General features: G+C 48.9%; 1 protein-coding gene across 1 annotated transcript; it reads left to right on the top strand.

Moving 5' to 3' along the window:
• Positions 1-23,746: 23,746 nt before the first annotated feature.
• Positions 23,747-125,351, top strand: GRIK3 (glutamate ionotropic receptor kainate type subunit 3). The gene is made up of 16 exons (XM_085081062.1): positions 23,747-24,140; positions 79,088-79,264; positions 80,056-80,313; positions 81,592-81,773; positions 85,522-85,575; positions 89,601-89,774; positions 91,506-91,649; positions 94,058-94,165; positions 97,703-97,816; positions 101,218-101,421; positions 109,322-109,545; positions 114,313-114,431; positions 116,252-116,469; positions 123,282-123,504; positions 123,696-123,946; positions 124,826-125,351. Exons 1-16 carry the CDS (start codon positions 24,026-24,028, stop codon positions 125,018-125,020), a joined length of 2,760 nt encoding a protein of 919 aa, XP_084937188.1. The 5' UTR covers positions 23,747-24,025; the 3' UTR covers positions 125,021-125,351.
• The last annotated feature ends 18,337 nt before the right edge of the window (positions 125,352-143,688 follow it).

Here is a 143,688-nt window from a genome sequence, read left to right as displayed (position 1 = left end):
TGGGAGCAGGCAGGGACTCAGTGCTGGTTTTGCTCTCTGAAGGAGCTCAGGCAGAGGCACAGGCATGACCAAAGGAGTATTTCACTCCTCCAAACAGAGGAAAATAAACAGAATATTGAAGTTCTAGAATAGAACTGGTTTTGCCCTCTGAAGGAGCTCAGGCAGAGGCACAGGCATAACCAAAGGAGCGTTTCACTCCTCCAAACAGAGGAAAATAAACAGAATATTGAAGTTCTGCAGGGTGGAGTTTTCAAGAAGGCAGTTCTAACAGGGCACTGCCTCCTTGCAAGGTGGAAGGAAATTTCCATCCTTACTTTCGATTTAGGATTTTTGGAGAGCACTCCCAGAATTTGCATTGGAAATGAGCCTTGGACTGCACTGTTTGTTTTCAGCACAGCTCAGCCCTCTGGTGCCAGGCAACCCCCAACCCCGAGACCCCTGCCAGAGTCAGGAGAACACGCTACACACACCTCATTTATCAACTCATTCACTGAGTGGTGCTTCAATCACAGCTCCCATATCCAAGAAACAGCCTAGAGGATCCACAATCCAACTGAAGAGAGGGGAGGAACAGCCTGTTTTCTGCCCAAGGTGTTCACTTACCCACCATGGGCAGGACTCCCCTCTGCACCCACAGCCCCCTGGAAAAAGAAAAAAAAAGAAAAGACTCCTCTGGACCCTGCCAGAGGAGTGGACAGCAATCTCACAGGTTTTACAGGTTACACAGACAATGCCCAAAGCCACACAGGGCACTGATGGAGTCAGAGGACAAGCTCAGCACCCTTTGTCCCAACATCACACACATAAAATCAGCAGTTTCACAGAAAGACATAGTTACAGACATCCACTGAGAAACACATCCCCTCTCCAGAGGCTGAACAGTTCGGGACGGTTTCCATTTCTTCGCAGCTTTCACACTGAATGGAGACAGCTCAGACACTGGGATTTCAATTCAAGGGCCATTTAGGATTGAAAAATAGAGACAGGTTTATATACAAAATGGGAGCATTTCACAAAAACTCTGTCTCCCTCTCACTCTCCGAGAATTATTGTCCCTTATTATCCGGCAACAAAGGGAGGATTCGCTGCCTCGCCAAGGTGAGCACAATCAGTCCTCCTGTCATTCTGCAAAATGGGAAAGGAAAATAACATTGACCTGAAACCTGAGCCGCAGGGCTGAGGGTGCCACGCAGCTCTGGAACCCTTTGGTGTGCTGATCCTGGCAGAATTGTGCAGGGAATGCACAGTGCCAGCACCCAGCTCAGGGCGTGAGGCTCACACGGGCAGGACAGGATGAGTCACTCGGTGACAGGGACTCTGCTCAACGTGGCAGCAATTTTTTGCCATTAGCGGAGTTCTGTGAATGTCATTCGAGCTGCCCATCATTTCTGCAGGTATTTTTGGCTCTGAGAGCACTGAGGTCCATTGTGTAACCCACTCATCCCCTCAGCTCCAGGGCTATTTATACCACGTCCTCTCAGGCAGGGAGAGGGCTGGCTCTGCAGCCAGCTGAGGGCTCAGAAGCTGCTGGTCAGCAGGATGCCCCTTCTTGCTGCCTTCCGCTCACTTTCACAGACTTGCTATAAAGCAGCTTAACATCAGAAGTCCAGAGCTGTGGTCTGGGCCAGGCAGCCTTGCTTTGATCCAGCTGGGTGAGACAGAGATTCAGGAATGGATTTGGGAGCGATTGATCTCGTTTGTCCTGTTCTCCTGCAGTGCAGCTCCGGGGGCAGCCAGGCAGGAGCTGTCAGTCTGGCCAGCCCATCTCCTTTCTGCTGCCAGCTGGAGAAGGGAGGGAGATCACAGAATCACAGAATCACACAGAGTCACAGAATCACAGAACCACAGGGTTGTCAGACACCTCCAAGATCACTGCGTCCAACCCATGCCCTAACACCACCTCAGCTAAACCATGGCACTGAGTGCCACATCCAACCTTTTTTTAAACACCTCCAGGGATGGTGACTCCACCACCTCCCTGGGCAGATGATTCCAGAACTTTATCACTCTTTCAGTAAAAAACTTTTTCCTAACATCCAACTTCAATTTCCCTTGGTGCAGCCTGAGACTGTGTCCTCTTGTTCTGTCAGCTGCTGCCTGGAAAAAGAGACCAAACCCACCTGACTACAACCACCCCTAAGGTAACTGTAGAGAATGATAAAGTCTCCTCTGAGTCTCCTTTTCTCCAGGCTAATCATCCCCAGCTCCCTCAGTTGCTCCTCATAGGATGCTTCCCTCTGGGAAGGCTCAGGTCATGCCCTGCTGCCCCATCCATTTCTAGCCCCCCCAAAGGAGCTGGGTGCAGCCCAAGCAAATTCAGCTTCAACATGGCTGTGATATTGCATCTAAAATGCTCCTGGGCACAGAAACAGCTCATGGGAGGTGAAGATGAGATTTACACCTGCACAGCAGAGACTCTGAGCACTGCAGAGTGTCACGGGTTTGTCTGAAGCCATGGAGCTGAACGAGGATCACTCTGATGGGAAGGAGGGAGTGCACAGCCCCTCTACCTCCCTGTGCTCCCTGAGAGCACAGAGCTCTGGGGAGGAAAGCACAGCAGTGCCTGGGAGCAGCTGTTTGGCACTCAAGCACGTCTCACACATCAGAGATGGTGATTTCTGTACAGGTGAGTTATTACAGGTGTCAGCAACATCTCCCTGCTGTCTTCCTGCCCTGTGAGATCCTCCAGCACTGAGGCACCACAGAGACAGAGCAGAAGTGAACCAGATTTGGAATCACGACCCAAACCCTCAGCACAGCACTCGTCACCATTGTAGGACCACTCGACAGGAGACAGAGATGGTAAAACTGCAAATTTCCCCCCATGCAGCAGCCACCCAGGGCTTTGGGTCTATTTTCCACCTGACTGGAAGCACCTATATCAACAGACACACCTGGAGCTCACTGGCAAACACTGCTGTGTGTCCACAAGTGCCATGGCCAGAGGAGCAGCTCAGCCTCAGAAGTGCCCCAGGCTGCTGGCAGCCCTTGGAGGAGCAGACACTCGATATCCTGTATTCCAGCCCTTGGCGTGCAGGCAGCCAGCAGAGCTGCAAGACTCTCTAAGTGCCTTATTAGGTTTTATTAATTCTTTTCTAGAAAGTGCTGCCAAGATAGGTGTTGGGCAATTATCTGCAGACAGAGCTGCCACCAGGAATCAACATCTGCAGAGAGCCCTATTGAAAGAGCCCTGTTCCCTCTGGAAACGTTCAGTCAGGAGAATTTACAGTGAATGAAGGGGAAATGGTGAGGATTGCAGCACAAGGCAGCCAGGGCTCTGTGGTCACAGCAAGCTGATGTGTTTGGAGCAGGGGGGGATTACATGACCCCCAAGAGCCCCCAGCCCCAGTGACTGCACCCCTGTGCACTGGGAATTATGCTGTTTCATGCCTAAGCCTGTAAAAGCAAAGAAATTCTGCCTCTTCATACTCTGCAATTGGAGTTTCAAGGGGCATTTCTGCAAAACGAGGCTGAGGTGGGACACAGACCTGCTGGCTGGACACCTGCTAAAGCAAACACCTCATCCTGAATGCTTTCTACCTGTCAGCTCCAATTCTGACCCAGCTTCTCCCCTAATCCACAAGCTGCAAGGTTTTTGGATGAGAGGTGGCAGATTCTGTCTCCAGGAGCCCGGAGGATAATTTGGTTGGACTGGCCCCTCAAATCCTGTCTCTGTCTGGACTCAAAAAGCAGCACCTGAGCAGAACTCCAGCCCTTCAATGCTGCAGTCACAGCCAGCAGCTCCCTGCCAGCCTTTCTGGAAATTCTGCTGGAAATTGCATCTGATATTTCTGGAATTTTGCTGGAAATTGCATCTGATGGCTCACACTCTGTGAGAAGCAGGGATGCTCAGGGGTCAGGAGCTGGAGATCCTTGTGCCAGGGGCTGCAGCCCAGCCCAGCCTCAGCCTCACCTTATCCAGAGAATTCCCATTGTGTGAGCTCGAGGAGCAGAACAGCTCATCCCACTGTAACAGGCATTATTCATTCATTGCTCAGCAGAGATACTCAAATTCTTCATCCCTAAAATTAAAGCCTGCCTCTTTGAATGCTGCTCAAGGTGTCTTACCCTGTCTCCCTTTGCTCCCTGTGGTTCTCAGCTCCAGAATTCACACACACACCACACAGTTTTGCCTTAGGTCTTTAATAAGAGGAGTTTTGCCACTGCTTATTATCGCTAAAATTAAATGTCACCTTGGGTTTTCCTCGCTCACTTTAGCGCATTCCGCTGCTGTCTCCTCCATCTATAAAAGGAAACTTTATGGCTCTTTGCTCTCCGCTTCTTAAAAATTGCATGCAAAAAGAAAAATATCTCTCTCACTCTTTTTTTTTTTTTTTTTTTTTTTTTTTTTTTTTTTTTTGTTAATATGCAGAAGTAGTTTGTGTTGCACATTCACTGCACAGTGACCTTCTGTTCCGGCAGAACTGCACAACTGTTCAGGGCTGATGTGAACAAGGTTTTGCACTGGCAGGAGAAATCTTGGGGGAAATGAAGATTCTGCATTGACTTCTCACACCACTGGGGTTTTGCTTTTTGCAACACCTTTTGGGGTTTTTGTGTCGTAAATGAAGGTTGTGTTACCCTGTGATTGTCTCCATCCTGACCTGCTTTTAATGCCTCAACCCCAAAATTAAAGACACATTTATCTGCAGTTGGGGTGGGAGAGAGACCCCAGAGGCACCTGCTGAAATCCACAAGGATACAGGAATTTTGCCAGACAAGGAAATTTAAGCCCAAATTTTCACAAGACTGTTGAATTAACCTGTCTGACATTCCTCTTCTCTGCTGGGGTGAGAAAAGGCACTAAATAACAGCCCTACTCTTCCTGAAATCCAAAGGACACCCCACAAAGAAAACCAGGCATAAACCCCAAAACAAGGTAGGAATTCAGAGAACCCCAGTCTCCACAACCCAATACAAAATGAATTCTTTCATTCTACTCATTGGCTCCTCTGTCAAGCCCAAAGTGACACAGCTTTGAATGATGTGACATGGACTGTCTACAGATTCCTCCAGAATTTCTTTGTCTCTCATCATTAGTGCCATTTCCACAACTTCACTTGAACAAAAAAAAATTAAGAATTGAGGTAAACTGAGTCCTGGCACTCCTGCTTGCAACAAAACAGAAGAGGATGTATGGAGAGAGAGTAAAAGTTGTCACATGTGGAGTGATATTTCCCACTCCCTACACTTCCAGCTCTGGTAAAATGTTGGCAATTTCCTGGTCAGTTGGGTTATCTGCCACCCAAGGGTATCCTCTCCCTTCCCTTCCCTTCCCTTCCCTTCCCTTCCCTTCCCTTCCCTTCCCTTCCCTTCCCTTCCCTTCCCTTCCCTTCCCTTCCCTTCCCTTCCCTTCCCCTCTACAGCATTCAGCACCAAAGACCTCCAGCTCTGAAAACAAGCATTTCTCTTCATTCTACTCCATGTGGGAGCACACCAAATCCAAATCCTCTGCACAGAATATTTCTGCTCCCACTCTCCTTCCCAGAGGCAATATTCAGGTCTGAGTGCCCCCAGCACTTGTAGGCTCTCCAAAAATCTACCCTCAGATTCTCAGGCTGAGGATCCCCAGGCAGTATTCCCTACACCTGGGACCAGGCCTGCCTTTAAACTATTCTCCAGTGCCTCCTTTCATCCTGAGAGAACACAGTTCCCTTCCCCTGGAGTAACTGGGATACTTTTGAAGTTGTTTTGCCAGCATCCAGATCAAGCTGGGCTCGGTTTTAATGACATCCTCACACTCCTCTTACACAGCTACAAAGATTGTTTTGATACTTCACGAATATTTGACTCGCCAGTCAAAATAAAGTGCTAGAAATTGAATAAAAACTACGCTTGAATACAGAAATGGCTTATTAACACGAACTTGTTCTGTAGGATGCGATCTGGCCTGACTTCCCAATTAGCTCCGACACCAGAGTCTGCTGTTGGAGCCAACTGTGCGAGACACGGGGCTATTAATTAACTGCTGCACTTTTCCTCAGCTTTTGTCAGCTCCTAAATTGATTTTTCCCTAAGTGACAGGGTGCGTGTCTAGAGCAAGGGCACGAGGAGCACCTCCTCACTGGGGAGCTGAGCACATCCCCACGGAGCTGTGCCATCACAGGAACCCCCTGCCCAAGGAGCATCCTCCAGCTCGGGGCTCTGGGGAGTTATCTGAACACAGAGCCCATGGAGAAGCTATCAGGTTGACAAATTTTCCCAAAAAAAGAGGTGCAGCACCTCGATCCCACGGGTTTGCAGCTGTTTCCAGCCATCAACAGGCACCCAGGAGGTGGAGAACAGAGAAAACCTCATCCCTACTGCAGCTCTGCACTGCCAAGCCAGCCTGTCTCATGCTATTTTTTATTATTATTATTATTGCTGAGATGCAGATGAATTAGTTCTCTCGGGGCTTTGCACAATTTTTTATTTTGCTAAGCTGCATTTTCTTTTCCAGCAACCTTATTTTGATGTAAATCTTGTAAACAGGGGACTGGTTCGTTCAAATGCTGAGCACAAAAGCTCTTCCAAAGAAGTAGATCAAAAAGTCTGCAGTTGGCTTAATGAAAGACAGACTGACAATTAGGCTGGGCAGAGCTGCGTGGATGGGGGGGAAAAGACAGATTTAAGGGTTTGGTAATTGCCTGGGAGCACATGGAAGGAGGGATGCAAAACAGTGAGAAAGGGTGTGGAGGATGAACCTTCCTTCATTTTCGCTGCTCTAAATGCCCTCGATGCAAAATGTCCATTGTTAAGGCTCATACAAAAAGGCTGTGCAGATGCTAAGTGCCGAGGCAGATAGAAAATTGAACAAAATTGAAAATATTGAACCATTTAGAAAAAAATTGTTCAATATTTAAAGTGTTTTCTTTCAATCAGGTGTACCCATTTTCCTTTCTTTTCAAGTTGTTGCCATTCCCGGAATGACTGCCAGGGGATAATTGTGGTGATTTTCACAAATGAAGTCGAGATGACACAAAAAAAGCAGCCAAGCTGTCAATATCATGGCCAGAACGCACAGACATTGTCTTGCCCTGATACCAAAGGCATCGATCCTCCCTCTGCTGCTGCTAACAGCAGGAAAGAGAAGGAGAAGGAGGATGAGGAGGAACTCATTCTGGGAGAGGTTGGGCTGCCTGGATGGCTGAGGTGCAAGAGAATTCTCTTGGCTGGAGTTTGATCATTCCTAAAAGTTTCTTTTTGCTTTGTTTGGAAGAATTCTGCCATACGAATGGGATAAAACAAAATTGCTGGATAAAACCAGAGTGCTGGCAGAGCCCAGTTCATGGTGTTATCCTGGAGAAACTTGGAAATGAATTAGTGTTGTCCCAAAATTCCACCAGGACCTGGGCAGTTACTGTGGCCTGGAGGAGGTTCCTGGAGAACAGACTAACCAGCACCAGCAGTCTGTGCCAGGAGCTCCTGAAATAAGAAAGATTGCCGTGATATTAGAACCAAAAGTAAATTAAGTGTAGGAAGAGTGACGTCAGATCACATCAGTTTTACAGAAGCCAGAAGCCAGTTTTACATTATTCCCTTTTGAGCCTGAGTAATTTGCAAAGGATCAAAAGGGTGATGAAACAAAACGGAATTTTAAGGACACCTGGCACACTGCAGATGAGCTTTGCTGATGTTTGTGTGGAAGGCTCATTTGCAACCAGTGTGAGTAAATAAAAAGTTTCAGGTCCAGGATCCAGGAGTGTGACCACACACATCATTTGCCATGGATGTGATGGGGGCTGGAACTGGATGATCCTTAAAGACCAACCCAAACCATCCTGTGACTCTGCTGAGGCACCTTCCCAGCCCTAGAGTTCACACAGGCAGGAAAAAACCAACAAAACCCCCCAAAAGTTTTATCTAGAAGCAGAGCCTGGAGCCCAGAGCATCCTGCAATGCTCTGCAACCTCATCTCTGGGTAAAGATAAGTCAAATAGTTAATGTTGGAAGGGAAAAAAGATCCTGCATTGGCTTTTATCTAATCTTAGCTGGACACAGCAGATTATGCAGAACACTACAGAAAGCAGCATAAGCATTTCGTTTGGTACTTGAAATTATCTGCATTATCTTAAAAATAAATCATGCCTATTGCCCCTTTGAAGTTCTGTCACTATTTTTAATCGTGGAGCTGGGGCTTGGCTTTTGAGGTGAATTCGTCAGTAATTTATGCTAATAGATTTCTGCGCTGATGCATCTCGGGATCTGTGGAGATGCTAGAGCCACGAGGACCACAGGAACATCAGCAGATCTGCACCAGCCTGAGATGGTGAGCAGAGCATTGCTGCTGCCAAGGCCCCAAGTCCTGCCCCCAACACAAGCCCTTCCTAGAGCCAAAAACACCACAAAAGTGCATAAAAACCAGGGATTTATAATTTCTTCCTGATATATCTTTTCCTCCTGGGCTTCTGGTAAGTCTTACATCTTTAATTTTTTATTTTTTTAGTGTCTATAAAGGCAACAGCTCCAGGTATTTTTCAGCTTTCATTGTCACTTGGATGTCACTGGCAGCAAGCACAGTTTCCCCCCCTCACACAATGCCCTGGCACGAGGCTGTGGCACACTCAGGGATCACTTCATCAGAGGCATAACACTAATCTGCTCAGCTCCAATTGTTTAGCCATATGATCCATGTAAATCTGACCAGCTTGCAGCAGCTTCAGGCCTTGATGTGCTTGTGAGTAATTTGGATCCTGCGATTATTTTGGCAGTTTTAAACCTTTACCGTTGCCAGGAGGATGTCAATAACCAACAACCCCCTGGAGAAGCTGCTGCTCCGAGGGCTGAGCTGCAGCACATCTGGTATTCCAGGAAATCAGAACCACACAGATCTTATTCTGGATCTGGAGATTGATGCCCACAGCCAGATCCCCCCAAGGACCAGCCCTGGACATGGCACCAGGCAATGACCATCCTGGCACCAAAAAAGTCTCTGATAAACCAGCACAATGGCAGATGCAAGTGGCTCCCCTCAAGCAGGGCCACACCACCCTGCAGGTGATGGAATACAAACAATATTTCATTTCACATCATATTGTTGCCGGCAGCAGGGAAGTATTTGGCAAGGAAAAACAGACACTTTCAAAGTGACTCTAAAAGAACCAGTTGCTTCGGTTTAGTTTGCCTCAAACTGCTGTGCACAGCTCTCCAGCCTCCCTGAGCCTTTGCAGGAGGCTAAAAAGGGAGCAATTCTCACCCACAGGTACCTGGCTCAGCCCACCTGGCCAAACCCCACCTGGCCAGACCCCACCCAGCCTCCCCATCCTCACGATGCCAGCACGAAAAATCCACACCGAACCAGCTTAATGTAGAATAATGTGAAAGGAATCCCCTCAGAATAGCTCGCCTGTGAAGGGTGATTACATCTCATTTTCATGTAAGAAGGACCTTAAATAACATTAGGTCTTGCAGGCTTTGTCTGTGGCTCCGAGGAGGAAGGATGGATGTGTAACCTTCATGGATGAGGGGCTGAGTGTTTATTATCTTGCAGTGGGGGAATGGAAGAGCAAATAGATGTGTTTAGAAGAAAGCAGGGGGGCTGATCCCACATGTGGATGCAGTGACATCATTTTTTGGCACTGGGGAGGGAACACCTCTGTCTGCCTTGGGAAGGAGCTCTTATCTGCTGAGGACTCACAAACCCCATGAAATCACCTGAGAAACACAGGTCCTGTCACAGAAAAGGCATTTTCACCTGCATTCTCACCTTAAAGCCATTGGGAATCATTTAGGAGCTGGACATCTGAACTCTCTGTTTGCAAACACAGGCCTAGTATTTCACAAATAAAAGGTTTAATGGTAGTACCTTTGCAGCAGAGGAAGGACAGTGAGGAGGAACTGGCAATAATCCCAATATTTGGCAGAGAAGTAGAAATGAATTGCAGAGCTGGCGGCAGCACGCCCTGCCTACCTGCCAGAAATCAGTAGTCTCTGGCCTGTAAGCTTTATGTTGGACTCTGGATTTATTTAATTCTTTAATAAATCTACAGGATCTGTGAAATACCCAGTTTCAATGGACTTTGTGTCCTATGGCACCAATTATCCCCAAGTTCTAGTTCAGCTCCCATGCCTCCCAATCTCTCCTGCAGCAACAGAGAAATGAAAGAGAAAGAAAAAGCATTTCTAAATTCCACATTAATATCCAATATCAAATCCTACTCGAATTTGCTCAAAAGGAAAGAGAATCAATTGCAGCCTGTTCTCGGTCCTTTAAGGCAGCCTTATATTGTTTCTAACGAAACCAAAATCGATATGAAATTCTTCTTATGGTTCATCTTTTAAAGCTCAATACCAGCTGGGCAATTTGGCTGACAATTATGAATGATCTGTTGTGTCACCAGCCCGGGCTCTGCAGCCCAGCCTGCAATCATGTGTTATTGCTTGCAGGTACATCTCTCACCATCCGTTTGCTTCCCACTCTTCTACAATGATCATTCAGAAATAAAGGGAATTTGCTAATCAATCCCATCGACTTGAAAGCAACAGTTATTAATGCCTTTGGTTTGTTGCTGGCTTGGAAACTTTTCGAATCCATTAGCTACGAGCCCCCATTGATTACCAACACACCTCCACACAGCATTGGCTTTCCAAGGGAAAAGCAGAGTTTTGTGCCTCCCTTCCCGCAGGAGGCACAGCATGGTGGGAAAAGCAGCACGAGATGATCAGGTAATTTCACCACAATAACTTCCTTTGTGAGTAAAAAAGTGACAAAGCTATTTTTGAAGCGCCTTGTTAAGGATGACTTCATCTCATTTCCAAAGAGTGCATTGTTCTCCTTCCCCTCCTGCCTGCGCTTCCCCAGATCCATGCGCTCTGATCGTTACATGGCTCCACAGCTCCTTTCTCTGCAAGGCTTCCACAGCAGCCAGAGCTTCTCCTGCCCATGTCCTGGCTGATCTGGTGATGCTCCAGGGCTGGCCAAGCCTTGAGCTAGCCAGGTGTGATCAGGCTCTGCTTTGAGCCACATCCCAGCTGCCTTAGGCTGTGCTTCAGCTGCACCTGACATCATGAATTAGGGCTCAGAGCAACCAATGGCAGCCCAGGGAGGCTGACTGGGAGAAGCCCTTTGCCCCTTACTGGGGATCCCAGGGTCCCCAGAGCCATCCCAGCCACAGTGGGAGCTGTGGCAGAATGGCCTCTCCCACACTGGCATCGCTGCATCTTCTCCTGAGACTCGTTCTGAAAATGCAGCATGACAATTTTCACTTTCAGATACAGATATAGCTTTGCTTAAAAAAAAGAGAAAAAATTGGAGTTGTTTCCCCCACTATGTGAACATCATTCAACCCCCAGTTCACCTCAGACAACCCTTCCAGATCAACAGGAAAGTTGGAATATATTAATTTTGGAACAACACGCAATCAAATGCTATGTGTCACCACTGAGATCCTCGGTGAGCACAGTCCTGGTTCTGTCCCTGGTCAGGCAGATTTGTCCATAAAAGATGAGGAGGAAGGGAGAGGAAACATCCTCCTTCTTCAGGGTGGAGCAGGAGTTTGATGCCTGCCACTGTTAAAGATGCTTTTTCTGTGAATTTGCCCCATTTACACAACCCTGATTTTTTTCCCCCTCACAGGAAAATTGCATTCAGGTGGCCAACTCTGCATTTAGAGACACTGTCAGTCAGCACAGAGCTACAGGATAGACTCACCAGTCTCTGCTCTGAAGTAGGTCACAGCAACTGTCACAGAATCCCTTCAAACCCGTTTAAAATCCAATAAGTCCAAGGAAAAAGACCCGTGGAAATGTATCTCATTTGAAAATCACACTGGCTGGGTTCAACTCTGCAAATCATTTAAACATGCTCTTAACTTGACACTAATGAATCGGCTTACAGAAGTCAGAGATACTTGAAGATCAGGTCTGAAGTGCTCAGCACCTTGAACCATCACATCCCACAAGAGTTCATGAGAAGTTACACATTGATGCCAGTTACACCAGTTAGTTACACCAGTTAGTTGCACCAGTTACACCATGCAGGGATGCCCCACACTCCCCCAAGCTGTTTCAGCCTCAAGCCATCTCAAGGTTTACCTTACCAGGGGCTAATTCAAAAATAAAATTTCAAGTCTCCAAATGGGAAACTTTGCCATTTTTGAAGGGCGATTTACAAGATGCTGAAAGGGATCATTGTGTTTCATTTGGTGAGGAAGGAGGAAAAAAAAAATCACTTTATAATTCTCTGGCATTCAGATGCCCTAAATATATCCAACCCTGCCAGGAAAATCTCATGCTTAGTGCAAGTCTAACATTAGCTGCTTTTCCTTCCAACTGAAAATATTCCTAAAAACACTGATCAATCCCAAGAGAAGAGGATCATTCACTCTGCCCCAAAGGCTGTGCTGAATCAACCTTGAGAGGGGATGGAATGAGATCAGCACTGAGGGAAAGGTGAATTTCCATCCAGATCCCACAGTCCAATCCTCACAGCACTGTGTCCAAAACTGGGACTGAACATCCCTTCTATTCCCTCTGACTTGCACCCTGAGGGATGTGATTCCCACAGGCTGGATTTCCTCAGGTTGTACAAAAAGAGACGAGGATTTGGAGAACAAGAGGTGGTGGCTTGGATTGCTGCTTCATAGAGGGGAAACAGTGAAAGAAATTTGCTTAAGTGCATTGTAATTCCCAATAATTGCCAAAGAGAGTGAGGTGGGGCCTTGGCCTCTGTGCTTTGCCAGGTGGAAAAAATGAATTCTTGATGTGAATAAGGGAGGAAGAGCAAAGCCCCCCGAGGCTGCCTGCAGGCACCTGTGCACTGAGAGGAACCTCAGCAAGGAGCAGCACCAACAAGGAGATTGCTGCAAGTTACAGGAAGCATGAAAGATTCCTCACTGAGGCAGGACATGGAAAATCATGGCCCTGAAGAGAGGGAGAGCAGGGGTGCTGTGGGGCAAAGCTCCTGCACTGGAATCCAACCAACTCTCTGGTTTTTTGGGTGTGAGCCACCCTGGCACTCATGAAATTGCCCAGTTGTGCACTGCCTGTGGGTTTGCAGCCAGTCCTGCCCTGTGCCTCCTCAAACAGCTGAGATGATGAACTGGTTAGGAAAGTAAGTCAGCCCTTCTTGGGAGAGGGGAAACGAGAGCATCAGAGCTTTTCCTTATTAATGGCTTGTGATCTGGAGCATGTGATGTGAGCATGCAATGGTGAACTGGAGGAGGAATGAGAGAGAGAAATTCCCTGAAGCCATTTCTGCTTATCCTCCTTCTGGCTTTTGGAGCATCCTCAGGGATTGCCCTTCTCACAGAGGAGTAGCTCTGGAGGAGAAAGAGGGTGACACATTCTCAAGGAGCTTATTTACAAGTGCTCTTTTCTAAAGATCAATGTGTTGAGCCTGGTGAAGAATGATTTCAATTTTGCCTTGAAAACTTGGATCAAACACTGCTGACGATGCAAACTTCCCTGCCATCCAGAGATTAAACTTGTTCTGCTGTTTTTAATAGGGGCCTGAGTGCTTTGCTTGCCAGAGGCTCTCAGCACTGCTCTCCCTCTTGGAGCAGATTCTGAGAGCACCCTGCAGAAATAATCCAGTTGTGGCTGCACGTTGCTCAGGAGGCGCCTGATGCGTCAGCACCGAGCTGGACCCGGGAGCTCCCCACAGGAAACAGCTGAAAAGCGTTCAGAAAACTGGGAAAACTCTGTGCCAAGACAAAAAAATACAGCAGTCGAACAAACTTGATTTAATTCTAGATCACTACAGGCTCTTCCTTATGACCTTGAACAACAGACAGTGATGGAGAGGGCGATGGCAGAGCGAGGACACAAGTGTCCTGTGCAGTGTCTGAGTTTACAAGAGGTCTATATTCAAACATCCAAAGCAATTTATAGCCAGAGGTACCCTTGGCACACAGCATCTCCTGGGAACTGACTGTCTGGCTGAGGCTGATCACCCTTGACTTCACCTAGAGCTGCTCACTCCCTGAGCCAGCAATCAATCCCACAGGCTCCCAGCCCCTAAGGCTCAGTCGTTAGAAGTGCACACCCAGTAAAAGCAGTAGGTTTCTGCTGGAGTAAATGACCTGTGAAGCCCATTTCCCACCAGTGTGCTTGCCCAGCCTGCCCCCAGTGCAGACCAGTTTGCCATCCCACCAGGCTTTTGCCTGCTGAGAGGAATATCCCTTCACCCTTGCTTGAAATTCTGTCACTAAAAGGCTGTCAGTGCCTTGGACAAGTGCTCAGCCTGCACTGTCAAACCCAAGCACTGCAAGTAAAACGCATTTCACTGTCTGAGCTCCTGCAGTGGCTCACAGCCCTGGCCTGTGACCGTGCTGGGGAGTTTCTGCTTGTTACTGCAACACAAAAAATGAGTGGCCAACAGCCAGCAAAGCTCCACACTTTCCCCCTTAATCCCAGATGCCTACAGAATTCCTCTCCTTCCCCAGGAGGCTCAGCCCAATCTCAATGGGTGTTCCCCCTTGTTTCTCTCCTTCCATCTGGAAGCACCGAGGTGAAGGGACAGCAGGTGACCCTGAGGATCACATTGTCACCCCAGCCAAAGCTCCTGGACTTTCCAAGCCTCTCTCCATCGCCTTCAGCCAGCGGGTGTGCTGCTCCCTCTCTGCTGGCTCTTCATTTAGCCTCTGAAGTGTAAAGCGTTATTAAACTTGTCCTCAGTCACTTCAGAGTGGCAGACGAGGCTGCCACGCTCCGCCAGCCGCTGATTTATTAGTCACTCCTGCAAGACTTTAATCTACTTGGAGGGTTTTTTTTTCTCCCCTTCTCTTTTCCCAATTCATAAATGGGTATCTTTATATTTAATCTCCAGTCAAACTACTCCGTGCTTGATCTTTAAACTGCTACACGAGGGTGTGTAATTGTCTCTCTCCAAGCCACGTCTGCCTGCAGGGAGAAGCTGAACCCTGAGAATGCAGAGCTGGGATGTTTTGCTCACCCTCACTTTCAGGCTGTATCTCACTGAAATATTGTATGAGAATTGTGATGGCTTTCCTGGAAAGAGATATATTCACTTCCAGTCAAGGCATAAAGGCACCTGGCTCCCCTGGTGTCTTAGCTGTGATGTAGAAGTAAGTGCTAATGGATCAATTATGGGTGATTTTGCCCTTCATTTATTAAAAACAGCCATGCAGCCCAGCCCAGCATCAGCCTCTTCCAGTCCTGGACAGAGCAGGCATCACACCCCTAGCTAAGTCTCAGATACAATGAAATGCCTTGGGGATAAAAAAATAAAATAAAAAACTGTGCAAAACACATATAATTTTGGCAAGACCTTGCTCTTCCTTCCCCCAGGGAATGCTTATAAAACAAAAATAGTTATGCAAAATTATGCATTTTTTTTTGCTTTTATGCTGTAAAAAGCCAACACAAAGTGCTTTTTCTGTGTACAAACACTTTAAATATCAGATGCTTACTGGACACAGTTCTGGCTTTTCCTCTTCATTTGAAAAAAAGCAAATGCCTCCCATGGAAAAATTATGGAAATAAACTAGGAAGAGAAGCTCGTTATTTTTCCTAGGGATTTTCACACCAGCTTTCAATATGCAAGTCATGCTCCCACCATGGAGAGCTGTGCACAGATACAATCTAGTGAAGCTTTTGCATTCACTGTGTAAAATAAAGCCACATCAGCTTCGTTTTGCTTGTGCTAAGAGCTGCTTAAATGTATTATTCTTCTGCCTCATCACCAAACAGAAACAACGCACAGAAAGAGCAGCAAAATTAAATTAAGGGATTTAGCTTCCAATTTAGAGCCACGAGAAGAAAATGTCCTGTGTGAGGCACTTCCAGAGCCTCTGCTGGGGGATGTGTGAGCCCTGCATCTGCTGCACAGCCATAAGGAACTGTCTGGAAATGGTTTCCAAAAAAAGCCACCCTCAGCTTGGCCTGAGGCACATCAGCTTCCAGCCTCTCCATGGGGATGGCAGCAGCTGCCCAAGGTGCTCTGTGGCAGCAGCCAGGGCTGGAGGGAAAGGTTTCTCCCATCAGCAGCAGCCATTCCTGGCAGGGAGTCCATCCCCACCATCCTGGGAGAACCAGGAAAACCAGAGTGCAGCACATTTTTAGAAATCAGTTTGTTTTCTGTCTCTTGAAATTCATTTTCTCTGTTTTCATACCACCATTAAAATGCCAAATAAACATCAGATTAAAAAAATAAAATAAAATAATAAAAAGCAACATTTCTTTTTTCCTGTGAGTAGTAATACACATGGGAAGCCTCCCACACTCCCCTTTCAGTCCACAGATGCTGCACAACCTCCTTCCCATGGGAAAGAACATGAACCCATTCATTGCTTGCTAAGCTGAAAAGCACCAAAATTAACCTGGTGCCCAGACAGTGGCAACTGGGAATAACAGGGATTTAACTCACACAGTGGTCTGGTTTAGGAGGAGTCTCACATTGGCTGAAAACAAGGCCACTGGAAATTCAGAGGATCCTCAAATTCTGTGATCTGAGCTGGGAGGGAAGAGCTGGAGAGTGCCCTGGGGTGTCACTAGACACAGTTTGGCCATTCAAACAAGCCTTGAAAAACCAGACAGGGATATATTTGTGTGTTTTCTGCATTAGCTCCATCCCCACTGCACACCCAACCCTTGGGTGGTGGGCTTGTCACATCCCATAGCAGAGGGAAGAAGGGCACAGCCAGGACCAGGCACAGTTTGTGAATTGTTATTTCATTATGGCAGGACAGGAGGAAAAATGGAGTTTGTGAATCTGACAGAGACTGGGGTTTTAAGCTGAAATTGTAGGAGATGCTTGGGGTGGTTCCAGGTAAGGACGTGGAGTTTGGATGTGCAAGATAAATACAAGGATTATCACAGCCTCCCAAGTCACCTCAGGGCAGGACATGGCATCCCCTGTTCTACCCTCTCCTGCTCTCTGACACCCCTGCCCAAAGCTGGGATGCCTCCATAGCTCAGGGTCAGGTCATTTCCCTCCTGCAGGAAGGAGGAAACTACGTGTGATTTACACAACTTTTGCCTCCACACATTTAACACTCCCCAGACTTCCCCAGCATCTGTGGCCAACACCCACTGCCATGGGAGAACTGTTTTTTCCAGACCCCCACGCCCTTCCCGAGGCAGGGACCCCCTTGTCACCATGCATCAGGTGTCCCTTGTCCCCACACATCAAGTGTCCCTTGTCCCCACACATCAGGTGTGTCACCCCTGTGCCTCCCCACACCATATTTTATTCCCGGTAGGTACAGCCAGATCCACCCCCAGCCCCTCACCCAACATTTACACTTCCTCTGAACGTGCTGGAACAACAAAGAGATTTGCTGTGAGTTGGAAACAGGCCGGAATTCGCAGGGATTGGGCAAAACAACTGGCTGCAGCTGGCCAAATTAATTCCCAGCGTCATTCCGCCGAAGTCTGATTTTAACAGGCGTTTGAAATAACGTGATCTTTTCTTGCCCTTTGCGTGTGTAGAAGGAAGAAAAAAAAAAGGTATTAACAACTCATTCCCAATCTTTGCATGGGTAATTAGCCATGTGGGGAGCAAAGAGCCCTGTGCACTCTCGGGCTGGCAGGTGCCCAACCTTCTGCTCTGCCAGTTGGTACCTTTGTGCAGCAGAAAAAGGATCTGTCCTGGCTGGGTGTGCACAATGGGCCACGTGCTGAGGCTGACAGGTCACAAACAAGTCACATGAGAGTTGAGCACGGAGCGTACCAAGTTTCTTTGTAAACCGTGTGAAGATAATAGCGAGCAGAGGCTAATTCTGCAGTCTCTAATTTTCTTGTCTGACTAAGCAGGCATAATTTACACCCATCAGTTGCAAATGGCTTCTCCCACCAATCCTAAAGATAGAGGGTTTTTTTTTTTTAAAGGGAAAAAAATAAAAAGAAAGAAAAAAAAAAGATTTCCTACCTCTGCAGAAAGGGGATGAAAAACACATGCAAAGGCTGTCTGACACAAATATGTATTTTCACTGAGCCTAGTTCAAAGAGATCATCTTGCAGCCCAGAAACAGGAGACCTTGATGGAAATAACTGGCCAAAACAGTTTCTCCTGTCAGAGATGAACACAGGGGGTGATAAAGATAATAATTTTAACTGGTCTTACTTAGTCATTTGCTCCCTGTTGCCCTTTTCAGCCCATACGACACGCTGCAATTGTACAAATTCGGCTGCCGCTGCACACAGCTGACAATCAGCACGTGGCTCCATTCAGAACAGCCTGAGGGATCTGTCACACCCAGGTGCCAGAACAGCTCCATCCCTGCTCACGGCCACCATAAACCATCCAAAAAGGCCGGGCAGGTCTCTGCATCCTCCCAAGTCCCTGTTGTCTGGGGTGACTGTCATTGGGGATGTTGGGAAACACCCGGTGCAGTTTCCCAGAGCACCAGCCCATCTCCGGGTTCAAACCACGATCCCCAAGGCAAGGGGCTGATCAAAGGGGCTCTTCTGGGGTGCCCAGTGAGGGTCTGGCTGCCCAGGGTCCATGTGAGAGCTGGCATGGATGGAGCTGCCCCAGAGCCAGAGCTAGGGGTGCTGAACCAGCTCCACAAACTGCCACCTTCCAATGCCACTTGAGGGTCCCACGTTCTTGCTGTGCCCTGCCAGGTGGGAGCAGTCAGACCTCCAAGGTCTGACCTCCCTGGTGGCAGGGGTTGGATGCTGCTGCTGGTGCAGAGTCCCAGCTGGGTCTGTGCCAGGTGTGTGTGACACCCTGTGAGCCTGCAGGGGACCCTCGGACAGAGCAAACTGCACCAAATCTGACTAAAAACAATAGTAAGTTTGCATCCTTTGTTATTGTCTCATTCAAAGCATCACTGTTAGCCTCAGTTACACCAGGCAGGAAAGTGTGGCAAACCTCTCTGGTCATGACCCTTCAAACCTCTCTGGCCACTGTTTGAAGGGTCACTTCCCAGCACTGCCTCTCCCAGCACTGCTTCTCCCAGCACCAGCACAGCCCTTGTCTCCCCCCATGTCTGCCTCAGCTGGAAAGGCAGCAGTGGAAGAAACTGGTGCTGCAAACACCACGGGGGGAAGGAAGAGCCAATTCCCATCTCCTGCCAGCCTGGGGACATTGGGACAAAACCTCCTAGCTGCTTCCACCAGCTCTGTGGGCAGCGACCAGCTGATGGTGGGACCCACCAGATCCCAGCTCCCGGTGTTTTGGGGTGAGGTCTGCATGGTGGGGGTGATGCCAACTGCTTCAGAGAGCAGCAACAGCACCCTTTGATCTTCCAAGACACAGGAACCCCATGCAGGGCTCTGATCTGAGCTCCCTGCATTCCCAGGGAGTGCAGAACTCTCTCCCCTTCCCTCTCTCCCAGGTTCTGCAGGGCGTCGCAGCTCGCGGTTTGACAGCAGCTCGACTTCTCCCAGCGCCTTCGCCTGACTTTCACAATAATATATTCAGCAGAACTGGATACATTTCAAACCAGCTATTACACCACAGTATGTTCCAACACAAATATATGCGGCGTAGTGCAGCAACAATTCTTCTGTGAGCATCACGCAGAGTGCAGAAACCCCACATTTCCCTGCCCCGGACAGAGCAGCTGCACCACAAAAGCAGGAATAGCTTAGAGGATAAACCTGATAAAAATCTAAGTGGGAAACCACCACACTTTCAAATCACCTGCCCAGCACCACAACACAGGAGCAGCTTCTGGCACTTCCCTCCAGTGCCTCCATCCCAACCACAAAACCCTGCCTGGGCATGGGGAAACACAATGCTTCTCCCTTCCAGAACGCTGAGTAGGAAGTGGAATATTTTCCTCTTCCCTCACCCCACAACAAGCAAAATGTAACACAAATTGCAGTGAGTTTGTGGGGGCAAACGTGGATTCTTGGTGTTTGCTTTTCCAAGAGCTGCTGGAGTGTGGGTGACAGTGTCACAGTGTCACCTCATCCCAGCTGCTGGCATGGAGTTAATGCCTCTGCCAGGAAAAGGCACCAAACAGACCCAAATCCTTGGGATTTGCCAGCTTCTCCCCTGCAGCACTGCTGTGCCCAGCCCAATTCAGCCCTCGGTGCTCCTCAATGCCATCACAGCTCCCAGGTGATCATGGCTGAAGGAATCCTCCTTACAGCACCTCAACTTGCCATTTAAACCAAAACATCTGCTGTGGAAAAGCTGCAAGAGTCAGAATTACCCAGAGTGTTGGAGGAGGAGAGTTTGGTGCAGGATGGGACCAGGGAGCAAGGAAAGGAGGAATCCTTCATAATGGATCTGTGAATTGCAGGCTTCAATTTAATTTAGCGAGCCATCAATCAAGCTGCGGGTGTCACAGCGAAGGGCTGGAGCCGGGATGGTTTCAGTAGAGGGCACTCAAGTCCCAGAAATCTGCATTTACCAGGTATATTCACGCGGATGGTTTAGGAGCCGACTGGAGCACATGAATCTCGGTAATGCGAGCACTGAGCCTCATAACTCACATTGATTGCGGTTCTATTAGACCTGATGCATATAAATCTAAACAAAACGCATGTGGATGGAGCTAATTCAAACGAACCGGTTTAGATACCATTACAAAAATAAAAAGAAGCCTCTTTTTCTTCATTAGGATTGAAAAATGCTGCAGCTATAGGAATGCTTATGTCTCTTTCTGCCAGGTTCATACTTCTGCTGCTGCTCTAAAGCATTAGTCTGATTTGAAAATGTGCTTCGTCAATCAGCATTTTCCTCTAGATATTAATAACCTCAACATTATTTTCCATTTTTGCAAGTGGTTACCTTTCATACTCAAAAATAAGAAGTCTCACATCAGTGACTTGAGAACACCCATAAACCTGCAGCTTTATTTGTAGGTGAGAGGACTGAAATTTTTATGTATATAAAAACCCCATAAGATGTACACAATTATGAATCTGAACCGTGTAATACCTGGAGCTCTAAATACCACGTGTATTCACGGGGAAAAAAAGGCAGCATGAAAAAATAACACATCTAAATATCCTCACAACAAACTCGAAATAACGAATCAGCTTCTCCTCACTGGTACACCATGTTCACAAGTTATAAATACAGCAGAGTTTGCATTAATTGATACACTTTTAAATGATGAATTACCACATTAAAGCTATTTTCACAGCACTTACGAACTGGGCAAATATCTTGTATTTTTAGCATCACTGTAACAAGTTGTCCAATGCCAAAGCCCTTCTGCTACCTTTGATCATCTTTCAGCAAGGCACAGCCAAAGATTCCTGAAGAAAGTCCTGACTCAGCTTGGTATAAATCCCACTCCCAAGGCCCCTGTGGCTCAGCCCAGCATCCCACTGAGCAACACTCACCTGTGCAGCAGCCCTGAGCAGGAGCTCTGGTCCCATGAGGAGCTCTATCAGCCTTGCAGGTTCTTGTTTCTTTTGTCCAGCCATCCTCTCTGTGCTGTAATTATCCATCATGACCTTGCTCCAGCTGGAATTCTGGCCTGGAGGCTGAAGGTTGTTGCTCCCAGCTCTGGGCCCATGCAGCACCTCCATGGGCATCACTTGAAATCAAATAGTCTTTGTATGAGGGCAAAAATCCCAAAGGAACTGTGGTGCAACATCTAGGAGAAAATTAAAAAATACCTTCTTTGTAATCTTGACACAGAGCAGCCCTGGGATCCCTAGGATGCTGCCCAGAGAAAGGAGCATTGCTGTGAGGGACAGTCTGGGGACAGTGTGGGGATCTGGGGACACAAAGGAAGGGGGACAGAGCTATAATGAGCAGTTCTGCTGGAGGCCCTCAGGTTGTTTTGGGAAGAGAGGCCATGCAAAGCCCAGCAAGGAAACCTGCAGCCCTGGAGTGTTCCTCTGCCTGTGCCTGGGCTCGGCTGCTTTGGTAATTCCTGGAGCAGGACTGCTCCTGTCCTGCCCTCTCTGACCTACATGCACCAGACAAGGACTATCTATCACCTCCATGCACCCATCTGCCACTAACTAAATAAGATAATACAAAATAAACTATTTGTGCTGGCCTTGCAGCAGGATCCAGTGGCTGAAGCAGAAGCTGGAGCCTTATCAGTGCCTGGTATCACCAGAAAGGCAAGAAGCAGCATCCTGAACTAACAGAATATTTCATCCCAGCTACAGTTTAATTTAAACACTCCACAGAATCAAACCTCTTCTCCATGTGCTGGAGTCTGCAAAGAGCAAAGAACAGCCACAGCTAAAACAACCCTTTTTACCAGCTCCCTCCCAGTAGCTTTGTGGGGCTTTTTTATCTCCAGGTGCAAAGAGCCACCAGGTTGTGACATTTAATTTTATAACGAGTTCACAGAAACAGCTGTCCTTCCCTTAAGCAGTATGTAAAGAAATTTTCCTCCATGCCCTTTTGCTAAATCTTATCCGTTTTGGTGTCAGGAGGGATAAAAATATCCTTTAACAGGAGCCACTCTTTTCTGTAACCATGTTTGGCACAGGCAGGAGGATTGGGGCTGGGAGAGGGAGCTTGGCCCTGCCCACCATCAACACCAACAGCCACCTCCTCCCACACCGAGCTGTTGCCCAGCGCTTGGAGGAGGCTGAGCAGCACCTCTGTGTCTCTGGCTCGATGCTTAGGTGGCACTGAGAAGTCCCCTGGTCCATGACACAGTGCTGAGAGCCCAGGCCATGCTCAGGAGCATCTTCCTATCGCCCCAGCTGAGGCACCGCGTCCAGCACTGCCCAGGGAGGCACCGCATCACCTCTGGGAGGGGCTGCTTCTGCCCCGGGCGTGCTGATCTGCCAGAGATTCTTCCAGCTTTTCCTTCCGATTCCCTGTCGATGACGGCTGTCACATTCCCTGGCCAATCCCTCAGTGCTCCTGCTGTACAAACAGCCAGAGCCCAGCGCCACTGCAATGGGCACGCAGGGAATCCCCGCCGTGTCCACCTCCCTGCAGTCCCCGTGCTCGCTGCCTGCCGGCAGAGGCAACACCCAGGAACTTCACTTTGAGTTGTAGCCCCAGAATGGCTCGCAGGGTTCCTCCTCAGTCCGCACACCCCGGCAAGCCGAGGCTGCTCCTGCAGCACCGTGCAGGACGGCGATCAGCATTTCTCCCAGCACGGAGCACGCCGAGCTTGCTGCTGGAGAAAGCGAAGGGCAAGGAAAATTAAAAAGATGAGCTGATACAGAGTAATAATATGTTTGTAAGAAAATTAAAGATTTGCTCTTCAGCTGTTCCAGGCTGGAGTTAGCAGACAGCTGGCAAATGGGGACGATTGGAAATGATGGAATAGATCAAATTATTTAAATGAGAAAAAAAGGAATTCGCCCTAGCCTAGCCCTGCACGTTGACAGAGCAGCTCCCGGTCCGCGGCATGGGCAGGCCTTTGTCTCTGTCACCGAGGTCATTAAACTCCCGCCTGCGGAGCGCGGCTCGGGCGCCAGCCGTGGTATCACCGCTGAAGCTGCCTCGACCCCAAGCCCCCCTGCCCCGCCTCGCCCTGAGCACACCGGCGGGGACACCGGGACCCCCGGGGTCATAAGGGACCTCCGAGAGCTGGGGGACACGGGACACCCCGCGATCTGCGGGACAGGGGTCCGTCGGGGGCAGAGGGAGCAGGAACACCCTGCGCTGCCCCCGAGACCCCCGGGACCCCCGTGCCGTCGCCCCCCGCCCCGCGGTGCCCGCCGAGGGTCTCCATCGCCTCCCGCCCCGCGCCCGCCGCCGGCGCTGCCCTCGCCCCGGGGGAGCGGGCGGGTGCCGCCGTGTGTCGGGGTGTCGGCGGCGTGTCAGCGTGTCGGGCGTGTGTCGGGTGTGTGCCGGGGGTGTGTGTCAGGGGGTGTGAGTGTGTCGGTGTGTGCACGCTCCACTCCGGGGCTTTGCGCGAGCCGCGCATCAGCGGTAGGAGGGGACAGAGCCGCTCCTGGGGCGCACCGGCAGCCCCGGCTCCGCAGGTGCCGCCCGACCGGCACCGGCACCGCTACCGGCACCGCACGGCTCGGCCCGGAGCGGAACGGCCCGGCGCGGAAGGGAACGGCCGGAGCTGCGGGCTCGGCGCGGCTGCCGCGGGACGGGCCGGCGCGGCCGCTCTAAGATGTGCCATGAGCCGCCCGGCCCCGGAGCCGAGCGGCCGCTCCGCCTGAGCCCCGGGCAGCAGCCGCCCGCGTCCCCGCTGCCCCTGGGGCCGTAGGGCCGCGCCGGCCCGCGCCCTCCCCAACGATGCCCCATCTCTGGCCGGCGCTCCGCCGCGTCCTCTGGGAATACTGGGCAGCGCTCCTGGTCGGCGGCTTCTGGGGACAGAGCTCGCACGGGATGCCGCATGTCATCCGGATCGGTAAGGGCCGCCGCCGGCGGGAGAACTTCGGGGCCGGGCGGGGGATGTGGTACCCGGGGCTGCGGGATGCGCTGTCCGATGCCGGGGCGGTGGTTCCCTCGGCGAGGGATGCCCTGGCCGGGGTTGGGGACGCGCTGCCCGGTGCGGGGCGGAAGGTGCCGGCGGCGAGGCGAGGCGGGGGCTGTGTCCCGGAACGGAGCAGGCAGCGCTCTCGGTGCGAGCAGCCGCCCCGGGCACGGTGCGATGGGGGTGCTGGGCACCTTGCAAAGAGGAGAGGAGAATGCTGTACCTCCGGAGAGTGGGGTGCTGATTCCCCGGAGAAGGGGAATGCTTTGCTCCCGGAGAGGGGGGAATGCTTTGCCTCTGGAGAGGGAGGATGCTGAGCTCCCCAAAAACGGGGGATGCCGAGCACCCAGAGAGGGGGGATGTTGATTCCATGGAGAAGGAGGAGTTTTGCTCACGGAGAAGGGGATGCCGAACCCCCGGAGAGGGAGAATGCTGAGCTTGCTACGAGGAGGGCTGCGGTACCCGGTGCGAGCAGGGGTGTTGAGCCTGCTGCAATAGGGGTGCTGTGCGGAGGTGCTTTGACCCAGGGCTGGATGTGCCCAGCACAAGGGACAGACAGCCCGGAGGGGACCGCGGCACCGAGTCCCGCTGCCTGGAGGATGCCAGTGGGCTGGCTACGCCGCAGCTGCTCTTGAGGACCAGGCGTGTTTCATTAAATTGCTGAGGTTCTGGGGAAAATTAATTTTTAATAATGTTACATAAAGTAATTGCACAGATAACATCCTGGGAATGAGTCTGCGATCTTTCTTTTTCTAATTAAACGAGATACTTGTTTTAATCATGTCATGTAAAGAACGGCGCTGATTTCTGTTACATCCCATGCACTTTGCCATTGCTACACATTCCTAGGGATTTGCTGTCTGCCCACTAAAAATTACAAGGACGGGTTTACCTGCCTTTTCAGCGTTCAAATTTTAACTCAGAGAAAACAATAATAGATTGTATGGAATATGTATTGGAATAGATTTGTGAATATTTTAAACTGCAAAAATATGGGTCTTACTCATCCCAATGCAACTGCACAGCAGCAATATGAAAGCCAGAAAGAGAAAAATGCTGCTCCTGAGGGACAGGTGCTTTTTGAAGTGAAACACTGTCACCTCCAGCACGGCTTGGAGTGGCTGCACGGCCCAGATCGTCTCATGGTCAAGGGCTTGATTCCTGCAGGGTGAGCATCTGCTCTCCCCCAGACTCCTGTGAATGGGGCGCTCCAGGGAGATGTTGTCCCGTGCACATTGTAGTGCCAGAAATATTGGTGGAAAAGGTTATTGGAACTGCCTCCGGGGCCTTGGGCCCTGGCGGCTGATGAACTTTCACTGGAGCCAAGCTGCTTAGTATGCTCAGCCTCCGCCTGGAACAGCTGGAAATGTTTTGTGCCACACAAATCCACTCCCAGGAAGGCTCCGTTGCTGCTGACAGGGCGCGCTGGGCTTCGCCAGTCCCACTGCAGGAGCGGGGAGGAGGCGTCCTGCCGTGTGACCCCCCCTCGTCTGTCACCAGCCCGCTCCCACCCAGAGCACCGCAGTGCCGCGATGGAGTTTCCCTTCCCGACAGGTCCCAGGGCTCAGATCCCCGTCGGGACCGTGAGCCGTGGGCGGGGGGGCTGTCGCAGCTGGGCTGCTGGGCTGGCAGCTCCTCCTGCTTTCGGCTTGGCAGCAGCGGGCCTGATTCTTGGTGGCCAGAGTGGGCTGCTGCCAGGCTGTCGCTCCGAGGAGGAGGGCGAGGGGCTGCTGCAGCTGTGGCAGATGTTGGCGGGAGAACGGGCTGAGGCCGCCGGGGCTGGCGGGTGCTGAGCCTCCCGGGAATACTCGAGCGTCTCATGGGGGATATTCAGGCTCAGGAGTATCCCTGGGGCTCTGTGGGGATGTTTAATCTCGACTTCCAGCGCCTCAGTTGTCCTGATAACGGATTTTCTAGGCAAGGCTCAAAGAAATTGCACAAAAGGACAGAGGAGCTTTCAATGCAGAGATGCTGCCAGCCCTCCACGAAAGCACTTGGGTCTGCTGCAGCTCTGCTCCCCTTCACCGGGCAGGAGGGTGGGCAGGCAGGAAGGCAGGGATGGAGGCAGGGAAGGAGGGATGGATGGAGGCAGGAAGGCAGGGAGGGAGGGATGGATGGAGGCAGGGAGGGAGGGAGGCAGACAGGGAGGGAGGGATGGAGGCAGGAAGGCAGGGAGGGAGGCAGAGCTGCCCGCTGCAGGAGCACAGCTGTGCCACTGCCAGCACTGCCGTGCCTTCCACAGGAAAAGTCTCGCTTTACCTGCTGAGAAACCCCACAACAGCCAGCTCCTCATCGAGCCCCCTTCTTGATCAGTAAAACAGGAAACTAAAAAGATCAGTAAAACAGGAAACTAAAAAGATCAGAAAAAGGCTTTAATCGGGGCTGCAGGGAGATCTGTGTTTACCTTCTCTCTCAGCTAAAACTGGCATCATTTTGTGACCTCTTTTTCAGCCCACTGGAAAACTGCAGCTTCTTGCCCTGCATTAATTTGTGCAAAGCTGCCCTGGCTTTCAAGTAATTATTTTAATTATTAGGTTATGCCAAGAAGTGGAGAACACTTAAGTAACTATTGGTTTAGCCCTGAAAATCAAACTAGAGAGAAAGCAGGTAACTTCTCAAAGCTCTCTTTTTCCCCTGTGAAGCTGACTATTAAAATAAATACAGGGAGAGTTATCTAAGAAAGGGAAGAAAAAGCCAAAAGCGCTCTTTCTCTCACCAGTAAAACATTAATATTTAAACTACACATCTAAACATAATCTATACATACACCCGTACAAAGGAAATCTGTGCCTTGTTACTGGAGCTTTTTTAAGCAGGAGTTTTTATCTGAAGCTTATTCAACAGCTGCTCGGTTATTACGCAATCTGTTAAATATTTGAAAACGCCGTATCAGAAAACACCATCCAGAGCTGCTCCGAGTGCTCAATTCAGCTCCGAGTTGCTCTGGACCAGAGGCAGATAAGGGTAGTGGTGTGAGGAGTTGCTCCGTGTTTACACCTAGTGGTGGAGCCTGCGCTGCTGCCAGCGCTCGCTGCGGCTGAGCTCCGGGAGCTTACACCTGGTAGCAAGAGCTGCACGGAGCAGCCGAGTATTTGCAATATCGTGTCCCCTTTGCATCTAAAAGCAGCGAGAGCGAGGTGATTTCGGCACCACAAAGAGCCCGTTTGTCTAACCTTTCACTGGGGTTAAAAGGCAGTAGTAGCATAACATCCCTCAACGCGACAGACGAGAGCTTGATGCCATTTTGTAGAGCTGGTGGCACCATCCCTAACAAAGCAGGGCGGGATGGCTGGGATGGGTGGCGCAGGTGGAGCAGGACTGGCAGCTCCAGCAGATCCATCCCAGCCACCTGCTTTGCTGAAGCATCGTCAGGAATTATTCCGAGTGATTATTTTGATGGATGATGTGTTAGCGAGATGCATGTGCGGATCAGACGCCAATGGGTTGAGATCAGTAAATGGGAACTAAGAGACCCCCCTGGCACCGGCCAGGCAGAGGGAGCTGGATTTGGGGATTCCTGGGTGGGTTTACTGCTCAGGAGGTGACTTCAAAGCCGCACCACCCTGCTGCCATCACTGCCAAGAGTGCAGCTGATGTGGGATCTGTCCCCTCTCTGTGGGCAGGGGGATAGTGACAGCCCACCCTGCCCTTGGGTCACCCCAGCCCTGGCTCTGTGCTCACCTTTCCCCTCTGCAGGAGTACTGTGCTGGGCCGGGACTTGGTTCATTTTCCTTTCTACATTTTAAAAGACGTCACCTCCAAGTCTGGGTCCTCACCTCTGTGCCAGTTTTTTTGCTAAGGTTCTATTCCTGCTGGTATTTGTGGCAATAATCCCACCTCAAGCATATCTGACAGTCCCACTCCTGTATCCCTGAAGTGGCTGTGAGCAGGATCAGTCTCCAGCAAAGCTTTTAAACAAACAACCCTGCATGAGGAATTTATCGGATTTTATTTCTTGTAGTGTCTTTCTGAGATGTGTTTGCTTAGAGAAGGGGTCAGGGCATTGATTGTTTGTATGATTTGCAAGTAACACAGAAAATACAATAAAATTGGAGTCTCTGTGAGAAAAATATCATTGATTATTTTATATAAATACATAGAAAACAAATTCTGTGGATAATTATCCTCCTCTGTGTGATTGGCTTTTCTGAGGCTTATTATGCCTGTCAGGAATTTTATTTTGAAACCACCTTCCCACACTCTGCAAATGAAGTTGTATTTTTAAAAATAAAGGCAGAAACAGGCTTTTCCAGGCTGAAAAGGCAGCACCCAAGGGCTGGGAGCTGCACAGCCATCAGGGACATGAATGCTGGCGTGGGAATCCTCAGAAAGGCAGCTCGAGGGTTTTTCTGCTCAGCTGGTGCCTGGTGACCAGAGTGGCCAGGGGAGGGTGGCAGGATGGCACCAGGGTGTTTGTAAATCACTCTATTTCATTTGTAGCTTTTCCTGAATTCCCCTGAGCATTGCTGTGACCATGAACCTACTGCTCAAGCATTTAATGGTTGATAAAGTTATTTCAGGTCATGAGACGCTTTGTGTGTCAGATAACACATTCTGGTAATTTCAGCAGGATAGGAGGGCGGCAGTGTAAATTGTTTGGTGGTAAATTAATTCTGAATACATTTGAATAACAATGTTAACTCTTTATCGCAGAATAGTCTAATTATTTGATCTCAGCATTCTCTTGAGAACTTCATACAGGAAATTAAGATCAAACCACAAACCAGAGAAGAATAGACTCTCATTTATCACAGGGCAGGAGAGATGCCAAGCCAGACAGCTCAGGGCTGGGCTGCTGCCTCAGGGCACATGGAGAGCTCAGGGCTGGGGGAGCAGGGTGTGCACAGCTTGAGGGGTGAAGGAGCCTTTTGGGGATTGTGGTGCTTGGAGAGAGGTGGATGAATGGGCCTGACAGCAGGGCACACTGACACACAGCAGGACACACTGACACACACACTGGGACACACTGACACAGCAGGACACTGACACACAGTGGGACACACCGACACCCCAGGACACACTGACACACACACTGGGAAACACTGACACAACAGGACACACTGACACACACGGGGACACACCGACACTCAACAGGGCACACTGGCACATCAGGATACTGACACACAGCAGGACACACTGACACACAGTGGAACACACTGACACACACACGGGGACACACTGACACCCCAGGACACACTGACACACCAGGACACACTGACACACACGGGGACACACTGACACACCCCAGGACACACTGACACACAACAGGACACACTGACACACAGCAGGACACACTGACACACCAGGACACACTGACACACACACGAGCCTGTGATGCAGGAGCTGCCTCTCGCCCTGCAGTGTCACTTCTGGCTTTATCACCAGCAGGTGCAAATCCACCTCAATGAGCCTAATCTCTCCATCTCTGATGCTTTTATTGATGAAACTAATCGGAGGTTCATGTTATGAAAAGGTTCCTGTAACACCTGCTTGGCACAGCCACGCGTGGAGCGACACTAAAGTCACTCAGTCTCCAGCAAAGCTGGTCCCTTTTCCCGGGAAATGAAGCTCTCCTTGGGTACAGAGCAGCAGTTTAGCTCTCCTAACGGAGTCCGGGTTTCCCGCCTGTCGCCTGTCGCGATATCCAGGCGCCCAGCCGTGCCCCGCATCGGCAGAGGGCACTGCCCTGCCGCGGCTCCCATCGCCCTCCTCCCGGACCATCGCACGGCTTTCCCAGCATTATTTCTCGCAGTCGCTGTGCCAGCAGAGCTGCGATGCTGGAGTCTCTGGTGTCAAACCCAGCCGGCGCAGCGCGGTGTCTGTAGCCGGAATTAAGCCTCCTAATCCGGTGTAATGTGCGTCTCCACCGGTTTCGCCATCTCCTTCCCCTCCTTTTTGGCTGCGGCTTCCACGCGATGCTGTCCGGGAGGCTTTTCCCTTTGCACAGCACCAGACGGGCGGGGAAGTGTCTGGGAAAGGCAGATAGAGAGTTGAAAGCACCAAACCATGGGCGAGGGGGAGAGAGGCAAAGGTTGAGAGGAGCTGAGGGCTGAAGAGAGGATGAGAGCTGCTCTACGGTGGTGCTGCTGGAGGGAATAGGTGTGGAGCAGGAGTGCTGTGCCCCTCAGAGACTCCAGCTTGGTTTGCCAGGCAGGGATTGTAGCAGTTTGGGCTGATGCAGAAGGGATTCAGATGGGATTGGAGTTCTTGCATTGATACATTGATTCGTGTTATTAGCAGTGAAAACAGGGATGATGTGCTGCTATTTACCACTCGTAATAACGATTAAAACAGGTTCTTAGCCCAAGCGAGAGCTCTTAAAGCAGGTGGAGGGCTCAGCTCATTGCTTTGTCTTTGCTCCTGCACCAGCTTTCCTTTGTGGTCGCCTTTTTTAACCCCTTCTGCCTCCTCTCACCCCCCAGGGAAGCCACAGTGCTCAGTTTTGCAGTGAGACTCTCCCCATGCCAGTGTTACCTGGCTCCTTGCACTTTAAATCTGTAGAGAGGCACGGAGCAGGAATACACAAATCCGGATGTGACTGCTCTGTTATTTCTGGCAGGGAAGATCATCAGGAAAACGTCGTTCAGCTGCAAACAGCTGAGGAGAGCGTGGGGTACCCCTGCGTCAGAGGCAACCCCAGCTCTGCTCTGAGCTTCCCCCACACTGCTCAACTCTGCAGCACTGGCAGGAAGAGAGGGAAGCAAATTGGTGGTGAGAGTGGTCACTGCACTGTACCTGTATTATTTAATATTTTAGTTCAGGGACCTCGTTAGACTTTGGTTTTTTTGGTGTGCGCCAGCCGACAAGCAGCACCCCTCTGTGTGGAGTGAGATTAATAGAACAAAAATCAGGATTGGGAAGTAGTAAAGGAGCAACTGGCACATTCTGTACCAACTCCTTGTGCTCGGGACATTCAGCACCACAGCGTGACCTGGAAAGCAGCAGGAAGGACTGGATTTCCAAAGGCAAGGACCATGTGGGTACATTCAGAGAAGTTTTTAAGCAGGCAGATAAACCAGCTAATACCAAAGGCACGAAACAAAGACTTAAAATTACATAAGTATTCAAATAAGTTCTTGAATTTGGGCCTTGCATTTTGCTCATCTCTCTGGAAATGGGCTCTGGGGATTCCCTCTAAGGGGTACCTGGCTGCCCTGGAGCACTCACAGTGTTACACAGGCTTTTGAGACATATTTCAGTGTCATCCCTGGCCCTGCAAGCAGCAGCTTCAGGAGCATCAGTGGTGCCCCTGCAGTGGAAATGGTGGTTCCTACCTCCAGTGAGGAGTGGGATGAAGCCACTGAGTGCTCTGTCAGAGCCACTGGGCACTCGTTAGCTGCTAATGACATCTGATGGCTACGGCATGTCCTTGGTTCACACTGGGGACTTGGAGGTGAACAGACCAGCTCTCTGAACTCACCAGCTCCCAGGTGAGTGGGAACGCACGTCATTCCTAAAATAACAGAGCTGGTGCTGCAGAATCTAAACTCGATTAGAGACGTGGAAGTGTACGGTGAGAGAACCAGCGTCGCCGTGGGCGGCTTCCCCCCACTCTAATGAATAGACGGCTGTCAGCTCGCACTTTTCTCCCAGGATGAAGCAGTAAATAAAATCTGGTATAACCCACAAATTTAGCTGAGTTACGGCTGTCTATTGGGACTGAAGTGTTAGACTTGTTGGTGAGTTTTGCAGTGAATTCAGAGCACTCTGAGGGAAGTCACAGCAGTGATTTTAAATTCCACCCCCTGTGAGACACGGTGCCTGCCTGGGCACATGGGCTGAGGGGGATTTTTCCTGGCTGCAGCAGAAGTTTTGTGCTGGGAACAGGGTGGGTTTTGTTCTGAATGGAGCAAATAGCCACAGCACCTGCTCAGCAGAGGATATAAGGCTGGATGTCACAGAATCCCAGAACGGTTTGGGTTGGAAGAGACATCAAAGCTTCATCTCATTCCACCCCTGCCATAGCAGGGACACTTTCCACTAGTCCAGGCTGCTCCAAGCCCTGTCCAATCTGACCTTGGACACTTCCAGGGATGGGGCTGATGCACCCCTGGGGCTCTGTCAGGTCACCCTGCCTGCAGCTGGTACACCGTGCTCCACAGGAACAGCCCTGCAGCCACACGAGGGAGGTTCCCTTCCTAGAAAGCTTTGGGAAAGACACCAATCCTTTAGCACTGCAGAACTCCAAGATGATGTTCTTTTATCGGATGTGCAGCAAAAGGTACATCATGATTAGCCTTAAAAGCTTAAGCTTTCTCTTTGCCTGTGCGAGACAGATTTATAATATTTTCTCTTTCTTTTTTTTAACACCAGATTCTTACTGCAGACAGTGATTTATTGAATAATCAATTCCCTTATCTACGTAATACATTCAGGTGATCCATCAATGCCAGATAATCAATCCAGCTGGGGATTTTAAGTGTATATATGTATACTTGTATATATATTTTCCTCCCATACTGTTGTCAGGCCAAGTAATGTCTCCCTTTCTGTGCTCCTTTCCCAGTGACTTTTGTTTATGGTGTGTAAAAGAAACCCCCGACGTTATATTACACCTTGTAAGTTTTACGGTACTTGAGAGGTTTATGCGCTATGAATGTAAAGGGCAATGCAATAACGCAAAGGGCAGTGAGACATTTTTAAGCGCAGAAGGATATACACGGAGCTGAGGAGATAAATCTGGGCGGATAATCGTCCCACTGTGTCTCTCCTATTTATGAGAGGAAAAGACATTCGCCGCAAATCATGCTTCAGGTCACTTGTGCCCCGGTCTCTGCTCTGTGCTGCGTTATTGGCTGCTTTAACTGCTATTAATCTGCTTGGGGATCTCTGCCCTGCTTCTGGGCTGTGTCCAGGTCCAGGTGGGATGTGATTCCCCATCTCTTGGGTGGCACATTGGTCTTGTGCAGCTCAAGGACTGGGGTGCGTGGAAGATGATGCGGCTGTCCTCTGTGAGTTGAAAAAGGGCTGAGAAAGATGTGTGGGAGGAAGTAAGAAGAGTCACAGTTGCCAAGTCTGGAGCTTATGGGTGGTTTAGCTGGGGAAGAGGGTTCAGCCTCCCACAGTCTGGGTTTTTGCTGCTGGAATCAGCTCCATTTAGGCTGGGCAGGAAACTGCTCCGAGAACAGGTCGGGGAACTTCAGCAAACGCTCTTCATAAATACAGAGAAACTTCTTGGGGCATTTTGCTCTTGTTAATTTCTGAAACAATCAAGCCATTAATCCCCTTCAAATGTGAATATTCAGAATTCAGCATTTGCAATTAGCAGCAGAGCTGGAGACAAAATGCCGTTACTTTCAGAGGTCAAGATAAGTTGTATGCAGAGGTCGCTGTTCCATGTGCTTCACTCAAAATCCAATTTGTTTTGTGGGCTTACGATGGCAGAAACTCTGATGATTTTGCTATCGCCACATGTTCAGTACTTTCTGTGAAGGGAAAGATTTTGCCTTAATTACTTACAGTTTTAACTGTCTGGCACAGAGAGAGGATTTTCCTGATTTGAACCATCTCATCAAAAGTTGAGAACTTAACTGAGACTGAAAACCTCGTGATCTGTCAGAGCCCCACGGAGCTCCCAGGAGCAGGAGCTGATGGCCAGTGTCCTGTTGCCCATCACAATGGCCACTCTCCAGAATGTGCCTGGCAAGGGAGGAGAGGAGAAGAATCTGCAGGAGAATCCTTTGAATCTGTGTCACTCCCATCTAAACAGCTCTGCAGAGCACATCACCTCCCGCAGCTCCAGGTGCCATTTGCTCCAGCAGTAATGCCATTACCATTTTAAGCTGAAACAGGGACCTGTAAAAAGGAGGTTCTTGGTTTAAATCTCTGGTCTATGAAATCTTAAAAATCTGCTCTTGCTTTATGGGGAAAGAAAACCATTTCCTTCCTCATTTTATGCACTTTTCTTCTTGGCAAATTTTTATTTCTGCAAAAGCAGTTTTTGTCATCTTTGCTTAGATGAAATTCAAAGCAAGACCATGGATGTTTTGCTTCAGGGTGGCATCTCAGCTCGGCTCATAATATTTGAATGGATATAGGATCTGTAGTTTTCTTCCCTATTCATCTGCATCACAGGGAAAGGGTTGACCAGAACCAGTGTTGCAAGATCTTAGATGAAGCTGATAATATTTTTTAAAATGTAGAGATTGTCCCTGCACAGTTTATCAAATTCCCTTTAGATTAAAGTTAAAAATGAAGTATTGAATGCAAGGAATGCTCTGTTCTTCCAGCAGCTACCTTCATCCCTGTGGTGTATTGCAATAGCCAGAACTGATTCTGGATGTGTGCCCATCTATTTATAAAGGACCAGTAAAAAATACTTAGAGCCATATTTACTTAATTTTCTTAGACACTAATGCAGTGCTTTCTATTTGAGGAATTTTTTCTTTTCTGCAGTGCAAGTTCATCTATGAAATGTGGCAACTTCAGTTGCTGGATCCATTTCCTCCAACTGGAGGGAGAGCAGTGGTATGAACCCAGCCTGGGCTGCAGATCCTCCTCTTTACACCATGGATTTGCATTTACTTTTAGACCTTTTTGGAGGCAATTCTCACCTAATCGACTGTCACTCCTTTTCCTTCTCTCTCTCACTCCAAGGATTGGAGGGAAAACACTTTGAGAGAAGAAACAACTCATCCTCATGGCTGAGCCACAACCAAGCCCCATGATCCTTCTCCAGGACAGAACCTGGCAGATGTGACCTAAACATCAGCTCAGGTCCCTGGCACAGCCACTCCCTCTGTGACCTTCATCTCAGATGCTGAACTCCTCATCCCCAGGCCTCAAAAGTGGAGGGAAGAGATGAAAGCAGTTGAAATCCCGAACAAGCTGTGCTTCCTGTTATTTTAAGAAAATGCTGAATTTTAAGAAAATTCAGAGTTTTCCTCAGCAGCTGGATGGGATTTTCACTTATTGCCAGTGCTTGGGGGCAGAACCCTCAGAATGTTCCTGGCTTCCTAAAGATCCTGTGAGGTGCCACCAGTCTGGTGACAGCACTGGTGACACCCTGAGCATCCACACTGACCTCACCATGAGTTTACATGGGAGTTTTCCCTCCAGTCTGGTGGCCATGAATATCCAGTGCTGGCCCAGGCACGTGGTCTCTATATTCTGTGTTATTAAGGTCATTTTGTGTGGTTACATGACTCTTTGTGCTTTGTGAGTGTTTGTGGGGAAACCAATTTCCATATGAATTATGGAAGTTGATACCAACAGGGCTGTAATTCGTAAATTGTTCTGACAGCAACATTTTGTAACAGAACACAGAGAAACCAGGGTAATAAAACTTGCCATTAAGGGAGTGGACTTGTGAGTCCTAGAAAGAATTCTTGTCCAAGGGTTATTTATGATCATAGCACACCAAAATGTGTTTTTGCATTTTTATTGCCGGCAAATTACTTGTAAACCCACCAGGGAGCTAATGATTTTTCCTCTGAGGCCATGTAACTTCGTTTTGGTTTATATATACATATCCATTTCTGCCACCAGTTAAGCCGTCGCTTGTGATTTATAATAACAATAATTACCTCAAAGCAGCCTGGGTGTTAAAGGGTTAGCTGTCCTTTGACTCCAGCTGACAAAATCTCCAGGACAGTGATTCCAGAGGGGAATGGCTGGTGGTGTGTGGGCAGGTTTTCCCTGGATCACTGTAATGGTGCTAACTACCTCTAATGGGGAGCACGGATTATTTATGTTCTTCTGCAGCTTCTCATTAATTTTTCAGAGCACTTGCTTGAAGAGCTCCGACTTCTTGGCTCCTTCATTAGTGTTACCTGTTCAACAGCGTGGAGCAGTGGAGGTGACACTTCAGAAAAGGAGCATTTCAGTCCAGGCTGCTCTGCAGGGCGAGAATAGGAGCAGGAAGCTCTGGGCAAGAAGGTGGAAGAAGGGACAAGATTTTAGCAAGGTTTTTAGGGAATTTTAGCAATTCCCCAGCAGGGCTGGCTAACAGGGGAAGGGGCTCAGTGCCCCAAGCCAGCCCAGGGCTGGTAGGAGTGCTGAGCTGTTCTGGGGCAGTTCAGTTCACCCTCCAGGGCAGTTCAGCTGTCCCAGCCCTGGTGCTTGGTGGCTTTTCCAGCCCTGCATCACTGGGGTGCCCAGAGCCACCTCCTCCATCTCTGCTCCTGCTCGACCCCCTCAGCCAGGCTGAGCTCAGCCATCCCCCCGTTACATCCTGTCCCCAAAAGTGCCACTTCACAGGACAGCAGCATTTACCTGCTGGCTCCTCAGGATGCTCCATTCACAGCAGGAACACCCCGACTGCAGGGAGCAGCAGGGAACTCAAAATCAGCCATACAAAGGTTAAGGTAGCCCTAAAGCATTCCTTGCCATGGCTCTCAGGGTGATGACACCTCTTGTTTTGTGATGGGCAAGCTTGGACAGATTTTCCTGGTGCAGCAGAGGCAAGAGCTGCCCCCAGGGATCACTCTGTGGTGCTCGTCCTCTCTTGTCATTCCAGCTGGCATTCCCTGGGCAGAAGTAGCAAATGGATGGAGACGTTTGTTAGGTTTTGGGGGTCATGAGACATTTGTACATTCATTACCAAAGCCAGTAATGACTAATTGCACTTTTGATCATAACAGAGCCACGTTTCCTTTATGGATTTTCAAAGCCTTATTTTTAGAGAAATATTTTTTTGATCTGATGTTGGCTCCTGTTCTACTCTATTACAGACTCCCTGCATGGCTTTGAACAAATGACTTTGCTCTTCTGTGCCTTAATTCTGTACTTGTAAAATAGGGCTGAGCACACTGCCAGCCCCTCTGGGCTGTGGGAATGGAGAGGGTTTAAAGCCTGAGGATGTCAGTAGCCAAGCTTGCCACACCCAGCAGGATTTTTGAGGCAGAGCAAACAGTTACGAGCAGGCAAAACCCTATTACCAGTGAAATAGTGAGATTATAACCCAGGAGTCTCCGATTGGAGCAATTCTGGGGAAAAAAAGAGGATCCTAAATACCCTTAACTGCTTATTTAATGTAGATTTAAAAAGTTATTTATCGAAATTTAGCAACTGTTTACTCAATCCGGGACTGGAAAGCCTTTAAAACATACTCTTAATAATCCCTTCGTATTTAACTAACATACAATAGCGTGTGCTATTACATCGCAATTACATCCTATTTGAGACACTTAATTAAAAGGGAGGCTGTAATAAGCTCCTGATCGTTTGGCTCCTCAGCCAGACCCCACAATGGAGGATTTTCCTTGTCAGCAGGTGCCAAGTGCATCCTGGAATGGCACAGTGGCAGTGTGGAGCTGCTTCATTGGGGGCTGGATCCATTTGGGGCTGGGTCTCTGTGGGGCTGGGTCAGCAGGGTGGTGACCCCATGGGGATTTCAGGCCTCGGGGATCCCTCCCACCCCATATGGGATGGCTTCAATCCTGGGATGCTCTGGGAGAGACGCTGGGCAGCAGATACTTTACATTTCTGGATTCCAGAGCTCTCCAGGGCTGGAATGTCACAGGTCAAGGATGTTCTTGGGAAGCAGCTGCCCCTCTGGTTTCATCACTGCTGTAAGAATCAGTGCCAGGCTCTTCCCTGCAGGAGCCACCTCCAGCTTTGGCCAGAAGTTCTGATGTGGAGCAGCAGCCTTGGAAGGTGCACCAAGGTCAGAATGCTGCGTGGTGTTCCAGGGAACATTGAAAGCACTGCTGCCTCCCTGCTGGGTGGCTGAGCAGCACATGTTCTGCCCTGCTCTGCCCTGCTCTCTCCTGGGGTTGGGAACCATAAATCTCATCAATCTGGCACATAGTGCCATGCCAATGTGGTTATCCTGCCCTGTGCCAGGTTCTGTGGAAGAGCTCTGGGACTTTCACCTGCAGCCAGCTGCTCCCCATCCCACCAAGTGACTGCCCTGCCTCTCTCAAATAAAAAATAATCATCCAAAGCCCCTTTAATCCAAGCCTCTTTGAAATCAGATGTAACAACAGCTTTGTGCTCGCTCCATGCCAGGATATGAAGTTAATTAGTATAAGTGATTTTTTGGCTTTTAATTATCAGCCTGAGATTCCAAACTGAGGAGCACGGGGACCTCACGAGGCAATGCCTGACTCTTTCAGGGGTGGAGCTTGTTTACCCAAGTGCTCAAATATAGCTCCTAATTGTGTGCCTGATCCTAGAGTACAGCACAAGGAAGGCAGGATAAGAGATCCTTCTGCTCCCTGGGTCACCTTCCAGGCCCTCACCGTGCAGCCATTCAGGGCTAGCAAACCCCAGAGCAAACCCAACACTTCTAGAGAGAGCTGGTAAAACAAGTGCAGAGGGATCTGTGTGTGGCAGCTCTTTGGGTTTTGCAGGGGATTTTGAAGCAATTCTGGGTTTGGGAGCTCCCCATGAACCCAGTGCACCGTGTCTCACAAAAATCCCATTTTCCCCTCTCAGCTCTGCAGTTGTATTTCGGTTGCAGTCCAAATCTAATAAGAGGATCAATGGAGGTTTTGGCAGGGAACAGTCCTGGTCCTGGGAGTGGTGACTGCAGAAGGGAAATCTGGGATAAATCTAGGATAAATCTGGGATAACCACCCTTCCCTCCCAGGCAGGAGCCAGAGGAAGCTGTTCCCTGGCACCTCGCTTAGGAAAGGAAGGATGCTTCAAAGTGAAAGGGAAACAGAAACCTCTGGGTGTTTTTTGTTGTCCCAACGGCTTTAAAATGATGTTTAGATTTCATGTGTCGCTAATTACATACACTGGGGTGGTATTTAATGCCAGCCACTGATGGATGCTCTACAATCCTATATAAGAGAGAACACGTTTGTTTTCTGAGGCTAACCGCACACAATCTGTTATTGTGTGATGTTGAATACTTTGAGGGTTGGTGCCTTTCAGTGTTGAGCATAAAAGCCAGGCCTCCCCGACAATAACCTCCATTAATCAGGCTTCCCCAGTCCGTGAGCCTCGGAGACTGCGACGTCTTCTTTGTATGCCAAAGCTTGCCAGGATTCCACAGTGAAAAACCTCCCACCGATCTCCTGCTCTTTCATTTTCTTCTTCCCTTGGTTTAAACGGGAAAATATCCTCCCGGTACAGCTCCCACTGCTTTAGCTGCATCTCCACACATTCCTTTTAAACTAACCGACAGCTTATGGTGGGAAGGAGAAGCAGCTGCAACTTGCTGGGAGTGGGGGAACTTCACTTCCAGAGGATTCAGCTCCTTTTGTCTTCCACAAGAGCTGTTGAGTGCTCAGAGCTTTAAAAAATACGGCCACTCATTCAGGCTCCTGAAACGTGGATTCAGGGGAGAGGTGTTCTGCAGAGAGCTGGAAGCAGGAATGAAGGTTCCCCAGAGCCCCAGTGGCTGCTGTGAGTCCACAAATTCCCATGGGAACTGAAATTTTAGGTGCTTCAGCTCAAGTTTTCGTCACTGTTGGAGCTCCCAGCTGTGCTGTTTGATCCATCCCAAATTCCCCAGCTCCTCTGAGTGGGTAGGAATGACAAGATGCAGGATGGACTCCAAAGTGAGCCTGTTTTTATTTAGGTCCTGAAATATTCCGTGGCTTTCAGAGACAAGTCCTGAGTGGAATCGCCACAGTGGCTGACCTGGGGCAGCAGCTGTGCACTGGAAGGAACAGGAATTCTGGGGAACACCACGTGGCTGGAGAAGGAGGTGTTGGTTGGGAAAAAGAGGTTTGAGGAGAGCAGATGATATCCCAGGGTGGCTCATCCTTTCCCTCTTGGCAGCTCCATGGGGATGTGCACAGTCCCACCTTGGCCAACACAGCCCAGCCAGAGTCCCTCAGGGCAGGAGAGGCCACGGGTTTGTGGTGTTCCTTGGGAAGAAGAGCCCTTCACAGTGATTTAAAGCACTTTAAAAAAAGCCAAAACAAGCAAGGAAAGCCAACCAAACTTGGGCTGCAGCTGGACACTTCGGTCTGGAGCAGTGTACAACCTTGACCTCATCCAAGCTGTATTTTCTTCCTCAAGTCAGTCCCTGCCTGTCCTCGAGGGGCAATTTCTCAATGGAGAAAAGACTCCGCTGAGCTGCCAGCCAAAATAAACCTAATTGTTGCATTGTATGTGAGCAACTCCGAAAGTTGCCAGTAACAGCTATCTCAGACTATCACAATCAACATAATTTTACCCTTAATTGCTAAGTATTGCCGTAGAAAGACCAGTTGTCTTCCTGCTCCAAGTCCTCACAGTTGCTCTCCCAGGTTTCAAGATGCAGCGAAAGTTTTTTTGGGGTTGTTTTTTTTTTTTCTTTTTCACACTACGTTTCAAATGCTTCATTGTCAAACTGGTTAAAAGCCCTTATTTATAAAACGTGTGCGTCTCTTTCAGCTTAACTGAAAAGGCATTAAAATAACTGCAGCTGTGGAAAGAATAATTACAGCGAGATTTTGTCAAGGACTCTCTTGTCTGATGTTGCCATCTGTGACATGGTGAATGCAAAGATCATTTGAAACATAGGCGGTTAATGTAGAGAATAATTTCGGAGCTTTCGATATTTATGGTAAATTATTTAACTTTATTGTTTGGTTTTATGGCCTCATTATTCCGTGTCGTAAGGATCTCTGCTTTTTGTGTTGTTCTGCACTTCGATTTCCACTTTGTGAAGAGAAGAACCCTGCAGTAAAAGTAACACTTCACACGTTTCAGAAATGTTTCAAGGAGACATCATACTAATCAGATTATTTTCATGCACCTCAATATCATCCTTGATGCCTTTAAAAAAAAAAAACCTGCAGAGAAAGATCATTTTATTGACCAGGTGTTAATAGTCAGTCCTTCAGGCATGGGCAGCGACAGGGGCTGGTAAATACAACATTATTGCATTAATTCTCCCCTGTCTCTTGGAATATTGTTCCTGCAACTCCCTCTGAGAGGACATTGCTGCATTATCCTCTTCAACAACCCCTGACCAGCCGAATTAGGAGCAGACTGTCGCACTGGAGATGAGTAATTGGCTGCCAGAGACACAGAAAAGGCGACTTGGCTTCCCTGAGACTGGCTGCTCTGCACACAGGGCTCACGCTGGAGCCAAGTTCATGTGCTTGTTAATCAGATGAGGGCATGGCCAGGCTGTGGTGATGCCTAAAGCAGCCTACCTGAAACAGAGGCCAGGAAAAATTAGGAGTATAAAAGCAGATAAATTTATTCAAGGGCTTCAAGACAGATTCAGGCAAGCAAAGTCCCCCTCAGATACTACACCCAAAATGGACAGTGGGTCAGGAGCTCTTCACCTTTTGTAAGTTTTGTCTTGTTAGCATATTGGTCCCTAATTCTCCAATCACACCTTCAAGTGATGATGTTGACCACCCCAGGCCCTGCTGCCCCCTTTCCACTGTTCCATGCCCTCTGCAGCTGCTCAACATCTGGATCTCTCTCTGGCTCTGTCCATGCTAAGGAGCTGGTGGCATCACAGCCTGAACACCCAGAACAGCTCCACCTTCTCCACAAAACACTGGGAGGAGGCACAGCTGCTCCAGCCAGGAGCTCTGCCCTGCAGAGACACCTTTGTCTGCAGGAGGTGATTGTGGGCAGATCTGGGAGCTGAAATGCTGCAGGATGTGGGAGGGGAAGGTCAGGAGCTCACAGTGTGCAGACATGCAGAAACTCAGGGTTAGTGCAGCCAGCAGGGCAGAGCTGGCAAATCCACTTGTTATGGGCTTACTACAAGGGAATTAAATTGGGAACAAATGTGTGGGTCAGGGACTAGAAGAGAAGAAACCAGGTAACATGTATTTTCCTATCTATAATACAGCCCCAGGGCAATTCCCTGTTTGCCCTCAGCCATCCAAGGGCACAAGAAGCCCTCAGGAAGTTCTCCTGAGCTTCACTTCCCACCTCAGGCTGTACAGGAGGCTTTGCCACATTTAGCTCAATCTTTCACATTTCTGTACCTAAAATTAGACACCGTGCTCCATCCCTGCACTCCCGGAGTTCCCAGCTCTAGGGAGGTTGATGTGCAAACGTCTGCAAGCACACGAAGAAATATTTGAAGAACAACATTTGCAGACCCCTGGAAGCCAGACATTGCCAGGTGTTCCTTTATTTAGAGGAAAGTAAGTTTGTGTACGCAGGTGGTCTATGCTATTTAGTAAATTTTGGTGATTTGTCTATCCCTAGTAACTTGCTTGCAAAACAATGCAGCTCATTTTGGAAACAAATGAAGCAAATGGATTCAGAGCTGTGCAGCTGATAAAACACAAGCAGCAGTCAGGACAAAACAGATCCCCACTAGTGACTTTTTTTCCCCCTCTGAGCAGTGATGGTTTCTAAGCAGTAGCATGTCAGACAATGAGAATTCCCTGTCCAGCTCAGCCCCAGGTGGAGCAGGAACCTTGTCCTGCAGGTTGAAGTCTTACCAGGAGCCAAAAAACACCAGAGGGAGCAGGAAAACCCTGGAGCTCCAAGACAGCCTCAGGTATTGACAGCAGGACCATCATCTTCAGGATTCCTGATTCCTCAAAGACTGACTGTTTTAGTGATGGGAATGTAAAGGCCCCAGAAGCCTCTCCATGTGCTCATCCCATTTGGGTTTCTCTTGCTCTGCATTGTTCAGGGCATGCAAGGCTAACCCTTTGTCAGCAGCTCTTTGCACAGATGGACACAGAAGCCAGGAGTCAGCCATGGTTCCTCACTCTGAAAACCTCACAGTTTGTGTCTGTAAGGAAACCCCTGTGCAGTGTTTGCTTTGGCCCTGGGGAGCTGGAGCAGGAGGGACAATGGTGAATGCAGGCACCAGGTGAAGCACGTGGTGACAACTGCTGCATGCAGGAGACAAGGTCAGAAACTTCCCTACACCCTCCTTTTCCACCCTGAGCTGAGCTTTGTTTGCAGCACTGTCTCAGCACAGAGGTACCACTGGCTGGTTTTGACACCATGCTGTTTCAAGCTCTGAGAGGCAAAGCCTTTCTCCAGGGATCCCAGAGCTCAGCCCCGTGGGTCTCTGCCAGCAGCATCCACTCCCTTTGGCCATACGTTCCTTTTCCCTGTGCATAAAGGCACAGATGGCCAAGCCCTGCAGACAGGCATTTGAGATTTGTGAGGGCACGTGTGTGTGTGTGTGTGTGAATGCACACTTGTCTGAGCTGAGCCCAGAGCCTGGGCTTGCTGCTTCCAGTGCAGCAGGAATTACCCAAATTTCCAGGCCTGGTGCTGGGCTGGGGATGACCCACGTCAAGTTTTTAGCTCGGTGCAGCTGCAGTGAAAGGTGTGTGCAGAAATCTTTGTGTGTGACAGCCAGTGCTTGTCTCACTCAGGACAGATATTAGGGAAAAGCTTCTGCTCTGCCATTCCTGGCTGTGGCTACAGCAGGTCTGCTGACAACCCTGATGGAAATTAAAAATTTCAGGTACTCTGTTCTGTCTGAGTGTGACTTTGCAGCTTGACACAATGGGAACTGGTAGGGCGATGGGATCAGAGAGGTCTGGAACAGCCCTTGAAATACCAACTGGCCAGAGTGAAGCTCTACACACATCCATCTGCAACAGGACAGTGGAGGTGCAGGAGGACATCTGTGCCACTTGTGGGCTCAGACTCTGGGCATTTACTGCAGGATGAGCAAGGGATGAGCAGGGCAGTGCTGCAGGGACACAGGGCTGTCCAAAGCCAGAGCCACCTCTGCCTCCCTGCCCCACCTGCCTCACAAATTCCCAATGCTACACCACAGTCAGAGCATCCACACCAGCAGAAACTGGGGCTGCTGGCCCAGTTACTACCAAAAACAGGCGGGAAAAAGCACTCCACTCACTTGCAAGCAAAGAGTCCTCGTGCTCTTTGGTTTCTTTTCCTCTGGCTCTCATACTTGTTAAGTCAAATTAACATTCATAATGCAGAAGCCATTGGAACATGCCTTCCAGACTCACAGATATTCCTGTTATGGTCAGGATTAATCACAAGGGATAATTAGAGTATTAAATGAAATAATTATAACATTATGACTCTAATAACTAAATTCATGGATATTAGCTTGCGAGAAAAGACAAATAGAGGAACCAGAGAAGTTTTGATGGATGCCTCTAGCTGCATTTTTTTTTTTACTTTGCATTTTTGATTTAAAATTCCCAAACATCTGCCATCTGAAAGGGCAAGGTGGGGCTGGAGCCATGGGCCTAGTGGCAAGAGGAGCTCCTGCAGAACGTCCACAATGTTTGCTGCTGCAGAAAGCTGAGCATCCCAGGTGGTGAGGACCCTGATTGCCCCAAAATCCCCAAGGTTGGGCACCCTGGAGGGGAAACAGAGCTGCTGGAATGGTGGAGTTGGCACCCACAGAGGGATTTGCTTGTGTGGCAATGCCAATGCTCCTGCTCTGCTAGGGTCCAGCACCTCCTGCCAGCTAGGAAACGCTTGGCAGGTCCGGCTGGAGGCCAAGACTGAGCTCAGCCAGCACAGCTCCATGGGACACCAAGCTCTGGCAGCATCTCCTGGCCCCAGGCGTCACCTCCTCTGAGAAAATGGAGATTTCCTCTGCCTCGAGGACGTGATTATCGTACCTGACAGAGCTCTGAGTGCAGCCAGGCTTAGCTTGTCCTACAGGACAGCTGATGTCCTCCAGGGATCCAAACCCCGATGGTCAGAGCTCGGAGCCCAGGAGGTTTCTGTGGCACTGATGTATGCTCAGTCTCTCTCCTCTATTCTATGCCGTGTTACAGAGGAATAAATGAATTCATTAACGAATTATGCAATTGCAAATGTTTAAAAATACCGAGTACGTACATTTCTGGGAGCCTACACAGCAGAGCCCTGCGAGGGGCTGGATGGGGATTGGCACATGTTCTCAGGAAAGGGAACGGGAAGTACTGCTGGGAATGCAAACTCGGGTGCTCAGTCCTCTGAACACACTCAGCACAGGCAGGGCACTAAAAATGCGATGAAATCTAAAATACACAGACTAAGCAATTTCGTCTTTCCAACAAGCGATGTTAATTCTAGATAATAAATTGGAATTTTTATCATATGATCCCTGGCTGATTTAGAGTACAGCCAAATTCATATTAATATTAAATATTTCCTCTCTCAGGCAACAAAAGAGAGAGTTGCTTTTGGTACCTGGTAGCAGTTCCCACGATCTGGGCAAGGAATCAGCGTGAACTACTAATATGCCATACTCCATATATAACCTGGTGTCTCCATTTGCAGTCTACATATGCCAGTCGAAGTTTTAATACCACTCAGTTCCAAAAAAGAGACAAGACTTGGGGAGCAGTTTCACATCAGAGCATGCTGCACATGTCTGAGCTGCCATGGGCTCTGTCACTCTGTGCCACACACCCCATGTCCCTGCAACAGCCTCAGCTTCGAGTCCCCTGCCTGCAGAATACTTTACACCACTTTAATTCCAGAATTTCCTCATCATATTAAATGATAAGAATTTTTTTTTTTTGCAGAGTTCTGACAAAGCAGTCAAAATCCAGTTGCAAATGCTCTGCTGTTTATTGATAGCTCCATAATACGGGCGAGGTAGGATGCCAGACAGCTGCATTTCCTGGCATTTAAAAAGAATTCACTGTAATGTATTGTAATGCATTAGCATAATAATTGGTAAGCATTCGCAGATGAATAGTTTACTGACTGATAGATTTTGTACAGAAACTGTGAAGGTTACATGGAGGGTGAAAACATTTCACTGTGTCAATGAACATACTTAATTTTTCTGGAAGTGCTATTTAAATTGTGCGGCGCTGGGGCATTAGCATAACAAAGACACAACGCACGAGTTTGTGCCGCGATGGGGAACACTGCCCTGCCGGGCTCGGCCAGGTGACCCGTGAAAGATGGGCTCGGAGTCTTCCCCATCCCTGCCACCGAACGGGCAGAGGCTGCAGCTGCAGCTCCTCCTGTCCCAGCCCTTCTCCCTCATGATGATGCCTGGTGATTTTTGTCTCTTCTTTTTATACCTTTTTAATATATTTTTATACCCTTTCCCTTCTCAAACACTCCTTGTACCTTAGCCCTACATGTTTATAGCTCTTGTAGTGTGTTATTTAGCTTAGTTTGGGGGTTTTGCAAAGAGGGAAGACCAAACATTCATAACTATCTCAGAACTAGAGGCCCCAACCTTGGCCAGAGCCTTCTCTCTGGAAAATATTTTTGTAAACTAGGCTGTAGTCTCATTTAGGGCAGGTAATTACAATAGGGGGGTAATTACTTCATTTATTAAGTATCTTATCGGGGAATTTTACGTAAATATGCTAATTTGTGAGGTCCATATATTTGTATACATGTTGTACACAGTGAGGCTCTCCGCATGTTTCCACCTTTGCCGAGTTGAGCACCTAGGATCCTATTTAAACTAAGGTAATATTCCCTTTTCCCTGTGTCTTCTTCATATTTCTACCAGCCGAAAAGGCATCACTGTCCCTGCACTTCTCCCTGCTGTCCTTGTACTTCTCCCTGCGAAGTACTTCTCCTGTCCCTCCCTTCTCCCTGCTTCTCCTGTCCCTGCGAGGGTCCTCTCCTGTCCCTGCACTTCTCCCTCCTTTCCCGGCCCTTCTCCCTGCTGTCCCTGCTCACCTCATCTCCTCACCAGCACAGGTCAGCTCCCCCACCTTCTCTGTTATATCAGGTGACAGAGTTTGGGTCCTTCTGGTTCTCTCCAAGTCTGATGAGGAGAGGCTGAGGGAGCTGCAGGGACTCAGCCCAGAGGAAAAGAGGCTCAGGAGGACATTCTGGCTCTCCACAACACCCTGACTGGAGGGTGAGGCCAGGTGAGGATCAGCCTCTTCTCCCAGGGAACAAGGGACAGGAGGAGTGGAAACAACCTCAAGCTGTGCCAGGGGAGTGTCCTGTTGGACATCAGCAGGAATTCCTTCATGGAAAGGGTGGTCAGGCATTGGAAGGAGCTGCCCAGGGAGGTGGTGGAGTCCTCATCCCTGGAGGTGTCCAAGGAATGCCTGGATGTGGCACTCAGTGCTCTGTGCTGGTGACAAAGGGAGGATTTGTCACAGGTTGGCCTCAATGGTCTCAGAAGTCTTTTCAGATTTCCTGAAATGATTCTGGGATTCTGTCCTGGGATGTGACAGCAGGCTGGGCAGTGTTGAATGCTTGGCAGCAGCCTGTGGTCTCCACCCCCATCCCTGTGGGTCACCACAGCTCCTATCCTGTGTCCCCAGAGCCACCAACACTTCCTTCTCCCAGCTGAGCTGTGGAGCCCTGGAGTGGGGCAGATGTAGGACCAAGCTGAGCAGGGGAAGGTGGGTGGCACCAGGAGGGTTTGGGCTCAGGGGAAGATGAAATATGAGAGAAGAAGCTTTCAAATCCACATGAAGTGCCATGTCTGTGTCCAGTCTGCTCCTGTCAGGGCACAGGAACAGTGACACCCTAATGGACAAAATGTCATCTCGGATTGGGAGATCTTGAAAGGCTTGCACTGATTCCCAACTTTTCTCTGGGTCTTCTGAGGTCTTGGACATGAACAGACATCACCTGGGATCCCTGGAGAAATGTACATCTCTGAATAATTCACAGCCTTTGGCTGCTGCCTCAGTCTCCTCCCTGTTGTACCACAGACTACAACAGCGACAACTCTGCAATTAACTCCAAGAAAACCAAAAGGCTAATTGAAAGGGACAGAGCTGAATTTTATGGGCATAAAGTTTATGGGAAGCATTTTAAATCAGATTTTCACTTGCCATTATATATGTTAATCCTATTGTCATTTAGAATAAATTGGGGAAAACAGATGTGAGGAGGAAGGAGAATATCCCAGTATGGGAGAAGACAAAGATTTCATCTCCATTTGCACCAGGTGGTGGGAGATCAGACACAATCACAGACCTCACCTGCTGGGGAATCCCAAACTGTTTTACCACACATTTAATATTCACCTCCAGAGCAGGAATATGGGGTTTTCTTCAAATCAAAGGAGCTATTTGCCCTTGTCTTCAGCATAACCACCTGACCTGTAGTTTCTGCCAGGAACAAATAGATTTTAAGTGTCTCAAGATTTCATCTGAAAGCCTGGTGGGCAGGTAGAGTTTAACAGGTTCTTTGTGAACTGTGGTACAGTTGAGTGCATTCCTTCCAGGAATGATGCAAGGATGAATCAAACCTTATTTATAGGGATCTTTTATCTTAACATTTGTGGCTTTCAATTTTCCTCCTCAGGAAGTTCCTATGGCATAAGGGGGAAACAAGGATTTGTACTTAAATCTTGCAAACAGGATTTGTACTTAACTTCAACATTTGTCATAAAAGAGACGCCTCTCTGTAGGTTTTTAAAACCACCCTAAACCATGGAACACATGGGATATAAATTATGGATTAAGAAAATCTTCCTAGAGGTAAGAATATGTAATTGCTGGAAGAGGTTCCTTATTTAAGAAGAGGAATATTTAGGATTTTGGGGAAAGAAAGCTGCTGATGAGGAGTCCACAGACAGACAGACAGACAGACAGACAGACACCTCCATCCCAACCAGATCAGTCTGTGTCTTCCCTTGAGAAAGGCAGAATAAACTATTAAACAGCTCTTCCTCTTGGTATTTTAACTGTGAATCTTCTCCCTGATGAGCTGTACACAAACATGACCTCCTTGACTCCCTGAGTCTAACTGGAAATAAGGAAATGGAAACGCAGTTTATAGTAACAGATTTCCTCTGGCTTTACAGCCGCAATGTGTTTCATTAACACTTCTGCAGCAATTTGCACTATTAGGGACACATTTGCTTCCAGTAAGAAGAGAGAAAATGTACCACTGTGGAGTGTAAGGATGGTGTCAGCAGCAGACCTGGGGAAATGTGGGATGGAGGTCTCTTGGCAGAGATGTCATCACTGTAGTCCTTCAGCGTCACCAAAAAGGGCAAAACCCCCCCAAAAAAGGCTTGAAACAGTCCTGGTGTGGGGTGGAGGTGGCCGTGGGTCCCATGGGCTCACACCTCAGCACAGAGATATTTCCAGGCAGCATTTCTAGAGGCATGTCAATAATTACACTGAGCGGGAAATAAAAATTTTCTCATTATTTCTTCTGCATTTTCTGCATCTGTGGTATAACACTGTCATTTCTTCAGGTTTCTTAATAATTTGTAATATGAGGGAAGGGAAGGGAAGGGAAGGGAAGGGAAGGGAAGGGAAGGGAAGGGAAGGGAAGGGGAAGGGAAGGAAGGGAAGGAAGGGAAGGGAAGGAAGGGAAGGAAGGGAAGGGAAGGGAAGGGAAGGAAGGGAAGGGAAGGAGGAAGGAAAGGGAAGGGAAGGGAAGGGAAGGGAAGGGAAGGGAAGGGAAGGGAAGGGAAGGGAAGGGAAGGGAAGGGAAGGAAAGGAAAGGAAAGGAAAGGAAAGGAAAGGAAAGGAAAGTTGGAAAGGAAAGGAAAGGAAAGGAAAGGAAAGGAAAGGAAAGGAAAGGAAAGGAAAGGAAAGGAAAGGAAAGGAAAGGAAAGGAAAGGAAAGGAAAGACCTTCCCCCAAACACTCCAGAGAAGCATTGCTCCAAACCCCATCTCTCACAGGACCCAGTGCTGTGCTCTACCAAGGCAGCACCAGAGGAACCTCAGGCTCCTTGTGCTCAGTAAAGATTTCTGAGGAGTTCAGACACCAGTGGGAATGGGGCCAGGATCTTTTGGGCTTTTTTGGTGCCTAAAAGTTTGGTGCTGCTGCCTCCACCCCAGTACTGCCTGTGGCAGTAAGAGATGCAATATAAGTAATTATACTTAAAGCTGCACATAGCATTTTAAAAGCAAAGGCATCATACTGTGAGATGTTTTATAATATAAACTCTCCTTTATTCCTGGATATAGTGAAGGTATGAAATTTGCTCACCAGGAAGGGAAATGACGGAGCTCCTCCAGTCAGGGTTTGGAGGAAACTGGGGGTAGGAGGCAGGAGGACTTGCTTGAGAATAGCTATAAAATGGTATTTGTTAGCTGAGGACTGGCTTTGGAAAAGGGCTTGATGGCAAATGAGAAAGAAAAAATGCACATGGCCAAAGGGAGTCTTGGTGTGCAGGGCAGGAGCTCAGGATGGCTCAGGGTGTGTTAAGGGACTGCAATTTCAGAGGGAAAACACACCCTGACACCAAACGCTCATTAAATTTTACTTCTGGTTCTTTAAAGGAAATCTATTATTTATTCCTGCTCAGATATATTTAATAATTAGCACGAAGAGAAAGCTAGCAGCAGATGGGGACATTCCTGGGGACAATTTCAGTGCTGAATGTTTTATGATGTACAAATGTAACTTGCAGCCCTTTGCTTCAGACAGAAGGGGGTTTGCAGAAAATGTGGGAGGCGGCAATATTTTTTTTTAAATGCTGTTTGTTTAGCAAATAAATTGTACTTTATTAAAAACACAAATTTTTAAGTCGTCCCGAGGAGTATGTTAAAATCCACATTAACATCTTCGTGTTTTACACCAGATGAAAGCAGATCATTCCCACAAATGAAAACGATGCTAATCCCTGGATAATGCAGACAAAATCCTGAGTGCAGCTGTGAGTGGGTTTGCCTATGACAGCAGCACTTCCTCCTCTCAGGAAATCCCTGTGATTTCAGGAGAGTTGGCAGTTTTGCTAATTTTAAACATGAAGCTCCTAATATTTTGCATTCAGATGAAGACCATCAGTGGGGTGGTCTCTAGTCTAGGCTGGACTCATCATTCCTGAACAGAAAATGTGATTCCAATAATTTTTATTAGACAAGAGTGGACCTTGCACAATCAAACCTCAGTAAAGATATATGAATGGTCCCCAAACCTAGAAAAAACCCCCTATTTCAAGTCCATTGCTTCAGAGTTACTGGGGAAAGTCTGAAACCCCACAGAGGGATTGCCCCAGAGCTGGGTTAGCTCTCCAGTGCACTTTTTCATGAAAAACATTTTCATGAAAAACTTTCATGACAGACTCCACAGGTGGCATTGTCACCAAAACTGCGGGAAAAACAAAAACCTTTCAAGAACAGTTTTAATGTCAGAGAGTCAAGGCATTATTATCTGGCCAGGATGTTGTTCTGGTCAGGATGTACCACAGAAATCATCTCATCCAAACACAGCCTGGCTGTGCAGAGAGAATCATTCCATCACACATGGATTTTACTAGATTTTTCAGATATTTTATACAGTAAAAATACATAGAAATGTATTGGGTCAGTGTTCATTGGTCTAGAGTTGCGTAGCTCTTCATATTTGGTTTCCTACTGGGTCTAGATTTCTTCACTTTCGATGTTACTTAGGTCTTCTTATCTCTGTTTTCCCAGCCCAGGTGTCTCTGACCAGCCAGGGTGAAGTTTGGAGCTGATATTCTGGTCCTGGTCGCTGATAGCTCTTTATCTTTTGAGTTACTCCCAGTCTGTTACATGTTGAGTTCATCAGACCTCACCTGGCAGAACAATGCCCTGGAAAGAAACTTAAAATTCCTTTTCCCGGGGTAAAGACAAACAAAACCTTTGACTAAAGTTATACAAAATTTTCAAACTGCTATATTTTCCACCAGCACCATCCTGTCCCCAGCATGTGGCAGTGCTGTCAGACCTGCTCTGGGCACACCACTGCCACTTGCCATGCTGGCTGGGGATGAATTAGTGCCCTGAGCACTGAGAACATCCTGGAAAGGCAGAGTGTGGACGCTGGGAAGTCATATCGATGTTGGATACTCTGCACAACACACTTGGCTGCCCCCATATATATTGGGTAATAAATGCCCCCTCGGTAGGAGGAGACAGTATTTCATTGCAAAAGTAAAAAATAATAACGAGGGAAAGTGCTATCTCAGCTTGCTGCATAAACAGCTCAAATAAGCAATATGCAGGCATATCATTTGGAACCCAGATTAATAATTTCTGCTCTGAGTGGTGGTAGCTGGCCTGATTTATTGCGGTGATGGTGTTACGGCCTCAGACTTTATTGTCCTTTAAATTATACTGCAGTCTATACAGGAGGCAGACAGGGATCTAAATCAAGTGTTATTGCCTGTAAATTTGGAAACAAATAGTAGTTTTCCCCCCTTTAAATCACTGAGTTTGTGTGTTTTATAAGGTGAACGTTACGACTTTTTATGGGACTGAAGTTTTTGTTTCCCTGCCTCGCTTTCCCAGCACACAGAGCTCATCCCCAGCCCTGGGGGATTCACAGCCACTTCAGCTCTGCCTTGTCTCCATTTCCCTGCACAGCAAGAGCAGCTGAGCTCTGATCCTTTGGGATTTCTGCTCGAGGAGGTGCTTTTTATCCAACTCAAAGCCTACCTTGGGGTGGCCAGTCGGGTGCTCACTGTGGCTCTGCTCCTGCAGGTGGCAGGGAAGTAACCCCAGCACCCTTGTACATCAATATTAATATTTCCCCCACTGGGGAAACCCCTTCCCTGCTGGCAGGATGGAAATCCTGGGCTGCAGGGATGGAGCAGCCCAGTGAGGAGGTAATTGGGAAGCTGCTGGGCACAGCTGTGAGGTCACCTTCCCCAAGCCAGCAGTCCTACATGCAGCTGCTCAGCCAAAGTTCACTCACAGGCACTGGTGGCTGCTGCTGCTTTTGTCATCTCACACCTGGATTTTGGATCAGACTGTTTCTGCCATGCCCTTGGATCTGCTCAGTGCATTCACAGCTTGCTCACTCCCTGGGAACACCCAGGTGAAGGACAGGGACCACACAGAGCCACCACAGAGCCACCCTGACTGCCAGCCCAGGGACAGGGACAGCAAAAGGACCCTGTCACAGAAGGGCTCTACAAACCCAGGCAAAAGGCAGCAGTGGCTGTGAAGAGCTTCTGGGGTTGTAAATAGCTGAGAGAGAGAAAGGAGGGCCAGGGAAGAAGAGAGAGGGTGGGAGTTTCATGATGCAGATGGAGGGAAGAGTGGCCTGAGCGTGGTCACCGAGGGACAGCACATGACACACTGCAAACCCCTCCTTCTTCAGCTTTCCCAAACCACAGCATTCCAGCTCTCAGTTCAGCACAGAGGGAACTGGGCAGATTCCTCCTTACCTACCCAGGGACTGAGGAGGACCTGCTTTGCTCCTCTGCTCTGTCCTGAGTGCCAGGAGCCTTGGACAGCTCCAGGGAACAGGCAGGACAGGGACACTCAGAGTCCCCAGCCTGTGGTAGGAGCCACAGGCAGAGGATTGAGAGCATTTTCACACATCAGTTATGGCTGTGATGCTGCTTACAGACCTGGTGATGATGTATTAGCCTGGCCTCCTCTCAGGCAAGAAGAAAAATGGGGTAGGCAAAATGTTTCTGTATCTGTAGGCTTGGAACAAATCACTTTTATGTTACCAGAGCAGCTGTAACCATTAGGGAATCCTGGTGGCCTGAAAGAGCTGCTAAAGGAAACCTCCTGTGACACCTCAGTGCAGATGCTGGGTGTGACAGGGGCAGCTGGGGACCCTGTGGCCATCCTGTGAGGTCCACCTGATATCTGCTGTGCCAGTCCATCAGCACCAATTGCCAACAATTCCTGGTGATGCCTGATGATTTTTGTCCTTTCTTTTTATACCCTTTTTATACATTTTTATACACTTTTCCTCTCCTTGTACTCTTCACAAACACTCCTTGTACCTTAGCCCCACATGTTTGTAACTCTTGTAACTCTGATATTTAGCTTAGTTTGGGGGTTCTGTAGGGTGGGAAGACCAAATATTCATACTATCTCAGAACTAGAGGCTCCAAACTTGTCCAGAGCCTCCTCTCTGAAACACATTTTTGTAAACTAGGCTGTAGTCACATTTGGGGGGGGGTAATTAGAATAGGGGGACAATTGCTTCATTTGTTAAGTTTCTTACTGGGGGATTTTAGGTAGATATGCTAATTTGCGAGGTCCACAAATTTGTACACACATTGTATGGTGTGTGCTCTTGGTGTGTTCCACCTTTGACCAGAGTGCACCTAGGATCCTATTAAAACCAAAGTAATACCCTTTTTCCCATTACTGCTGTGTCTGCTTTGTATTTTTACCAGTGGATAAAGGCATCACTGGCACTGCCACCAGACACAGCCCTGGAACCTCTCCTGGTCCAAGGGAATGACAACATCAGGGCAGGGAGGCAGGAGGGATGTGGCTCCTGTGCCTGGTGCCTCCAGATGATCCCATGATCCCAGCCTCTGGAGCAAAGCCATCCCAGGCCAGGGACTGCCAGAGGGGCCATGGAGGGAGGAGAATCCATCCCTGTGAGCTGCAGCCTCCCTTTCCCAGTGCACTGGCTTGGTTAACACACAGCTTTGTGCTAATGCCTCTCCTGGTCAGCATAGCACAAGCCTGAGCCTTGCATGTAAATAAACATGAGAAAAGGCTTTGCTGTCACATCTGCATATTTTAGTTGAGCAAAGATCTGAGTTACACATGAATGAAATGGCCTGAAGCTGCAACTATGAGGCTAAAATCCCACTCAGTGACCCTTCCTGACCTCTTCAGTGCACACGGAAGGGAAACAACACTGCCTTAACATGTAGAATTCCTGAGACTTCTGCTGGTACTCACTGCTCCTGCCACACTTCCAGGCAATGCAGCAGCTTCTCACCCATGCTGTGCTTTTCCTGAGAAGCAGCTCCAGAGAGCTGAGCAGCCCCCACGAGCTGAGCCACACGCAGAAGCAGCACAGGCAGCCAGCCTGCTGTTCTCTGTGTTCTGAAGTAGAGATCTGTATTCAAGAGCTGCAGAAAAGGTGTAAGATGCCACCTTTCAGGGGTGTCAGTGTCCTAGGCTGTCCTTACAGAGGTAAAAACAGTGCTAAGAGGCCCCAGGACTTGGATGCTTCTGCCTGTGCCTCACCTCCCCTCCTCAGCCTCTTTGTTCAGGCTCTCAGAACGATGACACAGACACTATCAAGGCTGAACTTGAGATGACAGCCGAGTTTTGAGCCCCTGCTTTTTGAGTGGGTTCATAAATTCAGCATCACATGATTTATTTTTTCCTTTTGAGATCTATAAAAAGCAGAGTGCACCGTGCCCCAGCAGGGCATTGGCACCAGAATGGTGCCATTGTGAGAGCAATCTCCCCTGGCTCCTATTTTTAAACAACCTCCTGAAGTCCCTCTGCCCACGTTCTGGTGAAAGCACTCCACAGCTTAACAGGTTTGACATTTTCATTTCTGTTTTCCTTGAAATCCTTACCATCATCTGATTGAGCATTACAGCTTGTTTGCATCCTGTTGCCTGCGAATATCTATCACAAGTCCTCACGCTGGAAGCACGAGGCGTTAGGCTGTGACAGGGACGTCCTGATGAAGTGAATGATGGCAGATGAGCTGCTGCACCTCCCTCTCCGAGCTGTGCTCTCCTCACAGACCATCCTGTAGATCATTTGCTCTCTGGCTAATGGCTCCTGGCAGGTAGCACAAGGTCCTGTTTTTATTTCATGAGTGCTCCAAGGCTGCTGCCTGAGCTCCTGGGCTCTGTTCTGCCAGGAACACAACTTTGCACTTTTCTCCCATCAGCTGCAAGTGCATTGCAGACCCTGAGATGCTGTGTTAGCCCTCAGCATGTCACTCGTGGGTACAAGCAGTCAGGGAGTGAAATGCAGCCTCAACCTCCATCGCTGCAGTGTGAGGAGATGGAGTTCATCCCAGCCAGCCTTGCTGCTGGGAGCTCCTGGCTGAAGAGCTGCTGTTCTGTCATTAATACCCCCAAACTGACATGTTCAGACATTAGCAACCTGCTCCTCACAGCGCCTCTCAGTTGTCCCACAGCTCTGGAACATCCTGTTCCACGAGTCTGTGGATGTAACAGAGTCAACTGTGAGGTAAGAGACAACTTGGCTGCCTTGTGCCACTGGAGACCCATGTGGCATCAACCGTGCTGCTCCTGTGCCTCTCCAACCCAAGAGCTGCCCAAAGGGACTGCCAGGACAGGGGCAGAAAGAGCACCAGTGCCTTCAGAGCTGCACCTCACACCCCAGCCCTTGTCTCCCCCATAAAGCCTGTTCTGCTCCCCCTCTGCCCCCAGCTTCAGCAAATCCATCCCAGACAAAGCCAGGGCTGCAGAATCCCAGCAAGCAAAAAGCTTTTCCAAGCCCCATTATGTGTTCAAAGGCGCTGGACATCAGAAAGACTGTTCCTTTCATTGCATAGCAACTAATCCTGCCAAAATTGATGGTGATGATGATGATGATGATGGCCGTGATTTCAGAGCTGTGGGTCTCTCCCCTGGAACAGGAGCACAGCAGAGGAGCAAACAGACCCTAGTGTGTCACCAGGGACATGTCAGTGCTCCCTTCACAGGATGTCTGCTCTGTGTGACAACACATCCCAGGGATCCATTCACCTTTGATCTCTGTTTTTTTAAACTTACCTCATGAGCAGAGATTCAGATCTGGGTGTCCTGCCAGCCTCTGCCTCAGTGACACACTGTGCCCTCAGCCTCGGGGTTTGGACACTTGCAGCCCCAGCAGGGATGGCACCTCAGGGGCTGCACTCCCTTTTTCTTCCATTTCCTTGAGGGTCCAAAGCATGGCAGAGTTCAAAGGACCCCCAGAGTCACGGCAGCATGCTATCATCTCTGGGAGCGTGATTATAGCCAGAAAATTGCACAAAATACCTCCCCAATGATGAAGATTGCAGGGAGGCTGGAAAATTACCTTTTTCATTATGTCTTAAAAACACTGCAATCTCAGCCTGTGTCTGAGATTCCAGGAACTGGTGTGTTGTTCAGAACAGCACTGCTGGAGTGGGCTTGTGGAGAGCAAAGCAAATGGAGCCTTCTCTCAGCCAGGTACATCAGGACCCCTGTGACCAGTGGCTTTAAATCCCAATACTCTGAATTTTCCATGGTTGTTGAAAGCTTTCTGCAGCTCCCACTAAACAGCAGGAAATGCTGAGGGAGGTTTAAAAGAGGAGAAATTGGACCCCAGCAGATGTTTTTGCAGGCTCTCAGAGGTGCTTCCCTGCCCTCTGCTAACCCAGGACTGGGGCTGGAGAGAACCCAGGAGACAGGATCTGCAGAGTTAAACACACAATCTCCACCATGGTATGGTGAAGACACTTTATTGCAAAAATTTAGGGGTTTTAGACTGTTAATTTGTTATGAGTTTCCATCCTTGTGAGGCACAACAAATGTGCTTAACCAACACCACAGACCAGATAGGAACAGCATCAGGTGTGACCAACCACAGCCCCACAGTGAGCACTGATTGGTTCTAATCATTGTTTTACGATTCTGTAACTTGCTTTTCACCTCTGGTTTAGCTGAGTCATTCCCAGAATGCTTTTCTAGTTAGCCAAAGTACCAGAAGTGAGCAAGGATTTCACAAGGGCAGCAAGGACCTCACTTTGCAAAGCCTTTCTGGTCCACAACAAGGATCCACTGGAGAAAGCACAGCTAAAGGAAGAACCTGCCCAAAACTGCCTGGATAAGATGCTTCAGAACCATAAAGACAATGACATCTTTGTGCCCTGAGCTGTGTTTGGGCACACCAGGAACACACCTTTCCCACAATGAGTTGGAAATCACCTTCCCTGCAGTGCAGCACCCAGAATGTGTCATTTAAGCATCGCTGTGGCACTGCAGAGGCTCCGAGGGCTGAGCTGCAGCTCATCAAGCTGCTGAATCTTTCTAAATAACTGTCTGGTCCTGCACAACTGCTCACACAGCTCTGGCAGCAGAGCTCCCAGGACACTGCAGCCCCCCAGCCTCGGGGAATGCACCAGAATATGGAGATAAATTTTCTTCGGCAAATCAGAGAGGAAGAGAGCTTTGGCTGGCAGCCCACCCTGGCTCATGGCTGAATGGGAGCCAGCAATGAAATTAAAAGGCAGAAACAAGCCACGAAAAGCATTGTTGAGGAAAAGGAAAAGGAGCAAATTGGTAACAATAAAGATAAATGAGAAGTAAAAGATTGGTAAGAAAATCTAAAGGCATCCTGATAGAATATCCATGGTCAGCAAGGCAGAGGAGAAGAGGTGAAACCCTATGAAATGCTACTGAATTGATAGGACATTGTTAGAGGAATATGATGTAATTGTTGTTACCAGTGCAGAGGGAACCAGAAGAACATTCAAACAAATATTCAAATATTCCTCATCTTTACATGGAAAGAAAAGTGGCTTCTAGTGCCACTGAGGGAAGCTGAAGTGCATTTCTCCCCATAGGTATTGGAGAGAGAGCCCAGACTGTGGTTTTAAGGACTAAAGACTAAAAACCCAAAAACTGTCCTGAGGCCTGGATGATGGCCAGGAGCAGCTCTGGGTGCAAGGGCTCATTCCAACAAAATGTGTAAGACCTTTGGAGCTCCAGGGGTTGGGAGAGAGCAGTGTGAAGGAGAGGAGAGCAGGAAGAACCCATTAATGTAGGCTTGGCAAAGCTGATGGGAAAGTCAATTACTGAAGCATTTAGCAGGAATGTAATGCTGCTCCACACATTTCCATCGAAAAAAATTGTCAAATAAATCTTTGCTCTCTGATGAGGTTTGGGATTCGGATGATACAGCCTCTCTTATCCAGTGCTGGAGTTTAGCTTTAAAATGAGCAAGTGGCACAATGTGTGAGAAGCCATTTGGGAGGATGGTGAGAGGCACAGGAGCTTGTGAGGTGCATCTGGAGGTACCTGAATGGCCAGGCCGGGGATCTGAAGGGGCAGTTTGCCATTTCCTTCTTTCTTTCCTGTCTAATTTTAGGGCCAAAAAAGAAAAATCACTGTACAACTAACTCTGAAGTCTCCCCTAGAACTGACATCCCCTTGGAGGGGTCCATGGTAAGAGTGGAGAGTTCACACAGCTCTGGGAGCAAGGGATGACATCTCTGGTTTTTAGAGTCAGAATAAAGTGCCAGCACCACCATGGCTCTGGACACCAGGATGAGAAATTGGATCCTGGAAGAAAAGACACTCAAGGGCTATTTCTTCTCCACTTTACGTGGTTCAATCACTCATCCCCCAGTTCCAACCCTTCCCATGGCTGGGAAGTGACACATCCTACACGTCCCTGCACTAAGAATTCCAAACAATGCACCCTCTTTGGCAGACTGTGAACAAAACAGGAGCAGAACATTTGTGAGGCACTTGCTGCTATAAAAAGCACTTTCCCATGAAGTGTGCTAGTGTGGCACAGCTGCTCGGGTCACCACTGGTGCTCCAGACACACTTCCTCTGCCTGAATCAATTTTTTGTGTCATTTTTAGCATCCAGTGGGTCTTATTTCTCGCAACAGTGTAATAGTAGGGCACTAAATAATCGCATTAGGGGAGGTGAGAAGAGATTCGTTTTGTTTTTGAAAACATTATTTCCAATTGAATCAGCTCAGAGAACTCGCACTCAGATATTCTGTGCTGTAGGGGCACTTAATAATAAAAGTTCCTTTTACTTGCTGTTCTAGGGCACAAATCTAATACATGACCATCAAGCTCTGGTCACTATTGAATTTGCACTGGCTTTTTTCCTGGCTATCAAAAGCAACAAAAGTGGCCCAACTTGAGTGATTCGTGGCTGTTTGGTTGAGCTGGAATTTCCCTCTCAGCCAGACACAGCCATGCACATCTGCATAGAATTCAGAAAGCTTCAATTTGGTTTATAAAGTCAAACTCTTCCAGACCAAGGGCAAGAATCCAGATGGTTGCTGCCAGAATTCCCAAGGGGTTAGAGTCCTGGCTGGAGGCAGGAATGACCAGACAGTGAGTGGTGGCTCTGGGCTGGGCAGTGCCAAGCAGGGCTGGACGCTGCCCACCAGGCTGCCCACTGGGCTTCTGCTGGCTGGGACAAAGTGGTTTTTCCTTCTGTCAGAATGCAGTAAACACCATCCCCCTGGCTGAAGGCACGAGTGGAAAGGCCCATCTCAGCCTAACACGCATAAAAAGCCTTTTTCCGCCGAGTTTCTGAAGACGCGGCATTTGAAGTCGCCGTCTCCGATTAGTCCCGTGGCAGCTGAGCACCTGTGATTACGTGCTTTCATTAGAGTTTTGTGTTAATTGAAAATGCTTTTGAAAGCCGTGGAGTGTTGTTGTGCCGCAGCCTCGGTGACCTCAGCGAGGTCTGAAAAAAAGGAGCTTTTTCCTTTGAAGCACCCAGGCAAGAGAAGTCTGGCGCCAAGGCGCTCAGAAAATTCGTTCTATTATTATTTTAGAAGCAGAACAAACACATTTGGCATCAGCAGCAGAGAGCCTGGCCTGGGTCAGTGTTTCTTGCCTGGATTTTTTCCATTCCCACAGCATCCCAGCACTGCCAAATGCTGAGGGGCTCTGGGTATCCAGAGAGGCACCACAGCTGCCTCAGTCCAGGACAAGTTCTGATGGAAACTTTAGAATCTAAAAGAAAGGAAAAAAATCCTCATTTTCCCTGGCTGGAATGCTGCAGCGAGTCAAGCTTGCTGAGAGTAATTCAAGGCTGGGTTTTAGTCTTTCAAACACCTGAATTTCCTTCTCATTTAGCAGGATCTATCCAAAAAGTACTCAAAAGAGACAGGGGGTTTCATGCAGAAATCAAGTAAAGCTATCATACAATTTTGCTCTGATGGGAGGCAAATACAGAGTAATTTGGGCTGAATTTTCCTTTAAGTTTCTTTGGAAATGAAACCTGAAATGGCAAGGAGCATGAGGGAAATTGCTCCTCTGTATCCCTGGGAGCTGAAATTGCTGAGAACTGCAGAGCTTCACCAAATCCCCTTATTCAGGACACACTCTTGCAGCACTGGTAGACGGGACAGGGCTGAGATTTGAGAATGTCACAAGCAGCACAATGAGCAGGCAGGAGCTCTTTTCCTTTCACCATGTGCATAACAGCCCAGGTGTGCACAACATTTCCAAACGTTCCCTGCGAAAAACTCATTTTTTTAATGAATCTGCTTGCCAGGTATATGCCGTGCAGATGGATGAGGGATAATATGTTTGACACAAGGTAATTCTTCATTCTGTGAGCTCCTACATTCGCAGAAAACCTGCAATTGAGCAAATCAAGTCTATGCAGGCCCCAGAAATACCTATTTGGTTGTTCTGTAGAGCTGAGAACACTCACTGGGAAACTTCCTAGGGGTTCAGCCCTCTGTATGTCATGAGATGAAACGATCAGGGGTCGTTGGCCATTCCTTCAGCACATTTCCACACTGTCCAGCAGAAAACTATCAGACTCTGAGTCAGCACAACAAAGCTTCTCATTCCTTCAGATGAAGAACCAGTGTGGGAAGGCTGTGGGAGATACCAACATGCCCAGGTCAAGGTTGTGGTGGGATCTGTGTCTCTGATAGGGTTGGGAAGCAAAGCTCTTCTGGCCTTGGGTCACTGCTGGCTGCACTGTCCTGGGGCAGAAGGTCACTCCAACACATCACACATAAAATGCACTGGTTGGGCATTTCAAAGGATGTGCTTTGAAAATGAAGACACAAAAGTGCCTGCAAAACTGAGATACCCCAAACCATGGATGTGCTAGTGGAGTTTGAGAACAGGCTCAGTAAATAATGGAGCATCTGTTTGCAAGAAGCAGACAAAGGGAATAATCAGGCCTGTGCTTATTTTTATATCATAATTCACTGCTGGAGTGCGAGTGGCTGTGGCTGGACTCCTGATAAGCAGCAGACAGGCAGGACGTGGTGACCAGCTGGTGCTGCTGGCATGGCCACCTGCACTGCAGCAGGGCTGGAGTGGGGCAGGAGGGGAAACCACAGCGATGCTGTGGGACAGGAAGGAAGGGACAGGCACTGAGTCACAGCCCTGGAGCACAAAGAGTGATCACTGTGTCACTGTGACATTCCAGGGGAGGTGGTGGATCCTACAGTGCTTTACCCCACAGTTCTGCACCCCACAGTGCTGTATCCTGCAGTGCTGTACCCCAAAGTTGTGTACCCTGCAGTTCTGTACCCCACAATGCTGTACCCCATAGGTCTGTACTCCACAGTTCTGTACCCCATAGTCTTGGACCCCACAGTTCTGTACCCCCCACAGTGCTGACCCCACAGTTCTGTACCCCACAATACTTTATCCCACAGTGCTCTACCCCACAGTTCTGTACCCCACAGTGCTGCACCCTGCAGTTCTGTACCCCACAGTGCTTTACCCCACAGTTCTGTACCCCACAGTTCTGTTCCCCACAGTTCTGTACCCCACAGTTCTGTTCCCCACAGTTCTGTACCCTACAGTGCTGTACTCCACCGTTCTGACCCCACAGTTCTGTACCCCATAGTTCTGCACCCCACAGTGCTGTATCCTGCAGTGCTGTACCCCACAGTGCTGTACCCCACAGTGCTGTACCCCACAGTGCTGTACCCCACAGTGCTGCACCCCACAGGTCTGTACCCTACAGTGCTATACCCTGCAGTGCTGTACCCCAAAGTTTTGTACCCTGCAGGGCTGGATCCCACAGGGCTGTTCCCCACAGTGCTATACCCCATAGTCCTGTACCCCACAGTTCTGTACCCTACAGTTCTGTACCCCATAGTCTTGGACCCCACAGTTCTGTACCCCTCAGTGCTGACCCCACAGTTCTGTACCCCACAGTTCTGTTCCCTACAGTGCTGCACCCTGCAGTTCTGTGTCCCACAATGCTTCACCCCACAGTTCTGTACCCCACAGTGCTTTACCCCACAGTTCTGCACCCCACAGTTCTGTACCCCGCTGTACCCCACAATGCTGTCCTCCACAGTGCTGACCCCACTATGCTGTACCCCACAGTTCTGCACCCCACAGGGCTCTACCCCACAGTTCTCCACCCCTCTACCCCACACTGAGCCCTCTGTGCTCTGCCCCAAGCTGTGCCAAGGCTCACAGCTCCTCCACACTGAGGGCTGCTGAGGAAACACACAGGAAACCAAAGAACCAGAAAAGCAAAGCGCTTCCAGAGAGAAGAAAAACGACCCAAATATAAGTGACAAGTGGTGTTTGAATAGGAAACAGAGTCTCGCTGAACTCTGCACATAAAATGAGTGGAGAGAGTGGAAAATGTCTGAAGCAATTTGCAGGAGTTTATTGAATCCCCACAGGGAGCTCCAGATGGTTTGTGTGGCCAGTGTGGCTTTTGTTGCTCATGCAAAAGCTGCCCTGAGTTTTCAGGGTTTGTGATGGGAACAGTGTTTGCTTTCTCCTCTCCCTCCCTCCCCAGACATGGGGGTTTTGTCCCCACTGAAGCCCCACAGGGCTAGATGAGAGTGATGTGTTGTCCTGTGCAGCACATTGGTGTTTCTCCCCCTTTTCCATGCTCTTTGGGAGTCAGAGGCTCGTCCTCAGACCTGCACTTCTGCTTTTTATGATGCTTAAAGATGTTTTTGTGGGCTCTATAATGAGGCAATCTGTTGTCATCAGGCTGTTCCAGTGGGTTTGTAGGCACTTTAATGCTCTGGCACAGCATTTCCTCAGGGGATGAGATCCATAGGGCTGCTCCTGACTCCTGTCACAGCTTCCTGTGTGAGACCACAGGTTCAAACCTCCAACCTGTCACCTGTCTCCAGCTGCACCTTCTAGGAGTCTAAAAGCATCAGGTTTAAACCTACAAGATTTCCAGGCAGTTTTGGAAATACAGTGCAGCTATCCCCTGCAAACCCTTCCCTGGGCTCTGTTTCCATGCTCTCTCAACCTCAGCTGGAGCACCAGGGCCAGATGTTCAGCTGGTGGAGAGCAAATGACTTCCAGGACTGGGGGAAGGAGCAGCTCTGGGGCATCCTTTGGCTTTGCAAATCTCCTCCAAGGCAGAGACAAGTCCTGAGTCAATTAAACATCCAGGCTATTCTTTCCTTGCTGTTTCTGATGAGCCTCCACCATATGCTGTGCTCTAACTGCATTGTACCTAAAGTAGGAAGAAAAGTATTTGAGGTTTGGGGTTTTTTTCAGTTGTGCATTTTTAATTGGACTATAAATTCCACTTTGTTGTGTTCTAGAATGTTATTTTTATTTTCCAATAGAACTGTCTCTTCTTTGATGAGGGCAGAGATTTATTACCCAATTTCCAGCTTTATGTCTCCCTTTTGGTCTGTTGTTTTAGCTGTTTCCTAGTTATACAGAAAATCCCTTTTGCCCATCTTTTTACAGTTGAATTTCCTCAAGTCCTTGTTTCTGCACTACTCATTAATACCCACTTCTTTTACCCAGTCTCCTCAGGATTCACCCTGGATCCATCCATACACCTACATTTCCATTTTATATCTTCTTGAGGATGTCTCTGACAGCTTTCCATAATTAGACGAGATATTGTCATTGAGCAGTGGGATGTTACAACCATTTTATGTCTGTGTTTATGCTCTGCCCCCCTGCCCAAAGCCTGCACAGAATTGCTGAAAGGCCATGGCATGTGTTTATTTTCATACACCCATGGAGAATGTCACACCACGACCTTCAGTCCAGCCTGTGGATTTTGGGAGGTGAAGGCACAGCCTCTAGCCCAGGACTTCATCAGGAACTACACCAGGAACTGCTGTTTTAACTGAGTTTGTGTAATGGGAAGAAAACGGAGCCAAAGTTAATTTAAGCACAAATACCTCGTAACCTGCTAATTAAACCAACTCCCTGGTGCTCTGCCCTAAAATGCCTCCTCATTAATAGGCACAGGCAGGAAGGCAGCAGGGACACAAGTAGGACACAGCTGTGCCCTGGCAGAGGTGTCTCCTGGCTTGGACACTCCCAGGTGTGGAGAACTCAAGTTCCTTCTCTGCACATCTGGAGAGCTGAGCTGTCCCAGTGCCATGGCACAGCCCTGCTTGGTCCCCAAGAGCCACAGAGCAACCCAACCAGGGGCAAAGCCCAGCAGATGTTGGTTCCTGTCCACACTGCAGCCAAAATACAGCCCAGGGCTCTTCTGGTGTGCTGAGGAGACTCCAAGAGAGCAGCTCAGGTTTCCATTCCAGCCCTGGCTACAGGGCTCAGTTTCTGACCTTTCTGCGCTCACTTGCTGTGTTTACCTAAGCAAAGCCTTTTTTGCTTCTAAACTAAAGAACCAACCCACATCCTTCACTATTATTTTAGTCTATTTATACAAAGTGTAGCTCTGTGCAGACTTGAAAGGTCACAGGAAAACCCAGGGAGTGAATTGGCCCCATCGGTTCTAATGCTGCTTTGACATTGGGAAGATTCCTTGTTATTAAGCCAGGAAAAGGCACAGTTATTAGCGTCTGGTGCCAATTTAAAAATGAAAATTTGCAGAAAGATTCAGAAGAGAGAAAAGTCTCCCCTCTTCCACTGGAGAAGTGTTTCCATTGGGGAGCAGCAAGAGGGGGAGAGAAGTTCAGAAAGGCATCTGTGTTTATCCCTTTAGCTCCACAGACAACCCCCATGTGCTGCCTGTGACCTTTCACTTAACTCCTCCTGCAGAGCCAGACCTTTGTGTATCTTTGTTTCAGCATTTCAAAGCAGGGATTATTCAAAGAACTCCCAAGGAAAAAATAAGTTTTGTGTATTCATGCAGTATACCTCGTAAGAATATGTCTCAAATTTGCCAGCAAAATACACTTGTGTGAGATCAACAGTCCCTGCTTGGATGAGTTCTGGGAGGGAGAGCTAAAAATAACATTATTAACAGTAAAATCTGCAAAGGACAAAGCAAGCACATGGCTGTACTCATCACTGTGACCCTTCCTGAGCAGCCAAACCCACAAGTGACACAGGAGCAGTGGCATCCTCAGCAGCCAAAGCCACCTGTCCCCAAACTGCTGTGCCATCCCCTCTCTAAGGGATAAAGGAATAGGGTGGGGTTATCCCTGCTCCCCAGCCCAATATTCACCCTTCCAGTGGATTCTACTGACCAGCAACAATCACCAAAGAGATTAACCTGGCTGCTCCTGGGATTTGTGTCTGGATTACTCTGCTGGGGGAAATAAAGAGTTTTGGCTTTCTTTAGGTGAGGGGAGAAGGAAAAGATGAAACTCATGCCTCAAACCCATTCAGCTGTTTTAGCAGCATTAATGAATGAAGTTCAGAGCAGCTCCTGTGAGCAAAGGAAGCCCAGTTGGAATAAACAGTTCTGCATGCTAATCCAGTCAGGGTTTCTGTGTTCATCTCCGAGGGGACTGCAGGATCATTACAGCATTAAGACTCAGCTACACAAAGCAGGAGGAGCAGAGGTTGAAGCTGTGGGATTTTTGGTTTCATCAAGCCTGACATCTCTGAGATAACACATCATTTTCATCTCCATTTGAAAGCATTAATAAAAATTTGTTAGTTCAGCATGAACGCTTTGGGAAGAGCCTCCCAGATCCACAAAACTGAGCAGAGAGCTCGAATGCACTGAAATTAACTCCTGTTTATTGGGGTAGAAGCACTTTATTAGTGCTAGATGGGAAAGGATAATGCCCAGAGCTCCGGCCAGCACTACCAGGAGGGAGAGGATCCCCACTGAGCCAGGGCACCCAAACCACTGCTAATCCTGAGCAAAAAATCATCTTCCTGGGTCTTAATCCTACTGCCTGCAAGCTCTAAAAGTCACATCCCTCCTCCCCTTGCCTTCTAGCTGGTGCCTGGCTTTTCTCTTTGCACTATAAAGCTGTAGGATTCTCTTTCTACTACAAAGCTGAGCGAAGCACTAAGCGGGTTGGGTTATCCCAACTCATTGTCTGGTGAGACGTGACTCAGGTCAGGCCTTGAAGTATTTCCATAAACAGTATTTAAGAAGTAAAATAATTCACACTGCATTTCTTGGAAGTGTTTGCCCAAGAGGGAGCTGAGCAAAGCCTGGAGATCCACACTGCTCCCTGCTCTGGAAAAAGCAAGGTCACCTCCAAGGCTTGGGGCTAAGGGGGACCTTAGCTGCCTCTCTTCTGCTCCAAAGACAGGGGCAGCAGTGAGGGGTGCAAGGATGTCACTTCATGGTTTAGTTTCAGATCTTTTCTGCATTGTTTTTACATTTCAGCAGCAAGGGCCACTGCAGGAGCAGGAATGCCACCACTGACTCCCAGTGCTGCCTCATTATCACAGCCCCAAGATGTTACTGGTTGATTTTAGCCAAGGGAATCCCACAAAGCAGGGGAACTCACCCTGGCAGAGTCTCTGAGGTCAATAGCAGCTGTAGGAGAGCACAGCTCAGGGCAGGAGGCTGCGATTTGGAACCCCCATAACCCTTGTCCAGCCCCTTTTCTGGGGCATTACTGAGACTCACATGTTTGCAGCAGCTTAATTCTGGATTTTGCAGAGGACAAGTGGCAGTGACCCGACACTTCATCTAATCAGATTCACGTGCTGCTGCCCAGCACAGTCCCACTTACTGCTGGGCCAGAAGATGCCAGAAGCATCTTTCCCAAATAGCCTTTAAATATATTACACGCCTCAAGAAGAAAGTGCTGCATAACCCAGCGGCTCAGCGCTGCAGCAGGGGGTGTCTGCAGCATCCTCTCCACGTTTGCTTTCACATGGGCTGCTCTACTTATTAATCTTGTTTTCTGTCACTTAACTCTGAAACTGAAGGTATTACTCAAGTTCTGCAGCAGTTACCTGTAAATGGGAGGCAATTCAGGGATGCTGTCCCTGATTCTGATGGTGGTCCAGGCACGAAGCAGTGACCCCCATGGGATTGTTCCTTGGCTGCTCATCCCACACACGGGAGGAAGAGGAGGAGGATTGTTTTACCCAACTTCATGTGGTTTCCCCCCAGACAATCTGCTTACTGTACAGCCCTTGGGAGAGGAGGATGCCAGCTCGTGTTCACTGATTTATAAATAGGGTGGGAAATAGGAACCCTTCACTCCTCAGTTTTCCTGTCAGCAATCTCTTCCTTCAATATGTTTTTTAATTAAAGTCAAATTCAGCTCAACTGCATGCTCAGCTCCTTTTGCATCTCCCACTCACCAGTATCCCTTTCCCCCAAGCTTCTTCAAACCATTTTTCCACTGAACTCATTCTACTCCCAGTTCACAGCTCCCAGTTCATACCATTACAAAGGAGATACCGACACACCTAAAATGTAAAAAAATGGCAGAAAAAGCCCGCTTACAGAAAAAAAGAAGTTTCACTTCAGTCAGTAGATCCATTAACCCTTCCAGAGACCTGCCTGCTCCCTGGAGCACTTTGCTCATTGGTGCTAACGAGGCATGAGTTATTGCTCATGTTTATGATAGGGTGATGTATCCCATTAATTAGCTCTGCATGAATCAATGGAAGCCACTGAACACATAATCCTTGGTAATTCATAACACTGGAGTAGAGGAAACGGCGTCCTTAGCGTTAAATAAACAGTGATCATGATGATGAATCTCAGAATTCCACAAAGCATCAAGGCTCCAGGGTTGGTGTGAGCAGTTGTAGGGTCAGGTCAGTGCAGAGCTGCCAGTGGCACGGTGACATCCACTGTCCTGGGTGACAAAAGGGTGTGTGAAGCACTGCACAGTGACTAACACTCAGTTTTAACTGGATTTGGATCTCCTAATAAAGCTTCCCTCTTCCACCTCCTCTAGAATTGGAATGTTTTTCTAATTCCCCCTTTTCTCATCTACCAACTAATAATTTGCCCATTTTAATTTGTGATTCACTGTGTTTAGTCATAATAATGAATATTCAGCTTCATTAGCACATACTTGGTTCAGTTCCTACTGAGACACTCGGCTCTGTCAGTGTGGCAGTGAGATCATTGGCAATGGGATCACTCTGGCAGTGGGATCATCGGTTGTGGGATCATTGGTTATGGGATCATTCTGACAGTGGGATCACTCTGATAGTAGGATCATTGGCAGTGCTATGTTTCCAATAATGGGGTCACTGGCAATGGGATCATTGGCAATGGGACCACTGGCAGTGGGATCATTGGCAGTGGGATCATTCTGGCAGTGGGATCATTCTAGCAATGGGATCATTGGCAAGGGGATCCCTCTGGCAATGGGATCATTGGCAGAGAGATCATTGGCAATAGTGTGTTTCCAACAATGGGATCATTGGCAATGGGATCATTGGAAATGGAATCACTCAGTGGGATCATTCTGACAGTGAGATCATTGGCTATGGGATCATTCTGGAAGTGGGATCACTCTCACAGTGGGATCATTCTGGCAATGGGATCATTCTGGCAGTGGGATCATTGGTAATGGGATCACTCTGGCAGTGGGATCATCAGCAATGAGATCATTCTGGCAGTGGATCACTTTGACAATGGGATCACTTCCTGTGGGATCATTCTGACAGTGAGATCATTGGCTATGGGATCATTCTGGCAATGGGATCACTCTCACAGTGGGATCACTGACAATGGGATCACTGGCAATGGGATCACTGGCAATGGGATCATTCTGACAGTGGGATCATTGGCAATGGGATCACCCTTTGGAGCAGCAGCCCCCAGCTCTGTGCAGGGTCACGGTGCCCATGGCACTGCCACAGTGCTGATGGCACTTGGTCCTTGTCACCTCTCCAGAGCAGGGTCCCACAGCAGGGTCCTGCCCTCCCCAGAGCTCAGCATGGGGCAGCTGGAGCTTGGCTGGTGTTTGGATCCAATCCCCTCCAACAGCACAATCCAAACTCCTTTTCCCATGGATGGCAGCAGAGCTCAGCACAGTGGGATCAGAATCTGCTGGGAACACCCAGCCCTGACCCTGCAGAGAGGCAGAACAAGGTAAACCCACACCAGGGCAGGCTGGCAGAGTGGCTGGCAGCAGGCAGGGCACCCAGCAGGTGACAGAGACCCCATGCCACCCTCCCCAGCCCAGGGCAGTGACGTGCTCAGCCAGCACAGCTCCTCTGTGGGCAGCCTGTTCCTCTGTGAGACAGAATAGATTTTTAATAGCTGGTTGTGATCATTTAGGAGATGTGGAATTCCTTTGGAGCCGTGCTGCCAGGCAGGTCCAGCACGTCCTTTTGCATCCCCTGCTCTGTGTGTGGCTGTTTGTAAACCAAGAGTACAGATGACAGGAAAATAATGAAAGCATTTTTCAGAGCAGATCCTTTTGTCATTCCCTTTTTTTCCTTTCGTTCCCTGGAATAAAGTGCTGCTTTTAAGCCAGCAAATCTTTCAGCTGCAATTACCCTGGGCATTCAGAGTTGAAAATTAAGAAAGGGTGGGGGAGGAGGGGTAAAAACAAAGAGAGGGAAAATAACCATTCATAAAATTTATTGAACATCTCAGGTTTACAAAATGCCCACCCCAGGCAGATCTTTCCCGCCATGAAAGATTTCAGCCAAGGTAGATTGGGAAGGAGTTTGTAAAAAATTTTGAGCTTTTATTCTCACAGCTCCCAGTGCAGCCCCCATGCTCCCCCCACCTCCTGTGCCCAGCAAGCACCACATCCTGGCAAAGTCTGGTTTTTCCCTCTGCTTAACAACATTAAAAGATTAAAACAGGATGAGGAAAAGGCAAAATCTGTCTCTGAATCTCCCAATTACACCTCTGGCTGCCCCAAGCACCAGCAGCAGGAGGAGCAGGTCAATCCCCCTTGCTCTCCCTGCATCCCACACTTCCTGGAGACCTGTTGAAATCTATTACAGACCTTTGATCTCTTCCTACAAAAAGGATTTTCTGGGCAGAGGAGATGGGATTAAGTTGAAACAATTTTCCCAGGGCACTCTGTGGGTTTTTTTTTTCCTTCTCTGCTTTCTTTTAAACAGAAGATGCCAACAGCAAAGATCCTGACAAGGCTTTGGGACTGTCAGCTCCTCAAGGGAATCCATTCCATCAGTCAAATTTAACATCTATCAGGAGCAAATACTCAGCATGTGGCACAAAAATCTTGTAAAATGGAACTGTTCAATATTTAGGGCAGATGACAAACAATATGTCATAATATTTGCAGAACTGCATTTGCCATTCAATGCATCATCTTAGTCAAGGCCCCAGTTTTTGGAAGCATCAATGCAGGAGTGAGAAACAAGCAGTTGACTGTTGTTGTTTGGCTACACTGTGGATGGAGAACAGGATTTAATGTAGGTTTTTAAAGTCTAATATATGCCACATGCCAGGTGGGTATTTAACATTTATTAGCTGGGTCTTAGCAATGAATATTGGAGAAGAATTTAATTAACATGCAATAATTGGCATTTTAATTCAGTCTGGCAGGTCTGTGTGTGGCCAATGGGCTCTCTCAGTGCAAAGCCCAGAGATTTGCACAATCCAGTTTACCTGGGAAGGCAATTTTTTCCCCAGAAAAGTTGTTTTGGTTTCCAACACCCTGAATTCCGTTTACAGTGAATTTTCACAAATTAATCAGTCAGACCCACTTTTCACTGGGATGAATGGGAAGAACAATTGCTTGATCACAGTGGGAGCTCAGCTGGGTGGGAAGCCTCAGACTGAGGAGTGTGGGACACAGGGTCAGCCCTGAGCTCTCCAGCACACAGCAAAGACAAATCCAGAGTATTTTATTACCCTGCAGGCTTTGTTACAAGACTGGTCAGTCCTGGCAGGAGCTGAGATTTATATTTCAGTGTGGTTTCGCTCCCTGCTCTGTACCTCACCTGAGCTGTGCCCCAATGGACACCCCAGATCCCCCACAGGGCAATAAAACACCACGGAAAATACACTTCCAGCTGCATCACCTCAACCCTGAATTACAGATCTGCAATAATTTGAAGCTTTCAACCCCTTTTTTTTCTCCCATATATCTCAGTGTAACACGTGCTCACAGCCCAAAGCACCACCATAAAAGTGACATTTGAGTGTGCCTGATTTATCCAGCCATCGGTGATTGCTGGGACACATCTGCTTTGAGTTTAGACTGTTTCAGTGAGGTTTTGGGAGGAGCAGGAGGGCAGGGATGGCCGTGGGGGTGACCAGGGCTGGTGGCACAGTCCAGCCCAGCTGCCCTTCCCTGGCAGTGGGGTGGCAGAGAGCAGAGGCTGGAATTGACACCACAGTTTAATTCTGTGGCAGCTCACACACAAATCTGAACTGGTAATTAATCCCAGGAAGCTCAAGTACTTGGTGAGGTGTCCCATAGGGAGGGCAAGACAAGCAGGAGTAGCCCAAAGCTGGCAGATCTCATATTTATTTCAGAGAGATTATTTTATTTCTCAGATTTATTTCATAGAGAAATAAACCACTTAGAGCCTGGGGAAGCCCTGCTGAGGGCAATGGAGGGACTGGGTGTCAAAAGGAGATCTGCCCCTCAGGGAGTTCTCAGACTGCAACTCCTTGTGACTTGTGGAGATTTGCATTTCCTGTGAGCTGAATTAAAGTTTCGTGGCATTTTCCTTGCCTTTATCTTGACGGGAATCTGTTCCTCTGAGATTACGATGCTGCTTTCTTTCTTTTTTTTTTTTTAATTAATTGAGCCGGCTTAAAAAAAAAAAAAAGAAAAAAAGCCCATTTCATTTTAATCATGTATTATGCAAATTAGAAATTTAAATATCATTAAGAAATCTGTTGCTAACTTAATTTACTTCTGCTGTAGCACCGCTGAAGGCTTTTGATCTCAGATTAGCGCTTTGATCCGCTCCCTTGGTCGGGGTTACGCTCCGCCGCTGCGGTAAACGCTCTTCCTCAGATGTCAAACGTGCAACACCAGAACAGCTTGTTCAAAGCATGGCACAGGAAACGCTGCCAATTAGGCCGAACGAGGAGGGTTTGCAATGAGAAGGTTGTTTCTAGGAGCCACAGCCTGTTCTGCTGCGCCCGTGGGGATGAGCAGCGCCGGCGTCCAGCTGAGGATGCAACAGGTCATCCCTAGGGGAGGTGACAAACCTTTCCAGACCTTCCCTGTCTGCTGTTCATTAAAAACACAACCTGCCATGTTCCATTAATTCCTCGTTTAGTGCGAGTAAAGTGCTGATACATACATTTTAGCTCCAGTGGTTTTAATCAGTTAATTTAACCAGAAGCATTAATAATGTATTGCTTTGCTACTTGACTGCTCATCTGTTAAGCAGCTTATACATAGAAGAATGTCACCCCCTGTGACATGAAGTGCCTAATTCAGAGCAAATGAAATGGGATTTTGCATATTCAATACCAAAATGAGAAAAGAAGGAGACACCATCTCCTGGGAATGGATCGACCTGCTGTGACGGGATTTCTGTCCTGGCAGGTGGGAAATCCCTCCTCGTGGGACACACTAGCGCTTTGCGTATCTGATTTTCTGGTTGAATTAATTTTCTTGGCATTACTCAGCAAGTACCTGGCTCTTCCTCCTGCTACACCATGTGGTGGAATCGCAGAGGCACTGGGAATGTGTCTGTGGCCATCAGCTCCTCCACCAGCTGCTGTGGGGTCCCCAGGACACCCTCAGAGTGACCAGTGTGGAGGGCTGTGGCAGGGAGGTGACAGCAGGACTGTTCCCTCTCATGTTTGGCCCCGTGATGCAAGGTCAGAGCAGCTGAAATGGAAATGTTCCTTGTCATGTTTGAGGGTGTTTGGGGACAGTGAGCTCCTGGACACCAGGGTTATTGGCCATGCCACTGTCCCTGTCCCTCCTCTGCGCCCACAGGGCATTGAGGCTCCATGTCCTGCCTCTTCCCAAGGGTGTTGGGGAGCAAATCCAGTCAGGTGTGCTGGGAAGCTCAGGAACACCCAAACCGAAGTCCAGAGGAGCTGCACTCAGCCCCTGCTTGGCTCCACCTCTCCGTAGGGTATTGTGGGCATGGGGAAAGCTCTTGGGTAGGCAGGTATGCCATGGGCTTCATCAGCCCATGGAGGCAGCACGAAACTGGGGAAAAAACAGGTGGAAATGCCTCGGTCCTCAGAGCCAGGGAAGCTGCCAGGGTGGGAGCAGCTCAGGGACAGGCTGGTGCCTTTTTAATTTACACAAAAGAGACGCGCAGTGAACGCGGGCAGCGTGTGAGCGTAAGCGATCCAGACACACCGGCGCTGAGGTTAATCCTCTCCCTCGTTCCAGGCAGATCCTGCTCCTGGGTTTTTAGCAATCAGCATCCAGAGCCAGGAGCTCCCGTGGGCAGGGCAGCTCAGCCCCAGAGCCGCCGAGCCCTGCGCTGGGCTCTCTTGCGTGATGCGTGTTGATGAAGCCTGAAATTGCTTTGGATCCGTGGCTGTGCTGCATCACATTAAGCAGTGCCACGCTGAAGTGACAGGGCCAGTGCATGATCAGCAGCAGTTGAAGGGGACAGGGACTCAGATCCTGCCACTCTGTCAAAACTGAAAACCCACGGACAGACCGCGGGAATTATTTTCGGCTCCTTCCCAGAAGGTTTGTTTCAATCAGTTTGCAAGTTGTGCTCACTGCCTTGGCATGGAGCGGCTCCTTAGTCCTGCTGCAGGGCACATCCTGGGATGCTAGATGACACGTAGGGCTGGATGGAGCCTGTGGGATCCACTGCAACTCTCTGGCTGCATGGACTTCCCAAGAACAGCAAGGAAGGGTGGGAGCTCCCTGCCCTCCTCACCCATCAGTTTATAGGGTGGGTTTTTTTCTCTTCAGGGTGACCAGCTGGCATCGACAGCAGACCCAGGGGCTCTGCTCCATGCCAGGCTGAGCACAGGAGCAGCTCCCTGGAGCATCCTCATGGAACATTTCACAGTAGCAGTTCCTTGGGGGAAGGTGCAAGGAGAGATTACTTGTGAATAAATCTGTCATTGCTTTCCCTTTTTGCTTTGGTGATATTTATTGCCTTCTGGATTTTGCTGCTCTCTCTGCATCCTTGCTATTGCACCTGAGACTGCCACAGTCCCCCAGGATGGGCAAGCTCTGGGAGTTGAAGGTTCATTCCCAGTCACAATCTTGCGCTCCTGGGAGCTTTCTTTCACTTCCCAGCAGTGTTATCTCATTTCTCTATATAATGCTGCTGTATAAACAACAGATCCTGGGGGACCTGGGCCATGACAGTGAGGTTCTCCCCACTGGACTTGTCAGCCAAGCAGCAGTGCCAGGTTCTCCAAGCCTTCCTGGGGGAAATTTTTCTGTGAGAAAAACTCTCCACAGACTCTCCATTCTCTGCCTCGGGGACTTGTGGAGCAGCATCCTGTGTACACTAAATTCTCTGTACCTGTCCTGATCAGCCCATTTGCTAATACTGTCCCCAAAACAGAGTGATTTGTCCTCAGAAGAGGGCAAATCCCATGCCCCAGAAGGCAACAGGAAAAACATTTTATAAGCTCAGAGAAAAAAGCCACACAAAGTACAGCTCTGGGCACGGAAGGGCTGTGAGAGGGAGCAGCAGCTCCTGTGTCCCTGAGGAGCTCTGCTGGCTCCATCCTCGGGAAGAGCTGTCTCAAACCAGGTATTTCTTCCCGGATGTCACATGGAAAGAGGCTGTCAGAGCTGTCTAAATGTGTGAACAACACTGTCAGCGGGGGAGAGAAAAGTGTTATCAGAAATAGTTGTTCTTCAAAGCTAAATAACTCCGTGATTTATAAGGAGTAGAAGATAAGAGATCACACCACACGCTGAGGGCTGTTGGAATTTTCTTTCCGAGAATGAGGCTGTTTGTTTTGGTGAAAAAGCAAAAGAGGGGAGAAATGAAAACCTAAAATACTTTGACTTTCTCGACTTAGCTCTTGACAAAGCTAAAAATAACTGCGCTGGCACTGAGCCCATGCAGCCAAGGCCTGGGATCACTGGGGCTGTGGAAGGAGGTTCCCAGCCCATTCTCCAGGTGTTTTCCCACCTCCATCCTGGGCCATTCCCAAAGTCTTCCAGCACCATCCCTGGGGTACAGAGAAATGCAGTGCAGTTTTGGCTGGATGCAGACAAGACCTGGGCCTGTTCTGATTGTCATCCATGGGATTTTAGGTGTTCTGTGGGATCCAGGTTTCACCCTGAAGTTCTGCTACTCAAATTCTGCTACTCTGAGTGAGACTCTCTGGTCTCTGGTCTCTGGTCTCTCTCAAACCACTCTCTGTGGTTTGCAGCCAAATTTCCCTTTTGCTGAGCCAGATTCCTTCCTCCAGCCTGACTCCACTATTGCTCCTCTGGTCTAAACCCACAGGGAAGTTTCAGGCATTTGCTTTGGAATCTCATTGCAAAATCTCCCCACCTTAGCAGCAACGTCGAGGTCATCAAATAAAATAACACAAAACAGTCAGACATGAAGCTGATTGTAATTAGTGTGTTTTCCCATATGCCGGCTGGCATTCTCCAGAGAGCAATTAGTCTGCTTTAAGAGTAAAAGACAACTGAATAATTATTTAACCTGCCTGGGATTGATTTTAAAATCCAAGAAGTCAGATATAATAATGGATGACTTCATCAAAAAATATGTAAAAATAAGTGATAAGGGTCGAAAGCCTTCATCGACAGCTTGTGTGAGGATCTCCTCCAAGGCTGACTCCCAGTCCCAGATCCCACTGCACCAAAGGCACTACAAACATGACATAAAAAGAAGGTTTCCAGGGAGAAATATCTGTGCAAACAAAGTCAGCCTGAATTGATAAACTTCAGCATGTGTTGAACAGCACGTGGAGCTGCAGTGGGAAATCCACAGGCTGTATTGACTGGTCAAGGAACAGCGCAGATAAATCAGGCAGCAAATCCTCTCACGAACCTCAGGAGGATGTCACAAAGCGTGACAGACCTTGTCACGACCATCTTTTATCTCTCTGCCAAGCCGGAGGAGGGAAAGAAAGAAGGAATGAGAAGCTGAGACCTGCACAGACACGAAATACTGGGAAAGGCATGAGAACCAGAGAGCAGCATCTCCAAGACATTGGAACTAGCTTCAAAAACAGGGCAGGGGTTTTGAGAGAGACAGCAACCCTAAAGGAACTCCTGAGGGTCCCTAGGGTCCCCCAGCCCAGCCATCAGCCAGCTGATGTCACATCCCTGACTCTCTCAATGCCACGAGCTGAGCGTCTCCATTTTGCTCAAATGGAAGAGCTGCAACAATTATTTTCATAATTAGCTGGCTTTGCAAATTAATGCCAGTTATGCTGTGTAATCATGATGAAGATTATGCATTAATCAGCTGTTTCAAGCCAGTTATTAGGCTCTTTAAATAATGATGGGGATGAACATTTCTGGAGGAGTGTTGCACCAGCCAAGAGGGATGGGAGTGTGGGATGTGAGGATCCCATGGGATGTGCTCTGCTGGCAGTGCAGATCTGATATCAGGTGCTCCCAATCTCCCCAGTTTCTGAGCAAAAACCAGCCTGTGGCTGCCCTCAGCAACTGTGGGAGATTCCCAATATCCCAGTGAGTTCCTGGTGTGCTCCCAGCAATGGGAAGTACATGGAAACACACCCCTTCTGCCTGTTGGTCCTGAATTCAAGGTACTGGGTGGCTGCACAGAAAATTCTTTCCTGTCAAAAAGCCTATTATGTCCAGTTGGATGTCTGGAATGGGAATTTATTTAGGATCAAACACCAATAATCCACATACCCAACCCTTCTATATTCTCTCATAATAAGACATGCTCCAACACAGCCCTGAAAGCACTGGGCTGGGAGAAAGCCTAATGCCAGCTAGTGGATAATCAATGTAACATGAACCAGTTATCACTTCAGGATGATGCTGAAAAACAAAAAATCCCTTGCTAAACAGTCTGGACACTGAAGCTTTGAACAGAAAGACAGGGGTGAACCTCATGCTCACTTTAGTTTTATTTATTGTGTCTGATGTAACATTGTGCATGAACTTTCTTCTGCCTTAAGAAATTTAAAGTGAGCTGCCAGCATGTGCAAACTTTGATGTGGATGAATAATTTTTTTTACACCAGTCAAAACCCAAATGTTTTGGCATGATCCAGTGAGAATGAGGCACGTGGACAATTCTGCTACACTCCTGCCTACGCTGCTCAGCGTTCTGGATGGTAAACCTGCCCATGAGTGACTGGCTGAAAATCACGTGAGACAGAAATGAGGCTCCAGAATGAGCATTCAGCCTCTTTTTCTTTATTCTACTGCCTATTACCAAAATTAGCACCGAGTTCAGTGTTTTTTCCTAGCAGACACATGCAGGGAACAGCTCAAACTTTTTCATGTCTATAAATGTAAATTAATTCCCACACTCACTTCACAACTGGGGACACGGATCCACAAAGCCTGCAGAGGAAGAGGAGGGACTGGACTTGTCACAATCAATGGGAGCAGAAAATCAGAGGCCTTTTGCAAGTCCTTCTGCTTCCTTGCTGAGAACATCTCCAGCCATCACTCCTGTGCTTTGCCCAGCCCATGGCTCTGGTCACATTCCTGGAAGGACACTCAGAACACAACCATCAGCAAAGTTGTCAGCTTGGCTCTAGCCAAACTGGCACTCCTGGCTAACACCAAACTGCCACAAAACTATAGAAAATGTGCTCTGGCTCCTGGAGAAGGACTCATGCCATTGCCTGAAAGCCAGGAGGGCTGAGCAGACATCTGCTGTCTACAACAAAACATTTGAGGACTATCTTAAATTGAAGAGGAAGATTTCCCTTCTGCTAATGAACCCCGAGACCATCTGTTACCAATTGTACTTGCTTTCTCGCTCATCCATTAATTATTTTGATTTACTTTTGAATAAGATCGAGCCAGGTTTGTGTCTTTCCATGGTTCCACGAGGGGAGCAGGGTGGTTTCTGCATCTCAGAGACAAGGACACGTCGTTACATAACCCACACCAAGTCACTCCAATTAGAGTGGCTGTCAGTGGGAACTGAGGACAAGACTCACAGACACAGAGCCAAGAAACCCAGCGATGCTGTGACATGAGCTTGTTGCCCTTGGGGAGGTGTAATGGCATTAACAACTTTTGAACACGGGAAAGCTGCATCCGAGATGTGCATTACTGAGCAGAGGAGCTGTAGGGTAGGCAAATCCAGAAGTCTCTGCTGGTCTGAATTAAGAATTTGGAGGACTAAACATGAGGAACAATACAAAAGGGGGAAGGGCACTGAAAATGGCACTAAAAATAGGCATCAGCAGCACTGCCCTGCACATCTCCTGTGCAAGGAGAAGAGGTGGGTGATGAGGCAGGAGGATTTCAAGAGGAGGGCAGTGCCAGCTTTGTACCCAGACACTCCTCAGAGCACAGACCTGGAGCCTCCCTGCAGCTGGGCCAGAAGCCTGGCCACTTCCCGAGGTCTGGTCCTAAAGATTTATGGGAAGCCACTCATCTGGCTCATAAAAATATTCCAGGACTTTAAACCACCTCTTATTGCCCCACAAAGCTGCCACCCAGAACATTCTCATAGACCAGGATATAAGAAAAACCCACATCTTCCTATCTTTATTTCAGCACAGCACAAGTCCTCAAGCAAGCCCTGCTCCACCTGCAAACGTTCCTAGAGTATTCTCACCCTTGCTGCATAAGTTGGTGAAACAAACCATGGCTCAAAGGTGGATTATTTTTGTCTTGCAGGAGGAATCTTTGAGTACGCAGACGGCCCCAACACGCAGGTGATGAGTGCCGAGGAACAAGCCTTCCGATTCTCCGCCAACATCATTAACAGGAACAGAACTCTGTTGCCCAACACAACCCTAACCTATGACATCCAGAGGATACACTTCCACGACAGCTTTGAAGCAACTAAGAAAGGTAAGAGCAGAGTGAACTTCTGAGCAGCTTTGTGACCATTTATTCAGCGTAAGAAAGGTCTGGTTTCACCGGAGACCCAGCAGCTTGTTCTGTCCTACTCTCACCAGTGATCTGGATGAGAACTCCTGCCAGAGCTGACCTTCCAGAGGCATTTTAATACAAGGGGAACAACTACCTTTTTTCGCTCTGCAAACCTCACAAAACTCCTTTCAGCATTTGCTCTAATCCTGAGTGAAGGTCTGGAGGCCATGCCTGTGTTTGTGTCACTGTATCCTTGGCAGTGCTCACATCCATCGTGTGGATGTTCTGTTCTCTTAATAACAGTCACTTTTGATTACTGGATAACAACAGCACGCTTGAATTGCTGAAGGGGAGGGACTGCACAGCAAAGGCTGCAAGCTGGTGACCTGAGGGCTTGTGGAGTTTGATTCTGGCTGGGGAGAAAGGAAACCTGCTGCCTGAGCTGGCAGCTATTGGAGGGACATCACCAGGAGGGAGCTATCTGCTCCCAGCCAGCCCAGTGACCCTCTGTCCCTTTTCAGATTGTTTTGTGGTGGAGGCTCCCTCAGAGGAGCCTGGGATTCCTCTGTGTACCCAGCAGTCCAGACCCACCTGCCCCAATTCCTCCTTTCCCTGTGCCTCATCACTGCTGTAATTACCCAATATCAGAAGTGGCTCAGTGCCCAGAAGTGTCTGTCCACCCACTGCCCAGTCCAGGGCTGTGCCCAGGGCTGCCCCACGCTTAGCCCCCTCCAGGCTTGGCTGACCACATCCCTCCCTTCCCCCTGCAGCCTGTGACCAGCTCGCTCTGGGGGTCGTGGCAATATTCGGACCTTCCCAAGGCTCCTGCACCAACGCTGTCCAGTCGATCTGCAATGCCCTGGAAGTTCCCCACATACAGCTCCGATGGAAGCATCACCCTTTGGATAACAAGGACACTTTCTATGTCAACCTGTATCCTGATTATGCTTCCCTGAGCCACGCCATCCTGGACCTGGTGCAGTATCTGAAATGGAGGTCAGCCACGGTGGTTTATGACGACAGCACAGGTGGGTAAAGGAGGAGCTTAAAGAAGGAATCACAGAGATTTTCTGTTCTGGGAACTTTCCTAATGAACCCACTCGAGGGCTAAATGATGCCCTATACAGTGAAGGGTTCCCAGGAGCTCTGGGCACTGCTGTGGGAGGCCCTGGGATCTTTCTAAGCATTTAATTCACAAAGCTCTCAGCAAGCTCTCAGCCCCATGAGCTGGCAATGAGTTGTTCATTGACATGGGGTGACCATCTCAGCCTGGCTCTTTTGGGATTGTGGTGCCCTTCTGCACCAGCAAAGCCTCTGTCCGCAGCTGCCATGGAGGGAGCAGTTCCCAGCCAAAACCAAAAGCAGCTCTGGAAAGTTTTTTGTTTTCTGGCTAATTCTGTAACACAGAGCTGACAAAGTTCTTCACGTAAGGAAAGCTGTTGATGGTTAAACAAAGCAAAGTGCTGCACAGCGCTAGAGATAGACCCCCCAAAAAAACAAAAGCCACATTGGCTAGCCTGTCCAACCTAATTTCACTAAACCAAATGGTTTCTTTAGGGGAGGGCTGATGAGAACACAGTTTGACATTCCTGTTTTCAAATGTGGGTCACAGTATGTTCCCTTCGCGGCATATTCTAATGTGTTTCTTCTACTATGCAGAGGGACACGTTTCTCTCTTCCCCCTTGCAATAGGCATCTGCTGAAATTCTCCTTGCAACACCAGATTCCAATAATCCCTGCTCAGCTGCATCCACCATGGCTCTTTGCCTTGTGCAGGAAACAGAAATGAGTTCTGAGGGTAGTAGGAAGTTACGAGTTGTGATTAAGTGACCGTTACGATCTACGCGACTCATAAATCCAAGAGCACATTCATTTTTCCCTTTTGCTGCTGTGCATGGTAAATATGCAGATTTTAATTTGTTGTGTAGCTGATTGTCACGTCCTGTCCTTTCTCAAGGGCACATCTGCTTAAGGAAATGTTTTGTGATCCCAGAGGTGTCAGAGGTTAAGACCAACCTGCTGTTTTCCCCTTCCTACCTAATTCAGGGACCTCATCCAGCTCTACTCTCTCCAGGGGTGGCAGGGAACCACCAGGAAAAGCCATTCTGTCCTAGAACAACTGCTCTGGGGTTAATGGTTGACATGGGACAACTTAGCTTTGATACCCTTTGGTAATGGGTAAGGGTTTTTTGAGGGATGGAGGTCCTGATCTCATTCCATGGGGAACAGGGGAAGCACTGGTGGCCCAGCTGGTGGGGAAGGCAGAGCTGTAACGCTGTGGGTTTGTCTCTGTGCTGCACCCAAAGGCCTCATCAGGCTGCAGGAGCTCATCATGGCTCCATCCCGCTACAACATCCGCCTGAAGATCCGTCAGCTCCCGCTGGACACCGACGACGCCCGGCCGCTGCTCAAGGAGATGAAGCGGGGCAGGGAATTCCGCATCATCTTCGACTGCAGCCACCTGATGGCAGCTCAGATCCTCAAGCAGGTGAGCAGGGGGCAAGGGGGGAAAGCAAAGTGGCTACCGAGGAGCCCATGGGTGTGGGGTGCCCCTGCTGCAGAGTGAGCCCACATTGGGGTGCAGCTTTCCCACAAGCAACAATCCACTGCTGTACTAAAAGCTACAGCATGTTCATCCTGCAAGGACACTGTTGGGTTTCTGCAGAAAATGGAGTTTTCACTGAAAAACTGGAAGCACCAAAAAGTGGCTGTGGGTAAGAATAAACAATGTTATAGGAGGAGAACCAGGCTAGTGCTGGACAATTCTGTGGCTCTCCCTGCAGCTGCACAGACCCAGCCTTCTTCCCTTTCCTCTCTTTGCCCTCCATCCAGATTGGCATCTGTGGCTCTCCCAGCCAGGAGGAATGGCATCCTCTGTCCCTTCCCCAGCACTGTCTGCAATTCTTGGACTTTAAGCCAGATGTCAGTGATTTTCCATTCATTTAGGCTCCCTCCTTTCTTCCTCCACGGGTTCCTCCACTGGCATTCTTGCTGCTCCTCCTCATTCCCGAGTGCCTTTGGGTTTCAGGGTCAATACGAGGCAGAGGAAAAGGCTCAGAGATACTAAAAACCAGCTGGTGGAAGTGTTGCTCCTATCAGCCCAGCACGACACCACCACACAGATTAAATAAATCCCCCAAGGGATGAGAAAGCAAGCACAAGGCAAGAGCCTTCTCCTGCAGCCTGCCTGATGCAGAATGAAGGGAAGTGCTCAGAGAACTCAGAAAGCCTGGGAGGGATTATTATGGGAAGCAATAGAAGGGGCTTATTGTCTCCTGCCAGTTATTTTCCCTTGCTGGTTGTGTTTGGTGCTGCTCACTTATTATGCAGTTTATTATAGTTTATTGTGCCATCTGCTCGGCTCATCACTGCCGGTGCAGAGTGAGGAAGATGGAGGAGAGGGGGGACCAGGGGAGACAAGTCTCTTTAAGTCCTTCTGGCTGGGTTTGTGTGTATGTGTGTGTGTGTTGGGTTTTTGTCAGGACCTGAAGCCATGGATTTCAGCTTGGCAATATTACACAATGTATTTTTACTCAGGGAAATACTGTGAAGTATTTTGAGAGTCTGGGAGAGTGCAGAGACCCAAACCACAGCCTGACTGGTGTCTGCATGCCTGGCCACTCTGGTGTGTAACATCGGGCAAGCTCAGAGCAGTGCACCAAGACCTGCATATGCTGAAGATTAGGAAGCTTAGAAACCTCGTATTTTCCTCACCTGTAGCAAGAAATGCATGCCCAGAGGTGGCACCTTCACTTGTAAAACAGCTCTTTTCCACTGAAAGTGCAAGCTGAGCAAAGACATCTTCTGGAGTAGGGGAATCTGCTTCCCTTGACAGTGGTAGAAGAACAAATAATAGACAGCAAAAAAAAACCAAGGGAGGGATGTCCCAGCCTTTTGTTTATCGCATAATCAGTGGTATTCATATTTTATTACTATTATTTGCTTTTTGTAACATTTTGGTCACTACACCAGTCAGCCAGCTCTGCAGTTGCTCAGCCCTGCTGTCACCCCTGTGCAGCCTCATGGATGGCAACAAGGTTCTTGCAAGACTTGTGCTAAAACTTCCCCTCCTTGATACTGATTTTCATTGCACATCCTCAGATAACACAGATAGGTTTAAGCACCTGCAGTCTGTGCTGGCTGAGGCAGTCAGGATCTTGATCCCCAGGGATTCAAGGTTCCATGCTCCCACAGCACAGTGCTGATCATCTGGGCAGTATCTTTAAACTGGAGTAGTAAAAAACCCCATGGATTAGTAATCCCTGAGTAACACCACACAAGCTGGCACAGCCACACATGACACTGCCAACTACTGCCCCAGCCTGGGTCCCTTGGAGTGACCAGACAACAAACCATCCATTATTTTGCCCTTTTAGGCAGGAAATCATTGTAGAAACCTATCAGAGAGCGAGTCCTGCTTGTGAGGCCTTCCTGTCCTAAACCAGATTCTCCAGCCTTCCTGGGTTTTGGTCCCTTGTTATCACTCCAGGTTTGTCCCGAGCAGTCAGTGCTCCGCAGGGCACAGCTGTGCCTGTCAGCTCTGACAGAGCTCCTGCTCTCATCCTGGCCACTGCCTGTGGCTTATCCACCAGGATGATCATTTATTCATTTCTCCAGAAACCCAGATGCATCCTGCCCCAGGCTGCCAGGGCTGGGAAGCTGGAGCTTCCTCCTGTCAGCGGGTCTGGGCTCCTCAGCCAGAATGATCCAGCTGTAGAACCTCAACTGGGATCTAATTATTTGCTCCAGATTGGTTTCCTATTACTAACTGATGCTTCCCATCCTAAGATAACAGTCCCTGCTCCAGCTCATTGAACCAGGGCTTGCACAAGGGAGGGAGCTATGGCACAGAGCCCCAAATCCATCACCCAGGCAGTGGTGGGGTGACAGGATGGTGCGTGGCCACAGGGACAGCCCCCAGTTCTTCTAAAAGCCACCTCCAGAGCAGGAAACCTGGGGTGAAATCACACTCTAGAGCTGCAGTATCTAGGCTTGCAATCCAGATCCTTCCCTTTTCCCTTGTTTTTTGACATCTCACTTCTTTTCAGACTGTCACTTCCTTCCTCCGAGGTAAATTCCGCCCTAGTAATTTTAGCAAAAAACCAAGGGAAGCAAACATTTCCTGGCGGGACTTGAAGTTGCTTTCCCATCAGTGGGGATTTTAAAGTGCTCTTGCATGTGTTTTCTCCAGAAAACATGCTCACACAGCCAGCATCACAGCCAACCCATGGGAATCTCCCTGTCACCAGCCACCAGCTTCAAGGTGACCTTTCTCACAGCCTGAAATGTGTTCCTCCATGTTGTGCAGGGCCTGGATGTGGTCATCCAGCAAAGGCCCCTTCAGCCCATGGTTGTCCTCTGACAGATCTTCCAGGACAGTCTGTTCTCTCCAGTGCTCAGCTATGCAAATCCCAGCAATCTGCAGGAGCATCCTCCGTGTCCAGGCTGGCAGGGAATCTCGGGCTGGGCTGGCCAAGAGCCCTCAGGACCATGATCTTCACAGGCTGAGGGACAGGGGATGTTCCCACTCCCCATCCTTGTGCCTGCACCTTCACTGACCCAGTTCTAAACCAGGCCCTGAGTTAGGATCCAACTGCAGTGCTCAGGGACAGGAGCTCCATGTACTCCCTGCACAAATGGATGCTGAAGGGGAGATGCAGAGCCCCAGAATTACACATTATATTCTTTCAGCTGGCTTCTTAGCCACTACATAGATCTGTAACTATAAGAACAGGCTATTTTTATGGTCAATTTTCACAGGTTTACATGAGGTTGCTCATTGGTGTCAGAAAAGGAAAGGTGACCCCCTTTTTCAGAGCTGTGCCCTGGAGGATGCTGCACCCATGAGCACAGAGCGGTGCCACAGTGTCCTGGCACTCCCAGAAATTGTTCCAGCACACCGAGGGACATCCAATGCCACCCAGAAATTGTTCCAGCACACCGAGGGACATCCAGTGTCACCCAGAAATGCAACCAGCCCTCCTGGGAGCTCGACACTGAGGCTTTGCCTTGTTTCAGAACAGTTTGAGGACCACAGCTCAGCTCAGCACTTGAGTACATGCCTCTTGCTGACTGAGCATGGCTTAACAGCTCCACAGGATCAATCCTGAATCCAACCCCGGTGTTTGAGGGTCTGTCCTGCCACATTTGCCTATCAGCTCTGAGTTTGATGTTGCATGGCTGTTGTTATGTTCCTGTATCCCCTTTACTAACCTCTTTTCCCTACTCTCCTCAAGGCTATGGCGATGGGGATGATGACAGAATATTACCACTTCATCTTCACCACTCTGGTAAAGTATCTGTCTGTGCACACACCTTGCACACTCGCTGATGGGGGTGGAATGTGAGGGGGCAGCTGGAGTGGGAGGGTGGGTGGGTGTGTGATCCTGGTGTGCACCACAATGGGGTGGGAAATGCAAGGGAATGGGAACTTTGGGACCCCAGCAGGAGGAGAGAGCAGAGCTGGACTTTGCTTCAGGTCAGGGTCAGACTGCAGTGATGTGGCTGTGGCTCATCTGCTCTGCAGCACTGCCTGGGTGCTCAGCCTGAGAGATGTCAGTCCTTCCTTCCCTCCTTTGGAGCAGCTCTGGTGTGCACAGATGTGGGTTCTGGTTTTATTTTCCCTCTCAGTCATTTTGATCTCCCCACACACTCACAATGAGCACAGGGGGAGTGTGAGGCTGCAGCCCCCACCCAGGGTTTGGTGGGACCCCATTTCAGCAAGAGCTGGGGATGAACACCCAGCACCCCCCTGGAGCCAGGAGCAGCCCTGCTGTGGTCCAAGCTTCACTCCTGCAGGTTTATTTTGCAGGGGAACTCAGCCTGACACTAACTCCCCTCTGTTAAACACGGGTCAGTTCCTCTCCAGCTCCAGGAGGCATTTGGCTTTCCTGGCAGGGTCACTTTTGTCTGCATTTAAGATGCTATTGTCTATTCTACTGTTGAATTTTGTGTGATTTTGAAAATCCAATTTATCTTTTTGCCTTTAGGAAAAGAAGCAGACTAAACTAACCCTTAAAAACTACAAAATTTATTTTTCAAATGCAAAAGACATTTTAATTACCCCTGCTGCCATTATCTATTCCAGGCAGCTTTAAGCATTTCCCAGATAACCTCCTATTAATCAGCCCCAGCTGAGCCTGGAGTACATTTCATGTGTAGGTACAGCCTGGAGGTGGGAAAAGAGGAATTATAATAAATTAATAGATAAGCAATCACAATTAATGCCACTTTCCTGAAATAACAGTTATATCATGGGAAAGATATTTTAATCTGTCATTCCTTAAGGCAATGTTTTCCTAGCTTGCAATGCCTGTGCTTCAGCTTCCCCAGTACGAGACCCATGGGGTGCTAATGAATTAGTCTATTATGTTATACTGAATGTTTCTAAAAGGTCCCCAGTCAATACTGAGCACAGTGTATCAACACTTGGCATGAAATGCTTCAACATTTTGCTAGGCAGCACGACTACAGTTCACTGACTCCAGCGTGAAGAGCCCCATCAGCCTTTTCCACCACAGGAGGAGGAGGAGGAGGAGCAGGAGGAGGATGTCTGACAAGCCCTGCTCTCTGTCACACCCTGCTCTCTGTCACACCCTGCTCTCTGTCACACTCAGCTTTTACACCCAAAGTCCTGCAGGGAGAACCCCAGAACTCCACTTATTTTGGGGTGTCTCAGCAGTCTGCAAAATGAGGTTTTCAGATGTGACCAATGTCCCCCTGCCAGACCCCTGGGCTGAGCCATGAGGACACCTCACCCACAGGATGCCCTTCCTGGTCACCCACCTTTCCAGCTTCCCACTGGGATGTGGGATAAATCCTCAGCATTGCTGTCACCACCGAGCTGGGCCAGCTGGAGAGGGGGGAGAGCATCACAGGAACACCAAGAGTAAAATAAAGGGTGGAGGGGAGAATTAATCTGCAGTACAGAAATAATGAGTGAAAGGGAATGGAGATGAGGTGGAAAATAGAACCAGATGTTTCAATTTGTGGCTGTGCAGAAGCAGAAAATCCAGAAGAAACTGATCTGATGATTTCCATCCACACCTCCCCACGTCCTGACACTCAGCTGGTGTTCTGAATTATCCTCTGATTCCAGGAGGTGATAAATCAGGCTGCAGCTGAGATTTAAACTGGAACTGAGGAGGGAAGTGATGGGAGGTTGGTTTCGATAGGAACTTGGTGACAGGAAGGGTCAGTGGGGAGCAGCAGGGCAGGGACAGCACCCAAAACACTGCTGGGATCTGAGAGGTGGCCAGGGCTGATGGTGTGACAGCTGGGCAACAAAGACCATGGGGTCTGGAGCTCAGGGATCAGATTTGTCACATACAGTCATGTTCTGAGGGGGAAATCATTGGCTTTTGCAATCAAAGATTATTTCCTCACAACAGTTTCTGGAATACAAATGGAAGTGCCTGATTACAAATGAATCTTGATAAAACAGATCCATTCCAGTGGATCAGGACTGCTGTCACCCCTCTCAGCCAGAGACATGAGCACCTGTCTGAGGTCAAACCACTGTATTTGCCCTTAGCTCCCTTAAGTCATTTAAAAGTCAGCATCGTGGCCTGGTTTTCACAGTGCCCTTTAACAGAACGTGTAGGTTTGCACTTGCAATTTTTCAGGGGGAAAAAACCAACCCAAAAACCCAAGTCCTGACCTCCGTTGCAGGGTGATTAATGATTTGGTCCCTGCTGCACCTGCAGATTTGAGCACTGCATCCATCAGCAGTGAGCCCTGGAGCTGCAGGCTTACGGAAAAGATCAAACCCCCAAAGCTTATTAAAGCAAAACAGCCATAAGAACCCTCACTGCCCCACGGGGAATGATGGCTCAGTTGCTGGCAAGTGCTGCTGTTGTTCTGCTTTGCTTAGGGCAGCATGGGTAGGACTTCACCAGCCCTCTGTGGCAGATGGGCGACATAGCTGGGTGGCCCCATGTTGTGGCTTTGTCCCACCAGCTCAGCCCTATCACACAGCTCAGAAAAGCCCCAGCACAGCCTCATCACACAGCTCAGAACAGCCCAAACTCAGCCCCATCACACAGCTCAGAACAGCCCAAACTCAGCCCCATGACAGCCCAGAACAGCCTCAGCTCAGCCCCAGCACAGAGCTCAGAACAATCCCAGCTTAGCTCCATCACACAGCTCAGAACAGCCCCAGCTCAGACCCATCACACTGCTCACAACAGCCCAAACTCAGCCCCATCACACAGCTCAGAACAGCCCCAGCTCAGGCCCAGCCACAGCATCTCATACCACATTGAACCTCCTTTTGATAGAGCAATGTTAGAGCAATGAATGTCACATATTCACCCCCACGCTCTATTGCAGACTTGAGGTGTTGCCTTTCCGCCTCCCCACATTTTACTGCCTTGAAATAATTGCAGAAATTGTCCAGGACCAGCTGATTAAAGATGTCCCATCCAAAAAACAGTTCCCATTAGCCAAGCCACCCCTGGCTGCCATCTCACCACACTCCCCCAGTCACCTCCTCAGGTGAGCTGGTTTTGGGGAGCAGATCAGCTGCCACGTGCTCCTGCCATGCTGTCTAACCCCAAACTAATCAGACTCCTTCCTGAGCACTGAATTGGTATTCAAACACATGGAAAGCCAAAAGCTACACCACAGCAATGCTCCTCCAGTGCCCCCAGTACTCCCAGTGCCTCTCCCTGCCTGCCAAGTGATGCTCACAGGCTGGCAGCCAGCAGAGCTGAGCACTGCCTGGCTCTGGGCTTTTTACATCATATAAAGGGCACCCTCATTCATCTGCAGACTGTGTAGGCTGGTCGGAATGTCAAGAAATGCGTCTTAGTTCCTCTTTGATAGTCTGCAAATCGGTGTTCTGCATTCAGAGTGACTCTGTCATCCACAGCACCCCGTGGGCTTCAGCACTCCCAGAAAATCCTCCCTGGAAAGGCCCATGGGAGTTCCAGATACAGGAACTCTGCCTGGTTCCCACTCCCTGGGTCACTCTTTTCAGGGTCTTTTCAGGGTCACAGGCAGTGATTCTGGTTTTCTCCCCACAATCCACTTGCCTCTTTCATGCAGAGAGCGAGTTCTTTGGCTGTTTGGTAGGAGTTCCCTTCTGCTGTGTGTGGGGGAACCTGCAAACACGGCACCCAAATTCCACCAACACCTCCAGCCCTCTGCAAGCAGCGACTGACGGCAACAGACAGCACAATCCCCTGAATTCCTGAGGGAAATGTCCTCCCTCCCACCTTCTGTCTCACTCCAAACACAGACACGAACCGATGCAGAAAACTCAAAACAAAACAAAAGCTAAGCAAAATGTTTAAACCGGTTTCTCTCTTTTAAGGATCTTTATGCATTAGACCTAGAACCATATCGCTACTCTGGGGTGAACCTGACTGGCTTCCGGATCCTCAACGTGGAGAACCCTCACGTGTCCTCCATCATTGAGAAGTGGTCCATGGAGAGGCTGCAGTCGGCGCCCAAGGCGGAGCTGGGGCTCCTCGATGGTGTGATGATGGTATGGGCAGTTCAAACAGGGCACAGGGGTCTGGGAAGCTGGGCAGGGTGGTAAGGAGGGCAGGAATAGCCCTTAAGGCATAAATGTTAATTTTATTGGTTCTTGTGTGGGTAACAACTCATCCTAGCTATCTGACCTGAGGTGCTTTCTCGCATTCTTTAATAACTGTCCCTCAAAGTCAGGGGTGAAGCTCACACCCCACTGCTGGTAATGCTCCTGCTCAGGCCCAGCTGCCAACAGATTTGCCACCAGACAAGGCAGGTAGCCAAAGCCTGTCCCCAGGGGCTCCAGCTGTCCCCAAGAGCAGCAGGACACCAACTCCCAGGGTGGGATCACAGCACACGGCCAGGCTGGGCACTTGGCTGAGATTGATGCAGGGGGAAAGAGCCAAAGCAATGCCCAGAGATGGGCTGTGTGCAGCTTTGATGACTCCTTTTAGGGTCTGCTGGCAGCTCTGCTCTGCTGAGTTACTGCTCGGAAGGTACAGCACCTGCTCGCCCATCTGTCTTCCCTGCCAGGCTGTCTCCGACCCCCGGAATTGCTGACTGCCTCCCTGCTTCCCTCTCCCTTCAGATCTGCCAGAACCAGCCCTGCAAAGTGGCAAAGCCTCCCAGACTTTCACCTTGAAATGGCTCCTCAGATCCCTCCTGTTGTTTTTATTTGGAGAGGAGAGCACCCCGTTCTGCAGGCTCTGTCCCCAGTGCTGCCTCTCCTCCCAGCCCCTCTTTGCTTCCTCAGAGGCATCCTGCCCCTGATTCCTGTTTCCAGGTGTCTGTCCAGTGGGGCTTTGGACTCAGCTGGGCATCACAGCCTGTAATTCACCATGAAATTGCTTGGATATCTTTCACCCCTCTCCCCCAGCCCCAAACTCACAAACTGTCCCTGCTGTGGTCCATATCCACCCACGGATGCAGGTGGGGCTCCTGCTCTTCATGCTTGGTTGCTGAGGGAAGGGAAGGTCACAGGGATAGCTGCCAGTGCTGGAGGATTTTCTCCATGGCTACGTCCTGTTAGATGTTTGCTCAGTTATTTGCTGTATTATTTTGTTTTATTGTGGTTTATTACGCTGCTGCTACACTCGCATCTGTTTCGTGGCTCTGTGAAGACAGCAAATAATGTATTTTCACTAGGAGGTCTTACCACATCAGAGCGAAAAATAAATCCAATTCTCTTGATCAGTGTTTGGAGGTGAGATGGGGCATCTCAAATTGAATCTAAAATCATCACATTATATGGGAAAAATAAAAAGTTCTCCCTAGTTCAAATCACTGAAATGCTGGAATGTGTCACAAAGCCATGAGGTCCTGATTTTGGTGACAGTTTGGGTCATTTTTGGAAAATTGTGTGCCCACAAACATCTCTGTTTATTTTCCCATGTATAAAATAGTGCGGAAAATATGCTCTCTTATAGATTTTTTTTAGACTCAGACAAAACAGACTCAATAAGAAAACCCTGTTACTACCTCCTACATTTAGACTTCGCTGCCTCCCTCTCTGACACCACAGCAGGAAACATGCAAGGAACAACCCGAACAGCACAAAATAACAAACAACACTTCCAGAACCACTGATTTCACACAGAACCCCCGAGCTTTCTGCCTACAGATCCAAGCCATGTCCAGCAGGGAACGCAGCCAGCAAAATGCTGAGGATGACAGGGCGGACTCAGAGGGTATCCCACCTTTTTCTACAACACCCCAGGGCCACCAACGCTGTCCCCCTTCCCTTTAGACAGACGCTGCCCTGTTGTACGATGCTGTGCACGTGGTGTCTGTCTGCTACCAGCGCGCCCCGCAGATGACAGTCAACTCCCTGCAGTGCCACCGCCACAAGGCCTGGAGGTTCGGTGGCCGCTTCATGAACTTCATAAAAGAGGTAAAAGTGTGGCTTGGGACGTTAAGGGGTCACCAGGAGGAGCAGCATAGCTGGAGGGGGTGATGGGAGAGGGTGGAGGAGGCTTGGAAGGTGCAGGGTTAGAAAACATTCCCCTGCAGGGGCAGCACAGGATGGAAGCGCAGACACACTCCAGAAGGGAAAAATCCCGTCTTTGCCTTCAAAATAACATCTGTGCAGCCACACCGAAACGTCCCTGAGGAGCTGAAACCTCCTGTGTGTCCCTGAGATGGGCTCTGGCCTCTCCAAGCAGCTGGACTGCTCCATCCAAGGTCATTGCATACCTGAGGAACAGCCATTTGTTTTCTATTGAAGCAGTTTTTGGGGTGCACAAAGGGCATTCTGTGCCTCTGAACCCCAGAGTCAAGCTGGGGCTGTGCCTGCTCAAGTGCCAGGGAATGGCATTATTTACCCCAAATCCCTGTGGCTCTTCCCATGGCAACTCATGGAATTGGCTGCCGTATTGGTTATGTGCCTGGTTGGGTATAAAAGTTGGGTATATAAAGGTTGGGTATAAAATCCCCCAAAGTTTTCTAACAGAGAGTGCATGTTGTTAATTTTTACTGTGGTTTGTGCTGCTGTGTCACCTGCTGACCCCAGCAGATTCGTCCATGATGTGAGATTTTGCCCACCTGGCACTGCCTGAGCTGCATGGAGCACAAGATGCACAGGGGGAGAACGACACAGTGATTTCCATCGCAGAGAGAAAATGAACTTTCCTCTCAACAGGCACTGAGGACGGAATATCTCCCCACTCTGCCTCTCTCTCCTTTCCCTTCTGCAGAGCACCTGGTTGCCAAAACAGAGTGTAAATAACTTGTTTGGTTGGCTCCTTTTCCAAACCACCCCGTGCCTCACACTCCACTCTGCCTGCTGTTTTCCTCCCTGGCATGGTGTCAGCCCTTGCAGGGATCATCCTCCTTCCTGCTGCAGCCAGAGCACCAGGAATTGCTCTCTCCCAACTCCTGTACACTCAGAGCATCAGGAAGGGATGCTGGAGCTGTTCAGCCCCTCAGTGCTCCCAGCACAGCCCCTCGGGAGCTGCAGGGCTCAGCAGGCAGCTGTGTTTGCTCCAGCTGGGCACAAACATTCCGTGTTTCCCTGGCTCCCGGGGGGCTTCACATCCCACAGGCAAACCACCTGCACGCCCAAATGAGCAAACACGAGCCTCCCCAGGACTCCAGGGTGGCGAGGCTGGGAGCAGGCTGTCACTGCTCCTCAGGAATTAATGAGGGAGAGCCAGAGGAGCAGATTTACCGGGAGAAATGCCAGTTATTCCCCCTGAGAACACATTATGCCACCTTGATCGCGCTGGGATATTTCAAGCTCCCCCACCCAGAAAGGAAACACGTTTCCCAGTGAGGAGATTGCACGGAGCTGCTCAAGGGAGAGAGCCTGAGGTTCAGCTCCTCACTGCTGGGATGTGATTGCAGAGCAGCCTGGCATTCCTAGGGGAGCATCCACCCAGAACAGTGCTGCAGCACACCCAGGACAGTGCTGCAGCACACCCAGCACTGTCCCCAGGCTTTGGACACATCACTGTCCCCCCAGCTCCTGCTCTGCTGACACAGAGCACCCAGCACTGGGGGCTCTATCACCTCCTGAAATAGAGAGATTCGTTTTGGGGGTGCTGCAAAGCGAGAAAAAACCCAGAATCACAGAGGAATTTTTGTGGAATTGAATTGAGGCGTATTTATCCCAAGCTCCTGCTCATAGCAAGATGAGCTCCCCAGTCAGACCAGGCTGTGCAGGACCTCAGCCAGCCAAGCACTGAAAATCTCTGGGAATGGGATATCCCCAGCCCCAGTGTGCCCCTGTCCTGCCCTTATGCTGCCAAAAACTGAAGCATGGCACCAGCAGCAAGCACCCCCAGACTCCTGTTCCCGTTTCCAAACATCAAATCTCACTTGCATGGACACACTCTTGGCCTCTTCTGCTCCACTTTCCATCTGAAAGGACAGAGGGAAAAGCATTTTAGCTTCCACACACCTTGGAAGCAGCAGCAGGTTGGTGCACAAAGGGATTACTTCTGACCGGAGCTGTCCCAGACCTGGCTCCCTGCAGCCGGCGTTTATCAGCACTACAAGGAGAAACGCAGCACACAAGGATGCTCTGATAAATGCAAGTCGTTTTCTACTGAGTCATCACGTCCTGCAACAGCTGGTGAACACAAAAGGTGCGAACTGAAATTGTAGCAAGGACTGCAAGAGAGTTAAGGAAATCTCCAGCTCCGTCTGCAGTCTGAGCGGTGACGGAGGGATTATTAATTAATCAGGCTCTTTAGGGAGAAAGAACCAGCATAAGGACTAATTAAAAGAACATACAGTGGAGGGCAAAAGATTATTTATGATACTAAGTAACAGCCATGCTACTTTTTCTCCCTTCCACAGGCCCAATGGGAAGGATTAACGGGACGGATCGTCTTTAATAAAACCAGTGGTTTACGGACAGATTTTGATTTGGATATCATCAGCCTGAAAGAAGATGGCCTTGAAAAGGTAGGCAGGGTTTGTCTTATCTGCATGTGACTGAGGATAATGCTGGTGCTCAGCAACAGAGAAATGGTTGGTGTTGTATTGATTCCAGGTTTCTGGGGTTTATATAAAAGGATATTCACTTTGTGGGATTTCTCAGATCCTTTTCCATGCTCAACCATGACTCACTCGCCCTGAAGCCAGTGCGTGGGATTGCAGATTGCAGAAGTGCTTGTGGCACTTTCCTGGGATAGTGGAGGCAAAAGAAACTTTCTGAGCATCCATTAACCCCTCCCTGCCCAAAGCAGGCAGGAATGACATCTCTCCCACTCCCTCTTTCTGGCCTGGCTCACAAACCCTCAGCTCTTCCCCAAGGAGACCACAGCTCTGGAGATCATCACCTGGTGTGATTTCCTACTATGAAATTGCCCATGGCTAGGGAATGGCTCCAGTTTATTACAGCCTGAATTTCACAGAAGGATTCAATGGGTATTTTGTTTATTATCTAAGGGGCAATAAGGAAAAAAGCGAAGTGTGCTCTTGCCTGGCTGTCTGGGGGGTCACAAGGGTTAAGGGCATGAAGGATGCAGCTTTTGATCCTCCAAATTAGTGCAGCTCTCCTCCAGGCACAGTAAAACTATGCTGATGTGCAAATCTGCTCCCAGGTGTGCCTGGGGACTTAATTTCCTTCTCTTCAATTGCATAAAAAAACCAAACTTAAAATAAAAAGGCAACATACACAACCTTAAAGCCCTTAGAACGCAGGTTTCAAGGTGAGATCAGCTGATGACAAACAGAGCAGCGAGTGGCTGGAGCACAGGGAACTGCGATTTCCAAGGAATTCTATTATTCTGACTACTCTGTGAGCAGCTCTGCATCCCTGTTCTGCTACAGGTGTCTATCACCTGTACTGGAGGAATTTGGCAGGGCAGCAAGGCCCTTTCTAGAGCAGAGTCTGCTTTCCGACAGGTACAAGGTGCCTGTGGCAGCCAGGCAAGGTGCTGGCTCTGTCCCTCTGGGCAGGGTGACAGATTCTGAGCCTGTGGGACACCAGGCTGGCAGCGGGGAGGGATTTCAATTACCCGCGAGCACAGAGGACTTGTCCAGGGAATTAATCACTCGGCACAGGGAGGCAGCCCCGGGGCTGGAGGCAGCCATGGATCAATCCTCCGTTTGGAGGGGATGGATTCTGCCCCGTGAGGCTCCCGGGAGCCACCAGCCTGTGCCCCATCCCCCTGCCTCCCTGCTCTTCTGGGTTTGAAATGAATATCTGCCACTCTTCCCCACCACAGCAGCAGCTTGGTGCCTCAGGTAATGCAGCTCAAGGTCGCCACAGCCCTCTCCTGCTGAGGAGGTTTTGGTGTCAAATACGGAATAAAGAAAACATTTCAAACCAACCCAGTGACCTTCAGTCTCGCTGTGACTGAGGAAGGAGGCAGGACTGGGCTGGGGAAGACGCCGCTGCCTCACAAGCACTGAGCAAGAGCTGACCTTTGTAGCCTGATTTTTTCACAAAAACATTTTGTTTGTAGAGCCTAACCCAAAAATAACAACACGCCTTTTTGAAGTCCAGCAGCACCGGCGCGCAGCTGGAGAGCTGTGTTGGTCAAGTAATAGAAAACGTGCCAGCCTTTGATAGCATGTGAATCCAAATGTTTTAAGCACAGCACCCCTCAGGTGTGCTGAGCAGAGCTGGCACCAGCTGGAGTTATTGCAGTTCTCTGTCACATCAAGCCCACTGGAAGCTGCCAAACCTCAGCTCGTCCCCTGCACACCCCATCAACTTTTGCCTCCAATAACTCAGAGGTTTCACAGCTCCTGCTATTATTTTTCTGAAAGCTTCGTGTCAGCCACAAAGGGGTTTTAAAGTATCGATGTCAAATCTCTGTTGAAGCCGGAATTCTGTCAATAGTTAATCTGAACTAACAAAATGCCAAACTACAAACAAATCCCAGCCGGATTGTGCATTATGTATCACAGCTTATGTTTGTTGAGCTTTAGGATTGAACCCTTGATCCTCATACCTCCTGGATGTTCCAGGGATTACAGGAGTATTACCAAATCCTAATTACATATACGTCGACTATCTGACTCACACAGTTCTCTTGATGCACTTTTTTCCTTTTTCTTCCTTTTTTAATATTTTAAACTGATTAATTCAGTCTTAAATGCCATGCATTTAATTTTCTTAAAGAAAACGTAGCGAGGCAGAAGTGGCTGAGGCTGCAGTGCAGCAAACTGGGGCCTCTTGGACTTGCTTTTTTCCCATCCACAATAATAATAATTTTTGACATTGCAGCTGTTGTGTGATCTAAGGCAGAGATGGGGGGTTGCTTCAGTTTTACCTGAAATATTTAAAGCCTTTCACAAAGTTCGTGGAAACTCTTCTAGAATTTATGACAATTTTTTTGCCAGGCAGCATTGCTCATTACAAAGTCTCTTTTTGGGGATGCAGTAAAACCAAGTTCTCCCCTTGGACTGCTGAAGAGGCTGAAGAATCTTAAAAACAGCAATAAATAAAAGATGGGAAGCTGCTGGCTCCCCAGTGGATTGAGCTGGCTGCCTTTGGCTTCTCTCCGAGTCCCACCTTGCTGTTTGACCCTACAGATGGATCGTTCTGTTCCCATTTCCAGGTGGGGTTTGTTTTTTTCTCGCTGTCAGCCTGGCTCTGTGGCCACCCTGCTCCATTTGCTGGCAGCACTCCCCAGTTCCTCCAGCTTTCCTGACATTTTATCTCCCTTTCACAGTCCTTTAGCCACTCCTGCCTTCAAAGTTTGTCCCAAAGCCTCCCCTGCACCGTGGAGATCAGGTTAACAGGCTTAGCCTCGCCCTGATGGCTTCCTGAAATGGAGACATGTTTTGCCATTTCTGGATCAATAGACTTCTTTAAAGTCTAATAATTTATTAAATTTGACAGCTTGGGAAAACAGAGCACCTGAAATGGAGCTGATGTGCCTTTGCCATGCCACCCCCTCCTCCAGGTTTTTGTGTCACTGAGGACTCCCCACTGCAGGGACTTTCTGAAGAGGTGCCTCAGGCCCTGCTAAGATATGTCTTAGAAACCTCCAGCTGATTTGCCACGGCACAGAGAGCAGGAATTGTCCCTACCAGGGATCTGCAGAGCTGGTCGAGTAATTTTTAATTCTCTCCACCAAAGCAAATTGGTGGGGAAATAGAAAAGAAAATGGCTCCAATTTGTGGTTTTTTTTCTTTTGTTGTGCTTTATCCTTGCCCAGATTTGACTCCTTAGTGTGGTTTGATTGTTGCTCTATGCAGTGCCTTTGCAAATTGTTCATTCGTTCAGCTCCTAAATTCCAGTCTCCATGGTCTTCCTCCACTGCAGCAGCTCAGGGACTGTGGAACATGTGGCACTGCAGTGACCTGCAGCTGAAGGGTTAATGCAGATTACATGGTAATTCCAGTTTTACAGCTGTTTACTGCAGACAAAAGAAGGAATCTCCCTTTTCCAGGCCAGCAGGATGCTGGGAGCAAGCGAGGCATGTGAGGCAGGGATTGAGGAATCCGAAATGGGGGTTCACACCTGGGTTTGCCTCATTTCAGGTTGGAGCATGGAGCCCCTCTGATGGTTTGAACATCACGGAAATCTCCAGAGGACGAGGGCCCAACGTCACCGACTCGCTGAGCAACAGATCTCTGATTGTCACCACGGTGCTGGTAGGAGACTGCCAGCCTGTCGTTGTCCTTCTCCTACCAATCCCAGGGATATCCCATAGCTCTGAAAGCTCACAGTGCCCCAGTGCAGATGTGCTGGAAGCCCTGTGTGCTGGCTGGGCTCACTCAATGTCCGTGTCCCTGCGCTGAGGTGACCCTTAGCATCCCCAGTGCCACCAACCCCGAGCAGGCTGACTGATGCAGTGGCGGCCAGCAGGAGCCATGGGTGCTCCAAGCTCCTCCACTTCAGCTGCCCAGCCCTGTCCCTGTCCCCCCAGGTGCTTCCCATGCCCAGGAAACTGCAGCTCGTCCTGGCTGAGCTCCTCTGCTTCCACTGTCCAGCCAGGCCCCTGTCCCTTGTCGATCCCTGCATGCTGGAGAGTCCTCTTCTGCCCACCCCTGCATGCCTGGGGGTCCATTTCCTGTTGATCCCTGAACACCAGAGAGTGTCCCTTGTCAATCCCTGAATGCCAGAGGCCACAAGGGCCTTGCATGTGCTGACTCCCAGGACAGCCCCCTGTCACCATGCACCCAGTGCTTGGGCAGGCAGGGCTACAGCAGTGGGCACTCAGCTGGCCAGCACTGCCCACCTCGGGAAGGAGTGTTTTGGTACAGAAGAGAATCCCAAGAGCAACCAGAGCCCCTGGCTCAGCTGTGACACTCTGTCTGTCCCCCTCCTGAGCACGTCCTGCTGAAGTGGGGAGGACTGATGCTGTTATCCAGCTCTGCTCCCAAGTGTTTCACTGCATTTTGTTCTCCCGTTTACTCTTGGATCTGATGGCAGGGGTTGGATCACAAGGAGTTTTCACTGACTAGTTCATGAATTGTGGCTGGGGGCTTTGGTTCCTGTATGGCTGTCACACAGCATGGGCTTGTGGTGTGGCACCAGGAAGCAACAAAATACATCAGCCCTTGGCCAACCTGCCCAAAACTGGGCTTGCCTTGGGAAATTTTCCAGCCCTTTTGTGTTGTGTTATCAGGGAATGTAGAGGTGCAGAGGAAACAGAGCCAACCAGGGATGCATTCCCCAGTCTGGAGCAATGTGATCCCTCATGATGTCCTTCCCTTCCCTAAAGGATGTGACTTGATATAGTGGGGATTTGTGTCAGAAAAGGAATGGGGCTGAGAGTGCCCAGAGAGGAGCAGAGAAATGGATCACTTGTTCTGGGGCAGAAGAAGGGCTGGAAGCAAAGCCCTTGTACCCCTCAGCAAGGGGTTAGCAGAGTGGAGGCAGAACATAAGCCAAAGACAGATGCTGCTGCAGCTTTCCTTGCAAATCAGCCACTCCTCCTAACAAACTTCCCATCCACCACATGACATTTGTTCCAATGAAACATTCCCATGGCTGTGGAATTGTCTGGGTCCAGGCTGTGGTGCCCACTGCACCTCAAAGGCCACAGCATAATGCAAAACGATGGAGCCAGGAGGGGACTGTCAGCCATCTGCCTTTGACAGGCTTTTTTTGGGCAGCATCTCCATCTCGTGCTCCGCGAGCACGTACAAATTACATAAGGCACAGGGTGATTTCAGTTCCCATTAATTGTGGCCTGCACACGTGCCACAGGGTTTCCACCATGGAACCGTGGCTGTCCTGGATCTCTGTGCCTACAGGAGGAGGGAATGTGCTCAGACCCAAGTTCTGCAGTAATTGCGCCGCGTATGCTGGGATCTAAAACATAAAATACAACCCTAGATGTTATTTGCATTTGCAACACCCCTTTGTAGTTCTGCACTGCTGTAAATGATGAGAGAAGAGCCATAGGAGGAGCCTTTAAAAGGAAAAGCATGAAAGGTTATTTTTTCCCCTTTTGCTCATATTGCAGTGACTTGTTGGAAGAGAAATATTACCCCAGCAGCCAGCGCCGCTCTCCCCAAGCAATATGGGAACTGTGAAGTTATGAAATTGAGGGCACCTTCACTGAGAAATCGATTAGCAAACTGAGAGAGCTTGTGAATTGGATGTCTGGCCATTTTCAGTAATAAATTGTGAAATAGTCCGTGAATAAGTGGTTCACAGAGTTCAGAATTACCCCCTAGGAAATGTTTGAGACCTGGAGATACATTACTGAAGCGAGTGGCGTCCTAATGTTCAGTGCTTCGGCTGTTAAATATGTATGTAATCCCTACAGCGCTTCCCAAAATTAATAGTGCTTTATGGCTGCTCTGGAGCCCGAGTATTTATATCGAGATCCATGGATTCAGCTGATTCACAAACAAAGCACTAATTCCAGAGCACAAAGCCGAGGAGGCGGCGGGGGAGCTCAGGATTGAGCCGAGCTGCGCGCGCCAAGTTAAACTCCATGGGCGTGATGTGATCAGCTGGGCTTCAGGACTCTGTAAATTGGGCTTCAGGCATCCCACGTCCCCTCCTGACCCTGCTGTGGGGCCAGAGGAGCACCTCCTGCCCTTCTGTGGGTGCACAGGGCAGAGCTGGGGGCTGGCAGGTGGGCAGAGAGAAGAACCACCAGGCTGGCACAGCCCCACCGTGCACCCCAAACCCCCTTCTCAGCACCCATGCCCCACCAAACCAGGCAGTGTCACAGGGCTTGCATAGCCCTCCCTTGCTGTCAACCCCACGGCAAGGACAGGAGCCCTGCAGACACCCCCAAACTGAGCCAGGAACTCACTATAGATACCTCACCCTCCCCTTGCCTCCCAGCTCTTGCCTGCTGCCCACCACCTTTTCCCATTTCCATCTGTCCTCCACACGTTTTTCCCTCAGGCTCCCCAGTACTCCTCGTCCTCGGTGGCTGCCCAAGCCTGAGAGGCACCAAAGGCCTCTGGACATCTCTGTGTGACTTCACCTGCCAGCCCCTGCTCGAGGCAAAGGATCCACAGGTCACTGAGTTAGCTCCCTCTCCCCTGTGCTCAGACACCCCCCAGCCCTCCCCAAAAATGCAGCAGAGAGCACAAAGTTTCACTGGGCAGCAGCAGCAGGGCCCTGTGTCCATCCCATAGTGCCAGCACAGAGGAATGTGAGCTGAACAGGGACATTTTGGGGTGGGCCCAGCCATGCACAGCTCCCTCACCCTGAATTTCACCCACCAGCCTCCTGCTTGCTGTGGTGAACAGCAGGTACAGGGTGCAGGGCTCGGGGCTGAGTTTGTCCTCCCCCACTTTTACTGCTCCTAACACTCCATTTTCAGAGCATGAAATGGTTCTTTTTCTCCCTGAAATCCAACCAAATGGAAAACAGTTGGCCGCTCAGAAGAGACAAAATTAAATTTTGTGGGGTAAACAAGGTTGCTAATTAGCTGATGTGCTGTGCAAAGTTAATTTATTCCCAACATGTCACGGTGCCAGCCCTGCCTGGAGAGCCGGTGCCTGGTGGCTCGGGATGACCCACAGAGGTGGCCCTGCCTCCAGCTGACCCTGAACGGGGACTTTTTGCTTTCCCTGTGCAGGAGGAGCCCTTTGTCATGTTCCGCAAGTCCGACACGGCCCTGTTTGGGAATGACCGCTTCGAGGGCTACTGCATCGACCTCCTGAAGGAGCTGGCCATCATCCTGGGCTTCTCCTACGAGATCCGCCTGGTGGAGGATGGCAAATACGGGGCGCAGGATGAGAAGGGGCAGTGGAATGGCATGATCAAGGAGCTCATTGACCACGTGAGTGAGCCTGTGGGTGGCTGCCGAGGGGTGGCTGTCCTCAGGTTGTCCCCAGGCTGTCCTCAGGCTGGGTTTCCAGGGTGGGACAGGTATCATTTCTCGCCAGCTCGGTGAGATTTCTCATACCCACAGCAAGCTCCTGACCCAGCCTGCCTCCTTGTCACGCGAGTTATCAGAAGAATATCCCTGTGTCTGGCTCTTCCAAATATTCATTTGCAATTCCTGAGAATGCTCATTCTCACAGCACAAAAATGGGCTCTGTGGCTCCAGGCACAGCACCAAGGTGTCTAGGGAACCCCAGGCATGTCCCAGACACAGAGGAGGTATCCAGACTGCGGGAGCAGGTGCGCGCTGGACAGTTTAATTTTTTATTTTCCATAAAAGCAACTTATTTCCTAAAATCTCCTGGGACACGGAGCTCCCTCTGCCACACAGCAGCTGTGCTTCCCTTCCACAGCCACTCCCAAAAGCCCATTAAGCACCAGGGAACTTGTTGCAGCAGCTTCACTCCTGCAGCCGCCAAAGTGCCAGCGACTCTGAAACCGCCACTTGTGGCCAGAGGTTGCTCAGTTTCCTAATTAGATATTTTGCCTCCAGCACATCCTGTGATCCCAGGGGCCTAGTTACAGAGGTGAGGGAAGCTGGTGTTTTTATGAATATCTGGTTCCCAGAGAAGTTCTCTGGAAGAAAAGCTGAGGACAGAAAGAATCGCTGCTCTCAGCAGCACAGGCAGCAGTGCAGAGCTGTAACACTCCTCCCAAGTATGCTGCTCAGGTGGAGCAGCCCTTGGATCACCTCTCCAGGTCCTGGCAGCATCCTGAATCCACAGCCTGAGCAGCAAAGACACAAAAATAATTCCCTGTCCATAAAGCTGTGGTGCTCTTACCATTCATGGGGGAGGAATGTGAGTCACTGCAGTGTGAGGAGAGCCCAGCACTGGCTGGAGCTGCTCAGTGGCTCAGGAGCTGGGCTGGGCTTCCAGTTCTGCCTTCTCTGCCCTAAATGACATTGGACAAGTTGCTTCTGTGCACTGCTTCCTCCATCTGTAAAATGCAGATGATAATGATTATGTCCCTTATAGGGACAAAGTGACACTTAATCAGTTTGCAAGGAGCACTGCAGCCCTCGGCTGGCTCGGCACAGGGAGCAGGAGGGTGACAAGGGCAGGCAAGGACAGTCTCCTGGGGAGCAGGACAGTCTCTTGGGGGAACACACCACCAGCTCTGCAAACCTGCCCCGGTGCTTTTCCTTCTGGAAAACTCCATGCAGGCTCGAAATACAGATTTTATAGCCTCTTACACAACAGCCTTGCTGGGTTAGACAAGTGACAGCGTCCCAGCGGAAGGCGCTGGTGCTTTGCCGCTCCGAGTGATGTGTGTGACACAGATGGGAACTGACGTGGAGCCGTGGCTGAGCCCCTCAGCAGAGCCCCCCGGGACACTGCTCCTGCTGCTGGGAGCAGCACTGGGGCTCTTGCTGCAGCACAGGGCTCACAAGGAGCAAAGCCCTCCAAAGGGAATCGAAGCCAGGTGGTCATTTAGCCCAAACCATGTCACTTCCAGTGTCCTGCAAGGCGCCACGGGGCTCCCAGGAGGCTTCAGCCATTCCCAAAGCTGTGGTCAGATAATTGAGACAGGCAAGAAGGAGGTTTGGGGAGCAAACTTGTTAAATAACAAAAAATTCATGGTCAAACCTGCATCGTAGTGTTTCTCGGATAACTATTTAAAAAGCAAATCGACACACAGGAGCAGGAAAGGGCCAAACTCCCTCTTCTTGCAAGTTGTGCTCTAACACTGATGTGCTCTGTCCTGCATGGCTGGGCATGTGCCTGCAGGGACTGATGACACCGGCCAGGCCCCACATGAAGCCATTAGTTCCTTTATCTGCATGTCATTGCTTTTTATAGCAGTGTTTATGTAAAGCCTTAAAAAGTGAAATTGCAACCAGATGGGCCCATCTTCAGCAGCATCTTCACATGGTGTGGGGAAAGGCACAACCCATGGACACTCTGCAACAGGCAAGTTCAAGCTCCTTTCACACCCTGGAGGAAATGTGTTAGAGACAGCACTCAAATTGAGTTGTAGGGATGAAAACAGGGCTGCTGACACCTAGAGTTTAGGTTCAGTGTCTCCTTCTCAGAAAGAAATTGGGATCATTCAGGTGGGAGTATAAAGCAGACAGGATTTTGTGAAGTCCAAATACCCAGGGTAGGATTAATTCATTGCAGAAAGTCAGAGCATTGCTGGAGACCCACTTAGCTCAGGAGGCAGAGCCCTCTGGACTTCAGTGACACAGATGGGCTGAGCTGGTGTGAGCTCCCTAAATAACCTGTGCAGAGCAGGGGGTGCTCCTGGGGTGAAGTTAGAGCCTAAAATGATGATTATTGTTGCTCAGAGGGCCTGGGAGCTGTGCAAGTGGCAGATTTTATGTGCCAGGAATCTTCCTGTTCAGCTTCAGCTGAGGCTGAAATTTGGAGGAGAGGAGATGGGCAAAGCAAGGGGTACCTCTCCCTTGGGATGACCTTCACTGGGCTGGAGATGCACCTCAGAGGAGCTGGGTGAGGGTGGCCCAGGTGGGTGCATGACAGCAGTGTCTGGGGGATGAAGGTTCTGTCACCAAATAGGTGATTTGTGGCACCCCAAAGGTAAATCAGGCGCCAGGACAGGTGTTTACACAGTGAGCACTCAGCCTGATGCAGTCACACATCCTCCCCCTCTCCTCCCTCTGATCCAGACATGCCTGGCCACAGGCAGGGATGCCTCGGGCTATGATCCTTTGTAAAATCCCTGTGTTTCTAGTCTGGCCTTAAGCATAAACAGGAAAAGCAACAGCAATCAGAGCAGCCACAGCACGACCGTGTCCGACAGGTCCCCAGTAGCAGATCCAGAGACAACAGCCTCCTGCAGCTGAATGCGACAGCCCTGCCCTGCTCCCTTTCATCTGCTGCTCATCCTCAGCACAAAAAAATCCCTGTTTTGAGGAGTTCAGTCCATTCCCTGGAGGAGTAGCCTCTCTCCTTACCGCTGTCTGCTGCTTATTGTCACCTCTCTGGCCATCCTGCGGAGGAGCCTTGATCAGAAGGGCCATGAGAGCTGAACTCTGGTATTCAGGGAGGTCTGGGGCACCCAGGTGATGCAGAGAAGCTCCTGAGTCCTTTATTCACAGTGAACAGGGAACCTGACAACTGCCAAACCTCCTCCTTTCAGCAACAGTGAACTGCTATTGATGTTTATTCATAGAAATTATTACTGATACAAGCAAAGCTCCACTGCACGCCATGGCCCATCCGTTCTGATTTATAAATTCCAGTTGTCTGGCAAAGCAACGCCTGCAAATCTTCCCCATTGTTTGTGGGCAGAATCCCATAAAACCAGCAGAATGAGTTGTTCTGGACATTTTGCACAAACTTGTTCACGAATAAAACTTGTCTTCTGCTGCGACAGTGCACATCAAATTGCCATTCAATCTGAAAACTTCAGGTGGGGATAAAACAGATGTGGAAAATACTAGGGTTCCTAATGGAAATCCCTGCCAATGGTAACTGTGGAGGAGTTGTAATATCCATCCTTAGGGACGATTCCTGACAGTTGATTTAACACTTTCACAATAAGTGGACATTTATTGACAGTAAATTCTGGCAGAAATACAGATTGCACCACACTGCCAGCTCCCCATTAATGCTCCTGCACTGGTGGATGTTTTATCTCAAGCATCATGAATTGGGGCTTCATCTGGAAATCACTTGGCCTGGAACAGGGAAAACCCAATTTCATTGGATAGAATGTCCTCCACCTTTTCTTTAGACATTGCAGAACTTCAGTGTTAGGGAGGGGATGGAAATAAGCCAGACCAGCTTTTCCTTTTGTGCTCAGGTCATTAATTGGGTGGATTCATTGCTGGGTCATACTGAGGGATCCAGGGGAAGGAAGCACTGAAGAGAGACAGCCCCAAGTTCTCTGTGTGCCTCCAAAGGTGTCTCTGCACCTTCCTGGCTGGCCAGGAATCCATAGGACAGGGTCATTCTCACCAGGCTCCTCCAGCCTCCACATCCCTCAGGTACAATTCAGGGCAGCTCCAGCTCTGAAGAACTTCCTTAAAGTGAAGATTACAAAAGCCCCAACAGGACCTCATGGCCTTCATTCCTCCTCTTTGGCTCACAGCTATGTTTTCCCTGCCGACATTTGTTCTTAATTCATTGCTGATATCACATAAATCTATTGATAAAAATTATGCCTGAATTAGGACTGAGATTACAAGAGCAGCCATCAAGAGCTGTAGTCAGACAGTTAACACTGACCCAGCTCCTCTTGAGAATCTCAGTGGTTCCTTCCTTGTCCCTGGGTAGGCACAGGGCTGTCACAGAGCATTCCCACACCTGCCCCAGCAGCAGCCCCTCATCCCTGAGCCATCAGCTGCAAGACAGCCCAGCTTCCTCCTCTGTGCCTGACCCCCTCATCCCCCTTACCCCAGGACAAGCAGGGCTGCTGCACTGCAGGGAAAGCTGCAGGGAGATGCAGGAGTGAGCCAGCAGACCGTGGGGACAGGCAGCAGGAGCAGGGCACAGCAGCCAAGCAGGCAGAGCAGGGAGGGGACAGAGATGGGACACAAGGCAGTGGCCCCAGTGCTGGCAGTGGCAAGAGAGACCGAGGGGTGATGCTCTCGATGCAGCCAGACCTGGATAACAATTAAATCAGGAAAACACACACTATTTCTGTCTCTCAGGCAACACACACATGATTAGTTTATGTAAATACCTAACACAGATTGGCAAAATAAGCACAGAGGCAGCTTATTTTCTTGAATAAATATTTATCTTGGTGCTTATGCTGTCGGTGGGCTCTGCCATGACCACCACCCACACAGGTTGGTCTGGCTGAGGGCAGGCACTGCAGGATTCCCACAGTGACCATGGCTGCACAAGAACTCTCCTGACCCACAGGCCACATCCTCCTGATAACTGAGAACTTGGAGATAAGACTTGGCATTTTGTGGTGAAAAGCCAAATATCTCTGCAGCAAATACGATCATCCCTGTGCTGAACGCCCAGTGAACTCACAGCTGTTCCAGCCAAGTGAAACGTTGTGACTGGGTGAGTGAGGAGATCCAAACCCTTCGAGGTGTGTTGGAGAAGTGTCTGCATTTGATGTGTAGCTGCCTTGGCAAAATTCATCTTTTTGGCCTCAATTCAGCAGAACACTTAAGCACAGGCAGAGGGCTTGGAAGGCGTGTAAGCTCCAGTAAAGCAGAGGCATGGGCTTAAGTGCTTTTGCTGGACAAGGGTCTTTAAGCCGCTGGCACTTGCTCTAATTCCTCATTTTTAATAAAACCCACCTGACTGTGCAGCAGCACAAGAGTTGGGGCTGAGTGAAGGAAGCAGCCAGAGTGTGGTAATTGACTGCCCAGTTTGGAATGTCAGAGCACGACAAATCAAAGCTTCACCCTTGGTGGGTTTGATTTAGATCCTCTCCGTCAGCAAACCCTTAATTAGAGGCCACCTTCAGAAAAATCTGCATTGATAAAAAGGATATGGAAGTGCAGCCCTGTGCTGCCTCTAATTGCTCAGGACACACCCCAGCCCAGGCTCCTGAATCTGTGCTCTGTCCTGCCTGCATGTGACATTCCCTGCAAGGACACAGGGCTGGGAGAATATCACAGGAGCTGCTGGAGTGACACAGTAAAATTTTATTTCTGCGCTAAAAGCAGTTGGATCCCGTGGTATCCATGCGGATTTCTCTCTCTTCATTTTCTGTGGCAAAGCACAAAACTCTGGGCTGTTTTTTAGCTCGCTGTATCATTTTGACAAATTTGGCCGAGGATCCTTCAGCCTGGCCATTGCCAGCGAGCTCTGACCACAGAACTGCTCATTTGCTCCCTCCTTCAGAAAAAACCCATAGCCAAATCTTTCAACATCTCCTTCACTTTTCCCTGGTGAGTCAGGACACCCACGCAGGAGTGATGGAGGAGGGAAAATGCAGCATTTCTTTTGCCATTTCTGCCTTGTGACTGTGGGGAGCACTGAGCCAAAATTTCCAGGTGTGCTGTGAGGTGGTGGGAGCAGCCAAGCTCCAAATGTGCCAGGATGGTCCCAAGGATGCAGAACACCTCCACCTCAGGCTGGGCAGCCACCAATGCCCATCCACTGCCAACCCCATTCAGCTTCTATCCATGTCACCACAACCACAGCTGGCACAATGGGCTCACTGGGAAAATATTGTTCCCATTTTCCACAAGTTTTGACAGATGCCAGTGACTGAAATGGGCTCTTTCTGTACCAGGCTGGTGCAAAAATGTGTTTCCATTTGGAAAGTGAGAAGGAAAGGTGTGAGAACGAGGGTGCAGCGGGAGAACCCTGTTAGAACAAAAATACTTCATTTTTAGCCTTTTTACGTAATTCCTGAGGGCCTCTGTTCAGGAGTTCTAAGGCTGCACTCAGCCAGGGATCTGCTTTGGTTCCTACAGTGATCCCCCAGTTCCTGCTGGAGCAAAGTATGTTCCAGCCAGTATTGATTTAAAGTTCATGAATAATGACAAATCCACTATATCTCTAGGTAATTATCACTCATGGGTAATTTAGATTTTTAATTTTCAGAACCAGATGTTAAATAAATCTCACCCAGGCTCCTGGCATGGGGGGAGGTTCTGCTCAACTTCAGAGTTGTAATTCATGTGTCTGCATTTCCTCGGAAGTTCACTATCCCAAAAAATGATTTGCAAAGCTCAGGCAGGGTGGGTGATGTTGGGGAAACCTTGGATGTATTTACCTGTGGCTTTTTTAAGAACCTGGATGGATATCAGTGAGAGAAATGAACACAGCTCTTAACCAACAGAAGGAAGGTGCATGTGGTCGCTTGCGGAATTAGCACAGGAATTAGTAAATAACAGAAATAATAGAAACAAACACAAGCAGTCAGGACAAAGAATATGCTCAGCTGAAATTCCTCACGGAGCTCAGACCATTCCAGCAGGATGGGCTGGGAAGTCCATTATTAAATAGTATTTCCTCAGAGGGTCTCACCTCCATCCCTCCCTTCTTTCCTCCCTCCTCCCTCCCACCCAGCAGGCAACAAGCATTCCTGCCTGAGACTGAGCCTCTCAAGCTGTACCATGAAAAGACTGAGGGAAAAGAAATTGAACCTTTTACCTCACGCTGCCACAGTATTGCTGCCTGCAGCTCCATCCCCAGAGGTCTTCCTCCACACCCTCCTCCTCCTCCTCTTGCATCAGCATGAAAGGAAGGACAACAAACAACAACAAAACTCTGCTGCCAACGGCAGGGTTTACACACAGCCTACTCGCTGTTGCAGAGTCTTGTGGAGCACAACAAGGGTCACTGGTGCTTTAGAACACTGTAAAATCTAATTTTTCTCACCATTTCAGAAGAGCTCGTTGCATTGGGGCAGAAGCTGCAGAGGCTGTAACATCCCCATTTGGTTTGCTGTATTTTACAGTGAACATCATACCCCCAACATCTGTATTTCAGTGAACATCATACCCCCACCATCTGTATTTCAGTGAACATCATACCCCACCATCTGTATTTCAGTGAATATCATACTCCCACCATCTGTATTTCACTGAACATCTTACCCCAACATCTGTATTTCACAGTGAACATCATACCCCCACCATCTCTATTTCAGTGAACATCATACCTCCACCATCTGTATTGGATGGAGAACATCATACCCCACCATCTGTATTTCACAGTGAACATCATCCCCCCACCATCTGTATTTCACAGCAAATGTGTGAAACAGGCAGGGGAAGCCCCAGGGCTGTGCTTTGGGGGGTTTTGGCCTCTTTCTGCTGTGTGAGAGCTGTGGTGTCTCCAAGGGGATGGAAACACCTCAGTTTCTAACTCCTTTCTCTCTCCCTGTGTCTCCCTCCCTGTTGTTTGCAGAAAGCTGACCTGGCCGTGGCTCCTCTCACCATCACCCACGTCAGGGAGAAAGCCATCGATTTCTCCAAGCCCTTCATGACCCTCGGGGTCAGCATCCTGTACCGCAAGCCCAACGGGACCAACCCCAGCGTGTTCTCCTTCCTCAACCCCCTCTCTCCAGACATCTGGATGTACATCCTCCTCGCCTACCTGGGGGTCAGCTGTGTGCTCTTTGTCATAGCCAGGTAAGGGATGCTGGTCCCTGGTGGGAGCATCAAACCTGTGCTCCATCACCACAGGCCAGCTGCTCACTTTCACACACTTTCAGCAGGAAAGAATGGAGTTTCTTCAGTGATTTTAGAAATTTTGCTGCCTTTCCATCCCTTTAGCACTTCCTGGATATGAAGGGTAGTTTTCCTGCTCTGTGTCATTGTCCATTCATGCTCCTGTTTGGTCACTGCTCACACCCTTCCCAGCCTGTCCTGGGCACAGAACTCCCATCTCCTGCACCACTTCCCACTTCCTCCACCAGCAAAGCTCACACAAACCCTTCCCTGTATCAAAAGAATGGAGAAGCCGTTGCTACGGATCAGACAATGTGTCTGTTTACAAAATTATTATGCATCTAATTAGCATGTTGAAACCCTCTATATTTAAAAGCAGAATTTGCATATATTTGCATGTCTTGTTAATTCCACAGAGCCTTTGATGAGACACAGTCCAGGGCTGCTCTCACTCCATGATCCCACCTTTTCAAATCACAACAAAGCTCTTGCCCTCTCCTGCAGGCAGCTGCCCTCTGTGACCACACACAGCCCCTGATGGAATATTTTGCATTAACACCATGTCCAGGGAAGATTCCTCAGCCCACTCTGCGGTTTGATGCTCATTTCTAATTATTTCCAGTTGAATTTATACCAGTGGGGCCTTCAGAAGCCTCCCTGCTGCCTTGGCCTGGGGGTCCATGCAGACCCTTTTCCCCAAGGGTTGCTGTGCTGCACCTTCACCCACCAGAAACCCTCCTCCCTCATCCACTCATATCAGACAGTCAGAGGAAAGATGAGATGCAGAACTGGAGCAATCAGACTCCATTAACCCAGATGGTACAACAAATCTGCAATTTGCAGCATCCCTCAGGTCCAGGGGGGCATTTAGAGCAGATTTCCTGCGCTCACTCTGTCATATCCTAATTACACAGCAGAGCAGAGTGAGCTGGGCGTGAGTGCTGTGAGCACCTGGAGTGCTCACATTAACAGCTTCTTTTTCCATATTCATAATGGCCAGATCCAGCCCAAATTGTCCAGATCCCACTTTCAAAGCATTCTAAATGAGCATGGTGAGGCAGGAACACCCTCTGGTCACTGCTCTGCACTGGGGCAGAGCTGGGCATCGTGTTTTCTTCTCAGAGGACATGGAAGGTCCTCCCTGATCAAGATTCCAGCTGCAATCCCCCTCCTCCCTATTCTTTGCTGTGCATCCTCACCCAAGGGTGTCAGAGATAACCAGGTGCCCTCAGCAGGGGAAGATTCTCATCTGGGAAAAGGAACCCAAGGTAGTTATGAGAAGGAAAATCCTGTGATGGATGATAGAAAACCCTTGCTGTCTGTCCCTGTCAGCCATGCAGGGCACAGCTGGGTGGGCTCTGCTCCCACAACACTGCTGGCTTTAATGCCACCAGACTGCTCCTGTGGCCTGCAATGACAATTCAAACACAGTTTTACATTTATGAGCTTATTTTTCCCAGCTCATAACGACCAGATCCATCCCAAATCATCCAGATCCCACTTGCAAAGCATGGTAAATGTGCAAATTCTATCTGCACATGAAACACTGCAGAGAGGCTGAAGGAAATGCTGGGAGAGGCGCTGATGTGAAGCCACTCAGACACCACTTTGCACAAAGAGGGACATATCCAGCATCCAGCATCCAGCACAGATGTCCAGATACTCTGTCCAAGCACAGCAACGTTGCCTGGCCTTGGTTTTTAGCTGGTGTTGAGGGATGCAAACCTCAGGAACTGTGGCTTTGTCTCTGGTTTTGTTCTGAAATGAGCCTCAGCATCTCCCTGCATCACATCAGTTGTGATGTAATCGAACAATTTTTCCCTATCAGGCTATTTTTTCAAATTAAATTCAACGCATAAAATATTACAATTACGGTTTCTTTTTCATGTTTTGCTCCTGACATTTCTTCTGTCGTCCTATTCTTTCAAAGAGCACCAAGTATTCAGGGTAATTAAAATTCTGCAGGAATGGTCTTTTAACACATAGAGATGGAAAGCAAGAGATTTCACAGGGAAAATATTTATTGCTTTCAGAAGTAATGGAAACAATATCTGCTTTTGACCCTGGCAAGGCCTCTGAAATCCAATTCTCAGAAGAAAACCACAATCAAAATAGAAAAGCCTTAATTCAGAGACATGAGTCTTCTGAACTAGGCACCAGAGTCCTCTGCTCATGCCATAACCATAGGTCAATGCCACTTAAAACAGACTCAGGGACTATTTAGAGGCAGGCAAAGGATGGATTTGCTCCATCTGTCTTTTTAATCAGTCTTTCTTTGCTATTGATGGAGCCCCTGTTCCCCTGGAGAGGCATCAACGCTGGTTGTTCCCAAGGCTCTGTGGATGTGACATTTCTGGGTAATCTGGTGCCAAGCTGGCCTGAAGTGCCACCTGTTTTTGGGCTCACAGAGCATCCAAATTACACCAACCCCCTTCACCTACATGGCAGGGTGGGTGGGTTTCACATTCATCCTAATTGCAGCGAGGACTGGGTCATCCACCAGAAATTTCTCTGGAGATGCAATTTAGGCTCAAAAGTATTTCGTGTTAGATCTTTGAAACTTCTTTGAAATGCTTCAATTTCCCTGCCAAAAGGCCAAACGAGGCAGGAAAATGATCCTAGTTTGTGATGAAATATATCTCAGAGCCCACTGTGCACGTGAGGATGAGGGAAGCCAGCGATGGAGAACCCTGAGTCCCCCCATTGATTTGGGCTCTGGCTCTATGGGGTCAACGAGCTCCTCTCCCTCCCTCCTTCATTACCTCTTGCTTCCACTAATGGCTTCTCTGCTCAAGCACTGGAGGCTGTGGCTGCTTTGCAGATTTCTGAATATTTCTCTGTCATTTGAGCTGCACCAGTAGGTTTTCGCTCAGACCTTGAAGTTCTCCATCGTGTCATCTTGCCAGGCTCATTGATCTTACCCATTCCCTTTCTGTTTCATGGTCTTTCATTGGCAGCCCAAGAAAGTTTTAATCTAATTCCTGAACTTTGGCTTTATCCGACAGCAAGGACTGAGACACCATCCTTTATCCACCTCTGGTGTGAATCTATAGCAAGTTACAAGCAATAGGCAGCATGTAAAGCCAGGTGTGAGTTCAGCCTGGTTCTTGTTGCCTTGATGATTTCCTCTGATTTAGAGAGCAGAGGAGGGTGAGCAGCGAGGACAGCCCAACTATTAGCTGGATGAACAAGCAGGAATGTCAGGGTGCAGCCTGGGCAGAGCCTGTGGCTCCCCAAACCCAGCCCAGGGAATGATCCCCACCACAGGGAGGTGAGATAACCAGAGAGAAAAGGAGAGCTCGTCAAACTGTACCTTGCATGTAGAAAATAGAAGCAGAAAGTGGGACAGCTGTGCCCAGGGTGATTTTTTTCTAAAGCCACAAGAACTTTGTGCCTTGTCCATCCCCCATGATGATTTTCCCCACAGATCTCTCCAGTGCTTGGCTCTGGTCATGTTTTGCTCCTGACATGTCTTCTGTCATCCTATTCTTTCAAAGAACACCAAGTATTCGGGGTAATTAAACTTCTGCAGGAATAGTCTTTTTACACATAGCAGCTCTGCTCTGACATGTGCCCAGGGCAGTTTTCAGTGCCAGGAGGGACCTGGCAGAGAGCTGGGGACCTTCTCCAAACACATCCAACTGCCTGAGTGAGGGCACCCTGGAATGGAGCCACAAAGCCTCTCCTTGGGTGGTGGTGGCGCATCTGGCAGAGAATTACAGAGGGAAACATCTCCCGACACAGGCTGTGGGCTGGGCTTTGAGAAGGGGCTGTTGTGATTCTCCAGGGATTCCAGAAGGAAGCGGAGATGATAATTAATGCCTGGTTCAAAAGCAATTATACCAATTATGTTTTTAATTTAATCTCTGCAAAATTTGGGACTCTCAGAAAATGTAAATAAACAGCTCTAAAAATATTAACATCTCTCCTGTTGAGCATCCTCCCCAGATCCTGGCTAAACGAGCTCATTCCCAGCAGTGCTTGCCTGCCAATCTTGGGCAGAATTTGCAGAGATGTTCCCAGGAAATTCCCTCAATCTTGCTTGAGAACTACAGGGAAATTTGTCCCCACAGGAAATAAGTTTCTCTCACCACCCACTGCAGGGCCAAGTGACACAGCAATCCACAGCAAATCTGCACCAATTCCCAGTGTTCTGCCAGTGCCCTGACTGGGCCAAATTCCTCCTGGTCAGGATGGTGGAAGGTTCTACTTCTCAGTGACCTGAATCCCACCCCAATTCCCATGTGCACTGGTGGGAGAATCTCCTGAAATACCACAATTTGTCCCTGCTGTTGCTGCAGAGTGACTGAGGCTTCTCCCCTCAGTCAATCTATGCCATTTTCCCCCATGTTTTGGAACTGCTACATATGAGACATTATTCCATCCCATCCCATCCCATCTCACCATCATGTACTCCAGCTGCTGTTGTAGGATGCAATGCTGCAGAGATGATCCAAAGTGACCAAAGGCTCTTAGGAAGTCACCTGAGACACCTCAGGAGGATTTGGCTCCCCAGGTCTCCCTGCTCTCTGCAATGCAGGACATGGACTTATGGCCATGTGGGTGATTTTGGCTGAATTTGCCTTTTTCTCCATTAAGCTGTGCACCAGAGAGTCAGCAGCTCCTGCATGGCAGCTCCAGAGGCATTGAGACTCCTTTTCTCATGTTCCTTTAGGGTGTTTTCCTGCCACATCCCCACTAACAATCTCTCTTTTCCCTGTGCCACAGGTTCAGCCCCTATGAGTGGTACGATGCCCATCCCTGCAACCCAGGCTCAGACATCGTGGAGAACAACTTCACCCTCTTGAACAGCTTCTGGTTCGGGATGGGAGCGCTGATGCAGCAAGGTAGGGCAGCACCCCACTGCTGTTAGGGCTTTTTAAACTTAAAATTTGATTAACTGCAACCTCCCAGCACCTCCTGGGCCCCATGGTGCTGAGCACCCACCCACCATGCTGTGAGGAGGAACATTACCTCCATCTCCATCAGCTGCTTCATTCACCACATCCCACAGACTCTGTAAATTCCCGTTTCTGCTAATTCAAACCATTTGTACAGTTTCAGCATCTCTGTCCTGGCTTGCTCTGTTCTAAACCAACTTTTCCAGCAGACGGGGTGTCTTGCCCTCTGCTCCATCCCCATTTTCCCCCTCCCCTGGTCATTCTGAGCAGTGTGAGATGCCCTGAAGCTCCCCAAGCCCAGGGCAGAGGCTGGAAAGGAGCTGCCCTGGGAATCTCTGCCCACCTCAGTGCCACTGGTGTGACCACCACGATGACAGGGACCTCAGAAACGGGATATGGATGGGATTACATTCCTCTGTGTGAATGGAATGGAGAGCTGGAATGAATAGAATAAATCTGTTCAGAAGGCAGCAGGGGGGGAGCTTGGGAGCAGCTCTGAATAAGGAATGAAATTCAGCTGTGATCTAATTGCAGAAAATCCAGGAATAGAAATAAGTGGAAAATGTCAAACATTTGTCACACTTTAATTTACCGTGTATCAGTGGTTATATCCAGAGAGCAAAAGAAGCACAGCCTCGGCTCAGTGGCAGGCAAAGAGCTCCTGCTCTGAGCTCCACTGCTGCCACTGCCTCCTGTAATAGAGATTCCTCCTGGATCTCAGCTGCCCTCATGGACAGTGACAGCTCCCAGCAAGACGGTTTAGCAGGATGAATCATCCCTCTTATCAGATGCTGATAAATGAAAAGAGCTATATTCTTTTTAACTCAATTCTGCATCTAAGGAGCAGAATATTTCAAAGGCAGACTGATGTCACAGCATCCAATGCATCAAAGGGCCGGAGATGGAAGAGGGAAGAAGGAGGATCTTGAGGACAACCGAAGCACCCTCAAGATCCAGGACTCCTCCTCTTCCTGGTTTCTCCTTGCTGCACTCTGAAGGGAGCAAAACTACACCCCATGCTCTGCTTTGATGCCACGCTGCCTAAAATTGCTTTGCAAAGCCCAATCTTTGTTGCACATTCGAGGCTGATAAATCCTCTGAGCACAGCTGTTTCAAACCCAAAGCTCTTGCCTGGCTTTAAAAAGGTGTTTTGGGTGATTACAAAAATAGCACAACCCATTTAGCCCTTCATGTCTGCTCAATAAAAGTCGTTCCAGACCCACTACACCTTTTATGCTGTAACATCTCCTGCTTCCCCATTTCTAACTGGCATTCAAAGCCCTGGACCCTGATAGTTTCTTTCTCTGGCTGTTTGATTTTTTTTTAAACCTTGTGTATTTGAACACACTCCCCAGAGTGAGTCTTTTGAAAATAATCTGTATAAAAGCAAAGCCCTTTCTAAATGGCAGAACAAAACACTCATAAAAGTTCATAAATAGCTCACTATTTAAATCTCATAAAAGCAGCCCAGTTAATTACTTCAGTTTGGATGTTTCCTGTAAATTGGGCACTGTACCCAAGGTCAGTAATCAAGGGAGAGGGTTTTTCTCCAAATGCTACAAAAACCCCACTGATGTCTTCGCATGCAAGATGTCTGGATAATTTGCCTTAAAACCAGTTGGCTTTAATCGCATAGCTGTAACAGTTTTGACAGTGAAACCTGATCATATACATATATTTATATGCGTATAAAATGTATGTATGGATATATAAACGAGGTTCTTTCCCTCTTTTTCCTCTCTCCTCCTTCCCCTCTCCCATGCCAGGCTCGGAGCTGATGCCCAAAGCCCTGTCTACACGGATCATTGGTGGCATATGGTGGTTCTTCACCCTAATTATCATCTCGTCCTACACGGCCAACCTTGCCGCCTTCCTGACGGTGGAGAGGATGGAATCCCCCATCGACTCGGCAGATGACTTGGCAAAGCAGACAAAAATAGAGTATGGAGCAGTGAAGGATGGAGCTACCATGACCTTCTTCAAGGTGAGACCAGGCAGAGGCTTTCTACCTTCCAGGCAGAGATGCAACACGCTGAGGCCAACGGGAGCCAGAGAAAAGATCCAAAGACAAAAAGCTTCCCAAGCTGCCCCTGCTGCTCCTTCCAGGCAGCTTCTTGCAGTCTCACATCTTGCCCAGACTGGAAGTGTCACTTAGCTGAGTCCTACCAAGGCTAAATTCCCCCTCTCTGTTGTTCACTGAAGTCGCAGTTACAAAATTAAAGTGATTTTACAGTTTTGGAGGCTCAACCCACTGTTGGCTCAGACACCCTGAAACAAAGCACATACCAAGGTGTAGCTTGAATTAAAGCTCTGTGGAAAAATCTTTCATTCCCTAAAGCATCTTCCCAATTTCCACATCTCACCCATCCAGCTCCTTCCTTGCCTCTGCCAGCACAGCCCCATGGAATCCCCAAACTGATCCAGCCACCCTTCAGGGACAGAGGAAAGCACAAATGAAACCCACAGCTGGACAGATGTTGCAAAGTGCTCTTCCTGGCCAGTATTTTTTACAGCTGAAATATCTTTCTTGTCCTTCAAGTATTCATATCAATGTAATCCAGTTTTATTAACCTCTGAGATCCAGGGCAAGGTAACACTACCAGTGCATCACAATCCAATTGCATTAACTTCTTCTATTTAAAGCATAATTAAATTCAGAAGTCAGTCAGATTCCACCGTTGCCTCAAAAATAGAAAGAAACTGAGAGATATAAAATGACCTTTAAAACCACTGCTGGCCTGTAAAAACCCACTTTAAAAGAGAGAGAGAATAAAGGGATAGAAACGAGGGGTGATTAAGGAATTATCAGCCTGGCAAGGAAAGAGGCCCACAGGCAGATCCCAGGCTTTGGATTAGGAATGGGGCTGGATACCCCACACCTCTGTCTCCTTCCCCCTCTGTCACCCTAATGCAGAAGGACATGCATGTGACAAACACAGCTCAGGCTTTTCCAAGCAGGTTGTGCCTGGTGCTGCAATATTTGAGCAGGCATGGGGTGATGGCAGCTTGATGAGGCCTCAGTGGTTTAATTGCCAAGTCTCATCAAAGGAAGCCAATATGCTGATTTTAATAATAGAGAGAGCATCGTTCTCCTGCAACTTCTCTTGGCTCTGAGCTGGCTGAGGAGCCACTGAATCTGTATCCTGACTTTGACAGGCAGCAGCAGAGGTTGATAAAGAACCACAGAGGGTTTGGTTTGATCTTTAGTGATTCTGGGAATGCCCAGTTGCTGCTGTGGGTCTGTCTGCCTCCTGCCATGGAGCTGATCCATGCAGTTCTGTCCATGGCACAGCCAGATGCACAGTGGTGTCTTCCAAAGCCATATAAACCTGGAAGAGCCAGCAGGGAAAGGCAGCTTGTAACTGTGTGCTTTACTGCACTTTCCAGTACGAGTTTTATATGGGAATAAAAGGAAACTGTCTCTTTTAACAATCATCAGGACACAGTATATTTATTGCTTCATATCATTATCCATCAGAATCATACTTCAGGCTTCTAATGGCCTTGGCATGGTTTATTGATGCAGCGGATTTTCCTTTTCCTTTTTTATCATCATCGTTGTATGGAGATGAATTCTCAGGGATGTCCCTTCTGACAAGAATTCCCATTACTGGAGCAGTGGGAGGTCCCATGTGGGATGCTCTGTTCGCTTGTCCTTCGTGTGCAGAGGGACATGGGAGAGTCAGGATTTCTCCAGCCCCCAGCAAGGTCTTTGTCCTCGACTGGGTAATCCCTGCAGTGGTTTTGGTTTAATTCAGCTGCTCTGTCAGTGCCACCTCCATGGGGACACCTGTCACACAGCACAGAGCTCCTGGCACTGGGTGTCCCCTGAGGATCCACATTCCCTCAGAGGGTGGCACTGAAGGAACAATTCATGGATTGCCTCCCCTTCCTCTGCTCTGCTCTGCTCCAGGGGGACACCAGCAGGGACACCCCATGCCAGGCACAGCTCCTGGAGCATTCCTGGAGATCCAGAGCCTGAGCACTCCAGCAGCTCTGAACTCACTGTCACTGCTGGGACAAAAGCCTGATGGCAGCACCCAAACGAGGATCTCACCTGCTCTGTGGATTACCTGCTATACTTGGCCCAAATTGCTGCCTGGCTCTGTGTATGGCTGTTCCCCAAAGTCGTTCCCCAAAATCATTCCCCTCACTGCAGGAACTTTATTTCTCCACATTAAATCAGCTGCAAACCACACAAACTAACCCTGAGCACACGTGGGCCCTGCAGCCCCTCTGTCAGTGCCCATCACAGTCCCAGCTGGATCTCACCCAGGAATGCAGGAGGAGAGATCATCCCAGCAGCTGATCTCAGGGAGCAATGGGCAGTGGGAGGAAGAGGAAGGCAGATGCCTCACACGCTGTCCCATGAGATGGTTCCCAAAGCCCTGCCCAGTTCTGCCTGAGGGCTCCTGCAGAGCTCTCCAGGGACATTGCGGAAAGTCCTGATGGAACCAAGACAACTCTGGGACATCCCCACAGTGAGGGATGCTGCTCCCACAAAATTTGGCCCCATGCAGCCGAGTGAACCAGCCACAGCACATGGGAAGAAGAGAGAGTTTTACCAACCATATTGCCTAATTTTGACTTCATGGAAAGAACTTTTGAGGAGCTGTTTACTCCCCGGCAATGCAGATTGAGCTACAGGAATAAACACAGATCAATTAACTCAGGAACAGCTCTGGAGTTCATTACAACTCATGCCAGAAATCCTTCCCATCCCACAGAGGATGCTGCCTTTCTGAATGGAAGGCCAGGTCTCACATGCAGTTTGGAGTCTGGGTGTGAATGTGTATGTGTGTACACAGACACTCACTCATACAGAAATGTTAAATCCTCAAGACTAAGTATCTTCAGTTGCTGGAAATCAATTTATTTTTTTCATACAGGCTGGAATTGAAAATCTTAAGCCTGAAAGTTCCTTTCTTGCCAATTTGGCTGATAATAAAGCGTATATGTCTTGGCAAGATGCCTCGTAGGGACTCCTCTAAACGATTCCATTAATTGATTTGGGTGACTAGCCCTGCAGAACTGCTTATTAAAGGTGGCTTCTGAGCTGTGACTCTGAAGAATGAACTCGGAGGCGTTCTGGGTGTCACTGCGATCGCTGCTTTCCGAGGGGTTGGCACTCAGCTTTCACACACACATCTCATTTAGCACTAACACGCCTTGATTAAGATGCAGAGCACAGCAGACCCGATTCTGCTGTTATTTATCCTGAACAAATCAAGGAGAAGCTCCACTCGCATGAGTTGGAGGGAGAGATGTGAGCAGGAGTGAGATTTGGCCCCCCTGTGTGAGCCAGGGCTGCAGCACCAGCCCTTGATAATTAGCAATATCTCCACCATTCCTAACATCCCGGAGTTCCTGACACTGGAAATTCTCTGCCAGGAAGAAGCCAGAGTCAGGCCATTTATCTTAATGCCTCAGAGCAGCCAAGCAGTTCCTCCTCATTTACCTTTGGCAGCAAAGTCGTCACTGAGGAGGACCTGGGGACACTCCAGAGGATGTAGGGGCACAGGAGAGTCTCTTTACCCACCACCAACTAAGATATGCTTCCTTTAAGGAGCCCATAAAAGTAAATGGTGAATCTATCAAGAAGAAATTAGCACCCAGTCACAGTACAGCAAAAATCAGATCAGATCAGTAACTAACTCCAGCGAGGAGTTTTTAAGCTGTAAAATCAGGGGTCCAGCAAAATAAAATGTACACACAAATAATGAAGTACAGAAAAGAATATCAGCAAAATAAACACAATTTAAGGCATTCTTTACCACTAAATTATTACTAAGATGCTTGCTTTTGTTTTTTTTTTTTTTGCTTATTTCTGTGTTGAGTTCCTGGGTGATGACATCCAAATTCCCAATTATAAGCAACACCTTCGCAGTGTGCCCAGGTATTTGAGAGGAGGAAGGGGAGAAATTAACTTTTCCCCCAACTACAAAACATGTTTTGTGGCTTAATAGAGTGTGAGCTGGAGCAGGGACACTCCTGTCCTCTCTGCTCCTGAAATTTGGGATTGGTGACTGACACTGCTCTCATGAGGACTGACAGCTGCTCCTGGGGTTTTAGCCAACTATCAACCTGTGAGGGCTGTGCTGGGACTTACAGCCAGGGAATTTTCCCTTGGAAAAGTAGTGTTCTTATCAAGTTTTAGAGCCTGAGACTGCCCTGACCAGCACTGTGTGTGAGCTGCCATTCCAGCACAAATGGCCTGACCTTCCTCCTGGAGGAACTCATCTTCCCTGCCAGGGTCTCAGCCCTGTGCCTGGATCTCTGTTCCAGCTGTTCATCAGGCATCAACAGGCATCATCCAGCTGTTCAGTGAGCAGTGGCCAGCAGCTCCATCCTTGTGGCCAGCAGCTCTATCCTGGTGGCCAGAAGCTACATCCTCGTGGCCAGCAGCTCCATCCTTGTGGCCAGCAGCTCCATCCTCATGTGCAGTCCTTACCCAGCTGTGCCCCAACAGGAGAATTGCTCAACCCCTGGCTCATCACAGCTGAGCTCCAAGCAGCACAGCCAGCAGTGAGAAATCTGGGCTCTTCCTGGCATCCCAAACACAATTAAGTCCTTTCAAGCTGGTCAGGAGCAGTGATTTAAGAGAAGAAGAGAAAAGTGGTTTTTTCTCTTCCAGGGAGTCCTGTCTCATGTAATTTCAGTTGCCTGAAGAGGTCCAGTGCCTCATGCAAGTCCCATTTGCTTCACTAAATGCAGCCTATTGATTTTTTGCCAGTTTATTTTGCTCCGTGCTCTAAACTGGGAGAACACTGATGTTAAAAGCTCTGTGTCAACACCCAAAGAACATTAAATGCCGAAAGAGAAGAAGAGAGAGGGAGAGCCAAGGAACCCAGAGGCCTCTGATGTGAACTATATAAATGTTAAACAAGTCCTTATCAGCCAGCCGAGCACAGGATTCATTTCAATTACCCATTGTAATGTACAGATATTTAATAATCCTTTCGGAGGCTACATTTCTTGCTGCTCTTTGAGGTTTGATAGATGCCACAAATCTACCTTACAGGCACTGGTCCAGATTTTCAAGCGAGGGAGATTATCCTGCCTCTTGAATGAAGTTTGCTCCAACACATCCACTGCTGCGCATTCATCAAGTGGATTATAACGAGCATGAGCTTTAATGGAGAAGAAATGAACCCCTGGGTGTTGCAGTCAGGAGAAGGAGCCCACAGGGTTAAAGGCAGAGGAACAGCTTTGTTTGAACAGCACTGCACTACCCAGCTTTGGGGTGATGAGCTTTTGTTTAACTTTTGCTAAACATGCTGGAATAAAGGAGGTGGATGGGCAAAGTGTTTGGAATACGAAGCATTATGAGAGCCTTCTAGCTACTTCACCATTATTTATTATGGTTTTATCAGAAGAACCTGTGCTGGCACATTTTGGGTGATAATGACAAAACGAGGGGGAGCTGTGGCAGCAGCAGTTGGGCTGGACTGGGGCTCCATCTCCTGCTTCCTCATGGAAGGACAGAAACCTGTAGAGAGATAAACGACGGCTGAAGTCTCAGCTCTGCAGCAGCAACTCCTCGTGCAGTGGCTGCTGAGCTGCTGCCCTGATTCCAGGCTAAGCACAGCAACTTATCAGCCCTCTGACTTATCAGCCAGCTCCAGACTTGCTGAGGAGCACAGTGGAGGAGGAGGTTTGGCTGACTAAGCTGCCTCTCGTGAAATAAGAAGGCAAAAACAGATCTAAGAAAAACAAGAAATTGGGCAGAAAAGAGGAACAGTGCAGAAAGGAGCAGTGGGAACACAAATCTCAATATCCAAGTGCTGTTGCAGAGAGGAACAGGGCTGGTGTGAGGGAGCTGCACTGACCCAGAGGAGCACCAGGACCAACAAAGGGGCAAGAGGAGACTGCTCTGCCTGTCTGGGGAATCTCCCAAAACTAAAGCCAGCTCTGACCAGCAGTCTGGGATGGTGGAAGGTGTCCCTGCCCACGGCAGAGGGTGGAACTTAATGAACTTTAAGGTCTCTCCCAGCCCAAACCATTCTGGGATTCTGTGACTTTTTGCAATGACTGACAGAGACAACTCAGAAGGTGCTTGCAGATAAATGGTACATTTCAAAAGTTATGGCAAGACGTAAAATAACCATATTTCTCCTCACTCAACACGTTTTTTAGAAGGAAAAAAGAAACATTCACATGAATAGCAAGCTAGAAAACATATTCCTTCCTTTGCAACAGAATGTCTGCTGATAGTGGAAGAATATCCATGTTTATTTTTAGCCGTAAGACAATCTTCTTGAATATCTCTGTGCTTCTGTTTATGTGGATATGTTAAATCTGTTTGGCAGTTGCACATATCTCAGAGGAGACATGTTTCCTTGCCATGCTTGAGGAAAGACAAAAATATCATAGAGTGTGTAGCAGAGAAAACCACGTCCTCCAAAACCCTCTCTGTTCTCTCTGCATGCAGAAACATTACAGGGTAAACAAATCCTGGTTAGGAAATGAAGACATTAAAGCAGATCTGCTGATGGCCTGTGAGACAATGAAGCCTGCAGGGCATTGGGCAGAGTCTCAGTCACACCTCAGGACCTGAAACATGTGCACAGTGGGATGTTTGCTGCAGCCTTTATCTCTCTTTATGGCAACAAAAAGCCAAACAGTGTTGGGCAGTGAAGGCAGAAAGGTATTTAAGACAAAGTCAAATTCATGGTTGCTGCATTGTGTGATCTGTTCTCAACTCTTATTATTATTATTTAGTGAAAAGATACCAGCTTTCAGCAAATGGAAAATTCATTCTTGTCTTGGGGCTGGGGGGGTGTATCGTTTTTCCAGAAATCCAAAATTTCCACGTTTGAAAAAATGTGGGCTTTCATGAGCAGCAAACCCACAGCACTGGTTAAAAACAACGAGGAGGGGATCCAGCGAACCCTGACGGCCGATTATGCTCTGCTGATGGAGTCAACAACCATCGAGTACATCACCCAGAGGAACTGCAACCTCACCCAGATCGGGGGGCTCATCGACACCAAGGGCTATGGCATTGGGACGCCCATGGGTAAGTGAGTTCTGCTGTACCCAGAACATGACAGGTAATTAAAATAACCCACCCCCAACAGCAAATTTCCAAATACCAAACTTTACACTGAAGAGAGGTCTGAACTGCTCTGCTTAGCACAGACACCTTCCCTGCTTGGTGGGATTTTTGCCCTGCTTCCCCTCTGTGTATAATGGTGTTCCCATCCCCAGGGTCACCGTACAGGGACAAGATCACCATCGCCATCCTGCAGCTCCAGGAGGAGGACAAGCTCCACGTCATGAAGGAGAAGTGGTGGAGGGGGAATGGCTGCCCTGAGGATGAGAACAAGGAGGCCAGTGCTCTGGGCATCCAGAACATCGGAGGGATCTTCATTGTCCTGGCAGCAGGCCTGGTGCTGTCTGTCTTCGTGGCCATGGTGGAGTTCATCTACAAGCTGCGCAAAACGGCTGAGCGAGAGCAGGTATTGATTCCCTCTGATCCCCTGCAGTCATCTTGCCCCAGCCATGGCAGGGTTTGCATGCTGATCCCAGAGAAAGCAGAGATGGGGCAGAGGGATCCAGCCTGGCATCCCCAAAGCAACATTCCCAGAGGCTCACTGGTCTGTCCCTGGCACAGCCTCCACTCCAGGGAAAGTCATGTCTGCTCTGATCAGGGTCACCTGCTGCTGCAGCAGCCAGAGCAGGACACACTGGTAGAGTAGTTTAGAGCAAGCTGACACATAAATCATTAAAACACAGACAGAGGTCCCTGGGAAGGGCTTTTCTGATCTGTTAAAATCACCTTGCATGTTCCAGGTGTGACTATACATGCCTTCTCCACACTCCCATTCAGAGAGGAACAAGTCAGGGCCCACCAGGAATCATCACACAACTCTTCACCACTCACAGACACAGCCCATCAGTGCCTGACCAGTGTTCAGGAAACAGCAGAACTGCTTTTATGTTCTTCCACCTCCTTGGGTGTCCCGGTGCAGTAAGTGGAACATGCATTTGTGTGCATGACCAGAAATCAAAGCGAGCTGCCCTCGTGATGGACTAGATAGAGAAAGGAAAGCTGCCCAGTAGCAGGAGGGTCAGAGCCATCCCAGCCCCCTGCAGGGATCACACAGCACCAGACATCCAGCAGGCGCCTCCAGCTCTGCTTTGTGCAGGATTCAGCATGCCAAAGGTACAATCCTCGCCCAGGGAGAGAGGTCACCCAGGTGTCCACGCAGCCCTGCAGCCCTGCAGAGCACAGCCGATGCCTGAAACAACCCAAACCTCATGCTCACCCTCCGCTGAGCCCTTCCCCTGCTCCCAGGACACTGCAGCAGTAACAGTTTTGTCCCTGCTGTCCCCAGCGCTCCTTCTGCAGCGCCATGGCCGACGAGATCAGGCTGTCCCTCACCTGCCAGCGCCGGGTCAAGCACAAGCCACAGCCCCCCGTGATGGTGAAGACAGACGCAGTGATCAACATGCACACCTTCAACGACCGACGGCTGCCCGGCAAGGACAACATGACCTGCAACACTGGATTGGCACCTGTGTTTCCCTAGGGAATGGGAGTGGGGGGGAGGGAGGGGAGGAATTGCGGCAGACAAGGCTGGATGCGCCCTTAACTAGGGAAGAATGGATTAAAAAAACAAGGAAAAAAAAAAGAAAAAAAATTTATAAAAGCCTGGTTTGTTCATTTCAAGAACAAGGCCTTTGCAACCCAGCTGCATCCATCACCGCAGAGGAGCCAGAACTTCCAAGCACGGACAGCAACGTGGGTCTTGGGGCTTTTTGCGTTTGGTTTTGTTACTTTTCATTCCTTTTTTTTTTTTTTAATGCTTCGATCCTCCAGGCCTCATGGAGTCCAACCACCACCCAGGAGTCTGATGTTTACACACTGAAAACACGTGGAGGTGAAGCAGAATTGATCCAACCCTGAGCGGGTGAGGAGGAGCCCTGGGCTCCATCAGCACGGCAATAAACAGGAACACTGGGTCAGGTGTGACACCTGATCCACACCAACACACACAGCACATTTTGGATACACTGTCTGGGAAAGGGAGAGGTGCCTGGGAAGCACAGGGATGGTCCAGGCTGTGCTTGCCCTCCGAGCAGCTCGCGGTGGCCTCTCACCTCGCGGCTGTGCTGGCCGCAGCCATCCGGAGCGGGACATCCGCGTGGGACGTGGTGGCAGAAGGTGACAAACGTTCCTCAGCAGATCCAGGGCAGCCGACTGGGAATGGGGAGTGAGCCTGAATGGAGCTGAGCTCCAGGCTGGCCAGGGATGGGACAGCACAGCGTGCACAGGACCTTCTGCACCTCCAAGTGACACCACCCAGGCGCTCCATGCCAAGTTCCAGCCCCAGCCCAGGGTGACACCGTGATCTCCAGGTCCTCAGCTCCATCTTTGCTCTTCCTGCAAAGGTCAGTCTCTCCTGCAGAGAAACGTGGGAAGCAACCAGGTCCATGGGCTCTGGCAGTGGCAGGAGCAGAGCTGCTTCTAAGAGCCAAAAGTACCAATTTCCGTGAAATTCAGCGGCGCTGAACCACAACTCCAGACTGGGAGGAGACTGTGGGGCTGGTTTAGGACTCTCCATGGCATCAAGGACCTGAAAGATGAATCTCAGCCTGCAGGAGAGGAGCAGAGCTGCCAGAGCCAAGCCTGGGGTCCCTCCTGCTCTGACCATGAACTGCCACCCCTGGGCAGCCTCTCCATGGGATTTAAGCAAACACACACTGAAACGTTTTTAGGAAATCTTCCATGAACTGTCTTCTTATTTTCAGGTTGCTTAACCCAGAAGGTTGGTCCTGCAGATGAATTTAGGCAGAATTACCAAAGACCCCTCTGCTGACCTAAAGGAACACTCAAGTAATGTCCCTCAGCTCCATCCCCACCAGGGACCTGCAGGCAGCCAGTGGGACACTGTGGATTCATTCCCAAAATTAAGCAAATGGAAATTCCTCTGCCTGTTGCAGCCCAGAATGTCACCCAGGTGATGCAAAGGTGCTTAAAAGCTCTGATTTAAACACTGGTGGTGTAGAAAACAGCAACGCCCTTCCCCTGCTCGGGTAAGAGGGACATTGACCTGTGTGGAGGGCAGGGGTGGAGCAGTCAGTGGCCAAGATCTGCACCCAGAGCCTCGCTCTGTGCCTTGGGTGCAGTGGGTGCCACGGCCACTGAACTGAGCCCTGTCACCCTCCCCAAGCTGCACAGCCATTCTGGAAAGTTCATCCTCGCCAGGCTGTAAAAAAGGAGTTTGCTCCTTGCAAAAAGGAGCAAACCTGCGTGTAGCTGATTTCAGATTTGTCCCCACCTGTTCCTCTCAGTGCTCGGTTGGGAAGGTTGTTTCGAGCTGAGCAGAATTAGAAAATTAACTCAAGGGGGAAGAGCTGCTCCCCCACCCCATCATGGAACACAGTTCATCCCTATTTAGCTTTTTCCACGAGGTAAAGAAATGACAGAGTGACCCCAAACAGAACCAGGTGATTTGTCATACTTTGACTCAAGTAAAGATATGCAAAGAATTTACATTCATTTTCACTTTTCCACAAAAACCATGAAAAATTAGGGGTGAAAGCTGCCAATGCAGTGAGCATCAGATTCTTAATAGTTTGCTGCACAAATACCTTGAGCAGAGGACAGACTGGAGTGTGGGGCAGCTTCCCAAAGCTAATGACATGCTTTCTGTATTCCTTTGCAAATCCTTAGGCTTGTCAGAGTAGTAGATTTTATGTTTTCCTTGCGGATTTCTAAGCTCTAAAAAAAGCAGAGATGAAAACAGAGCCTGAAACTGGCTTTAAATGTCCAGAGAGTAAAATACCACAGAAAACAGCATTCATTTTGCTTCTCGGCAGATTTTTAAGAAATAAATAAATATTGCTAACACCACAAACCCCATTTATTTATTGACACCAGCCTGATTTGATTTCACTCACAAATGTGACAGGTGAGCATCTGAAATTACTGCTGTCGCTGCCAGCCAGACCAAACCCTGCAGATGAACATTTTCCTTCCCTCCTATAGGAGGGATGCAGATGAACCTTTTCCTTCCCTCCCTACACCCCTAAATCAGCCACGAACTGCAGCCAAATTCCTGCATCTACATTGAGGCTTTGTGTTGAATTTTGATTACTGAAACACTTCACGTCCAATAAGGGAATGTTCTGCAGAGCCCAAAACAATGCAGAGGAGCTGCTGGGACCCCAGCCTGGCACAGACCCTTCCCCTGGCCCTGCTCACTGTGACCTGAGGGGACGTGGAGGATCTCAGCCCTCAGCCTTCCTGCAGGACCAGGGGCAGCTCACCCAGGAGGGCTCCCCGAGCCCAAAGCCATGTGTGTCCATCCCAGAGGAGCAGTGAGAGCCCAACGCCTCACAGCCACGTGTTGGGAGATTTGGGAAGGGACAGACCGGATGGCAAAGCCACAAAGCCTTCTGTGAGCACATCTGTGACCTGGCTGGGACTAGAGACAACTCACGTCTGAAATCATCTGACTTCCAACACTGTTTAACTCGGTTCCTTTCTTCACTTGGGCAGAGGGACTGGAAAACTGAGGAGGAAATCCAGAAAAAGCAGGTTTGGGTTATTAAACTGTGTCTAAACTGTTGTCACCTCGGCTCACTGTCCCCTTATCACTTGCTTTTTCCCCCCATGAGACAGAGCAGGGACAGCCAGCAGCTTCCCTGGGGTGGATTTGGTGTTTGGAGTCAACCAACAGTTCATGTTGGGTGTGGTGTGGAGGGGACAGACCCACGGAGAGATGGAATATGCAAAGGGAAACCAACTCCAGCTCTGGGCACCCACTGCTCCACCTCGGTGGGAGCTGCTGGGAGCAGGATTTGGCCAAGTGAAGCACAGAGGGTGTCTGGGATGTCACAGCAAAGGGACACTGTGGATCCAGGTGGCTTCACCCAGTGACAGTGAGGTGACAGTCCCCAGAGTGCTCGGGGCTGGCAGGGCAGGAGCATTCCCAGGCATTGGCATCACAAGCCCTCTGCTCTGTACCTTACTTTGACATGTTTCTCAAAAAAAAAAAAGAAAAAAAATTTAAAAAAAAAACAAAACAGAAAAGAGTGGGAAAAAGGAAAAAATAGTCTCCGTGACATTCAGGGGATTTTCCTTTGTGGACATGCAGAATTTCTATGAATATAGTTTTTTGTAAACATTTTGTAACAATTTTGGTTTCATAGTAACTGTGTTACTTGCTGATCATTCTAGGCTGATGTAAATACAGTTTCCAAAAAATAAAAAATAAAAAAAAAAGAAAAAAATTCTGATTATTTTCCTTTTTAAGACACTGTGATATATCAAAGTGCACAGTTTGCTGTATGAAGTAATATGGTTTTAAATTTTAAATAAATAATTTCTAGAAAATAATGAAGCTTATGCCTGTTTATACTCAACATCTTCCTGCTCAAATTCTCTCCCAAACTCACACTGTTTAGCAACATCCCAAACTTTATCAGCCATAAAGCCAATGATGATAAAACCAGTTCCCAGCTGAACCCAAACACCTGGGAATTGCTGCTGCTGCTCACCAAAGGGGTTGAGGCACGTTTGGGGCAGTATTGATGCACAAGCCATGAAAAGGAATGGAAAGTCCCAAATTTGGCCATAGGGAGGGAAGAGACAGTGAGGCTCAGACTGTGCAGCTCTCCCTGCCCTCACACACCTCCACAGTTTGATATCAGACAGGTAATTAAGCCCAGATATTCCATAAAGAGCCATCCACAGCTCTCTCCCACCGTGGTTTGCCTGCAGGCTGCCTGAGCTTCTCATCACAGAGAGGTGCAGCAGCCCAGGAGCCCCGACAAGGCTGTGGGGTTCATAAAAGCTCTCTTTGCCTCTTCCCTTCTGTGTAAGTCAAAAATCTTATTAGCCCGATAAAAGCTGAGAGCACCCTAAAGGCCAACGTTTATTAATCTGAAATCTTTATGACTCTGCTTTATTATATCGAGGCAGGGAGGAAACATCTGAGGTTTGTGGGATGGGAGAGGTGAGAGCAGTTGGATTGTGCCCTTCCAGCTGCAATAAAACAAACCCCAAAAGCAGAGACACAGCCCTGGGTTTCAGTCACACAGCCCAACGTGCACGCTGAGAAATAAAGACAATTCCTTCCCGTTTTAATTATTTTTAAGGGGTCACCCTCAAAAATCTTTCACATCTGTATTCACTTGAGCCCCCAGAAAACCAAAGCTTTGACGTTGGCGCCGAGGAGGGACCTGCAGAGCCTTGCTTTTATGCTCTGAACCCTGATCAATATGCAGAGAACACGGCAAAAAGAAGAAGGAAAAAAGGTAAAAGCAACAAATGCCTTTGCAAAGCTGCTTCTGCACCACTTTGCGCGAGAGACCTGCTCTGGGAACAACATCCCTTCCCACGTGCTGAGGGAATGGCTGCTCCCAGCTGCTGAGGACAGCAGGGGCAGGACAGGGCAGAGCCAGCTGACCCTGCATGACAAACCTCCGGCTGCACCAGGAATACCAGGAATTGTCAACATAAATCGTTATCAGCAATAACGCGAGGCGGCAATTAACCTTGTCAGTCAGCAGCTCACCCTTTGCTACCCACAGCCTCCGAGCTGCCAATCACCTTGGAATGAATAATGAATGAGACAACAGATTTCACTCATAAAACAGCAGCTCGGCTCCCTTTGAGCGCCAATTAATCCCTCTGGGCAAAATATGGAAGAAATCAGGAAATGGTGAGAGGCGTCTGCCCACCCTCCCACCTCCCGGTCCCAGCCAGGCATTTTAGATTTTCAGCTCAGCGGAGGACAATTTTTAACCTGGATTTCTTCCAGCAAAATCCCATTTCAAAGCAGTAATTGTACATCTGAGAGCAGGTGTTTTCCTGACCCTGGGTGTCAGCGCTCTGATGCATCCCTGTGCCCTCTCACAGGGATAGGTGGCCAAAAGGGACCACCACAACCCCTCCAGGCATTCCTGCTCTCTGCAAACATCACCTTTCCTTCTCCCCAAACCAAACCTGACAAAATCTCTGCCTCTCAGGGAGGACTCAGGCAAGTTTGGACCTAAATGTTTCCAGAGGTAAAATACACCTGATTTCCTTAATGGAAATTTGGGGATGGAACAGAGAGAATGAACAGCTGGAAATCCATTGCCCCCTCTGGAGCCTGCCAGGGTGGGTTGGGCAGGACAGTCCCTGCAAGGAACAAGAACTGTGTTTGCATCACTAACACGAGGCCTGAACAACCACAGAAATGAGGAGCATCACCTGCATGTAATAACTTCAAACTTAATAACGTTGTTTGTCTGGCATCAGGAGCCTCTCAGGATCTTCCTGAGATTTCCATAAGTGGCATTATCTCATCCCAGCCCAGCTTGCTGAGCATGACAGGTTGATCCCAGCTCATGCCACCTCCATCTCCAGCTCCACAGATGAGAAATTTAAGTGACTTGCAGCACAGCTGGAAGCTACAGAGCCTCCTCCAGAGACGACTCTGTTATTCCCCTTTCCAGGAGGAGCAGAAAGGGAACAGAGTCAGCTTAGCCCTGCAGAACCAGAGAGTGAAGCCAGTGAGAAGTGGAGATCAGCAGAAAGGTGAAGATAACAAAAAGGAATCTGACCTGAGACACACAGCCTGGATCCAAACTGGGTTGTGACATTTGGAAGAGTTCGGTGGCATTTCCCTTCAAGAATTTATGTGCAACTTCTGCATCTGATATTTTCCACCAGAAACAGAAATATCTGACCAACCATGGGACAGGAGCTGTGCACTAACATTGTACTTATAGCTAGAAAAAACAGAGCCTCTGGCTTAGAGAGCTGTGCTCAGGTAAAAAGAGAAAGAAGCAAAGCAGAAAACACCAAAAAAACTGGAAGATGTTGTCCTATACAGAGGGACAAAGAAAACCTAGTCCATCAGCTCAGGACTGCACTGGGAAGAGCCATGGGATGCATCTGCACTGAGTGACAAGGACAGCTCTGTGTGGGCTCTGCACACCCCAGAGCTGCTCCTCTGCCAGGCTGGACAGCCCCAGCAGCTGCATACATGTGGCCTTGGCTTTCCTCAGCATCTCCAGACATCAAGAGCATTAAAACCACTAAAAGTGTGTCATCCTGCCCCAAACCAAGATCTGCCTTGCTGTCACAGTGTCCCACAACTGCTTGTGGGGAGATGAGGCACAGGAGAGCTGCAGGGATGGATCAGGACCAGAGAAGGATCAGGCTCCAGGTCTGGAGGGAGGGACAGGAGCAGCTCAGCTGGAGGTGTTGGTGCTCAGGGACACCTCAGAGCTGAGAGCTCTGAGCGATCTGCAGGGGCAGACAAGGTGCTGACACCTTTTATTTTAAGTAGTATCGATGGTGCTGTTTAGCACACTCTGAGCACGCTGAAAGCATCAGCTTAGTAAACAAGAACTCTTTTGGCAGCGGCGAGGTAACATATGGGCTCTGGATATAATGTGCCTTGAAATGGTTGTCGTAAATTAGCAGAGTGACTGTGACACAGGTAACACCTCGGAGCCCAGAGACTGCACGGGCTGAGGGGAGGAGCAGCTCTAGGAAAGTGTGTTTTTATGGGCATGAAAGGGGGGCAGGAGGAACCAGAGCACAGGCCCCAGCAGAAGGGAAAAGAGCACCATTAGAGGAGGGGAAAGGGCACATGGCAGAGCACAGGGGTGGAGAATCACTGCAGAAAACACAAAAATGTTCTGCAGAATGATTTCAGGCAGACGCCATTCCAGCCTCTCAGGCTTTTTACCCTTCAGCACTGGTTGTCTTATTTCCATCCTCCCCTGCTGCCCAGAATCTCTCTCCCTGTTCTCCATGCACGCTGTGCACTCACATAATGGCTTTTTTTCCATTAATGTGTTTATCTTGCTCCCCATGCTTTGTTGGATGCACCATTCACTGTTTCTTTATAGCAAAGTGTCTGCAGCACCTCGGGAGCCAGTTTAGCTCGGGGGAGTTGAGGCTGATGCTGGCACTGTGTCACTGTGGGGTCACAAACCATGGAAATTGGTACCATTTTTACAATCCCCATAGGACAGCACAAGGAATGGCAGTTCCCAGCACCTCACAGCCTACAGTCCACCCCACCCCATCTCTGGGAGGGTGACCTGTCTAGCAGAACTCCTCTGTCCTCTCTCAGGACCCAGAACAAGCATGCCCTGAGCCAGGAAAAAACCAAATGCTTTTGTTTGAACCGAGGGGAAAAGTTTTCTGTTGGAGACACTGTGGAAAGGGAATGAGTTTTATTCCAAATATTTCAGGAACACTGCTCTTCCTTTCTGTGGCTTTGCTAAAACAGCTCAGAGAGACATAATTGAAGTGTTTAAGAAGCATCTGTCATTATTAAAACAAAGTTGCTTTGCAATTTTACTATTTCACTGCAGTTTCATTATCTCATGCAAATGAGTTTCTCTTCCCCTCTGTGGCGGGGCTGGAGGGAGAGAAGCCCCAGTGAGGGAATTTATTACCAGTTCTCACTCTTGAGATTATCAATTGCAAATGAAGGAACATAAATACATCTTCTTTAGCTGCTTATGCCACATTAAGGAATGTGCTCCAAGCTAATGGCTTTGCCACTCTTTGTCTCCTCAGACAGGAGCATGGGGACACACAGAGCTCCTTTGCTTCACAGCAGCATCAGAGAGGCTGGAGGAGCCAGGGGTGCTCAGCAGGTTGTTATTACAGCACTAACCCACATCCATCCTGCAGCTCACACAGCTTCAATAGGTAATGCAATTGGGATAGTTTGTCTTTTAGCAGGAATTCTGGTCTCCTGATTATCAGGAGCATAACCACCCCTCCAGCCCTGCTCACACTTCAGGCTTCACAGTGTGTCCATACACACATGGCTAATTGCCAGTTTCTCTTGCTGTCCTGGTGCTTCCATGGCACAGAACACACTTTGTCTCTAACCCCAAACCTCCCTGAACTGTCCCTGGCTGCTTGTGGGTGGGAGACCCTCCCAGGCACACAGAACAAGCACATGGGGAGCTCCTGTGTCTGGAGCAAAGACAAGCTCTGCTCCCCTCCTGGCTGGAAACCCAGTGGGAACATGAGCAGAGTCCTTGTGTCCATGGGGCTGGCAGAGTCCAGCAGCTCCAGCTGGGGCTCCTTGGACAACCAAGCCCCAGGGATCATCAGCTGCTGCTGGGCTGAGCAGCCCTGGGGAAGGTGGAACAAAGAGATGTGGCTGCTGCAGTCTTTCCCCCACCCAGAGCTGCACAAGAACACCAATTACCCACATTACAGATCCTTCACCAGCACCAGGACTGGGCTCAGGCACAACACAGCTTAGCCACCACACCTACAAACCACAGCCTCTATTCATCATCCATCTGCCCAGCCTCACCCTGGAGACCCAGATCTCTGTGTCAACCTGTGTGAGAACCTGGAGAACAGCCCTTGGGAAGCTTCACAAGCCACTCGAGGTGCTCCTGCTCCTGACAGCACAGCTCTGGCAGTGCCTGACTCCAGCAATCCCCACAGAAGGAGGCAATTACTGGGGATCCTGGCACAGACATGCTCCCAAATGCTGTCACCAGTGGTGTTTGTCCAAACTGCCACTGCCCAGAGGCACTAAGGGGATGCCAGGCTGTCCTTGTCCCCAGCATTGGGGTGCCAGGCTGTCCTTGTACCCAGCATCCCCTCCATACCCACAGTTCTCCACCAATACTGGAATTACATTTTCCTCAGCGCATTTCTCCCAGAGAGAAATAGTGGCTGATCCTGTGCAATCCAAAGCTGGCAGCCTGCATGCAGCCATCCATCAGGAGTGGGTAATTGATGCTATCAAGGGCCAGTTTATTCCAATCCATGCAGCACTCCTCACATCGGCATTCACCGCAGCCAGAGGGTGAGAAAACGTTATTATCTAGACAAACCCCTAATTCCAACAAATTCGATTACCCAGGCAAATGAAAATAACACAAACAAAACCCTCTGAGGTTCTGAGGGCTGAGTCACTCGTTTGTGGGCTCGGTTATTTATTTCCAAGAGGATTTACAGCACACCGTGGGCTGGTCTAGGGGCAGTTTGGACAGAGCAGCCTCTGGCATTCATTCACCCAAACACAAGCCCTGATTATCCTAAAGTCTGTGCTGCAAATGCTCCTCAGCCCTTCCAGACTGTCTGCAGGAGGTTTTTCTACTCATTCTTATCTCCTCCAGCTAGGCTGCAAGACAGGGCTGTTCAGCTGGGGCCTAAGGAACTATTAAAACGATCATGAATGTTAAATATGAGATGTGGAAACCTTTTGAGTTTATTCTTACTCCTTTGAGGCTTTTTTGCCAGCAGATGCTGATCACTAGAAAGGCCCTGTAAACAAGTGCAATGCTGAATGTTTTCCATCACGGTGTGATTGAGGTGGATGCCGCAGAACAGAAAATAAAGCTGGAATTTTTATTTCCCTGAAAATCGAGGTCTGATGAGACAGTCTGGACCAGCTCGCTGATGGACACAGGCCAGGTGACTTCTGTAGACAAGGACAAGAACTGAAATTTCAATTTTCACACCCAAGCAAGCAGTCAGGGCACTCCTATGAAATGAGCTCCCGAGCAGGGATGATGGATGAAGTAAACAACAGAGCTGGGTGGAAAGGGCAATGTTCTTGCTTGGGGGGGAATCATTTTCATTACCAACCCTCCAAAGAAAATTTAAAAACAATCTCCAATTGTTTAGATTTTCTGCAAAGGCAGTAGTGAGAGGAATTCCACTTTCCCTGGCAGGGCTGCAGGAACCCACAGCCCCACAGCTCAGCCTCTCAGTACAACCCCTGATCCCAAAAAGACACAGATCCCACAGGAAGCTGTGGAGCAGCATTCCTGCCAGCCAGCCAGGGCTCAGCACGCTGCCCCTGCCCTCTGGTTTCCCCTGCACTCCCCAGTTCCATCTCCTGAGCTTCTGCAATCCCAGCCATCTATCCCAGCCACCAGAGCTCCCAGCCCCTAAGCTGGATCATCTGGAAATGCCCAGTTTATGTTCCACGCTGGGATATGCACAAAGTCCCTCCTGGGCCAGTGGCAGTGCTCTAATGAGGCCATCAATAAACCAGAGCAGCTGCTCTGAAAGAATTCAGCTGTTTCAAGATGGAAAAGTCCATTAAGTTTATTGCATGAAATGCTGGACAGGGTTTACACAGGGAAATCGCTGCCAGGTTATATAAGCTCCCAAAGACCTGCCAAATGAAGGAAGTGAAGGCAGGACAGGGTGTTTCAAACCATCATTACCCCCAGAGGGGAGAGAAGATCCATTTATCTCCTGTTGCTACCAAGAAGCAACAAGTTTGATGAGATTTGTGGAGCTGGTGCTGCTATTCCTCTGCTGGGTTAGGAGAGAAGAGCTTTGAGGGGAGAAGGGCTGGAATAAAGACTTCTTGAAAGGTCACTCATGTGGGCAGAGGGACTCAGAGAGCAGCCTCAGAGGGACCATGGCTCTGAAAATGTTCAGAGAGTAATATGGAAATTGGAGCTAATTTGCCACATGACACGAAAATACATGAAGTAAAGCAGGACTGGAAAACCAACGTTCAGTTACCTCGTACCACAGGGATATCAATTAATTACTGACTACTTTGGCAACCGAGAAGTTTGAAATGTGATGATTTAACAAGAAACACAAAAGGCTTAAATGTTCTCAAGGCGTCGATGAGGGAAAGTTCTACTTCATCCACTCATAAACATGAGAAACCATACAGAGGATTAATTAGCAGCAATTAGCAATTAATGAGTTCCTCTGTTAATGCTTCAGGAGAGGAACACATGTGTTTAAAGGATCTCAGCCCATGGCTGGGTTGGAGTAGAACAGCCCAAATCACTATCCCAGGAGTAATTCCCACGATCTGCGTCAATGCCTCAATCCTTCAGGAGACCAGTGAGCAGGAGACATGCTGAGAGGTGCTTGATGAAATAACAAGCAGGTGGAAAACTCAGCGGGAAAGCTAATGCACATTCCAAGCTGGGAGGCAGAGCCCAGCAAGGAGCTGATCCAACAGTGGGGAGCATCCAGAAAGCCCCAAAATTATCTGGCCTGGAGCAGGAGCCCAGCATGCTCTGGACCATATCTGCTCACACCTCCAGGCTCCCCAGCCTCACCAAGGCATGGGTGGCAATTCCTAGAGACCACCTGCTCCCTGAAATCTGGCATCAGATGGAAAAGGGTGCTGCAGAGCAGAAAGGCTTTGCAAAGTGAGGTCCTTGCTGTCCTTGGAAAATCCTTGCTCACTTCTGGTACTTTGGCTAACTAGAAAAGCATTCTGGGAATGACTCAGCTAAACTAGAAAAACAAGTTACAGAATTGTAAAACAATGATTAGAACCAATCAGTGCTCACAGTGGGGCTGTGGTTGGTCACACCTGATGCTGTTCCTATCTGCTCTGTGGTGTTGGTTAAGTACATTTGTTGTGCCTCACAAGGATGGAAACTCAGAACAAACCAACAGTTTAAGAACCTGGATTTTTACAATAAAGTGTCTTAGCCATACCATCGTGAAGATTGTGTGTTTAATGCTGCAGTAGAGCACAGTGAGTCAAGAGAGCACTCGGGACAAGGAGCCTTGGGAGGAGGAGAAGGAGGAGGAAGAGGAGAAGAAGGAGGAGGAAGAGTTTCAGCAGGAGTTTCAGCTCCAGAACAGCCTTTCCTGTGCTGGGAAACCACCCCTGCACCAGCAGCTCCAGCACCACTGCAGGAAGGAGCTGGGCATTTTCAGCAACTACTTTTTATAACTAGCAACATCCATCCATCCATGGGGTAAAGATTCCCATCAAAACTAATAAATAAAAATCAAGCCTACATCTTATCAAAAAATCCTTTCCTTTCCGCTCTGGGGCTGTAAATTCCCACAAAGCCCAGAAAAGAGAGAGCAATTTTTAAATGCTGCTCTGGCAATAAAATCCTGATCTCTCGCAAATGGAATTCGGAACACACAACATGGGGCTATACATTATCCTGCCCGAAAACTCCCTCAGGGGAAATGAGGTTATCAAAATTTGGAGAACCTAATGCAAACGCTGATCCTTCTCCAGTGCAAATGAACACCATGGCAGGTACTGGAATAGTATTTCCCTCTGCTGCAAGGAGGTTGGTTGGAATCTGAACTTGCTGAAATAGCCCCATCGCCTCTGATTTTTCATTCCTGCTGCAGGTGCTCCCCAGCACTCAGCATTTATTTATGGAAAGGTTCTTTCCGTGCCGTGCTGCCCTTCCCATTACAATACAAATTACTGCAGAGTTCACGGGCAAGGTTCACAGGAACACTCGAGTTAAATTTGAAAATAATTCATAATATTGCAGGGGATTGGGGAGGATAATCCTAGACCTGAAGACTTGCAAATGAAATTCCTTCTCAAGAGGGATGTGTTTCAGGAGCATGGAGAGGGGATACCCTGGACCTGGATCCAAGGAGGATGAGCTGGCATGGCATGGACAGGATGCTCTCAAGAGCCACAGCCAGTCCAGGCAGCACTGCAAAGTAACAACTTCATACATTTTAGAATTAGAATTTAGAATTATGCCTCTTCTGCAAGTTTTTATCAGGTTTCCCGCTGGAGGCTGACCTTGGACTGACCAGAGTCTCTCCAGAGAGCACCCAAGCTGTGCCATGTACTGTCACTTCTTCCTCTGCTCACACTCAGCCTCTGACCCTCTGCATTTCCATGTCTCCAGTGGCTGCCAGGACCACATCAGGACTCTCCTTATCCAGCTGTATTTTCAATTAGGCTCTGTTTTGCTTCTCCCTGCTCAGATGTCTGCTGGAAATGCCACGTCTCTCTCCGGGGTGCCACAGCAGACTGACACAGCGCTGGAGTATTTATTTTCATCAGCTAAGACACAATTTTAACACATTTAGCAAGAGGAAATGCTGAGAAACACAACTGAATGAGCAGAACTTGAGCTGTAATTTGAGAAGGAGGCTTCACCTCAGTATCCAGCCAGGTGCATCCAGGGTTTTGCTGGATTTGCACTAAATCGCTCAGAACCTGCCTTGTGCAAAAAGGGGGAAACCCAGCAATCAGAGAGGCTTATTCACAGATAATGCCATGGAAAATATCACTTACAGGACACTCAAATGATTTTTCCACTAAAAAAATGCTAAGGAGAAAATGTGAGCATGCTGGAAACAGTAGGAAAATGAGAATGAAAAATACTGATCAAAGGAAATTATTAAATCCTTGTGTTCTACAGCAAAAGGATTGAATGATATGACATTTCTAGACTGAAACATATCAGGATGTTTCCCAGGCTCAAAGTCTGATTTCAGCATTAAGCCTGTCTGGATTTAATCAGAGAAAAGTGAGAAACCCCCATGAACAGGTTCCCTGTAAACAAAGGGGTTCAGTAACTCCTCCACCCCCAGGAATGATTTATTTTACAGATTGACTTGTCAACAGTTTGTAACTCAACCAAAAACCCAAAGAGTATTTACACAGCTTCCCTTCCCCAGAACCTCGTGAAAGAGATTTTATAGACATACTAAATATCGGCTTTAAATTATTATGAAGTGCAGTAAAGCTCCATAAAACCATCAGTCACCAGCAGGAAATGAACTGAATTAAAGCTGGTTACGATTTACAGTCCAAACTCCTGTCCAGCTGTTTAGGGTTTGTTGTATCCCAAAATTAATTGTGGAGGAAAGCCAAATTTCAGGTGCAAGAGAAGGAGTGCCAGTGGCACTGATTTCTTGAACAACAGAAACAGCACAAGGGAGTCCTGATGATGGTGCCAGGGAAAAACAGATACAGATTAAGGTTTTTAAGAATCCTAATTAAAAGCCATTCCATTCCTAAACTTCCTTGAATTTATTTTAGCCAGGAAATGTACACAGATTATTTTTAGGAGCCTGAAGAAAACATTTAAGACAACTGTGTTCCAGAAGAAATTTATAGCAAATGAGATCTGTCAGGTTTTTTTTCTTCTTCTTCTTCTTCTTCTTCTTCCTCTTCTTCTTCTTCTTCTTGTTCACAATTAACGAGACCTCATGTTAGCCCTAAAATGTGGAATGATTTCTTCTGAGATCTCATGAGACACATGAGACTTTTGGGATATCAATCCAATTCATGCCTTCCTGAGACTTTAAATTAATCACACTGATTACAGCTTTATTTACTCACCGAGGCCTGCTCAGTCCCTCCTTTGTTGCTGTAAAAAGCTTGTTACTCTCTTTAATTGAGCTGCCTTAGTAAACCAGGAGCATTCACACTAATTATTTTCCTTGATGAGAGTGGAGTTCCTAATTACTAAAGCTCCCCGAAATCTGTCATCTGACAAGGAACATTACAGTGGCACGTGGGACAGTTCTGGGGTAGGAGATGCTGAGCAGATGGTGGGGAAGGGAAGGAGAGCTCAGCCTGGAGCCACAAGGAACCAGAAACAAGAACTCCACCAAACCCTGCATTTCCAGAATACACAAAAGTGAATGTTGCTATATTTATAGCCTTCAAAGGAAAGATTAATTTGATAAAGTGTTTCATGTACATCAAAATTATTCAATCGCTCGCGTTGCTTTGTTGAAGGCATTTGCCTTTTAAATTTAATTTTAGAGTGAAAACTTTTCCAATTAACTTTTTTTTTTTTCCAATGTGATACTTTTTAGCTAATTTCTTTCCATCCAATTCTAATGCAGCATTAAAAGAAAAATCAGAAACATTTGTATTAACTAACAGAAACTAAAGTGCCATTTGGTCAAAAAGTCTGGGCTGTCATTTGGGCTAGAAATAAGCAGTTTTGGTGCAACATTCCAAGTGGATGCACATCATTTTTAAGTTCAACCAGTGAAATAGAAACTCTTATTTGCATGAAAATAATTGTGTTAAAACCAGAATAAACAGGAATCTGTTTCCTGTTGGACATCCCAAGGAGGAGGTGGTGGACTGACAGAAGGACATCAGGAAGAAGTCCAGGCATGGAACTCTCCTGAATCTGGAGGCACAACAAACCTCCCTGATTGTTTGCAAATAAAACCTGTAACAACTCTATCCAGGGAGCAGAGGAAAGGTACCTGAAATGACAGCAATAAGACAGGGCAAGAGTTAGAAGCACCAAGAGCTCCTGGATTTCTCATCCAGGTACAGACTCAGCCCAGTCTGGCTTAACTCAGGCAAGTTCCCAGTTTGCAGCTATTCCAACGCACTGTCAGGAGCTGTAAATTCGTTGTACTTGCTTGTTCACATTATTTGTGTGTTTATTCTTCTTCCTGGCAGTTACACAGGTTTTGGGTCAGTCAGAGTGCTGTAAATGCTTGGTGAATGGGATAAAACAGCTTCTGTCGCTAGTCACATGCATAAAATACCAATATCTCATCTTTAGCTGAACACATTACCCAGGTCCCTTGCAGAATGGATCTGCTAACCAGATTAGATGCCATTTGAAATCTCCGGAGAGCACTCCTAAATACATTACAGGATTTGCATAACAACAGCCAGTTTAAGTAGCACACAGAAGGAACAGATGATCATCCACCAAAAAAAAATCTGCATGTCTGAAAACTCCCTGCTCGCTGCTATTCATCCTGCACAGCATCGCCCTCGGTGGGCATTCATCCTGCACAGCACCATGCACAGCCCAGCAAGCCAACAGCAGCCTCTGACTTCATCTCAGTGGTGCAACAATAATCTTAAAGAATGTCTCTTCCAGATTAATCAGCAGGCATGGGAGCCCACAGCTCCCCTGCACAGCCCGGGCTGACACTAGGAACAAGTGCAGTGTTTAGTGATGGACAAGGAGGTGGCATCTCTCAGTGTGACACACTGCCCTGGGTTGATGGAGAGGGCAGGGGTGCAGACAGCAGCAGAACAACACAGCTGGTGGGTGACTGTGAAGAGATGATGCCTTTGGAAGATCCTAGGACAACTGACATGATCAGGCTGTGACAGACTGGAGACTCAGGAGGAACTCGTTACGCCCTGTGCAAGAGATGCAGAGAGCCCTGGGGGTTTCCATCAGCTCTGGTCTATTCTGCATCTTTCCTCAGCGTTAAATGTTTGAAGAGACTTATAGAAAGTTCATTTTCTTGGTTCAGAGAAGGCTGTGATCCCCTGACAGTCACTTAAATAAACCCTGTGTGGATTTGGGAGGCACACCCAGAGCTGCCGTGAGGGTTGTGCCATGGACAAGTGCCATGGTGCAGCAGGTCCTGAACCAGCAGAAGCTTCTAGCACAGAGCAGCAGGTGAGCTGCACAGCTGGGCTCAGGCACAGCTGGAAAACACATGTGGAAACAAGGGTCAGGCATGAGAAAGTGTCCAGGAGCCCCAGAGCAGCTGCACTGGTGTGCCAGGCTGAGGATGAGCAGAATTTGAACAGAGCTGAGCTGGGGAAAGAGCCCCAGATTTTATCTGACTGTCGCTCAGTTCCACAAACACTACAATTATCTCCTCATCCAAAGGTACACTCTTCTTTTCAAGGATAATCCTACTGGAAAAGACAGTTTCACTGTGACAAATGACCATTTGCATGCAATCACACATCTCCCCCTTTCCAGATGTGGCTGTGAAATTATACACTCAGCTCAGGGACGCAGCTGGATGCCATCTCCAGCCACACGTCCTCCAGGACTAACGAGAGCCGTGAAGAGTGAAGCTTTGATAGCTCAGCACATCCAACAAAGAGGCTCAGGTCATGCCTACAGCCGGGAACATTTAAATGAGACGACTCCCGTTTCAGCACACGGCTGCCTAAGTGGAGAGCTGCTATTTTTGGGTAGACCTAGAGGAGTCCCTGGTGTATTGAGAGCTTTAAGAGGACTGTCGTGACGGGCAGTTCTAACGAAGCCTCAGCTGCAGAGCTCTTTACGCAGATGTTTCACCAGCGCAGAGAGCTGCAGGCTCCACATCAGGACCTTCTGATGGATCCAGGCCCAATTATCTGCCAAATGTTCTTCAGCTTTCCTCTGACCAGCACTAATGGACCCACTCAGCTACACATAAAAACTGGTCGGCGTTAAATTGGGAAAAATACTTCTTGGCGCATTCACGGGTGGGGGGGAAGGTTGGGCTGGAAGAGCAGAGGCACAAAAGGAGCAGCAGGGCTCGGCTGGATTGGCAGAGCATAAAGGAATGAAATGTGAGAACACTGCAAAAGCCCCACTTGAAGTGACTATCAAAACGTGTTTACCAGGAAAACTGTGCAAGGGCTCTGGAACGCCCTTCTCCAACAAGCACCCACGCAGCGCTGCGGGCGAACAAAGCAGAGACAGAAAACAGATGGAGAAAACAGCAATGAAAGGGAACATTTCCATCTCCCCTCCCAGTCTGAAAAAGCACGTACAGGGACACGGTTCTTTGTGCCAAGCAGCCCAAACCGAAGCTAACGCCTGCTAGTGCTCTCGGTGGTGATTCTAACACTGCCTGGGGCTGGAACAGCGAGCAGAGCTGTTGCATGACGTGGGATGCATTCACAGCCCTCCGCGGGAAGTTTCCTGCTGGCAGCTTGCATCTCGCTGCTCTCAGGTATTTGCACTCAAATTTCCAGGGCTGGCGTGGAGAGCACCACATCCACCCACGCAGCACAGCCCAGAGTGCAGGGCCCTGATGGAATCGTTGTTTTTATTTCTCTGAATTTTTTCTGGGATGTTCTTTGTGGGCATTTTGTTCGGTTCTGATCTTTGTGGGCATTTGTGATCTTTGTGGATATTTTGTTCTGTTCTGATCTTTCATAAACTGGTTCGTTGTTTTCTCTTCCACCTCTGTTTCTCCCCTCACCTGGGCACGGCAGCTCTGAAATTCCCTTTCTGCTTCTGCACTTCTTTGCATCCAACCCTTTGTTTTTCCACAATGTTCTAAACTTTCAGATTTCCCCGTTTGCCTCCTCACTCACATGACTGGAACACTTCCACGACAGTGTGTCAAACTCTACAAAACCATCAAGATTTTGTGCACGTTGCTCCTCCAGTGCTGGGCCCAAAGGGGCTGAGGCTGTACCACCCCTGCAGGAGCTGTAATGGTGAGGAAAGAGGCTGCTAAAGAGAAAGTGCTTGTTCTGACAGTGCTTTAGACAACTGCCTCCTGCCAAATAATCCCACGTTGTTTTCCTGAAGTGCTTTTAAAACTGAAATAGCATTGAGTTAGAAAGCTCACAAATGGTATTTGAGACGTAAGGGGATGGAAATTAGCAGCTGATATGAATTTCCTGCGAGCGGTTCGCGGAATCAGGTTTGACAGAACTTCTAATTCGCAAGATAAGTGTGTTCATGAACATTTCAGCTGCCAGGTCATGTCACAGCAGAGAAAAAGGAATGCAGCAGGGTTTGAAAGGAGCCAACTTTT

This window comes from Lichenostomus cassidix, chromosome 23 (genome assembly GCF_008360975.1).
Source record: "Lichenostomus cassidix isolate B80296 chromosome 23, HeHo_3.0, whole genome shotgun sequence".
NCBI lineage: Eukaryota > Metazoa > Chordata > Aves > Passeriformes > Meliphagidae > Lichenostomus > Lichenostomus cassidix.
The sequence above is the reverse complement of the archived record's forward strand: the minus strand, read 5'-3'. Positions and strand labels throughout refer to the sequence as shown.

Excerpts from the sequence above, each read along its gene's own strand:
- GRIK3 (XM_085081062.1), top strand. The coding sequence starts at position 24,026 with ATGCCCCATCTCTGGCCGGCGCTCCGCCGCGTCCTCTGGGAATACTGG. Across the intron at positions 24,141-79,087 it reads GCCGCATGTCATCCGGATCG|GAGGAATCTTTGAGTACGCA; the intron begins GTAAGGGCCGCC and ends TTTGTCTTGCAG. Across the intron at positions 91,650-94,057 it reads TCATGAACTTCATAAAAGAG|GCCCAATGGGAAGGATTAAC; the intron begins GTAAAAGTGTGG and ends TCCCTTCCACAG.